Source organism: Fundulus heteroclitus, chromosome 19, assembly GCF_011125445.2.
Source record: "Fundulus heteroclitus isolate FHET01 chromosome 19, MU-UCD_Fhet_4.1, whole genome shotgun sequence".
NCBI lineage: Eukaryota > Metazoa > Chordata > Actinopteri > Cyprinodontiformes > Fundulidae > Fundulus > Fundulus heteroclitus.
Genome location: NC_046379.1, coordinates 4250585 through 4373744, shown reverse-complemented (window position 1 = coordinate 4373744; position 123160 = coordinate 4250585). Strand labels below are relative to the sequence as shown.

The 123160-nt window shown below is 39.6% G+C and overlaps 1 protein-coding gene across 1 annotated transcript; it reads right to left on the bottom strand.

Annotated features, from left to right (window-relative positions):
• Window positions 1-5989: 5989 nt before the first annotated feature.
• On the bottom strand, window positions 5990-48431 carry htr1d (5-hydroxytryptamine (serotonin) receptor 1D, G protein-coupled). The gene is made up of 2 exons (XM_012851948.3): window positions 47967-48431; window positions 5990-7761 (listed from the first exon to the last, which is right to left on the bottom strand). Exon 2 carries the CDS (start codon window positions 7131-7133, stop codon window positions 6021-6023), a length of 1113 nt encoding a protein of 370 aa, XP_012707402.2. The 5' UTR covers window positions 7134-7761; window positions 47967-48431; the 3' UTR covers window positions 5990-6020.
• Between the last annotated feature and the right edge of the window lie 74729 nt (window positions 48432-123160).

Genomic DNA, 123160 nt, shown 5'->3' with positions numbered 1-123160 from the left:
TCTTATAGAATCAACAGTGGAGAAAATAATAATCGTAGCGTTTTGATCATTAATCAGGATTCATCGTTGTTACAATAAACCAAAACTTGTAAAATAAATAATTATTAGTTAGTACATTTATTTAAATTTTGGCACTTTTGGACTGTAAAATAATTATATAACAATTTCACTTTAGAGAAAATAGTCCAAGAATAGATTTATGGATGGGATTTTTTTTTAATGTACGTTAAAGTTGCATCTTATTACCCTTCAGCTTCCCTCTCAGAACCACTTACTGTGTCGGCTTGTATAGCTGTCACTCACCCTGTTTATGTTTCCTTTTCAGGGAGCTTTCATGCGTCCCTCCGTTCAGCCTTACTCCTCACAAGCGGCGGGAAGTGACAGGCCCCGTCTTTTGAGGTTAAGTGCATCATGACCTTTTGGTTTTTCTGCTCAAGACAGCCTAACGTTACCTGGAGCAGTTTTTCCATCCAAGCTGATGTAGAACGACAGGACTGGTTTCGGCGCTCTGTTTTTTTTTTATGGCTTTATCCCAGGAATGAAATCAAGCTGTTCTTATACAAACAACAGAAACACCGGATTTGAAACAGGATGTTGCAGTTGTCAGTTTTTCCCTTTCTTCTGAGTTTTTTTTCTTCCACCGATGGGTTTCTCTGCTTCAGACTGATAATGGTTTTGCTGAATTAAAACTAAGAAGAATACACAGCAGTCCTGTTCAGTTTCTGTGTTGGAAATACATCGTGCATGTGTTGTATTTCCCCGCCTCCATGTGCAGCTACCCGTATGAAAGGTTTGTGGGGAAACACTTCTCAGTGGGGATTCAGGCTGACGTCAAGCTGCACTGAGGCTATCTGTAAGTTGCTAACATCTAAAGAGATAATCTCAGCTAATGCCATCCAGCATGTTCAGTCTTACGTTCTCCTGGCAGATACAGGAGTTTTACCGATTCCTCTCAAACATCAGAGCACAGGTCTTTAAGATGCTTCCCCAGGCTTGTTTAGCGAATTGGCTCAGGATCACAGCAAGCATCAAGGTCAATCCGCATCATTCAGCCTTTCATCTGCCTCATAGGCGGACCTTCCAAAAAACTCTTTTGCATTTTGACTATAGGTCTCAGGGTGTGCGTCATATTAATGGCATTTTTAAACTTCCCGCAGCACCTCAAGTTTTAAAACCCCGCCACGATTGTTCAGGCGAGTCTGTGCAAGCGACGGGAGGGGCTGCAGTGGGCTTTCCTCTGCAATGTTTTATGCTCTCGTGTTCTGCTCATGTACAGCTCCTTGACTTGTCTTGTTACTGAAATGTGCTGTGCAAATAAACTTGCATTGCGTGAGTGTTTGTACGTCTGAGGTGCTGCTGGATGAATTTAGTCCCAGCTTGAAAATTACCATCAGAATTTGTGCAGAGATTGATGCAAGCACAAATCTTTAAGAATGACATCAAAATATCCATGATTTTGACGATCGTTGTCCACGGGGTTCCAGTTTCTGATAGGCTTGAGGCTTGGTGGGTTCTGGGATGTTCTTGTGCATAATGACCATCCATTCACCCATCGCCTACTCCGGCTTATCCATGCACGGTAGAGCTGGTGCTTATCTCCAACGGTCAGTGGGCCGGCAGTCCATCACAGGGCAGACAAGCTGTGCTGTGGGAGTGCCTGGAAACAAACTCATGTATGCACGGTGCAGAACGACTGGGATTGGAACCCAGGACCTTTATGCTGCCATCTGCTCCAGTGCAGAATGACCAGCTTCATTTGATCTGAACGTGACAGCATGGTTCAGATGGTCAAATAAAAGGGACGTAAACCACTTATCAATTTCCTTCCATCTCACACCTATGCAAAATAAAATAATAATAAAAAAAAACATCAAATGTTTGGTTTGCAACAAGACAAAATGTGAAAAAGTTGAAGGCACGTGAATATTATCCATGTGCAGCTAAAATACCACAAGGAGGTATCTGTTCTTATAAAAAAAACCAAAAAAAACAACAACATTGAGAGATAAGAAGCCGTTCAGCTGTCTGGTATAGATGTTCAGAAAATAATGTATCTTTATTTAGTCTTTTATTATTTATATTTTTTATTTCTCCTTTAAGCAGATTCTCTTTCTTTATTTCGGTCACTCCTCTCAACACCTGTTAAACACAGACAAAATAAAAATAAAACATGGCAAAACATATTTAGAGGTATCATTTGACACAAAAGAACCTGAGCCCTTACTCTGAATAACGTCACCTAAAATAATAGCATTATTATGTCATTTTTCAGGTTTTTCAGGAAACACACAAAATGATAACACGGGTGGAGCTGCATGATCGCCTCAACTGAGGATCTAGACAGTTTTAGAAATATCCTCAGGAGATGATTTAGGCTAAAAACACAAAATAATTTATGTTAAAAAAATGACTTAGGCCATTCATTTAGGAAGGTGACGATAATACGATCCATCATAGCTTCAATTCTTTCCAGGGCTTCCAAAAGTGTAATTTAAATCAAAAATTCCCTGCAAGTTAATTGCATCTGCCAATAACATTTCCCCGCATGAACGCATGAATTAACAAGCACATAAAAATTCATTTAAATCAATATTTGCTGTTTATGTGATATCCAGTACCATTTGCCCCTGTCCTGCTGCTTCAGCGTGTTGAAGCCGAAGGATTTAAAAGTGAATTGTCGCCACAACATATACACACACACCTCAGCGAAAAACATTTATCTTTAAGGAAATTAAGCATTCGCAATCTCTCTTATTATTTTACTCTGCCACAGAAAAATATAGGAGCAAAAGCATCCTGTAACACAGAGACGGTGAGAAAACATACATTTCATGGCTTTACGTCTCTGCAGGATTCAGTCCAGTTGCTCTGGGTTTCTTTTTTTATTACTATTGTTTTTTGTTTTCTTCACACAGTCACAGAAATCCTCGCGTGGTTACACTGGTTCCTGATATCCGAGAACAACAAACAACAGTTCGGGACAAATAAAACAGGGTTTAACTGTTTTGGGATTTTAGTCTTTTGTAGTCCTGGAAGTGGCATTAATAAAAAACAAAATTCTCCTTTCTTTTAAAAGATGCATGCATCAGTCTTGGTGAAGGATTTGCTGCATGTATCCAAACATAGCTGCTAAATAAAATAGCTCATTGTCACCAGAAGGTCTTTGGAAGATGAAGATTTTAAAAGTTTACAGGTACATGTCAATAAATCAAAGTGTCAACAGAAAAGTAAATTCACAAATTAAATAAAAAAAAAACTAAATTTACATACTAAACTCATTCCCCACAGAGCGATATATTTTCAGCATATATTTATTGTAATTTTGATGATCATGGCTCAAATCTAATGAAAACCCAAAACTTAGTTCTTCAATAAATTAGAATATGATATATGATCAATATAAAAAGGGGATATTTAAAATTGAAATGTTATGGTATGGCTTTCATAATATTGTGTACATAATGGCTAATAGCAACCGATGGATGAGACAAGGACAGTTTTGATATGGAGGCACTGGGTTAGGATTTAATAGCTTTATACTTCTTCCTAAACCAGTTTGGATAAAACTTTGCTGTGAATTCTGTGAAATCCCTGTTGATTATTCATGTCATTATATCTTTCTGCTTCTTTTACTCTTGTTTTCCAATCAGGTTTATCAGAAATAAGCTAATAAACTAAACAGCTGTCCCTCACACTCTTCAGAAGGAGCATAAGCCTCAAAAGATCCAGGCCAAAGAGGCTTTCTTCTCACAGAGTCGCGTTTCCAAGATTATCGATGGAAAGTTGAGTGGAAGAAAAAAGTTTTCTGGAAAAGGAGAAAAAGCGACAGAAACTGTGTGTGAGCATCAGCAGCCTCTCCACACACAGACGTTTCTGCAGAGTTCCTCATACTGACCTGCTGCTGAAGCAAACACACAACACCAGAACCATCTCATCAACTCTAAGGAAGAAAGGACTCAGAGGCTCAATGGTCCAAAGAGCCTGAACAGGTCTACTGAAGAGTAGAGAGGAAAATAATTGAGGTCCAGCAGGACGTTTCCACTGTTAGTGATGATCTGTGGTGCCATGTTACCTGCCAGTGTTTTTTTTTTCTACCAGGAAATGTAAAACCTTATCCTTCCTTCTGCTGACAGGTTTTATGAAGAAGCAGATGTTGACTCTTCAGCAGATGCAGCACCTGCCAAAGGTACAAAAAGTGGCTTTAACCACCTTGTGCCCCTTTTTTTCTACTATCGTTAACTCAGGGTTCGCTACGGATCAACTCGCTTTCTCAGCGTTTCCATTAGTAATGTGGAGCCGTTATTATTTGTAGCTTGTTAAGAATTAACAAGTTGCTGGGTAGAATAACAGGGCGGTTTTATTGCCCCGAGGGGGTGGTCAGAAGGAGAGAGTCATCCTCCCCGTGAGCGAGCAGGAGGAGTTTTAAAGTTGATAAAAAAGAGTTTTTGTTCAGAGCTTAATTCAGACAGACTTCTCGACCGCGCGGGAAAAAACATCTTGATTGGTAAATGTATACTCTGTCTCCATAATTAATTTCTATGAATTAAATATGCATTTAAACTGTTCTACCTCTCGATTAATGTCTTCTCACTTGCGGCCAAATCCGGAACTGGGGAAAGATGTGTTTTCACTAGACATGTAACAGCAGGCCGGTAAACCTGATCTTCATCAAGCTCCAACGTCGCTACAAGTACAGGGTGGTGGGGTCACTGTCTGCGCAACCAGCCTCCAAAACCCGCCTCATTTTAAAACTATCATCAGATACTGAGCAAAGATGGGAGCCTCCAAATCAATGCTGTGGTCCAACACACACAGAGGCGCACAGTTTTCTGATTAAAAAAACGTTACGAGTCGGACTCTCAGCGCCATAGAGTATCTGTGGAGTATCTTCAAGATGAAGGTGAGCGAGAGCAAAGCTGGAAGTGACTTTAAAAGCAACGCGGGCCTCCTGAAAACCTCACTCCCCCCCCACTCTACGCCATATTGATGCAGCTGTTCATGCGAATGAAGCGCTGGGACATATTTCCTGAAACTATAATTTCACACGCTCTGAGCCAAAATCATCAGAATTAAAAGAAATGAATGCTGGAAATATGCAGCTCTCACCGCAATAAATCGATTTAATACACGACTTTGAGTTGTTGTTCACTTTTTGATGATATTCAGATTTATTGAGATATACTTGCACTCCCTTTTGCTGTTCGTCCCCTCGTTTTTCAGAGGTTGCCGGCTTAAACTAACCTGACAAAAGCCAGCTGTATGTCGCTCCGCCTAGCTCCACTCACATCCATCTGGGACATCCGCCGGTAGAGAGTGATTTCTCCAACCAATTTTATGGTCTGGCCAATCAGGACGCAGGGCTGGAGTTTCATAGATGTGACGTAGTGGAGACGCGACCATGACGTGAGACTGTTTTGATAGCAATGGCGGCTCGCATCGAGGAAGCAAACATTAGCATTGATGCTGCTATTTCTTCCGTGTTGTCCAATCTACCTAATATTGTTTCATTAAAAGAACATCAGAGAACGCCTCTGAAGGCTTTTGTTGGTGGAAACCATGTTTTCACCCTTCTCCTGACCGGATTTGGCAAGTTTTGTTTTAGCGGTTAGCGGTTAGCGGTTAGCGGTTAGCGCGAACCAAGGCCTTTAGTCCTCAACGTGGTCGGCCCAGAATCGACTCCGACCCGCAGCGCTTTGCCGCCTGTCTTCCCCCCTCTTCCTGTCAGCTCACTGTCAATAAAACGCCACTAGAGCCGCAAACACATTATTATTATTATTATTATTTTTCCTACATCGCTATCATCAGCGTCACGGGTTAGCTTCGGTGTGAGTGGTTGAAATAGCACGTCGATAAAGATGACAGACAAGTGGCTTATCCAATCATATGCAATAATTTTTGATAAGGCCCAGCCTTCAATAAAGGCAATTCCTATGGCGGTGTCCCAGATGTATGTGAGTGGAGCTAGGCGGAGCGATACATACATCTGGCTTTTGTCAGGTTAGGCTTAAACCGCGTACTCCCTAGAAGCTGCGTCTGCACTTCATGAGCTTCTGGAAGGCCTGCTTGAAGTCGTCGTTGAACACAGTGTAGATGACGGGGTTAATGAGCGAGTTCAGGTAGCCCAGCCAGGTGAAGAGGTCAAAGAGCACGGGGCTGAACCAGCACGTCGTACATATGGCGCTGACGAGCGTGCTGACGAAGAACGGCAGCCAGCACACGATGAACGCTCCGAGGATGATGCCCAGCGTCTTGGTGGCTTTCCTCTCCCGCGCCGCGCACAGGCGTTTCCTCTCCAGCACGCTGTCTGCCAGCTTCACTTTCACGCTGTTCATGAACACAGGCGATCCGCCTCCGCCCCCGCCGCCGCCTCCGCCGCTGCCAGAGTGTAGGTGTGCTTCCTGGTGGGAGGCGGAATTGAGCGAACAGAGCGAGGAGCCGGCAGAGGTCTGGATGAGCTGCGCCGTGGTGAAGCGCTTGCCGGACGACGGGGTCTTGAAGATGCGAGAGCGTGCAGCGACGTAGATCCGGCCGTAGAGGATGACGAGCAGCACCGTGGGAACGTAGAAGGCACCGAAGGTGGAGTAGAGGGTGTAAGAGATCTTCTCTGTGTTCACCACGCACTCTCTCAGCTCGCCCTGTGCTTTGGCCTGCCGCCAGAAGAGTGGAGGCATGGAGATAGAAATAGAGATCACCCAGACAACCCCGACCATCATCCCGGCCCTGCGCATGGTGCGGTGCTTCGAGTACTCCAGGGCGTCGGTGATGGCCCAGTAGCGGTCCAGGGCGATGACGCACAGGTGCAAGATGGACGCCGTGCAGAAGGTGATGTCGGACGAGAGCCAGATGTCGCAGACGATCTGCCCCAGCGACCAGGTTTTCGACACGGTGTACACTATGCTTATCGGCATGACCAGGATGGACACCAGCAGGTCCGTGATGGCGAGGGATCCTATGAGGAAGTTGGCAGGCGTGTGGAGCTTCCTGGTGAGGAAGATGGTGGCTACGACGAAGGCGTTGGAGAGCGCCGTCATCAGGGTGACGGCGGCCAGCAGCACGTAGAGCGAGACCTGAAGGCTGAAGAGTGTGGCCTCGCTCCCAGGTGGGGTTGTTGCATTGACTGTGAGGTTGTCCATGGTTTTAGTTCATAACCAAAGGTCCGTTCGGTCTACCAGCTCCAGTCGCAAACTAGATTCTCCATTTCCCCCTCGGTAAAGGTGCACAGCTTCATCTCCTCTACCGGCAGGCTGAGACGCTTTCCTGCCAGGATTCGCAATGTATCAGAGTCATAAATGGGCTTCTCATGTTTAAACAAAGCCCAGTGAAAAAGGAGCCGAATGAAGAAGGAAGATGATGATGATGACAGATGAAGAGGTTTACTTGTTTCACTTTTATCTTTTTTGTTGTTGTTGTGAGGTCCACAGAAAGTCATCTGACTTTAAGGTCCAAGCATTAGACTGTTTCGACGGTGCTTTGAAGGCAAAAATATCAGAATTACATGATTAATGTCAAAACTATTTCAGTTATGGCGCCTCTGTATAAATAGCTGTTCAGTGTCCAGTGGGATTTTGGGCCATTATGCACAACTTTTCTGGAAAGAGAGGATAAGAAAGGCTTTTTTTTTTTTTTCAGTTTGTCAGAGCAGAACTTTAGTCCATTAATTTCTCTTCTTCACTGCACTGATTATCCGGCACCGTTTCAGCTGTAGTGTCCGTAGGGATTATGATGTTTAGAGTGACTTTAATCCAGCGCTGCATTAATCTTCTATATGAAACACAGAGAGAAAGAGGGAGAGAAATAAGGAAATAATAGGCATGGTTTCTATTATCAATTCTTTCGTTTTTCAACATGAATACACACAGAAATAAACCCCTATAGAAAAGCATTTGTTGATGACACACATAAATGTTTTAGATCATAAAATAAAACCATAAAAGCAGTTTTCATATGCTAGTTTCATTTATTGTGGGAAATAAGATTTCCCAACCAACCTGGCCCTATGAGCAGAAAGTAATGTGGAATTAACCAGGATTAATCACTTTTGTTTATAAAGATGAATTAGATTTTTCATGCTATGCCAAGGCCAGATGACTGCCAGACATGTAGAAGACAGAAATCACTTAAAATGACTAAAAATCAACAGCAAACATCCACATCATGGCCCAATCTTAGGAAATTCAAGAACAGATGAGAAACAGATTCATTGCCCTCTGTCTGGAGATGCTTAAAGAAACATTTCTAAGGGTTTGGGACTTTTATCACTTTGTTCTAACGTCTTAGTTTGAGACAGTACTGTGCAAAACCCCTTTATTAACTATTAACTAACATGTTTACTGATATCCTCCTTTTGACAGAGGCGATTTTTCTCTGAACATGACAGCAAATTGGTATCATTAACATTTTATTAAGCTGGATAACAAAGCATCTTTGTATTTTGATTATGATAATGTATAAACAGTTTAACAAATTTACCGGGTTAATGACTTTCTTCCGTGTGGAATTGTACAGCGCATAGCAAAAGTAGTCATAGCATGTTAATTTTTGCTAAATTTGTAACAAGCATGGGGTCAAAGTGGCATTTTGTGTGACAGACCACCACAAAGTTTTGCATAATTGTGAACTATAATGAAAATGATTGAGGTTTTTTTTTCATACTTTTTTTTTTTTGACAAGGAAAAACCTTTAAAGTGTGAGCATTTGCATTCAACCCCCTTTACTCTGATCCCCAAATTTATATAACATCCAGTTGGCTTCAGACATACTGTTGACTACATAATAAACAGTATAGAACTTTTAACTTGTATCTCTATACTTGTTGTCAACTCCACAAATATGAGTTTTATGAACGAGTTGTGAGGAGAAAGCCATTGTCAAAGGAAAACCAGAAGTTTCCAGCAGTTTTTCACGTCAAGAAGGTGACACAGCGGACATGTGGAAGAGAGCACGCTGCTCAGATGAGACTAAATCAGATATAATATGTATAGCAGAAAGCAAATAATGCACATAACCCTGAAAACACCTTCTCCATGGGGGTGGCACATCATGCTGTGGGGATGCTTTTGGTCAGCTAAAGATAGAAACGTATTCAATAAATAACTCTGATTACGGTGCAGGGCTTCAAAATGTTGCTCATCCAATCTGATGGAGCTTCTTATTTTACATAGAAGTTATAGACAAGCCACACTTGTTTGTAACACGTAAAAACTTGCATAATGCTCCTTCCCTTTGCTACTTTGTGTTCGTCTGTCACGCAAATAGCAAACAACATTAAGTAATGTACTTTGGCGTAACAAAATGTGAAAACTTTAAAATGAAATTAAAAGTTTTTCTAGGCACCGTATCTACAAGCGTTTACTGACTGAACACCAAAAACCATCTTTGAGCTGAACATGGCAGCGAGAGCTCATTATGGAGGCTCTGGTGTTTGTCTTAGGTCCTCCAAGATATGGACAGTTTCTTTTTTTATATATTTTAAGGGGTTTGAGAGAGCAAAGATAAAATGTTTTATTCAGCATGGCACAAGACAAGAGGATCTTTGAGTTAATGGTCTCTTTGCTCTCTGAATCTCAAAGTAACCTAACTGGATTTCAAACAGAAATTAGCTCTGAAGCTTTAATGGACATAACATGATCCATACTAGACTTAAATGTGTAAATAGTAAATACATACAGCAGTTTGTATTAAACAAATCCTCTCATCTGAGGTTTAGGGAGTCTTCTGATCAGTGAATCTGGCATAGTTTACCAGTTTTCCCTTTATCACTTGTGGTTGGTAATTGACAGGCTAGACTAGGAAAAAAATCAATTATTTTCTGTTCACTAAATGTATCAAAACCAAAAACACAAACTTTTTCTTTTGTTCTTTGGCCCAATTTGTTTTAGAATTTTTAATGATGGCAGGGTATCCAAACTGGGAAGCACCTCTACACTTTTTGATCAGTTTCAGTAGTAGGTAAGTAAACTTACCCAAAATGATTCACAATAAAAACAACAATAAAACAACACAAAATGAAAATATTAAAAGATAAAACAGCATAAATGCAACATCATAGCATAAAACTAGTTAAAAACTAGTTAAACGGCAGTCAAAACAATTGGGTCTTCCAGTCTGGGTCTTACAGCTCTAACAGGCCAATTCTCCTTAAGTCCTAAATTTAGTTTGTGGAACCATCAACAGTTTTTGGCTGGAGGATCTCAAACTATAAGAATGGGAATATGGTTGTATAGGTTGGTAATATAAGCTGGAGCCACTGAGGGGAAAAGCAGATGTACATTTAGGACTTCTTAAACTGAGCTCAAAGTCAAGTGGGTCATGCGATACTAAGATTCACAATATGCTAGATTTTTTTAGTTGCTACTAATTTAAAAAATCTTATAGTTTGCAAAACGGCTTTAATCAGATTGGACTGAATATGAACATGAAATGAACCGACTGAATCCATTGGCGTTTGACTTGGACCTGTTTGTTGTGTGTATGAAGCGCTTTGGCTGTGCGGTGACTTTCTGCATTTACAGAGCAAAATGAATAAAAAGAAAGAACGAATTGAAATACACCAAATTTATGTAATTTTACAACTGTGTAGGAAAATTGACAAACAGTAGTACCTGGATGTCTATGCAGCTCTGTAAAATTAATGTAATGATTCTTTAATAACATAAAACAGGTTAAAAAAAAAAAAAAAAAAACCTTGCAAGCATGAAAAACTCTTAACTAAATGTTTAGATGTAGAAATTATGAATTGAAGGGCTTCTATGAATGCATACATGACATCTATATAAAGAAACACGGTCCTGCTCCCAGCTGGCTCCCTGGCATTTAAACGGCTGCTGGTTGTCCCCCATCAAAGACCCGTGTGTGCTGCCTGACAGCGAGGAAAAGGCCACAGGGTAATGATCACAGCGATGAGAGCAAATGCACGGCGGACATCAAAAGACTCTGAAAAACACAAATGATTGTCTTACTTACCCCTAGCTTAGGCACAAATTCAAAAGAAATATAAAGAGTATCGTTTTTCTTTTTAAACTTACAAAGGAAATAGTCCCTTCCAACTATTTCATTCGTTAAGGAGTCGTTCATGAGGATTAGACCCCTGCTAGGGTTTTAAGTAGTTAAACTCCTGAACAAAATCCTAAAACCAGAGGGGATAAACTTCCACATGTTTTTGCATTTCACTCTGTTGGCCAAAAAATCCCCCAAAAACTGAAAGGGTAAAAAAAAAAAAAAAGACTTGGTAGTGATCAGCTCTACTCTTAATAAAAGGTTAATTACGCTTGATTCAAGTGTTTCCAGTAGGCTGGTGGAGACGTGACTCCATGTGATAAAACGGCTCCATGAAGAGCCTTGAACCGATGTCCATCTTGGTAAATCTCGTTTTTAATAAGAATTAAACAATGGCAACAGGGACTTTATGCTCCTGGAAGACGGAGATGGTGAACTGCAGACTTGTCCTGGTTGAAGACCCAGTCATCACCACACAGATGAGGACCCTCAGGCAACAGGGACACTGAACGTTCCCACACAGCCAGCCATGATTGGATGCTCCTGCACAGCCTGGAGGAGGGAAAAGGCTCCCAGATCGTGACGGCGTCTCCTCCTGTGCCAGCTGGAAAACATCTCCAGTGGGATGTCCTTGTCATGCCAGTTATACTGAAGCCATTCACATTCATTTCTTTCACATAAGACAATTTTTCACCCAGCTTCCCACCTTTCAATGCAGTCATAAAGGACATTTTTGTCGCTTGTCGCTTTTCTCTCACAGAAACATCTTGTGGTCATTGTAGGGCTGAACGATAATTAAATAACGATAAATATGGATCGCTAGATGTATATTGATGATAGAAAAAAAGGGTCAATAAAATGTATAAAATAATACGTTTTTCTTCCTTTTGTATTCTAGCCTATAATGTATCTATATATACATCTATATATATCTATCTCTCTCTTTTATATATATATATATATATATATATATATATATATATATATATATATATATATATATATATATATATATATATATATATATATATATATATATATATATAATAAGCTAGAATGCAATATATTTAACGTATATATATTATGTAAGTTAATATCACAGTCATTACATCCCGTCAACCAATCACAAAATCACAAACTCAAACCCAGGCAGTCACCAAGCTCCGCCCCTTTAAAGAGTACAAAAAGCACACTTTCTTTTTTTTTTTTTTAAAACTTGCGGTTTTGGTAAAAAGTTGGTTGAGTAAAGGGTTGAGTTTCATTTCATTGTGTGTTCTGTATCTAAAAATAGGTTGCTAAGGAACAGCGTACAATGCCCAGGGTTTCACTTAAAATACGTTCGATATCGATGATTATAATTTCTGTTTTATTGATATGTTTTTTTCTATATTGTCCAGCCGGTCATTGTGCTTCAGTCGGCATTAAAAATGACTGTAATTTACCTCCAGGATCTACCTGCGTCTTCAGGCACTCCACAGGGTCCTCCAGCAGGTGAAATATTTTCAGGTGTAGCAATTTTTTTTTTGTTGTATTACCCTCGGCATCTGTAATTAAAACCTAAAATAACTGGTTTGGTGTTTGTGCAGCTCAACAATCCCGACACGGCATGAGACAGAAAGAAGTTTTGCTTTTGCCATCAGGGCGTCAGGACAATGAATGCCAGACACAAACCGACATGCAAGTCGATTCTGACTTTTTAAGGCCAACAGTCATAAACATTTGACCAGAAGATGAGCAGCTTGAGTTTAAATGTAGTCTCAGTTATTTGCCTACTCTCTATGTTTTCTCTCCTGCTGGATGGAGCGTTTTTTTTTTCCTGGTCTCACCCTCGTATTGTTGGGCCTCGAAGAATTTGGTCGAGGCCGGTTTGAGTCAATAGGATAGTAGCTGTGTCATCTTATTTTGATCAGCTTTAAAACATAGCAGCTCTGAAAAGCTGCTTAGCTAACGGCGGTTGTGAGCGGTGCGTTTAATGCAATGGGACGTTACGCAACTAGTCCACAGATGTCACAAAACACTGCATACCCATGTGATTGTGAGTGATGTAGGTTATCCATGTATGATTTTTATTGTTTAGGTATGTTTTCTACCAAGTAGACTGAGTTTGATGACTTACATTACTGAAAATTGTGAAAGACCCCTATGTATAGGCTATCATCTGCCTGTTGACTTTCCCAGATAGGGAAGATAATGGTTTGGTAATCAAATTTAATTTATTTACAACTCTTTTAAGAACAACTGCTGTTGGCTAAAGTGCTGCAAACAAAAATGACACATTACAACGATAAAGTTATAAACAATACAAAAGCAAAATAAAACCATTTATTTTAAAAACCAGCGAGTACGAAATGACAGAAGCGACCAAGTTTACATCTGAATCAGCTGTGAGAGAAGAGTACTACCAGACTGAGTAGAAGCACAAATTACTGAGAGGTGTATGCAATCAGGCATTCATACATTAAAAAAAGTGGAAAACACCCCCCCCCCCCCCGACGCTCATTAGAAATGTTCCACCAGTTTGCAAATGTTGTCATTAGCTCGTTATGATGATTATTTAATACCCATAAGTAGTTTTAGTTGAATAATTAATCTTTTTTGCTTCTGCATTTAGTGCTGTAAATTATGATTGTTTTTAAACAAACAAAAAAACAAAACAGTGTCCTAAAATTTAAGTCTAATTCTTAAGATTCAGTGTTTGTCTTGGCCTTTTAAAGAACCGGTCTTGACTCCATCACTGGTGAATACTTGCGGTTTCTCAGGATTTTCATCAGCAGTATATTTTTCCACTGAACCGTCAACGCATGGACTACAGATGTATTTATCAGCCGACAGGTGAAGCATCAACACAACTCGGACAGTATGACTAAGAGCCACACTTCACTGCCTCAGAAGAGACTGGTAAGTGTCTGTAAGGAGTGCTCAGCGTTGTGTTATTAAATTCACAGCGTGGTCAGCAGGCAATAAGACCTTTGCGGAGAGCTCCGACTCGATCAGTCTCTTGATCTCGTTTCAAGCAGCTGTCCTGTAATATGATTCCGGTGTGTAGCGTTTCCCTGCGCGCGCACACACGCATGTGCATTAGCATGCGTGATGAACACTAATTAAACTGTTTGGCCATCTATCAAAGAAGTCAAAGACAAGGCTTATCTCCAAATGGTCTGGCCTACAGCAGAACAAGCTGATGAGCTGCTTAATGAATGGACGAGAGGAAAAGATTTATCAATCAGGAGCAAGCCTTGCCTAAAATGGCCTGGATGCTGCCTGCCTAAAATATATTACGGCTACATCTGGCTTTGAAATTGAAGATCTAATACAGCGAGGCGTGGCCCAGGCCTCTACAGCGTGATTCATCATCCTCACCAGTAATGGTTATGGAAAAGCAGGATCAGAGTAGAAAACAAGCAAACAAAAAAAAAAAAAAAACGAACTAAACCTTTTAGACAATCCCTGCCTGGTAACAGCGTTTACCACGAGCCCAGATGATTCGTTTCAGGGCCATGCAGATGCTCTAGCGGCTGCTGCAGCCTGGCTGTTGGTCTGGGTGAAACAGCAATACCCTCTGCACCCATCAGGCCCCGGTGGAGATAGGATAATTGATTTATCTTAGAACAGGCAGACCCATCCGCTGTCAACTAATGGCCAGTGTTTACTAAAGTGTGCTGTAAACTGTGGCATGAATCCGCTCTGAGTTTCTCTGCGCTGGTAAGGGCGGGGAGATGGAAGTCCGAATCTGAGACCCTGAATGTTGAAATAAAACAGCAGGAAGGTTGCTACAGCTAAAAATATCTTTGCCTTAATTCTAATTCTGCAGTCTCTCTGTCTGTCTGTATTTCTGTCAAATCACTGCAGCCCACATGTAGACGGGCTCATGAAAGCTTTCTGCAATACTAACGTAATGCATCATAACCCCCATCTATCATGTCTGAGTATCTCGGGTTGGTTTAAGACGTACTGTGGTGGTCGGGCCCAAAAGAGGTGAAATATGCAACAGTGGAAAATAAAGTATTTGGACCGGTGCAGATTTCTTCTCTTTTTTACATTTTTGTGACACTTAAATCTTTCAGATTATATAAAAAACATTAATATCAGACAAATATATCCTGACTAATTTACAAAAGCAGTTTTCAAAGGGCTGACTTAACACCTTAAGTCTTTTTTTCCCATAAGACTCGCCTCCTCCTCGTTTGCATAATGAGGCAGAAATGCATACAGAAATGGAAAAACGACAGTGGCATAATTATATAGGGTAGGAGAAATAAAAGGGGTAAAAATGTAGAACGGAAGACTAAAAACAGACAAAAATATTAATGCATAAATAAATACAAGTAATTAATAAAGTTGACAATTATAAAGAATTCTTATTTTTATACGTATTTTTGAATATGTCAGAGTCAGTCCTCCATACAACCAATGTCTCCCTATGTGAGAAAAGTCTTCACCCGAAAGCCAATAACTTCCATCAAACAGAAATCATTACTGACAGTTTTTGATGACTGCCAGTGTTTTTTTATTTTATTTATTTATTCACTCATGCATTTGTTGAATTTTACAGTTACATGTTTACTTGCATAAACTTTTACATGAACAAACAGGAGCAGAAGGCGCCCCAGATTATATCCTTATATCAGGTAGTGACACAGTGTACCGTAATGCTCCTAATAGCCATTGTGCGGAGCGGCTTCGTTGCTAACCAAAGTCATACATGTTTTAACAGATTTTTGAGCACATTGTACTCAAGATTTAAGGATTTTAAGTGCGCCTTTTAGTGCGAAAAATACAGTAAATCCAAACATTTTTCACTTCGTTTTAATTATTTCAGCCATTCAGACGGGGACTTCCTGGTCTGCTACGGACCATTGTTCTGTTGCATAACCCAAGGGTTCTTGTACTTAAGGTCACAAACCTTAAGATGCCCTATCATTTTCCTTCAGGCTAGAGAGCAGAATTCATGGTTTCAACAATTACGACAAGTTGTCCAGGTCCTGAAGTAGAAATGTCACTCTAACACCTTTCTGTAGGTAGGTAGGTTCACAACTACACCAGGTTTTCTCTACTTGTGGATAATGCCTCTCAGTGTGGATCGCAGTCCCAAAACATTAGAATCAGCTTGGCAAGCCTTTCCAGACTGATGGATATCAATCACTTTGTTTCTTTATCTAATCTTGAATTTCTGTCACATTAAGGTAAACCTTCTGTAAGAGTAAAATAACAATACATAGATAATGAAAACCTAAAGAAACTAAATACAAATACAATACTTTTTGAAAAACTGTGATTGCAAGAATGTATTGTATCTGTTTTTTTTTCTTCCAAGTATAAAATAATCCACTTATAATGATCCACCAGCCCAGACTAAACCCAGGGTTTGGACGTGATGTTGAGGAAAGACGTGTTTCTGGGCTGGTGAAGCTTCAAAGCTTCCCTGAAAAGTTAACATTTTTGGATTTATGAGAAATTTTTCTGAGCCACGGTGAAAACGAGGACATGGACTTTCTCTCTATATCACATCCAATTAATTCATCACCGCATGGAGAAACGACCAGACTCGCTGACAGGAGCATATTTGGTGGAGTAGGCTAAACTCCAGGCCTGAACAAGGAAACCAGAGGTGCCAACCTGATGAGACGTTTCCTTATCATTTCCTTTCTTTCTTTTACATTTGTACATACTAATAAAGACTTTACTTGGGCTACGACATTATTTTTTAATGCATTATTTTTTGAGTGCTTGTGAGTGGACTGAGCAAAAAACTGCAGACTTTACGTTTTGATTGTGGGAGATCTCAGATCTCACACGAGATCAGAAGAGAATCTATTTCTGTGACATTTTTCTTTCTTATATGGACTATTGAATGAGCTGATTCATTGTGGGGGGTTTTGAGGAAATGAATGTGTGTCTGAACAGCTGATTTTGTTTGATCAGCTGATTTAGGATGTTATTAATTACAGCGGGCCCTTGCCACGTGTGATTCAGAAAGCTGACGTGTCCTCATTTATTCTCTTTTCCTTTCCTTGCCTTTTGATTCTTTCAAGCTTTGTGCATGGAAAATGATTTGTAAATCCTATAATTGTATTTCTAAAAATCTAAAAGGACCCTCTTGAGCATGTAATATTGCCCACTAAGGCAGGAGTTGTTACTTTATTTTTATTTTATCCTACTTCGTGTTGTCACAGTTCTATAAATGATTTCTTGATTTTATGGGACTGGCAGTAATTGGAGTTAATTCATGATTTAACAAGGGGATAACTATACTTATACATAGTGCCAGGTTGGTTTTGGTTCTTTGAAAACAGTTTTTCCTATTAAGTTAGGTTATCTGTATCAGATATTAAGGTTTTGATGATTGTTTGATGATCTGAAACATTTAGGCATGGCAGGAAAAAGCGTTTTCTCTGCTTACATCCCCACTGTTAACACTAACATTGTGCTTTGTTCCATTCACAAAACACTTCCAGGCGGGATTAAAGAGCCCTTTGGCAGTCTTCATGTGTTTAGTGAATGCACTGATGTTTAGATGGGAATGAAAGTCAGTTCAACTTTATTACGCCCCTGAGTTGCCATCATCGTAACCACACAGCAGCGTCTGGGTTGATCAATACTCAAGAATCTTTATTGTCACCATGTGCTACCGTGGTGATTTTTTTTATTTTAGACAGACACCGGCTCAGGATGTACACAGATTTTATGGGAGCAAGCTGGCTCTACTGGTCAGGGGAGTGATGTAGAGATGATGTATGGTTTGCGAGAACAGCCAGCTGCAGGCTAAATGGGACTCGGAATACATTTCCAACGAGACGAGCAAGATGGTGAGATGCATCATTTAAATTTTAAACATTGCTTGGACAGGAATATGATGCCATACTGAGCTGGTCTTACAGAGTAACGGTATGGGGGGACTTCTGAATTTTTTTTTTTTTTTGCATAATGCTGACGTCAATCCTACACCAACCCTACTGTCGTCCTGTTCTGCCAATATATTCATTTCTAAAAGCGCATGGCTGTGCTGGATATCGCATTTTCCACTTGTGATTTGTCACTGTCCAGAAGCAGATCAGAGGCAGCTTGTCTTTTCGGGTTTGTTACAGGAATGTTTTAGGAGAGGCCTGTGATGGAGCTTTTCAGGGAATAACCCTCCAGGTGTGAATCAAAGGCTGAACTTTGTGGAAAAGCATCTCAAGTCCATTGTTAAGTACGGTGGAGGACCTGTGATGTTATGAGTTTGTTTCTCTTAAAAAGGTACTGAGAACTTTGTTAGAGTCCATAGATTCATAAACTCTCTTAAATTAAATAATATAAATCTGGTGGCCTCTATTAGAAAATAAAAAATGTGTTGTCACAGGGTTTTTCAGCAAGATAATGACCCAAAGTATATGACCTTCCCTCCAACTAGGACTTGTACAGGTCTAGGGACAGGAAAGGGGCAGCTAACAGACCCCAAATATCCTGGGCACAAACCGGTTAGACCTTTACCTCCAGGGCGGCGCTATTGAGTGCTTTTTAATAAAACCACCCATCATAGAGACAGTTTCTTCCCCTAGGCTGTCTCTCTGATCAACATTTAACAGCATACCCAGATCCCATATCAATACCATGCTTATGAGCACCAATCCAACAATGTCCTCCTCTTTTGTAAAAAAAAATTATATATACATACTTACAAAAGTATTTCCTTCTTTATAGATTTATATTTAAAATGATTTTTATTAAACACAGGGTTGGCAATTTTTCCAGAAGTTTCCCCAAATCACTTTTTGAATAACTGGGGGGTCGAGTGAAAAAAATCTCCCAAATCAACTCTGATCTTATTTCGTTCTACTTAGGCCGTCCTCTCCTTCTCTCAAACTTGTACACATTTGCTTCTTGTGACTCTCAGCCATGTTGAAAGTATGCAGTGAGAGCGGCGGAGCTACAATGAACGGCTAAAACCGAAGCTAACTGCTAAGCTAAACGCTAAGCTAATGACTAAGCTAACCGCTAAGCGAACTGGAAACATAAGGCAAGGCAACTTTATTTATAAAGCATTTTTCAGTAATGAAAGTGGTTACTTTTCACTAAACACTAGATGTCTGTATGCACAGCCACCAAGTTGAAACTAACGAGGAACAAGCGCACACACTGCCGTTAGGTGAGCGCGTCAGAATGATTAACATGTGGGACAACCAATAGATAAGGTGATACCCCAGGAACCTGAGGGACAGAGGGGGGGGGGGGGGGGGGGGGGGGGGGGGGAAGTATTTAATGTCTATGGGTGAAGGCAGGACCAAACCTCTGACAATTTCCTGCTCTTCGTTGATAAGACCAGGAATTGGTTAAAGTTTTTACAGGCCTGCAGCTCCCACAGAGATCGATTTTTTTCAACCTCCTTTTTCTGAACACATAATGTATGGACTACTTTCATGATGAAAAAGTGTTTCTGAACAGGAATACCAGCTATAGCTTTGAGATTAAAGAGGTATTGAAGGCAAATTCCTTGTGTGTACAAACCCACAAACTCCACCATGATTCTAAATCACAATATAAAATATAAATATAATAGAAATTCCCCAGACTCAACTATAAATCTTGTGCAGGGAAAAATTATCAAAGATTTCTCTGTCCCTGGATTCTCCAACTTCGTTAAATGTTAGAGAGGTGTTGTCCATTTAATTAAATGTTATATTCATCCATCCACATTCTACACCTGCTTATTCATGCAGGGTTGTGGGGATGGGGGCGATGGTTGCACATGTTTACTGGGTGCCGAAAAAATCTCTGCACCTGTTTATATTTGTAGTTATGAATTAATAGTAGTAGTGGGAAAAAGTCCCACCCTTGGCTCAAGTAATCGATTACCCAGCCGGACAGTCACAGTTATCATTAGACAAATGCTTACATGTTACCCTGTTTATAAAGAGAGTGATTACACCTGTATTTCCCAGGTTTACATGTTGTTGAAATGATGTAGCGAACATGTTGCTGTCAACCTGTGACTGCAACATGAATGAAAAATACCGCCCCATCAGGACCAGCACCTGTTTGCAGGAAAAAGAGGTACAGAACAATCAGTTCCTACAGGTGAAGCCACTGGAGGAGGCTTAACGGGTTTCTGAGGATTTATGGAGAGTAATTCCTCGGCTAGAAAATAAAACTGCAGGCAGCATGAAATGGAGTGAAATTAAACTGTGGTAAACTGACAATATTAAAGTTAAAAGCTCAGCATTCGTTATACTGTGAAGGCTCAGAGGGATAATCTCAGCTTCTCTGTAAAATGATGCGAAAGGAACACGTTGCTGAAAATAAGACAATTCAGCCTCTTAGTTGTTTTTTTTAAGGTGGTACTGATCATGATGTCTTTTGTTAAAACTACATTAAATGCATATTTTTATTTCCTTATTAATATTAAACACAAACCAAAAACGTTATCTGGTCCCAACACCTGTAAAATAGCTTTGATACGACTGATGTGACAGTAATTAAAAAAAAAAAATTAAACAAAAGATTACAGAAAAACACAGCACCGAACAGATGGATCAAGGTTTTATATCTGAAATGAAATTAAAGAAGCAGTAATTATAACCAATAATTTTTTTTTCCCTCTGTCTGATGCAGTTTATTTCAAAGAAAAAACATATAAAAACGACAATGTTAAGGCTGTATCAGTGTTAGAGTTCACAGACATGATGAATATTTCTAAATACTGTGAAATGTAATTAAAGCAAATGTGGATAACCAAGAAAAGATTGATATAAATACTGTAAAAAAAAAAAAAAGATTAAGTAACATAAATGGTGTTAAAATTGCTCCTTTTCATTCAACATGCATTCATTTGGGAGTGTGTGCATTGTTGTGTGTATAAACTTTGAAGTCACTTTGAATGACATAAAAAACATAAAAAAAAATAAACTATTCCCAAGCAAAACTATTCAATTCAATTCAATTCAATTCAATTTTATTTATATAGCGCCAAATCATGAAACATGTCATCTCAAGGCACTTTACAAAGTCAAGTTCAATCATATTATACAGATTGGGTCAGATTATACAGATTGGTCAAAAATGTCCTATATAAGGAAACCAGTTGATTGCATCAAAGTCCCGACAAGCAGCATTCACTCCTGGGGAACCGTAGAGCCTTTAAACTTGTTTCACATTAAACCACAACCAAAACTGTTTTGTTGGTATGTTATTCAATAGATCAGCGCAAGACGGTGCTTAACTGCAAACTTAAATAAAATAACATGTTTTCAATGTTTTTTTTACCATTGAAGCTCCAAAACTGGGGACTAATTTAACAATACATACATAAATGAACAGCTTATAATCTAATACGTTTAATGTGCTTTTAAATACCTTACGCTACTAGTTACTGAATTTGATAAAGCTTGACAATTCACCTTTTAGATTTTCTACATTATTTATTTTTAAACTAATTAATCATTTTATAAAATACATTTTTGTGTGTGTGTTTTTTTAGCTTCTCTTTATCAGTTATTTTATTGTTTGTCCTGTGCAGCATTTAGTGCAACCTGTTTGCTGTAAAGTGCGATGTAAATAAAATTGACAAGATTTTTTTTAACAAATAAAAACATGAAAAGCGTGGTGGGTTTATATTTACCTCGACCTCCTCTAAACATGTCCATTTATGATTGCAAGTCTTGTTTGCTCCAAGCCACGAACAGGGCACAGCAAACAGGAAAGAGGCGCTTTGGTCAGAGGAGATGAAAAGAATTTTGATCTCCTCTGAGAGAATTTTATGCAGAAGAATAAAAACCTTTAAGAGGCTGTAAAACTCTTGAAGTTAACCATCCAGCAGGCAGAGATACATTATAATAGCATAAATCAAAGCATGTTCGTCCGTTAGCGGCCCAGTCAATGTTCAGGCCTTAAATCTAATTCTGAATCAGTCACAAGATTTTAAAAATTGATGTTCCTTGATGCTCAATTTGCAAACAGACTGAGCTTGAGCTACTCCTGCAAAGGAAAATATGCCCACATTTCAGTCTCTAGTTATGCAAAGTTGGTACAGAAATAGCCACAAACAACTTGCAATTGCAGTGAACAGTGGTTCTCCAAAGTACACAGAGCTGCTGGATTTATACTGAGAATAATACACTGACAGGTGAACTATGTGTACCTGTGAGGACCAGCTGACACGTGTGTAAGATTAACAGGAGGCTGAATTCAGCTTTACGCCACACTCTTCAGATTTTCCAAGTAAATAAAAATACACCCTGTGCCCAATTTATTTCTCTTTGCAATTATTATCTCTTTGCTACTTTATGCTGGTTTCTCACATCAACTCACAATAAAATCCACTGATTTGAACGTCACTGTGCAGTTTTATCAGTCTGTTTATGCTAACTTTGAGCTGTTCTCATCACTATTCCCTGCATTTGTCCCTGAAATGCTCCCGTACAGAACCATCTTACCACCTGAATCTGAAACAATATTTTATCAGTCCTGAGAGAAGGGCATGATGTGAATTACTGATACCCAAAGATGTGTTTGGTTCCTTCCTCTAAGAATGTGTGCTGAGGGTGTGTTCCACTCTGGGTTTAACACATTGAGTTAGAGGACTAAGCGAACAATATTAATATTATTGTTGTCATTATTAAAACTTCATTTATACAGATAGTCTCACTGAGACATTAGTTCTCATTTACAAGAAAGAAAGGTATTTAAATTATGCACGTTTCCTGCAAACCCTTGTCACTTAGGCATAACGTTTGATTTCAACACAGAAGGCCTTTCCAAAAGGCAGAGTATTAAACATTAAGCCACTCTTTAATATTTCAAGAAAGACAGCTCTTTCTCTTCTACAGGAACAGAGAAAAAGAAAAGTTAGAGGTGGAACTTCTGCTTGCAAAGAGCTCCACTTTTATGCACCATCTTAGACGTAATTCTCTTTCGAGCTCCATCCAAGCTTCAGTGTTTAGGTCAGATTACTGAAGTATATCCTTGAGGTTGGGCATCTATACTTTGCAGATTCTAAAAAGTGGGGTACAGTTTATGATTATTGTATAAACACAATAACTTGTTATAAACTATTCACAATTTATATCCTCTTTTCATCCATTATGCACCATGACTATTTTCTTTAGCTTTCCATTTCCATTCAACAATTTCCCTCTGGGATTATTAAAGTATGTCTGATTCTGATTTCCATTTTGAGCAAAATAGTCTGAACTATACATTTGATGGTTTTCAAAACATTTTTTGAAATAAAAAGCAGAGAAGTTTTCTGTGCATATTTAGTCAGTCCCTTTAATCTGACACCCATGAATAAAACCGAGTTCAGCCTAAGGAGAAGTAAGAGTTCACTTGAGGGTAATTTAATCTCAGTTTAATAAACGCAGCTGTCCTGTTTCTGGCCTCAGAGGTCTGTTAGAGAACATTAGAGAACAACAAGCACCAAGGATTAAGTTGTGGAGAAGTTTAAAGCAGAGTTAGACTATAGAACTATACCCCAAAAACAGTATTTGATCTGTTTTGTGGAAAATACTTTTAAAACCACATATTTTCTTTTCACTTCACACTTTTGCACTACTCCGTGTTGGTCCATCACATAACATCTCTATAAATGACTTTGAGGTTTATGGTTATGACAAATGACGTGCAAAGATTCAAGGCAAGGCAAGAGCAAATTAAGCTCAAAGCAGTAAAAATGAAACTGAGACAATATTACTGCATCAAGCTGACAGTACCGATCGTCCTCATTTCTCTCTGTGTCAGAAACCAACGCAGGTAAATGTCTCATCATAGAAGTTCTGGAGACTCACAAAGAAACAAGCAAAGGAAATTATGTTTCATGGAATGAGCTTTTTCTCTCTACACCAGTCTTCCTTTTCTCCCGTCCTTTACTTCTGGCCCACGGTTGTAATTAAACGGACTGATGAGACGCTAACGGTTAGTTTCGCTGCATAAAGCACATTTCAAATTAGAAAAACACTGTGTACACTGAGATTAAACATCTGTATCAAAAAAAAAAAAAAAGTAATGTGAGTCGGAGGAAGAAAGATACAAGGAGTCCAGTGGGAGCAGCTCAATGGATGAGGACCAACAGCGGTGCGCTCTTTTTATCTCGCATGTTTTGTTGTGTGTGTGAGTCATAAAGGCGAAGGGCCAGTGACTCACATGAGGCTGGAAAGCAACGATCCATCCAGCAGATAACAGCGGATGTTTGACAAGAGCACCGAGGAGAACGGGGAAGAGCACTGGAAGCCAGGTTTTCTTGTATTTACACGAAGCGATGAGAAAGAGACGGTAAAAAGCAAAAAGCAAAAAGCAAAAAGCAAAAAGCAAACGGCTCCCATCCTCAGAATAAAAAACATTAGCGACAAGACGGATGTTTGGATGAATGACTGGGTCAGGTTTTATAATTGCATACTTGAAATGTTGTCAGCCCACCTTTCGCAGCAATAACAGCGTCGGCTCTTCTGAGAAAAGCTTTCAACATTGTTGGGGAAGTGCGTTAATTGTTGGCTACTCTTGGGGAATTACATTTGTGAGGTCAGACACTGATGTTGGACAAAAAGTCTCTACTCTGCACAAGGCTACGACCTCAACTTGATAAAACAACTTTGGAGTAAGTTAAATTGTGCACAACCCTTTAAGAACAGCTTAATAGCATAGTCCTCTCTGCCCCAAACGTTACACTAGCCTGAAATGTAATTAGGCAGGTGTAGGCTCCTAGCTGCTGGTTCCCACTTTCTTTGTTGAAGCCATACTTGAACGGTGTCTGTGTGTCTGTACTGCTCTGGAGTTTTGACATGGCCACACTGCTGGTCAGTGATTGACCAAAGACAAACCAGAAGGTTTTCTCTGAGGAACCCAAGAAAAACTGAGGAGCGACCACATTAAGGGCCACTATGAAAACAATGGGTCAGACTGAAGCATAATTTGACTATTTACAAACCACGAAGAATGAATGAAAAAAGAAAAGAAAAAGGACACTTTCTACACGCAGGCACGCTGTATCAGACTTTCTCTCTGAAGGAAGAAGAAAGGGGTAAATTTTAACTCTGTGAGGAAAACTTTGGAGCAAGACATACAGACTTTCCTCTCCTCTCACACACAGACACAATACCGGTGCAGACAGAAAGAAGCAGTGCAGATTTTTCAGACCATAAAGCGCACTGGATTATAAGGCACAATAAATATTCTTCTCAACTGTGTAATATCACTCCCTTTTATATTGAATTAACTTACTAGGTTTATTGTTGCTAGCGCGTACTCCAGGCTGCCTTACATGAATGCACTTCTTGTTTAGACATTACAGTCAGGCAGTCATGTAGACAGCTCAGGGGTCCTATCAGGTAATGACACAGTGTACCGTAATGCTCAGAATATCCATTGAGTGTAGCGGCTTCGTTGCTAACCAAAGTCGTACTTACACATTTTGACATATTTTTGAGCGCATTGTACCACATAAAATCGGTCAGTAAGCACAACGGTGATCAGATATAAGCTGCACCTGATTTTGAAGCGCACCATCAATTTTTGGAAAACAAATTCAGTATTTTAAGTGCACCTTATAGTCCAAAAAATACAGTATTTTTATCATTAGTTTAGGCTCATATGTGTCCAGATATTTATCCCAGTGGATTATTTAATCCATAAAAATACCCAAGATAACCTTGCACAATTTTTTTTATGTTTACATTGATTTTTTTTTTTTTTGGTCTTCCACTTTTTGCAGATTTCTTTAATGCCAATGTTGCAAAAAAGACGTGGGGCGGGGGGGAGAGAAGCCACCAGCAGGAGGCGTTTTAGACTTAGACAACTTTACTTGTCATTTTGTATGCACAGAGTGCATACAGAACGAAATTTTGTTGCATACAGCTTTGTAAATTGCAGTAAAAGTTAAATTACAGTTTTAGGTGCAGCAGAGATTTAAAAGTAAACAATAGATTTAAAATACTATATAAAAACAATTGAAATGTAAACAGTGCAGGAGAAGGTCACAGTATACAAACCATTGTATGTACAGAATTGGATTGTACAGAATTGGATTGTGCAAGGGCATTTGTGCAAGAATGCATTTAAGGACTAAGAGTTCGGTAGCATTTATAATGCTAGATGAAGATGCAATAATGCAAAATGTGCAAATATGCAAAGGTTGTGCAGAGTTTATGGGTTGTAGTTCAGCCGTTCAACAGCAGTTCAACAGTCTGATGGCAGCAGGGAAAAAGCTTTTGCAGAACCTGGTGGACCTGCAGTGGATGCTCTTCCCAGAGGGCAGCAGGGAGAACAGTCCATGGTGGGGGTGTGAGGGGTCCCTTTTATGGAGGGAAGAGGAGCCCCGATGATCCCTTCTGCTGTCCTCACCACTCTCCTCACGTTCTTCCAGTCGGAGGCACTGCAGCCTCCACACCACACAGAGAGACAGCTGGTCAGAATGCTCTCTATGGTGCTTCTGTAGAGTTTTCCTCTATTAGGCTTTTGTAGGCCAGTCGAAACTAGCTCAGGCCGGGCTTGGTGGCCAAATTGAGTCGGCTTGGTGGAAATGGGGCTTTTAGAGCAAGAAGGGGAGGGAAAACAAGGAAGAGTTACACAGGAGGAAGAGAGAGCCGAGCTAGATGGGTGATGCTACGTTTGGATGTAGTGTGCTGTGCAGGTGTGCTCTTGTTATATGTTGAGGATGTGTTGTTCTCTTCGTTCAGCTGCAGATCAATGCGAAGCTAACATCTGACTGCAAAGGTTATTGTGTTGTTTTTTATATACTGTTAGTCTGGGTAAGATTGACTTTATATAGACATTTTGACAAGAAAATATTTTTGAAGATAAAATAGTGTCTCTTTACTGAAGTACACGCTTGGCAGTAATCTCCACTCTGATTTGTTGAGGAGAATCATTCCCAGTGGAGTTTTGGGATTTAGCAGAAATGCATGCACATAACCTAAAAACTTCAGGACTCATAGAATGAGCCCATAACCAAAAATACCTGCAGTTTGTTCAGCCGTCTCTGTCTTTAGATCATGACATGCTTTTTATCTGTCGTCTCTTGTCAGCTTTCATCCTGCTGGGTATTTTCGTCAGAGTGGATTTACACCACTTCAGAAAGCCGAGACTCTCTGTTGTATTATTATTGGATGTACTGCAGGAGTCCTCACAAGGAATTGGACGGCGAGAAAACCAGTTTGTCACTCTCAAAGTACAATGTCAGGTTCTCCTCTCTTTTCATCGGTTTTCAGACCATTGTTTCACTGGAGGGGGCAATCCTCCACATTGTGCTGTCTCAGGGCAATGTTAATTGTGTTTTGTGTTCAATCAGGAGGATCTAACCTTATAGACTTAGTTTTTATACTTCCTTCTGCTCAGATTCTCAACGTTTGCTTCCCCCCGCTGTGTTTTAATCTCCCGTCCAGTCTGTAATATCTGCTCTCATCCTCTTCCATATTGCAGCTTGACCCAAGTAAGTAATCTACAGTCAGGCTGTTCGCATAATTAGAGCCCTGTCCAAAGACAAGGCCCTTCAGATGAAAGTTGTCATCATAGATCCTGACTATTTGGCAATTAAAATGACAGCAGGGGTCATGTCCAGATCTATATGCACTCATATTTCTCACTTGCACAGCAGCCGCCGCCTAGGCCATTAGAGGTCTGTGTTTCATGATTGACTACTTGTTGAAAGATGCCCATGTTTCCATTACTTAAACGCAGCTGGGGGAGGTGAGTCTGGATCCAGTCTGTAAATTGCTGACTGAAAGACTGTAACAGTGAAATGTCAGGGGAATAAAAGAACAGCAGGAGAGTTTAGGGTAAAGGTATATGGCCACAGTATATGCTTAATAAAAGACTGAAAACCATTTGATCATGATAAAATAAAGTTATATACATCAAGCCTCCATCCTGATAATGTTTTGATGGTCCTTTTGTGGATAAATAAAGTCCCAGCGCCGAGAACAATTAGCAGATAGAAACAGTCGTGGTGCCATTTAGCGACAGTATCACAGAACTATCACTTTGCTTAATTAATAAATCAAAATTAAATAATGCCGGACCGAGCCTGACCCTCTGCAATGCCACGCAGTAAAGTGTCAACTCAAAGACCAACCGTTATTAATTAAATAAAATGATCTAACAGCAACTTTAAGAGCCTCATATCAGAACATGTACTCACGTCAGTCAACTGTGCGCTCACATCTGAGCAGGTTTAGCGTCTGCTTCAGAAAACACCAACATATATATTGTATTCCCAGAGAAATTCCAGTCTTTTCCCTCTTGGAATCATTTATCTTTGCTTTTTTTTACACTGGATCTTGGACAATTCTTCATTGTGTCGCTGGGAGATGCTAATAGCCGTTAGCCGCTTCCTTGTTTTATCCCCTGCTGCGTATGCGCAGTACATACTTCAGTTAAAATCATCAATAAACACAAAAGGCTTTATTTACTAAGAAACTGAGCAAAAACAAAGCATAAAACACCAAAACAACAACTAATACACCAGCAAGATGTAATAATCTTTCATCAAAAATTTGTGTGCAACCAGATTGAGCTACTGACGCATAGATTTCAAAAATTTCAAATAACGTAGCTATGCACCTTTAAGTTATGAGATTCTAAAATCCAATTTTGCTTTCTGCTTGTGACAGAATCCAGTGTCAAGAAGTGTATGAGCAGGTTTGATGTGAATGAAATTTGTTTTCTCAAGTTTAGTGTGCAAAAAGATAACAACGGCATTACAAAAATAGGTGATTTCAACAAAAATTCTTTTAAGATTTAAAAAAAAAAAAGATAAGGAAGTCATCTTGGCCTATTACACTGTAATAATGTATTTAGTTCTTACAATGGCTGTAAGAACTAAATATAGTTCTTACAGTGAAAATCAAGGTCTATAATGCAAATATATTCAGCAGCAGCCCTGTACAATTTCTGCCTTTCTGGCAACTTTGCATTACGCTTTCTTCAGTCATTAAGTACAGCAGCAGTGTAGGTTGCTACAGATTTCTACTTTTTCTGCTCTTATTATCAGCTTCAGTCTAGCTCCACCATAACTTATGAGCCATATTAGCCTCCAATAGCTTTAAAACTGATCATAAGAAAGAAGTGGTTCGAGACAGCTCGCCTGGGAAGTGCATGTCAGGTGCTCAAGTGGAAAAAAGGGCACCGTGTGTAACACATGGAAAAAGTAACACATGGTGCAAATGTTTTAATAATGTCCAAGATCTGTTGATTTCTCCAACAATCAAATTGGCAGCAACAGAACCAAGTCTCAGAGTCAGCCCTAGTACAATTTGGTGTCCTGGGCAAGATTTTCCACTGCATCTCCTGTACAATTTTCTAAATCTCACTCCCAATTTACATCTACTCACACAAGAAAAAACAAAGCTTTGTATTTCATGTTATCGTTCATTAATGAAGTAAAACAGAATGTCCAAATAAAACAGATAAGAACAATTTGATGACTTTGAAACAGAATCACAGAAGCCTACACCAATAACAAGGACACCTAGTGTGTACTGGTAAGCACCCACAAAGCAAGCTGTGCTGTGGGATCTCATGACCAAATGGGGAAATAATTCAATTCCATTCAATTCTATTCTATTTATATAGCGCCAATTCATGATAAATGTCATCTCAAGGCACTTTACAAAGTCAAATTCAATCAAATCATACAGATTGGTCAAAAGGTTTCCCATCTAAGGAAACCCAGCAGGTTGCATCAAGTCTCTCCAAGCAGCATTCACTCCTCCTGAAAGAGCGTAGAGCCACAGTGGACAGTCGTCTGCATTGTTGATGGCTTTGCAGCATAAAATAAATATCGACATAAAACAAATATGCATTTCAAGTGCAATTTACAAAATTCTTAGGATAGTAAAACCATTGTAGATTGATTAAAAGGTAGAAACATCTCACAATCAGCCTTTAAGCTAAACATTTTGAGTCAAATTTGAAACTTACGTAACAATTATTTTTATTTCCGTTTTAAACACAGAGCAGTGAGCACAATGTTTGTCTAGGTCAGGGGTCCACAACGTCAACCCTTGAAGTCTGGTGTCCTACAACTTTTCTGTGTCTCTGCTTCAGCACACCTGAGTTAAATAATTCAGCCATTTGATTCAGGTGTGTTGGACCAGGGACACATCTAAAGGTTTCAGGACACCAGATCTTGAGGACTGGAGCTGGAGACCCTTGGTATAGACTAAATCATTCTGTAAATGTAATCACAAATTGTTGTAACAAAGCAGGCTACCCTGAAAAAAGTAAAAAATGATTATGAAAATTATCAATAATTATAATTGGATATTAAAACTGGTAATGTGTTATTCTAATCAAAAGAAAGCAACAATAAAAAGTGTTTCAAATGGTTGTGATTAAGGGTTACCATCCTTTAATGATTGTATGTAGCAATTGGGTTTATTACATTCATTTCTGGGATACATAATCCAGAAATATGACGGATGAACACTGGAAACACTTATAAAAGCCAACATTAAAAGAAAAAGTGAAGTGGTTTAGCTGTACTGAGAATTTTGTGCAGAGGTTCCAAATACTGGAATGGGAAGGCTATGGCCTTTGAATGCTTTTCACAGGGGGACAGACATCAGGTATCATTAAACAACTCCTCTGAGCTGCAGTATCTTAAAGCAACTTAATTTCACATTCGCTTGGGGGGGATGTTCTACACCATTTAAAACAAGACACAAGAATCCAGTTAACCATCTGTTTATTCTCTTGTTCAAGTAGCTTTGGTAACTTTTAATCTTATCTTCTACGGATCCACAATCCCATAATAGATGGTAAACATTTACGAAAGCCGGAGATGTCTGCGACACAGTTCTTATCAAGAACATGTGCATTATTTTATATCTTTAAATACATTTTTAATAAAACTTACCACGTGAAGAATGAAAAAAAGTCACTCAACAAGCCCAAGAACTTTTGAACTTTGCTGAAAAGCTCAAGTTTAATTTTCCAATGTTCATAAATTGTATCTCATTGTTTCATCTTGACAGGAAACCACACAGCCCTGAGCAATCAGCACAAACCATTCAGCAGCCTGATAACATCGGCACCATCCACACAAGCAGCCCTGCGATCAGCTGCAGTGAGCGTCTCTGTTAAAACTCCAGAATAAATGTATCATCGTCGTGCTCCTCATAATCTCCACAGAGCTTCGGTGTTTCAAAGGATCTAAATTAATCCTGTGTCTTATTGTGTTTCTTCTATTAACAAATAATAAAATCATTTTTAAATCTTGTGGATCAGCAACAGGATATCCCAAGTCCATATGTGTGTGAAGGCAACATAGTGTAGATATGCAGATTTTTTTTAAATAGAATTTTTAAAGAAGCTTTATTCCATCCATTACCGTCGGTTTATCGGAAATAGGGGCTAACAGGTCCAAGAGCAGGGCTGTCCCAAGCTTGTTTGGGGCCTTAAGCATAATTTAATTTAGGGCCCCTTTGTTAAGTGCATCACCACCAGCAGCATTTCCATATATATTTGCAGGAACTGGGAGAGTTGAGCAACTTTAAGTGGCTGAGTTTTAAAGCAATCACAGATTACGGGTTAGGACTGGTGGACTAGTGGTTAGAACTGGGCGCTTTCTTCTCAGGAAGGCGGCAAGTTCCCCGGTTTGAAATCCAAAGACTGACTCTGAGTCCCTGAGCAACACCCTTAGCCCCAGAATACTCCCCGGGCGGTGTACAGTGGCAGCCCACTGCACAAAAGCTGCAATGAAAAATAAAAATAATTGTTTTCTTATGTATAATGTGAAGAAGAGGTTAAACTTGTAGTATCAGATTTTAGCTGTGTTGATGCAAAAATCAAATGATGAAAATTATTCTTTGCACTTTTAGAACTTTAACTTGCCTGTTCCTTTCTTTCATGTTAATTTTAAACTATTAAAAAGTGTTTAATTTATCTAAGGTGAAACTGTTAAATACAATGTTACAGTATTCTGATTTTGTAATAAACAAATAGGAACATTTTAGATATATGGTCAGAGTTAAAAACATTTACAGGAAGCCCCTGAAGGTTTGGGAGCCATAAGCAGCGACCTAGTTCCCTTATGACTTGGGTCGGCTCTGTCCAAGAGAGAAACCCAGACATGCCTCTACCCAGCAACCCCCTCAAGGTCATTCTGGGTGGCCACACGGTAATCCCCTAACCCCAGAAGGGATTTATTGTCCCACTGGGACTGCCCATAACTCTCCTCCAATCTGGATGTGCCCAGAAAACAAACAGAAGACGGGCCCCAGGAAGCATCCTGATCAGATGTCCATACAATGGTGGGAAGTTGAAGTGACAGCAGGGTCACAGTTTCTCTTTAAAGCTACACTAACCTTTGTAAAATGTTTTTTTTTTTTTACATTTTTGTTAAAACTTTCACTGTTTCCTGGTAGTAAAATATGAGGCAGATAATCTGAAAAAAAAAAAAATCAAGCTCCTCTGGCTCCTCCCAGTTGTCCTATAGCCATTGGCAGAAATACACCGCTCCCAGTCAGAAACAACCAATCAGAGCCAGGAGGAATGTCTTAGCAGAATCCTGCTCATGTAAACACGGATCACGCCTCCTCCCCCACACAGGACGTACCGTGTGGAGAAACGGGGGAGAAACAACCTAACGTTACAGTGAATTACTGCCAGTTCCTGGACATCTGCTCAGAAAGCAACGACAGGTAAAGAGAAGAAGACCGACGAGGAGAAGCAGAGTAAAAAGAAAGAACTGGCCTGAAATCAAACGACGGTAAACATCGGAGCAGCACAGCAAGCTGTAGAGGAGGAGCTGTGGAGGCAAGGCTGTAGAGCAGCTTTAATATCTAGTTCAACGTTCTTTCACACCTATTTTTAATACATGAATACAGGTAACATGCAATTTATAGGTGTTTTGAATCTCCCAACCTGATATTTTAATTCTCTCACGGTGTCCAAGCCTTAATTAGTGTGAGAATCCCCTTCCCCTTTATCCACTGTAATTTGCTTAATGCAGTAAAATATACACAAATAAACACATGATGGTGGCGAGTCTGTTCAAAATATATATGGACAGGCTAGTTTTGACCAGGGTTTCTGCAAAAACACTCATAAACTCCACAAATTTATTTCAAACATAAACAGAGCATACAGCAAAAACCTGAGGTGAGGCAAAGTGCTGGCAACAAACAACATAATAAGATTACTATGAAGAGAGAAAAAGATAATTAGAAACAAAAACAGGTGCACGAGGTCATTAAATGGTTGTAAAAGTACAACCATTGGGAGAAAAATCTATTTGTAATTCAAAGGACAGAGGGGACATGTTAAAAGTGTTAAGAGTATTTTCTAACTTCAACGCTGTGCAGACGAAGCCAAAATGCAACAGACAAAAGCAACCACCCAGATCAAGGGATGCACTAAACGTTGTGACTGATTCGCCAAGTGGAAGCTGCTAACTTTGTCTCAAACACGGTTCAGGTACACAGGAAACACTGAAAAAGGTTAAACAAAAACTTGATTCATGCATTGCAGGAGTTTCACAATTCATTAACGAAATCTATGTTCTGAATTGTAACAATCTGCTGAAATCAATATTTTTAACGATACATTATTCTAAGGATTTTTTTTATGTTTTACTTTTCGAACATTAAATCACAACAATTTTTCTCTAAGTTGCTATGTGTACAAAGAGTCCCCTCCCAGCGGTCTGCAGCCCTGTGTGTGTCTGCATGTCTGTGACCGCTTGCTTCTAACCCTATAACTCCAAACTTATAATTTTTGATACAAATATTTCCTCTACTTCTACAATAGATGTTGCACACCATACATACAAATGCAGAAAACATGAGGAAACGTAAAAGTATTTTTTGATCTAATATATCAATCACAATACAAAGAAAAAATGTGAAGTTTCCTCACAATTACCTGTATCAGGCTTTAAATATTATCATTATTATAGCAAATATGACAAGCAGAGCCTTGCAAATAAACTGGGTTTTAAAAGCTTTTAAAACTTTTTGAATGCCGAAGTGAGACGTAGTATAAAAGTAGCTAAGCTGTATATTAAATGTTATATATTTGACTTTTTGTGTTGTAATACACAAGTAGGAGAGAGCTTCATTTTGTTTATCATAGTACTATTGAAGTATGAATCAGTAAATAAATTACATACAATCTAAACTTTGAAAAGCAATTCCTTGTTTATGTTTTATTCTGTGGGATGCCAAAACTAAATTTGTGCTTTATTAAAAAGAAAGAAAATAAAACTTTCTCATTTAGAGAAAAATCATTGCTTAACTGAAAAATGTGTCAAAAGATCATTGATAGATTTCAGTTTTCCATCTAACGCCCATTACATCCAGATCTTCCTTTCTTCATTTAATCTGAGACGTATACATGTTAACATTGTGAAATAGTTCATAAATGTTTTTACTTCTTATAATGTCAATGTGTTCCTCGTGCTTTTGGAAGACATGCTGAGGTAATCTGCATTCTTCGTATCTCCCAGAAACAGTTTGCTGTGGCACCTGAGATGCATGCAAACCTAAACATCATTAACACTCTGCAGCAACATTAGCAGCGACAGAAAACCTCATTTCCCTCCACCAAATCTGTCTCGACTGCCTGAAAGCTTGATTATATCTTAAAGAAGTTTGCTTTTTAGTCAAGATTTTTTTTTTTTTTTTTTACATTTGCTTATGGCTGTATATTGGCCAGTCTGCATTTTAAGGCTCCAAGCTCAAGCTAGAGCCTGCACCTCAGTAGATAAGCCCTTTAGGTCTTTGTGTGTTAATGTAGGAGAAAATGCTCTTGAAGGAAACACAAAAACTATGCATCCTTTAAATGTGAAGCTGTATGATAGTGGCAGCGAGCTCTCGGGCATAAATCACAGGGGAGCAGGTGAGTCTGGATTAAGATCCTGATTCTTTTTCTCCAGTCTTTTGGTCACTGGCTGCTATCTCCACCGGCCAACACGAGGAGAATTAACGTCTTTATAAGTGCATCAGAGTCAGAGCCAAAGTAAATTAGATGGGACAACACACAGCAGAGATTGCATGTTTCTCTCACTTTGTTCACTTAACAGGAAAGACATGCCATGTTGAACATGGTGTATTTTGAAAGCTGCATAGCCGAGCAGCTAATTCAGAGCTGTCACATCTTTCCAACAGGCACGACCATCGAGACAGCTGATGTTTAAAGGATAAATCACTTAAACTAGCAGCATTTCCTTTTATAGGACATTATCAGATAAGTAGGATAGAGAATTGCTGGACATGAATGATCTTTTATGCACTAAATGCATGCATGTGAGGTCTCTGCAGACCCCACACATGCTGGACACAAAGTGTTCACACTTTTAGCTTCAGGTCGGCGCTACAGAGAACTTTTTACATTAACCAGGCGCCACAGAGACAGCTTCTGTCCCTCTGATGGACACAATGAGCACCTTAGTGTCAGCTACAGTGCAACAACTACTTTTTCTTCATTTCCTTTACATACGAAAAACACACAAATGTACTTAACTGCTGCTGGTATGCATGTTTACACCTGATGTCTGAATGCTGTGCACGCTTTCTCAACTTCTATGGTAAGTTAGGCGTGAGATTATGTCAATTTTTTTTAATAAGAAAAACATTAAAATTTAAGCATATCTCTTACACAGGACCTTCTGGTTCACACAACAGGATTTTAAAATAGTCCGATGATTTTCCAAGCTTGAGAGACATTACTTTCCACCGAGCGGACCAAATCACATTTAACACACATCACACACTGCAGGAATGTCTCTTAAGATTATTTTAAGAGACACGCTGATAGTTGACGCCTCTTGGAAGTAGAGAATCGGGCAAAAAATCCTGCCGTGTGACACGGCCTCAATTTGAAATGGTCCCAGCACTGAGCGCGGTTGGCAGATGCAAACAGACGTGGCGCCATCTAGTGAAAGTATCGCAGAACTGCCGGTTTGCTGAATGAATTAATCAAAATGAAATAATGTCCGACTGAGTCTGACTCTCTGCAACGCCTCGCAGTAAAGCAGCAGCTCGTCATGATGGAAGACCAACCGTTATTAATTAAATAAAACGATCTACAGCAACTTTAAGAGCCTCATATCAGAACATTTACTCACGTCAATCAACTCTGTGTCATATCTGAGCCTCGGCAGGTTTAACGTCCGCTTCAATGAACACCAACGTTCAGACTGGATTCCCAGAGACATTCTTTCCCTCTTGGAATCATATCTTATTGCGTTTTTGTTTTTCACTGGATCTTGGACCTTTTGTCATTGTTTCGCTCTGAGATGCTAATAGCTGTTAGTTGCTTCCTTGTTTTAACCCCTGCTGCATATGCACAGTACGTACTTCAGTTAAAATCATAAATAAACATGAAAGGCTTTATTTACTAACAAACTGAGCAAAAACAAAGCATAAAACACAAAAATAATAACTAATACACCAGCATAATCTTTCATAAAAGCTTTGTGTGGAACCAGAGTGAGCTACTGACGTTTAAATTAAAAACAAAACATAACGTGGCTTAAAGGTAGTTCAGGGTTTGTGTTCAGTTTCTTTGTTTATTTCTTTTCATAATCTTTTTTATTCTATAATTTACTGTTCTGCTTTGCTTGCATCAATGGTTTCTTTGTGTTCAGGTCTGGCCATTCGGTGTTAGTCTATTCTTATCAATATTTCTATCAGTCTGTCTCTATGATTAGATTTAATTGTACTTTGCAATGTGTTGATGCTATATATATATATATATATATATATATATATATATATATATATATATATATATATATATATATATATATATATATATATATATATATATATATTAGGGCTGGGCAACGATTAAAATTTTTAATCGCGATTAATCGCATAATTTGCCCGATTAATCATGATTAATCGCATTGTATGTGCAAACTCCAAGAATGAATTCAAAAGTAGTGTAAAGAGCACTTTTATTTTAATGTTCTGCTGCCATATGAACAAAAGTGTTGTAACATTTGTAGCACTTATCTTATTTTATACTGGATATTTTCAACCCATCTATTGAATTTAGTGCACTAGTTGATCTTTTCTTCATAAGAGAACAGCAAGCACTGCAGCCAAAATATGGCCTTTTTTGACCTGCTGTATATTAGCCAGTCCCTAAGCTTGATGTATCATGAAACTGTTGACCTTTTGGGTTTTGTGGTTTTTATTTTATTATTACAATTAAATAATAATAATAATAATAATAATAATAATAATAATAACAATAATGTTATGTTCAGTGTTTTTTCGCTAATCCACCTCTTATATATTTCAATCCTTATGTAATTTTGTCTGTGTTGTGTGCACCTGCCTGTTGCTTTAATCCTATAAATTTCCCCGTTGTGGGATAAAAAAAGGATTAGCTAATGTTATCTTATCTTAAATAACACTTTTTAATATATGTACTGGGTTCTTTCAAGGTCTTAATTACATGTTATGTGTGGGCTGCAGTAACATATGATAGATAATATCTACTTTGAAAGTCAACATGAACTGCTGCTGAAGATGAACACTGATCTACCTGGATGTTCCCTGGAGGACTGAAACGCCTCAGTCAGAGACGTCTGTGGGTCTGTCGGGGCAATGACAGAAGTTACGTCTCCTCTCTCCGTTTCTGTGGCTCGACGTTTTCATGTATTTTCACGTGCTTAGATAAATTTGTTGTGTTTCCACTGAAATGAACCGGCTTTTTACAAAACATACAGCTTGATTTCATTTACGGTATTAAAATAAAGCCAAACGGTGCTACTTCCCCGTTCATGTTTTTTCGCTGCTGCGGTCTCTCTCAGCTGTTTGTGTGTTAAGTTTGTGTGAGAGCTGAGTGGGCGGGCCAGGCTGAGCCTGCGTGCTGATTGGCTGGCGCCGCTGAGCCATGTACGAAAGGGGAGGGGGAGCGGGAGAGTGCTGCCGTGACAGCGCGCTGCAGTCAGCGCGCGTGCTGACTGACACTGACTGAAAGCATGTGAGCAACATGCGTTAATGCGCGATAAAATGAACATCGCCGTTAATAGTCTAATGAATTGATGCGAAATTAACGCATTAACTTGCCCAGCCCTAATATATATATATATATATATATATATATATATATATATATATATATATATATATATATATATATATAGAGAGAGAGAGAGAGAGATAGATAGATAGATAGATAGAGAGATAGAGAGATAGAGAGATAGATAGATAGATAGATAGATAGAGCAAATGTGCTAAAAAACCTAAAAACAACCAAAAAAAGGGATATTCTGTTTAATAATCTAGTTACCATCAAATAATGAAAAAAATATCTTATATTTTCAAAAGGACCTTTTCTTAAGTTGTTTATAAGATAAACTTTTCCTGTTCAAGACTACTTATTCATTCTGTTCTCTCTCTGATGTTTTATGATATTTCTTACCGTTAACATTTCTATTGTTTAACTTTCCTAACAGAATTCACTTCGTCGTGTTTCATGTTTTCCTCATTAGAGGTGATGCTGAATGAAGTCTAGATCTTATCCTTTCCTATATTCTATTTCTCCACACTTCTACCTTCCAATACGTCTTTTGAATTATATACAACCAATCTTCACTTTACATTTGTTTTAGTCATTTGTCATATATTTTCCTTTTAATAATGCTGTTAACCTGTTTGTGATTGTTTGTGCCAACAAACTGGTGACTGGTGATTCACTGGTTACTGACATTCCATCGTTAATTAAAACAGGGTAACCGTAATCTCCTTTTATATCATTCATTAATTTGATCATCTTCCATCCATCCATCCTAGATGCTCAAACAAGCGCTTCTGCAGGTCCTTCATCCCAGCTGCTGTTTATTATCTGCTCACAGCAGAGATAATAAGTGTTTACAACATGCTAATGATTAAATGGGTTCTGATTTGATTATGAATTATTTAGTCTCTCAGACGCTAATGTCCTTTTACAGACACTTTAGCTACTCTGAGATGTTTGCTTGTACAATCACACATATTCAATAGTTTTCTCATATCAATCCACTTTCCACTATTTAACTTGAATATTGCATTCTTCTTTGCAATGTGTGCATTTTCACATGAATATCCCATATTATTAATTAAAACTTACACAGTTTTTTTTTTGTTTTTTGCTTTTCTGATAAGTTTATTCTCTTCTGCTTTAGAACTTAACTTTGAAATAGTATTTTATTCATATTACTTCTTCTAGTGTGTAGTTCTAGTGAATCCTGTTTACGCCGTTTTGCTGCTGTCACGCTCAAATTTCCCCATTGGGGACGATAATTTTTTTTCTATTCTATTCTATTCTACTGTAACCATAGCTTGCATCCTTTAAAAAGAATCAGAACATTCTGATTTCTCTTTAAATTTGGAGAGCTTAATTTTGAGATTTATACCCTGGTCATTTTCTGTTGTCGATCATGGGACAATCTTATTCCCCCCACCACCTTTCTTATATTTTAATGTTGAACAGTTTTTGTAAAACAGCTGAAAAACATTAGTTTTAATGAATAAGAATCACTGCTCCTGTTTAGTTCCTTAATTCTTTTTTTCACTTATTGTCCAATATTTCTCACAGTCAGCCCTAGTAAAAAAAAATCAATTAGGCCGTCCTCCAGTATCCTCCTCTTGATTGCTCAAGCCAGCTTCCATCATTATTGGAAAATGATCCCTTCCAATCGTTACGACTTCAATAACACTCCAAGAACAGAGCCCTGCCAACGAATCAGAAACTAATGTAAGATCAATGGCTTCTCTGTATCGGTTCTGTCTCCATTATTAATGCAGACAAGATTTTAGACTCCATTAACTCCTCAGTATTCAACCCATTCCCATCAGTCCTGCAGTCCTATGGTGTATTATGGGCATTAAAGTCGCCACACTATATCCCCACTTAATCTAAATCTGATCTTACCCACTCCAAAAAAATAACATATAATTTCTTATAAGGATTCTACTTATTTTGTGTTGTTTTAAATGTACTTAAAAAAAAAAAACATTTTAAAGAGGGTAGAACCATGTTTATGTTTCCAGCTCTGAGTTTACCCCCAAAGCTGCATATTTAGCAGATTTTAAACTTACCTTGTGTGTGTTTTTATTTTTTTGCTTTAAATAACAATGCTTCAAGTAATGCTTCAGGAAAACCTGTATTCTTATTTTATTTTTTATTGTTCTCTTTGCCAGTTGTCATTTCTCTCTCTCATTAATGTGCAGCAGAGTCAGCAGAAGAGGACCGTTTAAATGCCTCTGTTGGTTCTTTGCATTTCTACCGTCTCCAGATCATTACTGACAGTTCATCGGTACTGGAGCAAACGCCATATGGATATCGATTCCTCCGCTACGGCAGACAGTCGCTGAATTCTCAGGATGGATTTTGTTTTACAGCTTAACAGCTTAACTCCTCCTCACAGATGCTGCCCCATGATCTGCTCAGCTGTGAAGCTGCAATCAGCCAAATAACGTGCTGCACACTTCTGCAAATGCTGGACCGCCGGACCAAGCTCTACAAACAGAGTGTTAAATAACTTCAGATGCTTTTGTACATTTGCTGCGTTATATCTTCTACGGCGTCCTGCAAAGGCGACACGTCAGAACAGCACAGTTTATGTTAAGGAATGACAAAGAATAAATCGTGCAGTGAAGCTGCAACTCTGCGACAGATCTGCTTCTTGTTCTCACACTTCTCACAAGATACCTCCAAGGTCTAACGCACATGAAATGCCACTTATGCATTCAAGCAAATACGCAGCACATTGCACAGACTGGGCTGTTCATGTCTGAGATGCTCCGCGTAAAGAAGAAGAAGACGGCTAACATCTTCCTGGACGGCTGTGCAGTGACCTTCACATGCAGAGTTGTTGAAGATTTTTTACAAGAGGCCGTAACAGCAGGTTTGCTGTGGTAGCCTTGGTGTGTTTATCTCCCCACATTCACTGTAATTCACTTCTGCAGTGCAGTGGGAGGCTTCTGGATAAATCAGTGGAAATGACAACTCTTGATTTTATCAGCTGCTGAAAAGATAAATATCATAAAAACTCTTTGAGGCTGATGAGAGAGTTGTGACTTTTTAACTTTTGATGCTGAGAAATGTCCATACATGAGACCAAGCTCTTCAATATGAGATTTCTTTTTCACACACACACCAACCCCACTCTTGTATTTGTGTGTCTCTGCACAAATACAAGAGTTGGGTTAAATATTCTTGATCTCTCAAGAAACCTAATTAATGTGAGGTTATTACACTGGTATCAGGAAGGAGATAGGTGCTACTGTGTCAGAGTAAATTTACCTGGAAAACAAAAGACATTTTACATGTTTATCTCTTTCTAAAACCAAGTAAACAACGTATTTATAGTGAAAAATAAGTTTGAGTCATATCCTACGAGACCAATTTATCTAGGAACGAATGAAGCTAAAAATGCTAAATGCTAAAATTAAACCTCAGCGGTTTCACAGATGTTTTACCAACATTTCCAATCAGAACCACAATTTTAGCAATTCAACCTTTTTAACATACCAGAATGCATCTGACTTCTGTTTCATGTATGATAAATACAATTTCATCCAAACTTTGCTCAGAGCCGTCTGTAGGCCAGGAAATCGGTCCCACAGATTTGTCTAAAAAGATCTTCCACAGAGTGAAAGACTGTGAGTAAAAAAAACGTCTCATGAAGGTTATTTACAGCCATGCACGCACACATTCAGACCATCGGGCAATTTAAAGAGGCCAATTATCCGTCGTGTGAATGTTTTGGAACAACTGGAGGGAAAACATTTAGAGTCCATGCAGAAATGCCCCAAACCTTAGACCAAAACAATCCCAACTGAGACTCAGTGAACAGCAATAAAAATGCCTCTCTTTTTAACCTCTGTGATAATAACAGACTACCTTCCAACAACGTAACTTCGCCTCAACTCAACAGCCAGATGGTGACACCTTTGACTCCATCCCACCGTGCAGCTCCTTCAGAAGATGATGCAACCAAAGCATTTCAATGCTGATTGGTTAACGACTGGCTGGAAATAAGTTTCCTGCATTCCCAAAAAAAGTTGAAAAAAAACAAAACAAGTGGACTTTTTATCCGAAGTTTGAAGACGTTTCGCTTCCCATCCAGAAAGCTTTCTCAATTCAAATGTCTGGAGTAGTGAGGAGTTCCAAGCTTTATATTATCGCCCAAGGGGGCCTTGTTATGGCTTAGATAACATGCAAATTAAAGCTAATCTTTGCCTAATCTTTGCAGTTTACTGCATTTTTACGCTCATTGAGGTTTTACTTTAACGGAGGGCGCCTTTTCTACAGCTCTGGTCAGAAGTTTATGTGGACTCAGTGAGCTTGAAAGCTATATTTAGGCATTTTAATCATGCATTTAAGATATTTTTATAGGGTGGAATAATTATTCAAAAACAGCTTTGATAACTTTGAAAACAAGAATTGGGTGTGAAAGTTTTGATTTTTGTAAAGTTTTTTTTCCTAATCCATATAGGGTAAAAATTGTAGATACAAGCTCAAATACATTCATATAACCTCATTAAAAATTTATTAAATGTTACTTCTTAAGTTCTTGTCATAAGCTTCTGCCATTTTTCTGGCAGGATGAAAAAGTTTATTTAAATTGGTTGGTATAATGGAATAGATCAAGCTTTAAAGCATCGTCTATCAAAATATAAAAGCAGGCTAAACTATATATATAAAAACTATATATATATATATATATATATATATATATATATATATATATATATATATATATATATATATATATATATATATATATATATATATATATAAAATGTGTGTGTGTGTGTGTGTATACACACCAGTGCTATATATGCTTATGTATACAACATATAGCTATAAAATGTGGGTATAGGTCTGAAGGTGTTGAGGGGATGGATAATGGTACAATTTGTTTGTTCCATCAGGAATAATATTAACACATTTTATAAAAGTAATATATCAATGCAACTTTTTTATTTGTTATTGATATAGAAAACTGAGTGAGCAAACTGGTTACAGTTTAACTTTTACTGAATTTATACTTGTGGTTTAAAATAGGGAAACAGATTAATAGACTATTAAGTATTGGAGGGAGGGGGTGGGATTAAATAATTGTTCCTCTTCCCACTGCTTTTCAGATATATAATTATATATATAAATTACAATAGTACTGTTTTGATTTTGTTTGAGGATTTAATTTTATTTTCTGTACTTTACATGTTTGGAATAAACTTCCATAAACCTAAAAATATTGTGACGTAATTGTTCAAAAGTGTAAAAGAAAACAGAAAAAAAAACTGAACGGCTTGAAAGATATGACCCAAAAGGGATATAAAGATATCTATGCAGCATCTGGACAAACTACATTCAACTTATTTGCATTCCTGGAGACTCCAGGTACACCACAAAATCTCTTTAAGCATGAAATGTCCTCATAAAGTTGTATATTGAAAAATAAACAGTTTAAAAAAAATCAATGAATATGAAAAATGAATATAATATGTGTATCTACCCGTCTGACCAGAAACAGCATAATTCTGCAGTTTATCAACCAAGAAGACATGTTGTTACTAAAAACTCAGTAAGGTTTTAAAGTATTAAATTTTTTTTCTCACAATAAATTGTTATCCAACTGGAAAACGTTGTAGCTGACAGAAAAATGCCTTGAAAATACAGCCTGGAGACTTGGATTTAGAAGAAAAATAAGAATAAGACAGTGGAGGCCTTCACTGATGTTCAGAAACCTTTAAAGACTGTTTTCCTCATTAACATTTTCCTCATTAACATTTACCTCAGAGGCCCGACGAACAACTCCTCAGTAGACAGTCATTGTGAGAAAACATAACGAGGATTGGGAAAACTTTACTGGTATTTATTTCTGACACAAGCTCCTTGATTTCTATGAACAGCTGACCAACCATACATCATCTTTCTCTAATCCAAGACCAGATTGTGGGGATAACAGATCCAGACATCCAGCCTCAGACTTTAAATAGTACATAACCCCTCAGGCCAGATGGAATATGTAGTGAAAGATGTAAACACTACCTGTCAAAATTCGGGACACACTTTCTCATTTATTAGAAGCCATCAGCCTTTTGACTGGTGGCTTCTCCAAGCTCCACCTGGATGATGGATGATTATCTCCACGCAGATAATCTCTAATCTGAGTCCAGGCACCTTACAGTCACCTTCATTCAGCCGCTTGTTTCTGGGATTTTATGGTTTCATGACCGCAGGTAAGAGTGGCAACATATGCACACCTGTAAATTCAGGGACTTGCCTTGTTACTCACACCAGACAGGAGAAACGACGGCGTTGCAGCAAACAGGGCACTCATTTATCTATCCACTTCCTGCAACTTTAATCATATCATAAAAAGCAGAAATACAAGAACTGCTTCTCCTGAGGGAAACACTGACCCACAATGAACAATGTGGACAATAGGCTCAGAATCAGAGGAGCAGGCCTTCATCCCTGCCGCTTCAGAATCCATTTGAGGCCCCTGTACTGATTCTGGGCGCCCCCCAAACGGCATTTCAAGAAAGATCTGGTCCACCAACACCGGTGGCTGATCCAAATGGAAGATTTTAGTTTTTATTAGAGCAAAATTCTTACAGGAAAGTTAAAGTCCTACAATTTAAAAATGCTAAGTACAACAAAGTATTCGTCTTTTAATAAACACACTTTTGACATCATCCTTAATTTCATAGTAACATCTATCCAATGACACCTAATCACTCAAATGCAGACTTTGGTGCATTAAAATCTGCTTTGAATTAAATTATGAAAATTGGCCAATTACAGCAAGTCTGTTCAAAGAACAACCGACCCAAATACTGTTCTCATAATTCTAGACCAAAAAGACTTCAGTTTATTATTGTTAAAGAGTGAAATTAAATTATTCAAAAATAATATGCAAACTGGATGAATAAAGTAAATTAGTAAAACCCTACAATAATTTACACATTCATTTCCTACAAACAAATCTGATTTATTTATTTAGAATGATCATATTTTGTAGAGCAGGTAAAACATTAATGATTGTTTGGGTTTAAAAACATTTTTGTTAATTTTTTGGAACTTGAGTTCCTTTGACTTGACAATTTTGGCCCATGTACCGAAAAGTTTGGACACCCCTGGCTTAAGGACTAGTCAAAAGCAAGCTTAAGGCCATGGCTTGAAGGTCCAGCACAGTAGCACATCATCTGCAAAATCAAACTGAGACCCGGAGGTTCTGCAACCAGGAAATCTCCTCGCCACGACCAGATCCTGTCAACGAAGACCAAAAACGGGCTCAGAGGGAAGGGGCAGCCTGGCAGAATCTAACCTTCACTGGAGCCATGATGCTCCTCCTGAATCCGAGGGTCAGCAAGCGGTCAGGTTCTCCATCCCAACACCTCGGCACGAGCTTTCCCAGCTGACTGCATGTCACATTATCTGTTAATATGACCGTCAAATAAAAAGCGATGCCTCCATGGGGTCTAAATACCAGTGAAAACGTTGTATAGTGGGATCACAAACATCTTCAGCTGCTACACTTTATATAAAAAGAAATTGTGTTTAATGTTCAGTATTTTTTTCCCCACATGGCAATCTTTTGTTGATCTCCCACTTTTTCTTTTTTGTTTTCTGTCACGTGTCGAATCTCATCGTGTTTTTGTTATTGCTGTACGAGTAGAATCACAACTATAACCATTATCTCCCTCAGATTTGAATTACAGGCCCCGCAGGAGATCCAGGATTGCAGTTTTAGCTCAATATTCTGCAGGTGAAATAATAATCCGGCTTCAGGCAAGTTAGTGAATTGCAAATCAATGTCAACTCTCCTCCCTTCTTTTCAAAATGTTTTCCTGCCCACAGGTAAAATTGACATTCTAGAGATTGTTTTCTCTCTGCACTCATGGCGGACAGTTAAAACAATCACCCACAAACTATATGTTCCTATTAATTATTAAGAACGCATTTTACAATGTGCATAAGGAGCTACTGATGAGTCTTATTTATGACATGCTGTGTCATGCCCGACAATAAGGGAGAACGCATCATATGAGCAACTGGCTTACTCAGCAATATCACAATCAAATCATTTTTTTTAATTGAGTCTCATTTATAATTTGGAAGGTGGATATTAACTGTTGTGTTATTTTTATGAACCACTGATTGAGATCCTTGTCCACAGTCCAACCCCTGAGAGTGAATGTGCGTCTGCTCTGCTTCTCAGAGTGTGCGCAGCAGCTCAGTGAGGACGGACAGCAAAGATGTTTCTGTGAGGAAGCGAGAAGAAAATCCAGATGTGTGCGACTCACATAACGAAATGGAGGGCCGTCCCTCGCTAAAGGATGCTCTCCATCAAAGTGCTCATTCATTTTGCCTGATATCGCAGCCATCAGCCAGCTACTTAAAGCAAAAAACGCCGCACTCGCTCTGCGAAGAGATACCAGTGTGGGCTTCTGAAAAGCTTGAGAGCACAGACGACAGATCCATTTTTTTTTTCTTCCCCCAAGCTTGAAATGGACTGGAGGCTGCTCACCTCCTTTTTTCACCGGCTAATGCAGGAAAGAATATTCTCAATGCACTGAAATATATGAAATCTCTCTCTCAAATGCAGGCAGTTTGAGGCTTGTGTTAAATTATACAGATTTATGCAGTTCTGCTTCACAAATATTCAATCATAAAATATAAACTTATGTATAAGATGCTATGCTCAATGAATGTGCAGTAAAGATCTCGAGCAAATATTACATATCGGACTCATGGTTTTAAATTACACCAATCTCTTCTCCTGCATGTGTGAAATAAATGAAGCCTCATATCCTGATAATGTGTTGTGTTGATCATCAGTTTATCACCAGCTTCTCCCTCTGAAAGCCAAGACATTAGAGAAGGACCAATAAATCCACCAAAGACAGGATTCCGCCAACCTTCTCTGGATCTGACCTGATCCTGATCTTGAAATGCATCAAAACAAAGAACTCCCACCAGTGTCGCTCTAAAATGCATTAGCAGGCTCCTTGATGTACGTTTTTTTATGTAATCACAACAGGTAAAGGTTACAGATATATTCTTTGATGCATTAACAGGGTAAATACACCTATAGTAGCTTCATTTTCTGCTGGATTAAAAACTTGAATTTATACCTACAGGCCTTTTTTTCCCCCTTTGAAACGGTTAACAGACATAAATGATGCAGTGCTTCTCAAGTAACCATCCACTTAAAGTACTTGTGTGCTACGGAGTTCCATTCACTCCGCTGCACTCACGCTGACGCACACATCCGTAGTCAACTTAGGCTTCAGTTCCTTGCACAACCTGGCATCGACATGTGGCAGGGGGAAGCTGGAATCGAACTCGCAAATTTCTGATTGCAAGCCCTTCCTTCCCGCTAAGCTTAAGCTGCCCCCTATGTGTAATATTACCTAATTACAAAAATAAAATGAAATAAATCAGTCTAAAGGCCTCAAAGAACACTGAATATTAGTGTCTGTTAGGAAAAGCTGTGCCAGTAAATCTCAAGCAAATGTGTTTATTATGATAAAAAGAATAGAATGTCACAGACATAAAGGATTAAGTCGTATTAAGGAAATAAACATGAGACAAAATCACTTCTCAAGGTTTCAGTCATCTACAAACGCTGAGCAGTTTTTCATCTGAGTCTTCCCACACCCTCTGAACCAATTTTGGTAAGAGACTCCTGAAAACATAAAGAGCTTCTTTTACTGTGTTTTAATCTACTTTATTGTGCAAATCATGATGGTTTAATCAAAATGTAGTCGGTCTCATCCTCACCTATCTGCCCACGGCCACTATAAGGAATCTTTTGCCAGTGATAATCACACATAGTGACCTTTCCACGCATTATTTTAGAGCTGCCTCAACAAAACCTTCTCATCTTTCTTGTATGTGTATTTCTAGCTGCTTTTCGAGGATTTCCTGTCAGTAAAACAATTTGGATTTAGCCGTTGTCAATCCGTTCTGCGCCGTCAGAACCGTGCGTAATGGTGAAGACGCGGCTCATAGAACCGATGAGAAAATAAAAAGGTAATCCGACTTACCGTGTAAGTTTCCTCTTTTAGGTAAATGTCTTTTGTTCTCGGTGGTTAAAAACGGAGCGCAGGGGGGGAAAAGTGTCAAACAGCGTCCTACATTTACGCACGCCCGCTGCAAACAAACTGAGCGCCGCGGACCAGAGTACCAGCTTCTGCAGATGTTCCAGCTGTTCTCCCAGCGCGGAGGTTTACTTCACATCTCGCAGGAGGGCTCCATCGGACGCCCGTGTGTCTGCGCACCGCCGTCCTGGTCCATTTGGGCAGGTGTGCGGAGAACTTGTGTGAACCATATTGCGAAACCGTGGGATACCTTCCACCCGCGAAGAAACCAGAGGACCCACTCCACGCCGGGGCTGAGTGTTAGGGAGGATTCGGCATCTAAGCGTTCAGGTCTGCTGTTAAGATTTAGTTTTGCCTACACGTGAGAGCTGCACACTGCATGCCCCCTCCTCCCGCCACCAGCGCAAGAAACTACACCCACGCACACACAAAACAGAGAGAAAGCGAGTGAGGCAATAGGTTGTTAAGCCCATGTGGACCCACAGAGGACTCAGTGGTCCAGGACAGACAGAATAGGCTTTTATCTGTTATGCAATCAAAGTTCCCCCCTATAAGAAGTATCAGAGAAATCATTTTTAGGTTTAAATGGAAAAATAAACCCTAAGCGAAAGAAGTTTATTTCTCTTTCTGAACCTTTTGATGTGATTATGTAAGATGCATTTTAAGAGAGATTTGTAAATATTTGCATACAGCTAAAGATAATTCAGTATCCAGTTTCTCAGAAAATCTGAATATCACGTAACACATAAGAATAAGAAAGGAGTTTTGTCACAAAATGTTACGTCATGGCCCAAAACACCATAAAGACTGATGACTTGTTAGTTGTCCAATAAACAGTCAGTGACACTGTCCACAGGGGGATAAGATAAGACACAAAATAAAATATTTTTTACATTTAATGAAGCATTGTTCAGCTGCATGATTCAATCAATATCAATCTGTATGATTTGATGAATTTGACTTTGTAAATTGCCTTGAGATGACGTGTTGTGAATTGGTGTTGTACAAATAACATTAAATTGAACTGAATATGACTGACTTGAATTTAAAGGGAACACTTAGTGCAAAAAAACAGTTTTTTAGCCCTTAAATACATTTTGTTGTGTACTTGGGAGTCTCTAGGCGAGCAGAAAAGTTGCATGAAGTCTGTCGATGAGCTTCATAGATATCTGCATTATTTTTGGGTCATATTTTTCAGTTTTCTCTGTTTTCTATTACATCTTTTGAACAATATTTGCTCCTGAACTGCCAAACAAGGTCATACATACTCTGGGTGATTTTGTAGTCCAAGCTGAAGGATGCTGAAGCTAAAAGTGGACAAGTCGTTGGTTGTTCATTACACCGTCCCCCAGAATGCAACAGAAATGGGTGAACAGGGTGGAGTGGACCACTCTGTGACCTGCTGGGTGGCAGGTGTGATGCCTCCTTTAGATTTAAAGACACAGGACCAAAACGAGTCGCTCTCAAACACATTTCAGATCAGGGATAAAAAGGGAGAGTGTGTAGGGGAAAATAAACGAGGAATTCAGTCCTACGCATTGCAGTTCCACTTTATATAGATTTAAATGTGAAAAGGAAAAGCTGAAAACCATGACATGACCCCTTTAAAGGGGAACTGCTAAATAGGCTGGCTATTATTAAGGGGAAGTTGAGTAAAAGGGAAAGTTTTGGTAGGAGAAGAAACCCGAAGCAATTGTCCCAGGTTTCAGTAACGGGCTTTGGACCTTTGCCCCATGCCCCCCCCTCTCTTCCAAACCCATGTCCCGTCAGTCTACTGTCAAATAGAAGCCATTAATGCCAAACATATTAAAGAATAGGAAAGAACCACCACATGCAGATGTAAATTTTGTATTTTGGGGGGGGAATCAAGGTCCCGGAGTCTAAAAGAAGAGTTGAGAGGCACATAATCCAAGCTGCTTGAGGTCCAGTGTGAAGTTTCCAGAGTTACTGATGATTTGGGGAGCCATGTGTCATGATTCAGGTTCTTGTTTGTTTGTTTTTGGACTTTCTGGACTGTTTATCCACTCCATGCTCCACTCCTCTCAGCCACCACTCAGCACTATTATCAAAAAAAGTGCCCTCCTGAAATTTTCTCCTTGCTTTTTCATTTTATCTTTTACAGTGTATAGCAAGTGGTGAGGTAACTTTTCTGGATTTAAAAGCTTCTTTTATCAGTGCACAAAATTTTCCGTAAATTTGCCCAATAAGAACTACCCCTGTGCCCTGCCGCACGCCTCTCCCAAAGTGAACACACAGCAGACTATGACAAGCTGCTAGTATCAATAGTCGTCCGTACGTTGATGTGTGGTTCTAAACTTTAAATAATGAGATGCGTCGTTATTCAGGCGACCACACTTTGCCAGTAAGAATGTGCGGTCGCCTAAATAACGGCAAGTCTGGTTCTGCCTACAGCTTCTGGTCAGCCAGGTTCTGCATCATCCGTCCTCCTGCCCAGTCCTGCCTATCTTATTTGCCACAATTCACCTCTTTAAAAATGCTTTAATGCTACTCTGTGCTGGTTTGAATATCCGGTTCACGATGTACTAACATTACAAGATGTCTTCTTTTTTCTCCTCATAGAAGGTGCACCTGGTCTGGCGTTCTGTTAGCTGTGACATCATCAGGGGAGGCAGATCATCCTCTATTACCATCTAACATAGAAAGTACTCCTGGGTCAATGTGAGCTTCTGTGCTTTCTGTGTCTCTGCTCTGTCTTCTCTAAGCCCCAGTGGGTGGAGGCAGATGAGCATTCACACTGAGCCTGGTTCTGGTTCTGCTGGAGGTTCTCCTCCCTGTTAAAGGGAAGTTTTCCTCTCCACTGTCGCTTCATGCATGCTCAGTATGAGGGATTGCTGCAAAGCCATCAACAATGCAGACGACTGTCCACTGTGGCTCTACGCTCTTTCAGGAGGAGTGAATGCTGCTTGGAGAGACTTGATGCAACCTGCTGGGTTTCCTTAGAGAGGAAACTTTCTCACCAACCTGGAGGATCTGACTGAATCTGAATTAGAATTATAGAATTATGCACTTCACTGTGACTTGGCTGAAAGATTATATTCCTGACTTCAATACCTCCAACAGGATTTGCTACTGTAAGGCGTCATCGCTGCAGCATGGATGCTATTCTGTCAGCAATACGTTTTGGCCTGTATTATTTATTTACCCAGAGAGTTAACCAATGTTATTTTGGGACCTGTACGTATTCCACCATGAGCTTCTGCCAACTCTGCGTGTCATTTTATCAGCCTAATTGTTTCTAAACTACAGAGACAACAGCCAATCTATTTGTGGCGATAGCTGGGGATTTTAACCATACCTCACTCTCTGCTAGACTTCTAGAGTTTCAGCTGTTTGCCGCTTTCATTACCAGAGAAAACAAGCAGAATAACTGTGAGATGGTCACAGGAAACTGAAGAACATCTGGTTTGTTTTGAGGCGACTGACTGGGATGCTCTGAGCCAGCAACATGAAGATAACTGAGTGTGTGACTGATTATATAAACTCCTGTGTGGACAACGTCATCTCCTCCTGAACTGTGAGCTGCTTCCCCAAAATCAGACTCTGGAGCAGGGTTGACCAGGGCTGTTTGGACTGGATCAAGCATACAGGCAGAAGATTTACACTTCCAGATAATTTCAGAGATTTTAGAAGATGCTTAGAAGTTCAAAGCTTGAAAATGGCAGAGAGAAAGGTATCATTTCAAAAGGGAGGCATGGTAATGCATCTGGAGACAAACATTGGTGAATCATTTACAAACCATGAGAAAAAAAACCTACTATGTTTTGGATCTACTATGATTTTTTCTTAACAAGAAAAAATCATTTTTTATTTATGAGGCACTTTCAGTACTTTTAACATTTTTATTCTGGCCCAAGTGGACACCACTGGTTTAGACGACATGCAATTAGTCAGGTGGATCCTGCACATCCTGACACCTTTTCATCAGAACCAGCATTACGGTGTAACTTTTCAGCATTTAGAGTGAAAGCAGCTCCTCTGTTGGATCAGAGCACCAGTCCAGTCTTTTCTCTCCGCTTGTATCGGAGAGTCCTGGCTGCCCATGACCTTGTTGCTGGTTCATCACTATTCCCTTCATTAAGCCACTTTTCATGGATACTGACCACTACAAATCATAATCATGCAACAAGAGCAGCAGTTTGGGACAGGCTCCGACCCAATCATCTAGTTTGTTTGGAGGCTCTTCTCAAATTCACTTAGATCCTTAATGTAAATCGTTCCTGCTTATAACACATTTGCTTTGAGGGAAAAAAAATATTTCTTGCTTATTTATCCCACCTACTAACAGGTAGAATAATGAAAGAATAGCCATTGTTATTGGCTTAATCTGTCAGTAGTCATAATGTTGTTACTAAATATGTTCTCTGACTTTCCTCAGTTTTATCACAGTCATCATGCTGGTAAGTTTCAATTGGATATCAAACATTCAGAGTCAACAGACTGGAAAAACTTTTAGAAATCAAGAGTCTAACATGACCTTTGTTTCATTCTCCTTAACAGCTGTCATTTTAGTTCAGAGCGTCCCTGATCTGCTCTTTCTCAATCTCATCTATATTCTGTTTGTAATTAAATCAAGTCAGCTCCTTCAAAGTTAATTACCTGCCTTTTCATGTTAAAAAATTAATTAGTAAAAGCTTCATCACTTGCACCAATGCAGGCTCTCCAACTTCAAGGTCTCCTCTGCTGAGAGAGGGCCCTGACCTTGACTAGCTCTATGAAATGATCTGTTCAAATGTAGTAAATGCTAAAACTACATGAAGTCCTTTACTCCCTGTTAAAATTTAAAACCCCAGGGCACCTATTATAAAAAAGAATAAATGTTATCAAATATTAAGTATTCATTAGTTTCTAATTTTAATCAATGTTCACTGGGAATCCAGTAAATAGCCATGTATAAACAATGGGGTTGGTCTTAAGACAGAATTAGCCACATATTTTGAATAACTGCAGCAAAAAGCAGACAAGTCGTCACCAAAAACATCATTCTGCACTTTACCAGATAAATCACTGATTTCCTGGAACCAGTAAGCTCCAGGGAACCTTCCATATGAAAAAATCTGAGCAGACAACTGTTTAAAAAGTTTATTGATAAAATTATTTTATCATTCTCTCCCTTCTATCTTCTCTTTCTTTCACCTTTTCTTTTGTCTTCTTGTTCCACTTTTCCTCTCCTACTTTCCCATTGTAGTGTCCACATAATTTGAAACACACCCTACATGAATTATAATAAAACTATTTACATGCATAAATCAAGTGGAGCACTATGTGGAGCTCTGTACTGCTCTTTTTGGCATTAAGACAACAATTCTTATTGCCACATTGCCAGACAGGACACTGGGAAAAAGTTTATTGTACATAAAGTCTTTGAACACATCCCTGTCCCAGGTCTTCTTTTATTTCTGGTTCGTCGCGAGGAAGAGGAGTGGAGCCGAGTCGTCTGATTTTTGCTGGAGAGGGGATTGGTAGAGTGGAAATAAAAGTTTACTAAACAAACTGGTCAGCCAGTATGGATCAACCTAAATCCATGTATAATATATATCTGCCAAGTCTGGGCTGGTACCATGTAGGGAGTGTCTGCTGACCTGTAGCCATGCTTCTCAGTCCATTTCTGGCCTGGCTCACTGGAATCACGCAAAAAACAGCAGTAAAAAAACTTAACGGGTTTATTTTGCGCACAGGCTGCATCCTGTGGACATTTTCTCTACTCCACTCATTTCTTTTCTCCTTTCCTTCCAGCATCATTCTTGCTTTTTTTTTAAAATATTGAAAGGCCCGTTTGTGTCTCGCATAATATTAGATTGACTCAGCCTGATGCTGCACCACATGCAGCTACCAGGACGGCTTCGTGCGCCGCTCATCACCGCGGCTTCGTTCCAAAAAGTTGAGTCGTGATCATTTATTGTAGTGCAATAACAGACAAACCAGAGAGTGATTAACGTAACGTGCGATGTGTGTTGTATTAATATGTAGTGACATCATAATGTTGGTTATGTGTCATAGGGCTGCACAGTGGCACAGTGGGTAGCGCTGTTGCCATGCTGCAAGAAGGTCCTTCGAGTCCTACCCTGAGTCTTTCTGCATGGAGTTTGCATGTTCTCCCTGTGCATGCATGGGTTCTCTCCGGGTACTCCAGCTTCCTCCCACAGTCCAAAAACATGACTGTTAGGTTAATTGGCCTCTCTAAATTCTCCTTAGGTGTGAGTGTGAATGGTTGTTTGTCCTGTTTGTCTCTCTGTGTTGCCCTGCGATAGACTGGCAACCTGTCCAGGGTGAACCCCGCCTCTCACCCATTGACTGCTGGATATAGGCACCAGCACCCCTCATTACCCCGTGAGGGACAAGCGTGACGGAAAATGGATGGATGGATGGATTGTCTCGCACAAGCATCCAGTTGTTCCACCTTTGATTATTCGCGATCTTGTCACCCTACCACCAAGCCCTCTTTCTCCTTTGCACCTCAACGTGTTGGAGTATCTGGGCTTGTAAAAACAAAGGATTAAAAAGCCTCTGAACCAACTGTAATGTTTGTAACGTTCCATGCACTTTTACTTTGAAGAGTCAGTAACGCGGTGAAAACAGGAAATGCTGTGTGGTTGCCGGGCTAATCTCGGTTGGAAATAAACGACCAGAGATGTTGTGGATTAGCAGTGAATTTGTCCAGTTTAACATTAATTAGATACATATTGCAGTCAGTCATTGCACCAATGTAGAAATCAGCACCTCTCTGACAGCATTCATCATCCACCGTACTGCCAAATCTGTAACAATGGCCGCACATTTGATGTCAACGACGCATTCTTTGTTGCAGACTGTGACGCGCTGGACCCTACAACTCTGTTTTGTCCTGCACACACGCAGGCTCCAAACCAGAGTTTTTAGAAGTCTCCCCTTTGGTCAGAATTTCCAGAAAAATTTGCTTTTAGAGATGTAAAAACTGAGTTTACGTGTGGATGAAAGGCCTAACCGCATGAAAACGTATGCGTCTTTCCCAGATATCTGGCTACATGTGGACTAGCTGTTAGAAGTCTCTTCCTGACAAGTCAGAGCTGATCTTCAGAAACTTACCAGGCACTTTTCGAATCTTTCGGATTTACTGCCTACCAGAAGAGAAGTTTTGGAAATAACTTCTAAATTCCAGGAAAGTAACTTGCATGGTCTGGTAAAGTAAGCAGTGAGTTCCATGGGAGTACATAAATAATAAAGTCTGGAAAGTAGATGGTAGGTCCAACAACATGAGATAGTAGTACTAGATCAGGGGCCTGCAACCTTTACAGGCTAAAGAGCTATTTTGCCTACAGTCCATCTGAATTAAACTCATTTAAAGTTGCAAATGTTGCCTGGCCTTTTGAAAAAAGACAAGTTATAATTTGTGATAAAGATCTACTGTAAGAAAATATGTTATCATCGTTAAAGAAACACCCTTTTATGTCTATTTTGAGGTTTGAAAAAAAGAGGATGGACGGGATGTTGATATTTCTGCATAGTGGTGTAAATAAAATCATAGTTTCCAACATAATGAAAAAATATTGATTTAAAATTAAATATTACAGGCACTTTTAGCAATACCCCTCCCTGGGCTGCCACCTTACCGTGGTGGAGGGGTTTGAGTGTCCCAGTGATCCTAGGAGCTATGCTGTCAGGGGCTTTAAGCCCCTAGCAGGGTCACCCAAGGCAGACAGGTCCTAGGTGAGGGACCAGACAAAGCGCAGCCCAAAACTCCCCTTATGATGAGTACGATTGTTGGACCTCGTGTTCCCTCGCCCGGACGCGGGTCACCGGGGCCCCACTCTGGAGCCAGGCCTGGAGGTGGGGCACGTTGGCGAGCGTCTGGTGGCCGGGCTTTTGCCCATGGAGCCCGGCCGGGCTCAGCCCGAAGAGGCGACATGGGTCCCCCTTCCGATGGGCTCACCACCTGTCGGAGGGGCCAAAGGGGTCGGGTGCAATGTGTAACGGGTAGCAGTGGAGGGCGGGGACCTTGGCGTTCCGATCCTCGGCTGCAGAAGCTGGCTCTTGGGACGTGGAATGTCACCTCTCTGGTGGGGAAGGAGCCTGAGCTTGTGCGCGAGGTTGAGAGGTTCCGACTAGAGATAGTCGGACTCACCTCGACGCACCGCTCTGGCTCCGGAACCAGTCTCCTTGAGAGGGGCTGGACATTCTTCCACTCTGGAGTTGCCCATGGTGAGAGGCGCCGAGCTGGGGTTGGCATACTTGTTGCCCCCCATCTCGGTGCCTGCACGTTGGGGTTTTCCCCGGTGAACGAGAGGGTGGCCTCCCTCCGCATCCGTGTGGGGGGACGGGTTCTGACTGTTGTTTGCGCTTATGCGCCAAACAGCAGTTCAGATTACCCACCCTTTTTGGAGTCCTTGGAAGGGGTACTGGAGAGTGCCCCTCCTGGGGACTCCCTCGTTTTGCTGGGGGACTTCAACGCTCACGTGGGCAATGACAGTGGGACCTGGAGGGGCGTGGTTGGGAGGAATGGCCCACCTGATCTGAACTCGAGTGGTGTTTTGTTGTTGGACTTCTGTGCTCGTCATGGATTGTCCATCACAAACACCATGTTCAAGCATAAGGGTGTCCATATGTGCTCTTGGCACCAGGACACCCTAGGCCGCAGTTCAATGATCGACTTTGTTGTCGTTTCATCTGACCTGCGGCCGCATGTCTTGGACACTCGGGTGAAGAGAGGGGCGGAGCTCTCCACCGACCACTACCTGGTGGTGAGTTGGCTCCGATGGCGGGGGAGGAAGCCGGTCCGACCGGGCAGGCCCAAACGTACTGTGAGGGTTTGCTGGGAACGTCTGGCGGAGTCCCCTGTGAGGCGGAGCTTTAACTCCCACCTCCGGGAGAACTTTAAACACGTCCCGAGGGAGGCGGGGGACATTGAGTCTGAATGGACCATGTTCCGCGCCTCTATTGCTGAGGCGGCTAGTCGGAGCTGTGGCCGCAAGGTTGTCGGTGCATGTCGTGGCGGCAACCCTCGAACCCGCTGGTGGACACCAGCGGTGAGGGAAGCCGTCAAGCTGAAGAAGGAGTCCTACCGGGCTTTTTTGGCCTGTGGGACTCCGGAAGCAGCTGATGTGTACCGGCAGTCGAAGCGGCAGGCGGCTCGGCTGGTCGCCGAGGCAAAAACTCGGGCGTGGGAAGAGTTCGGAGAGGCCATGGAGAAAGACTTCCGTACGGCTTCGAAGCGATTCTGGTCCACCATCCGGCGTCTCAGGAGGGGGAAGCAGTGCGGTACCAACACTGTTTACAGTGGGGGTGGTGTGCTGCTGACCTCGACTCGGGACGTCGTGCGTCGGTGGGCGGAATACTTCGAAGACCTCCTTAATCCCACCAACACGTCTTCCATTGAGGAAGCAGAGCCTGAGGACTCTGGGTCGGGTTCTCCCATCTCTGGTGCTGAGGTTGCCGAGGTTGTTAAAAAGCTCCTCGGTGGCAAGGCTCCGGGGGTGGATGAGATTCGCCCTGAGTACCTTAAGGCTCTGGATGTTGTGGGGCTGTGTTGGTTAACGCGGCTCTGCAACATTGCGTGGACATCGGGGGCAGTTCCCCTGGATTGGCAGACTGGGGTGGTGGTCCCCCTATTTAAAAAGGGGGACCGGAGGGTGTGTTCCAACTACAGAGGAATCACACTCTTAAGCCTCCCTGGTAAGGTCTATTCAGGGGTTCTGGAAAGGAGGGTCCGTCGGATAGTCGAATCTCGGATTCAGGAAGAGCAGTGTGGTTTTCGTCCTGGCCGTGGAACACTGGACCAGCTCTACACCCTCAGCAGGATTCTTGAGGGGGCATGGGAGTTTGCCCAACCAGTCTACATGTGCTTTGTGGATCTGGAGAAGGCATTCGACCGTGTCCCCCGGGGGATCCTGTGGGGGGTACTCCGGGAGTATGGAGTACCGGACCCTTTAATAAGGGCTGTCAGGTCTCTGTACGACCGGTGTCAGAGTCTGGTCCGCATTGCCGGCAGTAAGTCGGACTCGTTTCCGGTGAGAGTTGGACTCCGCCAAGGCTGCCCTTTGTCACCGATTCTGTTCATAACTTTTATGGACAGAATTTCTAGGCGCAGCCAAGGTGTTGAGGGGATCCGCTTTGGTGGCCTTAGGATTGCGTCTCTGCTATTCGCGGATGACGTGGTCCTATTGGCTTCATCAGGGCGTGATCTACAGCTCTCACTGGAGCGGTTCGCAGCCGAGTGCGAAGCGGCCGGGATGAAAATCAGTGCCTCCAAATCCGAGACCATGGTCTTGAACCGGAAAAGGGTAGAGTGCCTTCTCCGGGTTGGGGAGGATGTGCTGCCCCTAGTGGAGGAGTTCAAGTATCTTGGGGTCTTGTTCACGAATGAGGGGAAGATGGAGCGGGAGATCGACAGGCGGATTGGTGCAGCGTCTGCTGTGAAGCGGGCGCTGTACCGATCCGTTGTGGTGAAGAGAGAGCTGAGCCAAAAGGCGAAGCTCTCGATTTACCGGTCGATCTACGTTCCTACCCTCATCTATGGTCACGAGCTTTGGGTCGTGACCGAAAGAACGAGATCCCGGATACAAGCGGCTGAAATGAGTTTTCTCCGTAGTGTGTCTGGGCTCTCCCTTAGAGATAGGGTGAGGAGCTCAGTCATCCGGGGAGGACTCAGAGTAGAGCCGCTGCTCCTCCACGTCGAGAGGAGCCAGTTGAGGTGGCTCGGGCATCTGGTCAGGATGCCTCCTGGACGCCTCCCTGGAGAGGTGTTCCGGGCACGTCCCACCGGGAGGAGACCCAGGGGAAGACCCAGGACACGCTGGAGGGACTATGTCTCCCGGCTGGCCTGGGAACGCCTTGGGATTCCTCCTGAGGAGCTGGCCCAAGTGGCTGGGGAGAGGGACGTCTGGGCCTCCCTACTGAAGCTGCTACCCCCGCGACCCGACCCCGGATAAGCGGAAGACAACGGACGGACGGACGGACGGACTTTTAGCAATATTCTGTTGTGAAAATTAAAAGCAATTAGTCCAAGAAAACACTGCTAAAACCTGTTTTTATCATCATTATTACATTTAAATACCTTAATAAAAATATAATTTGTAGCCAAAGTTACTAAGAGCCACTGTGAAAGGTCCAAAGAGCCACAGGTTGCTGACTCCTGTACCAGCCTATCCCATTACACAGTGGGCAAAAGGCTGGGTTCCTACTGGATAGATCAGCGTGAGTCCATCCCATGACTATCAAACAGACTCTCAAGACCGTTTAGTCAGACAACTCTCATGTAAATGTAAAAAAAAAAAAAAAAAAAAAAAAAAAAAGCAGTTTTGGGTTTATACTTCAAACCATGCCAAACCAAGCTGCTCAACATGTCATAGAGTGATAAGCACATCTATTCCCTCCGGGACAGGAGGGGTCTCCGACCTCAAAGCCCAAAGGGGGTCGGTGGAGAGCTGGAGGGGCTGCAGAGAACAAATCAGAAGCTGGCAGGACGAGCACAGAAAATGTAGATTTCAGCTGGAGGTTTGCAGCTCAACTAGACTCCCCCAAATCTTCAGGGTACGCCTGATATACCCTGTGGAGTGTGAGAAAGATCACATGTGAAGAAGCAGCATGGCTGGAGTTGACTGACTGAACTAGCTCATAGTACCTTTCCTCAGAGATGCACACAATGACAGTTAAACGCAATTTAGAGACATTAAGAAGAATAAAAACATGCATATTTCGGGGCCCTGTTTTGGCCATTCTCTCACTCATGGCCATTCTCTCCATGAGTGAGAGAATGGCCAATGTGTATTTTTATACAGTGTGTAAATATCAAGCTTTAACCTTAAATAGAAATGTTAAAAGCAATCTACAGGTTGTTTTCCAAGAAGGGAGTCTTCCAACAGTCCATATTTTGAATGTGTTCTGTTATAGTATTGGTATAGCGCTGTATTGGTATCTGCGTTTCACATCAGATCACTATTATTCTTGTGTGGAACAAAAGCCAAACTTCAGCTTTGGGTGGACTGAATTTGATGAGCACCGATGCTCCTGAAATGGATTTGTTCGACCCCAAAGGTCAATTTATGCAGAATGACTCTCACTGAAACGTTTAAGTCCCAAAAGAGAATTGTTTTCTCATTTAAATTCTTCTGTCTCTTTTTTTTTTGTTAGGACTTTCTGCAGCTTCTGCAATAAATTGGAGAGCTATTTAACTCTGCCAATGGATTTGTACAGGAGGAAGAAACAAACTGAACACAACACCACACAAGTTTAAGTTTAAAGCTGATTCTGCAAACATCTCATCAAGAAAGTGATGATAATCAAACATTTTCATTAATATACTGTATCTCACATTGCTGTGCCCAGAGGATGCTTTGTTTGAATGATAAATTAAATATAATTGGTTCAGTTACAACATTGTCTTTTGAGTTCACCCCATCCATGAATTACACCAAATGAGATGAACTTGAAATAATTTTTAGCTGCCCTTGTAGAAGCTTTTGGAAATTTCTATATTTGGATCCTTTTCTCATAGTTTGCAGAGAACATATGGAAGGATCTCATCATACAAAGGTATTAGTCAGGAGAAGAATAACAAAAAGTTTGACAGCATCAGCGATAAACCATGACACAATATGAGCCGTTACAATAAAAGGACGAAATATGGGATGCAAAGAAAATTACAAAAACATGGCAATTTTTTAACAACTTATTTAAAAGGCGAGATAGGACCTGGCAAAGAGGTTGTTGTCATCACAGAGAGCGACACTAACGAGTTGCAGGAGTTTCCAACAAGGCAAGGTTGTGTTTTCCATGTGGAAACAAGCTCCCGTATTCTTTGACATGTCTGAGCTAAAAGGGTTTGCAAGAGAATTGTTTTCCAAAATCTCTCAAACCGTGTAGGGGAACGTGTTATGAGCCAATAAAGTTAGAATTGAAGTTTTAACCGCAATTCCAAAACGGATGTTCGCCACAAAACCAACACTAAGCACAAAATGTCATGGTGGGTGGTAGTTTTTTGACCCACATGCAGAATCACACAGGAGAACAGATAAAAAAATTCACAATATGTACATGAATTCACGCAGGAGGATTGCGTCCATCACTGTTTGGTTCCAGAGTCGTCTGAAGAGGAGAGTCAAACGGGTTCGCTGGTAAAATCTGGAGAAGCTGTGAATCATGGAGAGCAGGCAGGGTAGTTAGGTCCTGCAGTGGGGAGGAATTTGGTTTTATTCCACAGAAAAGGTCCACAGAGTGCGTGTCCAGAAAGGGATGTGATCCAAATGAGAGCTTGACGCTGGAGAGCGGGTTGGGAGGCGAAGGAACTAAAGGTGCCAGAGCGCGCTACCTCGGTGCACAGGTAAGTTCCTTCCTCAGATGAGAAGGAAACACCAGGGCTTCAGTAAAACCTGGAACCGGTGATGGGAAGCCAGGCTTCAGGCGTTCCATCATCTATCAGACGAAGCCACTCTGATGCTGTTGTCGTCTTGCTGAAAACCACGTGACCGGTGACAAAGCCAGCCTCACATTACATTGGACAAATAAAAGCGTGATAAAGCATGTTTTGTGGGTTGTTGTGGGTAGCTTGGTCAAGGCGTCAGTGGTGATAGAGATAGCATCTCCTGAGAACAGAATTTTTTCAGCAACTGTGACTGAAATACAAACAGTAAAAAAGAGAAAAACATTCCCTATGTGGGAATACTTTTTGATAACAAAATAAGTTTTGCATGGTTTGTGGTCTTAAAATAAATGCAGAAATAAAAAACAAGTATTAAACCTCAAATAACCAGCCTCCAAACCAGACATCAGAATTCAGAACAAAGAGCAGGTTTTAAATTAAAACTTGAGAACAAAAAAAATGATTAACCTAATCTAAAACATCCATATATTCATAATAAGAAAATGCCATGTCTGCCTCCATGCATGTACTCGCAAGACATAATTACACAAATATATTTATTAACAATTTAGTCCATGCCATAAAATAACACAACCAGTGAGCGTCAACATAAGAGCACGATTACTTTGGGTGCAAATCATTATATGACCTGGAAACAGATGTTGCATAAAGGGCATGCAGTTACAGGACATGGGTTGGACAAAAACGATGTGACAGCATCTCACACACTGCTTCCTTCTGTTGCTTTTAGGGCGTCATAGTATGAATGCAGCAGCACACGTCACTAGAGAGCGCTGTATGAAGCATCGACTGATGAACCTATGGGTGAAGCAATGAGCTGGAAGGCTTCCTGAAGTTTCATGTGATCTTCACTACTTGGAACATAAAACAAGCTGATTTGAAACAGGAGGAAATGGGCATAGACTCACCTAGAGGGGTTCACTGGAGCTCCTGAGTGGGCTAGAAGTACCATCACAGATAACCATCCGGCAAGGAATGAAGGTTCTGCAGCTCCTTATAAACGTCAGCCAGCCTGATAAGATGATTGGTGCCAGGTGAGTTGTGGCAGCACAGAGCCGGAGGAGCTCACCTGTAGAGATCCTCTCTGGAACAGGACTCTCACACTCACACGGAAATCCACAACCACGCTTGGACCCTAACATTAAAACCCCAATGAGCTGCTTTGTCTTCTATCAAGAAGGGAAATTATGAAATTATGAGGGAAATTATGAACACTTTCAGTTACCAGTCAGTTCTGGCACAAAACCTCCAAAGAGAATCATTTTTCCCCCCAGCCTCTCTGTGAGTCAAAGTATAAATCTATGTCAACAAAAGAAATACATCATGAGAGAAAAAACAAGGTGTTAGAAAAGCTTTGCAGACTTACTTACAGTGTGGCAACAACTTTCATCAAGCATTTGCAATAATCGTTTAGCATTTCTGTCCTCTTTGTAAGTCTTGGATTCTCCCTTCGGTGACCATCTCCGCCTGTGGATGATGACTTTCACTGTCATGGCTGCTGTTTGTATTCTCTGAGAATAAATTTGTCAAAACAAAATATATAGTTCACTTGATCCGAAATACTTATACGAAAAAAAAAAGAAGAAGAAATCTTCAGAGGGGCGAATACTGCCTCGCTGCATTTTTATTTTACATTGTCTCATTCAGCTGAAAACTCACATAAAAGTTCCATTTGTAGTTTAAACCAAACAACATCTCGCATCAGATCAGAAGACTCTGTGCTGTGCTGAATAACGCCGAAACTTTTCTGAGTGAAAAAGGAGTCGCTTGAGTCCCGTATTTGATCTACTGCAGGCTGCGTGTCAGGTCAACTCACAGTGGTACTGTACCGACCAAAAACTACAAGTCTAAGGACGTCTTTCTTATTAACTCGGTGTTGTTATTCAGCCTTGAAAGAAACGCTGACAGCTGGGGTTTGTTCAGCACTTATCTCTCGTCCAAATTCAGTCTAAACCAAGACTTTGACAGTCGGGGTGTCCAAGCATGACTAGAAACCTCCTAAGTGAAACTCTTTGTGGAGACATCTTTCAGTCTTTTATTCTCATTTGCATGCTGATTTAAACAGGAGGCAAAATGGTCTTTGTTATATCATCACAGCATGACTTTGCCAAACCCCCTGCACCGTGGCACCTATTAACGTGAGCTACCAAATTCAACGTTGTCTTTCATGTGATCAGAGCAGTCTGTGCTCTTTGACGTTAGTCCAGAACTTTATGGGCTGAAATATAATTTGAATCGTCATTTATGCAAAACCAGGTCCATGGTTTTGTCTGAAATATATAAAAACATACCAGAGTTTGTTATTTAGGTATATTTAGCATTTATGTTGAAGACATAACTGCAAACGGTTTAATTTGCATGTTAATTTTTGGGATTTATTTAACTTTTTTTTGAGAGAGTGCGATACAAAAGACGAGTTAAACCCATTTTTACTTGAGAGTCATTTCTGTGAGACAGGAGGATTTTTCTACAATCATGACCAAAAGGTCTCTGGGACAAAACCTCCATAAAACAAAAATGGACAAAGCAGAAGGAGAGGCGAAATAGATTTTTTAAAGCTGATTTCACTCTTGAAATGTTTGTAGTGGAAATATCATTTTGATGATGCATGCTGTATATCTTTTCTGCAAACTTGTACACACAAAAAAAAAAAAAAAAACATTTTCCAAATAACAAAACTTCATGCTGCTGTTGTAGCGGTTTTTACTTTTCAATTTTCTTTTTCTCTGAACGCCATGATTTGGTTTTGTCGCATTTCCCCTTCTTTTTTTTTCTTTTTTTTTTTCTAACAATGATCCTGTCACGGTGGCTAACTTCACAACAAACACTAAGAGCGCTGCTTTAAAGATTCAACACAAAGATATCTGTTTGTCCCATCACAGACCTGAACAATACATGAGTGTCAGTCGGCCCCCGGTATCCAGCTCGAGGCGTTCCGCTTCAGTAAACGCACTCGGATATAACAACACAATGCTCGCTGGTATTCCGTGTTATAATGATTGGCGTGTCGGCGTCCAGGGCCCCCGAACACTGCTGCGATGAACGAGAAAAGTAAACTGATTAGAAACTCTTTAAAGTTGGATTAATGATTCTCACCTGGCGCTGGTCCCTGAACCGGTGTTTTTCTGTGCCGTTGTTGTGCTCCGTGAAGCGTTCACCGTCCTGAATAAATACAGCTCCACGGAGGCATGAAAATGCTGCCAGGCAGGCTGTTTGTGATAAAATGGACACATTAGAGTGAGAAATGGTGTGAGAACATGACACATACAGTAACAGCGCGTTTCAGATTATTTAACCTGTCACAATGCATTGATTGGCTCCAGCTTTGTGAATTTCTGCTGACTATTGCTTCCTAAGCGTTAATTCATGATGCTCCTGCCACCATGTTTCACTGTAGCATTCATTCTGATGGTTGTTTTTGATCACGTAATTTAGATCCCATCTGAGCAGAGCACCTTTGTTCATATGTTTGCTGTTTCCTTTGTGGCAAAGTGCAAATATTACTTTGTATGACTTTTTGTTCAACAATGGCTTTCTTCTGAATCACTTTGAGGTCCTCTGGGCTAAATAAAACGCTAAACAAGTGCAGGCCATTTAGCTTTTTACCGTTCCTCCCAACCTTTCATGAATTTTCCAGATTAAAGACGCATATAATCAACAGTAATTTAGTTGAATTTTTCCAATTTGAGAAATGGATCTCCACAGCTCCTCCAGAGCTACCATGGCCCTCCTGTGTGTTGCAACCTGTGGCTCTTTGGACCTTCCACAGTGGCTCTTAATAACTTTGCCCACAAATTATGTTTTTATTTAGCACTTTTTTCTTGGACTAATTGCTTTTAATTTTCACAATAGAACGATGCTAAAAGTGCCAGTAATATTTAATTTTACATCAATATTTTTCCATTATGTTGGACACTATGATTTTATTTACACAATTATCCACAAATATCAACATCCCGTCCATCCTCTTTTTTTAAACCTCAAAATGGACATAAAAAGGCGATTCTTTAACAATGACAACATATTTCCTACAGTAGATCTTTATCACAAATTATAACTTGTCTTTTTTCAAAAGGCCAGGCAACATTTGAGGCTCTGAACCAGTTTAATTCAGGTGGACTGTAGGAAAAATGCCTCTTTAGACGGTAAAGGCTGCAGGTCCCTGGTCTAGGTGGATGACCACATCTTGGTGGTTTGCAGCTGTGCCGCTCTCTTTTCATTGTCAGATGATGGATTGAACGCTGAGAGATGTTAAATAACTAGGATATTGTTTCATAACCTAAAACTGCTTTCAACTATCATTAAGGTGCATAATTCCCATAAAGAGATGTATTTGGTAATACTCTTCTTGGCAAAGTGTAAGCAGCTTTGATCAGATCACTGCATAGAAAAAAAACATTGCTGCAAGGAGTTTAGGACTTTGGAAGCTTACATTATTTAATGTCATTAAACTTCCTTTTATGGATAACCTTTTAGTAGTTAACATTAAAAGTGCATAGCCACGTTATTTGACTTTTTAATTTATTTATTTATATGTCAGTAACTCACTGGTTGCATACAACGTTTTTCTGAAAGATTATCACGTCCTGCTGGTGTATTAGTTGTTATTTTGGTGTTTTATGCTTTGTTTTTGCTCAGTTCGTTAGTAAGTAAAGCCTTTCGTGTTTATTTACAATATTAACTGAAGTACGTACCGCACATGTGCAGCAGGGGTTAAAACAAGGAAGTGGCTAAAGGCCATTAGCAGCTCCTTGTGAAACAATGACAAATGGTCAAAGATCTAGTGGAAAAAAAACACAAAAAAATATATATGATTCCAGGAGGGGATAGCCTGGAATGTCGCTGGGAATCCAGTCTGAACGTTGGTGTTCACTGAAACAGTCGCTAAACCTGCCGAGGCTCAGATGTGACACAGAGTTGACTGACGTGAGTAAATGTTCTGATATGAGGCTCTTAAAGTTGCTGTAGATCATTTTATTTAATTAATAACGATCTTTGATCACGCTGAGCTGCTGCTTTACTGTGAGGCATTGCAGAGGGTCAGGCTCAGTACAGCATTATTTAATTTTGATTTATTAATTAAGCAAACCAGCATTATGACTGTTCTGTGATACTGTTGCTAGATGGCGCCACATCTGTGTTTATCTGCTAATCACGCCTGGTGCTGGGTTTATTTTTAATCACAAAAAAGACCATCAAAACATTATCAGGATGAAGTGTTGGTGCATATAACCTTATTTTATCATTATCAAATGTTTTTTTGGTCTTTTTAAGTACATAACGTGGCTATACGTATATGATCCATTGACTTTGACTGCGCTGTGTTTAAATTAGGATTGGATTGCATTGTACAGTATACACGTCTTTGATGCTAAATCTGATTTTATGATTAGATTGAAATTGATTCTCATATCTGCATATGATTCAACCATGATTGTGCCTCCAGATGACATTTGTTTTAATTTGTCGCTGTAAAAATAAACTCATTGGAAATGGATTACACAATAATCCGATTTCCTTTTCATTATACTCAGCTTAACTCCTTCAGACATCCCGGTACACAATTTAACATTTTTTGTCTTTAACCACTGCAGTTTTCGTTCAGTGATAGACGAGTATTTATAATCTGCTGTATTTCACTATCTCTTCGGCTTTTGCTAAATCAGACTGTGATTAGAGCAATCAAAGGCCAACTGTACCTTAGGTCGACATTAATGCATCTAGAGCAAATGAAGCAGGTACTGCTGGGTGTATTGCCAAAGAAAAGTTACTAATGAGTTTTCTTCCTAAGCATAGGCCATCTCTTATTCGTTTCAGAAGCTTTGCTGTTTCACTTGTGCATTTTCTCTAAACTACAGTGAGCTTCTGTTCTCCTTAGTTTGCCCCGGGATAATGCTGTTTCCACATGAGTCACCTGTCTAATGCAGTTAGGATTGAAGAGTCCACTTTGCCATTTATTCATTCTTGTGCTGCGCGCACACACCTGCAACACAAGCACACAAAGACACCACCGTTAGGCTTTGTGTCGACCACCGTAAGAGCTCCCCACCGTTGTGTTGTGTGGTGGAAATGATGGAATTAGGTTTAGCTCATTAATCCTTACACTACATGCCACTGAAATCTCCAGAATTTGGCTGCGCAGTCAGGGTCTCTCAGATCTAATCCCAACAAGCAGGCAGGCCTTTAAATGCCGACGGAGGACCGGAGGCCGGCACAGCCGAGGGGTTCCAGTTAAGGGTCACTGTTGTGGAACCTGTTGCAGAACGGAGCTGCAAACCATGTGAGGAATTGTAAGCCACAAAAACAACAGGGGATGTCCAAGGTGTTTGTGCAGCAGCTGTTAACAAGGTTATGTCTCAGAAAAAAAGCACATTTTTACTCCTGGAGGCATTGTGGGGTTGTTTAAACTTTGTTTTAATGGGAATAGTTCAATTAAAAACCCAAAACCTGTAGTAATATTTAGCAGTCACCTGTGCAGGATGTAAACTGGCTCTCACCTGTCACTGCCTGAGGTAAGCACCAGGACCAGGCAAGCACAAAGATCCCTGCACAGGATATGGAAAATGTGTGAATGAATGAATGAATGAATGAATGAATGAATGAATGAATGACAATGCTAATTGAATTCTAACGTTCAGGGCTTATCCAATGCCTGGCAAAAAAAAAAAAAAACCTTTGTGGGTAATGATGACTTTAAGACATCTCCTGTGTAGAAACCAGTCATCGATTACTCAGGATTTAAACCAAATCAACCAAACAAAACGTTTTCAGATCTAAAAGCTAGTCTTTGCTCTCTCATCTTTATTTTTTTTTTTTTATAGATTTCCAGTTGGATTCACCTCCGGCGATTTGCTTTATTTTCCTCAAACTCAGAGTTTCTTCGGCTGTGTGTTCGAGATCACTGTCTTGTTAAAAGCCTTTTTTCTTTTTCTTTTTTTTTTTTTTTACCAAGAATGGTCTGGTACATTTTTTTTTAAACTCATTTCTCCTCAGATTATTTGAAGTCCAGCAAAACCGTTTTCTGAAAATTGAATTTTACAGCCTCTGTCTTGGACTGTTTTCACCCTCCAAACGTAGTGGATGCAAAGACCCCCAAAGTGCAGAGAGGCTGAATGTATTACTTATTGTTTTTGTGGAAAAACTGTACCAGGTCTTTAGCTTTCCGCGTGGTGCTTGGCTTTGGGGCAACTGCTGATTGTATATTTGACTGCCAGGCTGTCTGGTAGTAAATGTGTTAGCACTGTTGCCTTGCAGCCAGAAGGTTCACTCCTGGCCTAGGGTCTTCTTTACATGGAGTTTAAATTTGGGCTTTCTTTGTGTAATCCGGTTTCCTCTGACAGTCAGTAAACATGACTGATAGATGATTTGCCCTTAGATATGAGTGAGTCCATGCATGGTTTGTGCTGTGTTTCTATGCCCCCCCCCCTCCCCTCCCCACCACCACCATCATCATCAGCACCATGAGCATGTTTTTCTTCAACAAGGTCCTGAGAGAGCGATTCACTTTAACACATCCTGACATAGTGTTTGTAAGATATTTGGCAATGAGAAACCTTTTTATAGGACCTCAGTCAGTTTCTTAAGCAGATGTTAATTAGCATTTTGACAGATCACTATATAAATACTGTAGGATTTCATGTTTTTTTTTTTTTTTTGTCTTTGCAATTTTCTCCAATGCCTGTTCCCTTTGGCATTCTGCCTTTTTAAACTAAATTTAAAGATTTATTTGTTTAGTTACCTTACAAATGTGAAAGAGGTGGGTTGCTATGGATATCTGGCACACATTTCCATCAACAAGAACATTAAAAATGTATTTACAAAGAAAAATTGTTCTCATGTTCAATATTTTTTTTTCTCTCCCACTGTAATTAAGGTAAAGCAGCCAGGTTTTGTAAACATCAGCACAGCCCCAAAGTCAATATGGAAATAATTTAAATGGAACCTGTCAACCTTTGTTGGAAAGAAGAAAAATGGACAAAGGAACATTTCATAACTGTTTGAGAGGTGCAAAAAAAAAAGCATTTGTGACGCATCAGCATCCTTAAAGGAGGCGTACGCTGACAGGAAGGCAGCATCTTCCTGGGAGGGGCTAGAGTTATTCCAGCAGGTCAATGCCAAACCTGCAGCACAGCCCCGTTGACATAGAGCGTGTGCTTGAGTGGCCTCCTGGTAGCACAGATCTGTCAGCTATTAAAAATGTATGGGACATTATGGAGAGGTCAATCACGCTATGAGCTGGGGTTATCGAGCAGCTGGTATTCAGCAGGAATAGAGACAAATCTGCTCTCACAAAACCATAGCAACCAATATCCTTAGGGCTTAAACATTTAAGAGTGAAATAATGCCATCACCAAGTAGTTTATGTTTTATTTAACCTTTATTTAATCAGTAAATAGTCTCATTGAGATTACAAAATCTCTTTTACAAGAGCGTCCTGGCAGCAGGGATACAGTTACAACATTCATCCACACATACAGAATAAACAATTACAAGCCAGTTTTAAAAATTCATCTCTCCTATTTTTTTTAATTTGTGAGAAATCCATAGATAAATTTAATATTTTCCGGAAATTGTTTCTTTTTGGAGTTCAGAAAAAAAGAGATAATGACAGTTTTTGATGCCATACAGAATGCCATGTGTAAATTCCAGTGGGAACGTGCTGCAGGAATGTCTGAAAGCCACTATGCCGACAGGAAGACACACTGCTGTGTCCAGAAGAAAAGCCTTTCTTAAAGTAATTGCTTCTAATCAGCTCTCAGGCTTGTATAATAATATCAGAGCTGCCTCTCACTCAGCATGCATTATTCATTTATCCTTCTCATTCCACTTAAATTGTGCAACAATGTTTAATTTGGATACTTTAGACTGTTAAAGAAATCCTTTATTTCTGCCTTTATGCATCTGTGCATCCTCATGTGCCCTGCTGCAGTGCACAGGTTTCTGTAAGCCTGTCTTTTTGGGTGGTAGGTTTTAAAGATAAAGCATATCTGATGAACTTTGCATTACTTCCTCCTGCTCAGTTTGCCCTGTTTGCATTACATTTGTCAATGTAATGAGTGCTTTGCTAAAGTATCAATATGCCTTTTTAACTAACTGAAAGGTCACATTTATCCCATTTCTTAGTCACTTTCTATCTGCTTACAGTGCCACAAATTGGCTCACGTCAATCAGTTTATCTATTGGGATTTAAAACGTTAATCAGATGGGACAGACAAGCCAAGATATCCAGAGCTCAGGTGGGAGAATCCGTCAGACTCTGCAGAAACCTGGTCCTCGTGGAAGAGTTGAAAGAAGGAGGTCTTCTTTGACGGAAAGTCAGAGCTCCTGATCTCCACAAGCCATGCAGGGAAAACCACGAATAAATGGAAGGAGATAATCTGCTTAAATGCGACAAATGTTTTACCTTTTACCCTAAGAGGAAAGAGACATGTATTAAGAACAGCTTACGCTGTACATCACCCTAAACGCACCATCCAGACGAAGACATCTGTTTGTAGCAGCATCAGGTTGTGTGGATGCTTTTCTGCCAGAGAGACGGGGAAACCTGGTCAGAGTGGATGAAAGATGGATGTAGCTGAATATAGAACAATCCTGCAAGACAACCTGCCAGAGGCTGCAGAAGACTGAACTCCTGGGTAGAGGTGAAGCCTTCAGAAGGACAACCCCTAACATACAACCAGAGCTACAATAAAATGGTCTGGTAAGGCACATCAAAGTCCAGATCTAACTTCAATCGAGACTAAAGAATGAAACATATGTTCACAGATGCACTCCTTTTTCTTTAGGAATAAAATCCTCAAAGTAATTGAATGTGTAAGAGGGGTAGAAACAGCCATCCATCTAACATCTATAACTGCTTGTCCTGCTGGTATCTATCTCCAGCGGTCGTAGGGCGAGAGTACACCCTGGGCAGGTCGATCCATCCATCCTTTGTCTTCTACTTATCTGAGATCAGAGCCACGGGTCCAGGAGGGAAACCCAGACATCCTTCTCCCTAACAACATCCTCCAGCTCATTCTGGTGGATCAGATGGAATGCTCAAACGGAGGTGTCCAGGAGGCTTCCTGATCAGATCCCACACACAAACAGACTTTTAAACCCTGGTCCTCAGGACCCCTGTCCTTCAGGTTTTAGGTGTCTCCCTGCCTCCACACACCTGACCTAAATAAATGGGTGATCAACATGGCTCTGCAGCCCTTGATGGCTGCTGAGGAGGTTATGCAATCATTTGATTCACGTGTGGTGGAGCAGAGATACATCCAAACATGCAATCCATTGCTTCATGAGGAACAGGGTTGAAGACCCCTGCCCGAAAGCAATTTAGAGTGTTGAACTCTAAATTGTGTTGAGTCATGGTTTTGGACTGTGGGAGGAAAAACATAGCCTTGCCTGTAAGATGAATCCTTGTGGTATTTGTGCCTCCTTGTCCTACTCACGTCTCAATTGTTTGGGCCCAAGACAAAAACGGTTTGGGCCAATCACGTTGCAGTATTCTAGTTTAAGGCGGTACACACAGGCGCGCCCACAGCTGGACCAAACTAAACATGGCAGCACAGGAGGACGCACGCATAGCTGCTGCTATCAGAGTCCATGATTTCTTCTTTGAGAGAAGACCAGCAAGACTAGCTTAAAGTTGTCGTGGTTTCATTTGATACCATGATTGGCGAAAACCAACCTTTGGTAGGCTGCCACTGGGTGTTGCTTCACCCAATCAGCTCAGAAAGTTCTGCTGAAGGTCTCTCCTTTCCCCGAACAGATTCAATGTGAGCAGACGCGGGTTGCTAATGCTCAGAACGGAGATTGCTGCACATTATCATCCTGGCTGGTCAGGTGAGGAAGCAGGAGTATCTGGAGAGAATCCATAAATGCAAGAGGAAAACATGCAAACTGCACGCAGAAAGACCCCCGGCCAGGTTTTAAACCCAGGGGTCTCTTGCTGCAAGGCAACAGTGTTTGGTAGAAGCATAACTTTTTAGATTTTAATTGTAAAAAGGATTAAATAATTTTCCATCCACTTTAGAATTATGCACAGCTTGGTGTTGGATCTAATCCATAATGTCCCAATAAAATATTCTTATGGTTTCGAAGTTGTAGCGTAACAAAATGTAAAAAGAAAAATAGTTCAAGGCATTTGAATAATTTTGCAAGGCTTTACGTTGGTTAAAATGTTTGGAATAAAACATAGTTTTATTATTATGTGTTTGGAGTGAACCAGGTCTTAAGGCTGGAAAGTGACTGGGGCCAGTTTGAATCGTGGTAGAAGCAGGACATTTGGATAAATGACATTTAACATTGCATTTGTGATTGTGAGCGTAAACATGTGTTTACTGCTGTGCTGTTCACACGCAGGGCTCTGAATGTCAGTAATGGTGTTTCTGGCTGCTTTCCTTGCCGGCCGCCTGTGTGTGTGAACGCCTGTGTCATCTGAGGCCGCCGTCAGCAGCTGCTCATTATGTCAGCGAGCTGCATTACACCGAGGCTGTGTGCAACAGGCATTTACAGAAGCAATCTGGCCTCAGTAAACAGCACTGATAGGGTTTTGGGCAATGCCGAAATATACAAATGAGCCAATTTTAGTAACCTTAAAGTCTGCGGGTCCATCTGTGCAGCTCTCAGATGAGGAGAAAGGTGCTTTTTTGAGAAATTCTGGGTAATGCACAACAATCTGTTGATTTCAGTTAATTTGCATGTCCTTTTCTTCAGATACATCTTTCCAGACAAAGCATGGCAGTCAGTTATCTTTCAATAGCCATGTCATTAGGATTCAGTTTTCTGTGGTTCAAACGTGTTTGGAAGAAAGAAAAAACTACACATATGAGCACATGTAGTCACCAGTGCAGTGTTTAACTCTCCAAGCATTTCAGAAACAAAAAAGGGTCAGAAGAGCGCAGACTTACTGCCAGCTTCCCCAGCCAGTTCTAGGCCAACTTGCAACATGATGCAACCCACATGTCATATCCAGGTTGCCTCAGACACAGGCCTGGGAATCTAAATCATCGTAAGGCTTTCAGGACGAATACATTAGAGACAAATTTATGATGATCAGTACGGAAATTATGGATCGGTCTTCAGACAACTTGACAGGAACCCCTTTTCATGTTCATGTTTTCTACATCATGTTGTCAACTCCGTTATCAGAGCTGCGATAAGATCGAAACTGGACACTAGGTGGGAAAGAAAGTCTGCTATGATATCCCAAGAATCTGTTTGCTGCAAGATTAAAATTTCATTGTGGTCCATACCTACATTAATGATACAAGATATTTATGATGTATGTCAGTTTCCCCAAAAAAGTGTCTGAAAAAAACAAAACAAAGATAAAGTGTAAATGCACAAAGAAGCTGATGATCCTAATTTCTTTTACACTCACCGGCCACTTTATTAGGTACACCTTGCTAGTACCAGGTTGGACCCACTTGTGCCTTCAGAAATCCTTCGTGGCATAGATTCAACAAGATACAGGAAACATTTCTCAGAGACTTTGGTCCATATTGACATGATAGCGCCACGCAGATTCTGCAGATCTATCGGCTGCACATCCATGATGTGAATCAGCCGTTCCACCACATCCCGAAGGTCTCTGTTGGACTGAGATCTGGCGACTGTGGAGGCCGTTTGAGGACAGTGATCATCAGTTATCATAATATAACATTATTCAATAAAGGCGATATGAAATTTCTGATATTTCTATATACAATGCAGTGTAGGATTACAGCATTTGACACTGACCAACATTCCAGGTTTTAATGTAGTTTTATGTGCTTTATTTTTTTAAAGCAAATATTTCTAAAATGTTATGTTGAATGAGTTTTATAAACATAAAAATTTTATAATGTTGTGACATAAGTTTTGGCCATGTCTTCCAGTGTTGGATGACACTTAGGTTTGCTGAGGCTTGTCCTAAATGCTTATAGATTAAAGGTTCTGCTGTTTTCTAACAAAAAGAAAGCCCCAAAAACTTTCTCTTCTTTAAAACAATGACAGCTCCACCAATCAGTGGCGCCTCCAGAAATATTTCATAAGGGTGGCCAGATGGAGCCACTTAAACTCTTGGGCTGGCACTGAAACTAAAAGCTGTAATTTCAGGATTTTATTCTACTGTTGTAGTAAAGCTGCATGTAGAAAACAGGCAGAATCAGAAAACTTAAGTAAACACCTACTAATACCTTATGGTTTTAATGGTTTTCTGAAATTTTAATGTTCCTAATGATCTAATATGCATAGTCCAATAATAGCACAGTTAACATTTTGAGTTGAACAACAATACATTTTTATTGCGTAATTACATGAGGAATAAGGTGTACATTTATTCATTTATTGGAAAACAAAACAGTTACTAAGGGAAGTAGATACTGGCAGATACAAATAAGTGTGATAGAAGCCAAGTAAGAGCGTCTGTCTTGCTGGCTGTGTATGATAGGATGAAATGCTAAACTGACGCTACTACAATAGACACTGGCCAGTGGGGTGGCCAGGACATGGCACAGGGGGGGCCATGGCCACCCCTGGCCATCCCCTGGAGGCGCCCCTGCCACCAATAGAGTCTGTTGGGAGTTAGAAGTACTCTGGCAAAGGAACTTACAATCAGCCTTCATTCAAGTCACACACTGAACATGTAAAGAAGTTCAAACTATGTTTTTTCTTCAGAAATGGATCTGGTTTTTCTTTCAGTGCAAGCAAACATCTTGTTGTAATGACCTTCCTGTCTCTGGTAGATTAATGTGATCTTGTTTCTATGAATGCATCTGCCATCTTGCTGTCTATCGTGGAGCATTATGGTTCATAACAGGGTATGAATCTCTTACTCATCACGCTGTACATTATATTCTCCAGTAAACTCGGCATAATTACCAATCCTCATGCATTGGTATGTTTGCATCAGTAGCTCTATCCTTGGACTCTTCCCACTCTATTTACCCTCCATCTCACTGAGACTGTTCAGTCACAGACCATGAGCCCCAAACAAAACACAGAAGCTCAATATGGTGAATACCAAGTCTAAAATAAAACAACTTTCCAAATCCCCCAAAGCCACTCAGAGGTTTGACTATATTTCACACAGAGAGAACAAAATCACAACCAGACTAGCCACACAAACAATGGCTGGTGCACAGTTCTGAGTGTCCCTCGGTGCTTTTTGTAAGATCCAGTGGTTGAACTGACTGGTCCAGTGTTTCAAGGCCTGTCCAGTGGGTGATATGCGTGACCCAGGTTTTGAACAGCCAATCCTGAAGGTGTGCTGCCACGTTCAGGTCTGCATGAGGAAGGAATGTCAAAGGCCGTAACACTGTTCTGTCCACAAGTAAAAATGAAAGTGTTCTTAGAATGAAGGGGTGTTTTATAAAGGCCCAAACTTTTCAGTAAAGTCTAACCTGAAACAGATCATCTTCAGTGGACCTCGGTGTCCATGTTCCGCCACATGAACATTGTCACAGTGGCCAGTTTGAATTTGTCAATAGTTATCATATCCACAGGGCTGTGTGCAGGTTTATAAAAGTATGCTTTGCTTCTTCTGATTCTAGCTATTCTTACTGAGCAGTAATCAGGACTTCTGTTGTTTGTTGCTTGAGCTTGTATTATGCTCCTTAACTTACCTCAATGTTGTCCTTTGAAAAACCCTTACTTCCAGTCCACAGTTTCCTCTTGGACCTTAGTCCAGTCTCAGTACCAGAAAACATTTAATATTTAACAACAAATGAATACTCCATAGTACTAAAAGCAATATTTTTTTATCATAACTGACTTTAGAAGACTTAAAACGGCATAATATAGAACTTTTAATAATTGTTTCTCCATCTACAGAGACTGATTTATTTCTCTCTTCCCATTGGTCTTTGCACAAACTCTTATATCCATTCAGCCAGAACAGATTGAGAGCTTTGGAGAACAGGAATTTTTCAAGTCATGACACACATTCTCAATATCATTCAGGTCTGGACTTTGACTAGACCATTCTGCTTTGATACAAACGATCCCAATGCCACTCTGTCTGCATGTTCTGTCTTGCTGGAACAGTCTCCAGTCTTTTGCAGCCTCTATCAAGTTGTTTTATTTTATTTTATCTAAGATACCCTTGTACATAACTTCATCCATCTACCTGTTAACTGCAACCTGCTTACTTCCCCCTGCTGAGGAAAAGCAGCCTCCTAGTATGATGGTGCCCTCATGATGTTTCCCAGTTTAAATATTGTGTTCATTGTGATAGGAAAGTGTCACTTTTCTGCAAAACAGCATTTTGCGTGTGGTTTAGCCATAGGTTTAGCCATACAATGCCTTGCAACATTTTTGCAAGGCATTGTAGATTAGCTGCGCTTCAGGCACAGTGTGAAATGCTGCAAGATTCTGTTAAACTGTTTAGGAGCTATTACCAAACTTTTCCTGTTAATGCATTAATCAGTCGTTGTTTTTTCACGCAAAATTAACATTTGAAGGAGCTCTAAGTAAGATATTTACTGCACAATTAACCTAAATCATTTTCATTTCTCTTCCAGAATGAAAGTAACATTCCTTATAAACAATCAGTCCTCTCCATCAACAATGTCTTATTCACGTTTTCTCCTTTCAAACCTAGAGGTACAGTCCGGAACTACAGGTCAGAGTGTAGCCTGTGTTTACTTCCTGGTTCCTGAGCCAATCATATGAGAGTCCTCCGAGTTCCCAAAACAGAGCGCAGCATTTGGTATTTTTGGCAAAAGAGCTGCAGCCTGCTAACATGGAAGCCAATTAGAGAAGCGGAGCGAAAATAGAACAGACTACAACATCACAGACCTGTCCTGTGGAAGCAAATGGCGAGTGTCTGTGAAAGGCATCGCGTATGTGTTGTTCCGATTTTAACCTCCAGGTGTCACTATTACTTGCTGTTCCTTTAATTAACACCAAACAGACGATAACTGGAGTGGGATTTGGTGGCTAAAAACCCTCAGCCACAAAATGTAGAAACAAGAAAATACTGTTACTGTTTGGTTAGCATGAAACACGTTTGCTTGTTTATCCGACTGCTGACCATCCAGTCCACTGTTCACAGGAAGTTTACCAAGACCCACCAATGAATGTCAGGGTTGCACTCTCTGGGAAGCTGGAAACTGTATATAAAGTGTATTGACGTGCAATAAATCCTCAAAATGATAAACCAGCCTGCACGAATTTCCATAAAGTAATGAGTTGCCTTAATCTAGAAGGAAGAGACTCAACTTTGTGTCGAGGAGAGGTGAACCAGGTTTTCATGGACTGATGCCATCTTAACATTTGTTTATGCCTTCATATGATAGTGGCTGCCAGTCTCAGCACCTCTTCTTCTCGCCTCTCTCTTCCATTTCCTGCAGCGCATTTATCTCCTTCTGTTCTCACCCACCTCCTTTGCTCTTCCCCACATCCAGACTTCAGTGAGAGCGGCTGTGGGAGGAAGAGTCCTCAGCCGCAGCCGGCGCGTTGCTCGCTCTGCGAACCTTATCACTAATTCAGAAAGATCAGAGGTTATCCAGCAGAGGCCCATTTATTACAATGACACCCTCTGTCAGCAGCAGAATGTCAGGCTGCCAGGCGGAGCTGGAGACGGGTGTGATGGCTGTCGTTGTCAAGCAGCTTCAACCTTTCACTCAAACCAGCCTGTATAACAAGCTTTTTTTTTTTTTTAGTTTGTTTGCAGTTTGCAGCTAGGTTCAAAACAAATATTATTTTACTTTCGTTACTGATGTAAGTGACTCCAGTACAGCACATTTAACAAGTCACACAATGTCATGGACAGATGAATTGTCAAATTCAAGTATAAAAACATGTGGCTGAAGCTATGTTTATCAGCTTTGGTGCTACTAGTCGTGACAGCACAGCTCTTCAGAATGGAATAAAATTATGCTTTATTTATCCCTCAGTGGGATGATTTACAAGACATTAACCATTAAAGAAATACACAAATGTTCTAGAACAACTATACAAGATAGGGCTGGACAATAAGTCAATAATGATATATATCGATCAACAGATGTATAGCGATGATACAAAAAGAGTCAATAAAAACGTTAATAGAACAGTTTTCCTTCCTTCTTCATTCTAGCCTAGTCATGTAGGTTAGTACTACAGTCGTTACACCCTCCCAACCAATCACAGTGCAGACCCAGGAAGCTCCGCCTCCTTCAAAGAGTTCAGAGAGCACGCATTATTTTTCCTATTTTAAAAACTTGCAGTTTTGGTAAAATGTTGGTTGAATAAAGGGTTGAGTTTGAATTCAGTGTTTGTGTCTGTATCTGGAAATAAGTTGCTAAGCAACAGCATAAAATGGCCAGGGCTGCACTTAAAATAAATGTTTTGAATTTGTTCCAATATCCAATATGATTTATATTTTATCAAAATGTTTTTATTCTAAATCATCCAGCCCTAATACAAGAATATATTTTTTTTTTCGGAATTGTGCAAGTGACAGGTTTTTGTATTTGTACAAAAATGTGTTAGAGTATAGAGTGATGTGTTGCACGTAACACAGGAACCAGAACCTTTACTGTAAAAGATGTAAACAGCCTGTCCAGTAAATGTGCTTGTAAATATTACACGCAGATTGAATTGTAAAACTGTTCATTTGGTTTATTGGGAGCTGTGCTGGTTATTGAGTCCAATAGCTGCCAGGAGGAACAACGTGCAAGGATACTTCTTCATGCATTTAAAATTAGAAGCCCCAAAGTAAACATAAAGTCTCATTGGACTGTAGCTCTACTCTATCTGACGAACACTCAAAATCCTGGCAGGCATTCTTGCTCATGGGCTCTTCCTACGTTTGTGGAATATAACTCTTGCTGTAATACATCTCTATGTAAACTGTGCTTTCCAGAAGCCTTTTCTATATTCTGAAAGAGTTGACATAAATACCATGGGGTTCCAAAAAATTCTGTAACATTTGAGGATCTGATCAGTACAGTCTGAGTTTAAGGACTATACAGTCTAAAAAAAAAAAAAAAAAAAAAAAAAAAAAAAAAAAAAAAAAAAAAAAAAAAAAAAAAAAAAAAAAAGAGCGTTTTCAAGATTTCTGCAGACGAGCGATCTACTGCCAACTTTGCCTCTTTGATGAGGATCATCGTATGACTTTAAATTTAAGAACTGTGGCCTAACTGGTCTAATTTTCCACACAGTTGTCTTCAGTTATGAAAACAAAGAACTAAAACAAGTTTTCATGTGAAAACCATTGTCTTACTTCTTATTTTAGCCGAGTTTAAGTGCTAATATATTACAAGTACAAGTTGGGGTTGATTAACAACAAAACACTCACTTACTTACCTGAGGGAATGAAATACTTTTTGGTCACAATAATAAAATGTCATGTTAGATGAACCAGATCAGGGGATAAATAATTACTTTTACATCTCTGCAGAGTATTAGAAAATAACATGTAACCCAGGAGATGATCCTTGTAATGTCACAATCTCCAGGTGTTTGGGTTTCTTTTTTGTATCTGTTATTCATTTTGACTATTTCTTTACCGTTATGTTCCCTAGATCCTGCTTTCTTTAGTCATTCCCTTTTTCTTGTTTGTTCTTGGGTGTTTGCGTTTTTGGGTTTATGTTTTTTTTTCTGTTCATGTTTTTCTAGTTTCCACCATTTTAGGTTATGTTTGTGAGGATTATGCTCTTAGTTCATCCTCTGTACAGTTTGTATTGCTTGTCAGGTAATTCCCAGAGTTTCCTCGTGTCCTGCTCTGTTCACCATTTAATTCTGCCAGCTGCTCCATATCTCCTCTTATTGCTGTCCCTTCAATCCCAGCAGTTCCTCATCTATCCTGATTGGCGTTTCTGTGTGCCTGTCGTTTGCCCAGGCAGCCTCAGTGACTATCCTCCCTGACTCTCTGTGTTTCCTCGTAGTTTTCAGTTTGATTTCCTGCTCCCCTTTTCTCTGATGTTTAGTTCCTGAGTTTCCTGCTTTATCTCCTTTGGTTATTGTAAGTTTTCTTTTACCTGTTAAACCTATTTTCACCACCGCACTCTATGCTTGGGTCCTCCTTTAACCCCAATCAGGACAAGAAAATTAAAATTCAAGGAAAGTCCTTACCAAACATCTTATTTTTTCTGACCATCAAAAAAAACACAAAAAAAAATCTGTTTTCATTATCAGGAATTATGATCATGTATATTTTATGTAGCAAATTTACCTTTTACAACACATTTTTACATTTTTACCTTTTACAACTCTTTGTTTCATGGTATCTCAGCAGCAGTGAAACACGTTTCCTAACTTTCCCAAAGAACAAATTTATTGCCTTAAATTCAGAAAGTATATCTGCGACCCTATAGGTAGTTTTAATTGTATCTTTGTCAGTGATTTTGCTTGTATGTTTAAAGGAACCATCTTCAGGCATGTGGATGCACCTTCAGCCTGTTGTGAAGAAAGCAAATGAGTAACAAAATGAAATGTCCACGAGAAATGATTCACCAGCAAAACATTATATATCCTCTTTTATTATATATGAGTTTTATCATTTAGCTCATCTCACCAGCAAAAGAAGTAGATCCTGTACCCCAGTAAGCTAAAAAAAAAAAAAATGGCCTCCTTCCTTTGCTCAGTCTTAGAGATAAGAGTAGTTATAAAAAAAGGAAAGGAGCCAGCAGAGGTGATCTGGGCTCCTGATCAGGATGCACACCCCACTGGGGAACAGAACCTGGAACCAGAACGTTATATATCCTCTTTTATTATATATGAGTTTTATCATTTATCTCGTTATATATTTATATATTTTAAATATTTATCTCATTATATATGAGTTGGAATCACCCAGAATGAGCAGGACCTGGCGTCTATACGCGACTCAATCCAGGATAAAAGAAACACTTTGGATGAATGAATGGAGTTAAAAATTCATACAACCATAAAAAAATAAAACATAGAGGCAGATGTATCAGTGTCATATTTTACAAAATTCAACACTCAAGATGCAATTTGTTTGCATGTTACTGTTAAATAGTGCAGTGCAGTCGCAGGCATTGCTGCCCTGCAGAAAGAAATGTTCTGCAGAGATTTGCTCATCAACAAAAACATGTTATGTTGACACTAACATCCATGTTGGGATCTAAAATGGTGCGTGTACATTTGTGTTGGTATGTTTTTCATGGCTCTCCTGCAACCCTGCAAGGATTAAGCAGGTGGGACAGAAAAAACAGCTGCATGGACGGATGGAAACATTTTTGAATGTTAAAATACTTACAGAAAATGGTACATGTAATTTCTATTTTTCTATATTCATCCAAACATGGAAAATATTTAAAACTCGAATCAAACTCCCACAGTTTTCCATTTTTTCTACTTTGTGGGAGAGCCCTGTAATAAATGATCCTCTTTGAAAGGTTTAAAAAACCAACTTCATTATTGATCAATGCTTTGTAGCATCTGAAGAGCAACAAAAGAGCCTTTGAGTCAGAAAGCTGAGTCTGCAGCTGAGTGTGAGACAGCAGCAAACTCCCTGTGTCCATTACAACCAGTGCTGCTGCTGCTGCTGCTGCTGCTGAGTGTATGGATTAAAGGTAATACACTGAACACAGCCAAACTGGAATGAAATCAAGCGTGAAATTCCCCAGTCTCCAGGGCAGCGATCTTCACCTGCTTTTCAAATGATGTGACAGCTTTTATCATTAAAGACAGCCATCCAGGGCCAGAGGTCGGATTTAAAGAAATGAGGAGAAGAATTTATCCGTCGCAACGTCAATCATTTCAAGTCCAAAAAAAACTCACTTACCTGAGGGAATGAAAGCAAATGATAAACTCGAGTTAACAACCGACAGTTTGAAATATGGACATTTTAGCTTTAACAGCTCTCAACATTGACCTGGTAATTTAATTTGCACCCTGAATCATTTTTAAATGGCAGCTCCGATGGTTCTTCTGTTAATGTTATCGGTGGTTTCTCTCCGGCCGTTTGGCCTTTTGTGAAACATTGCATCATAATACCAGGCAGAAAATCTAACCAACATAAGCTTTTAGAGTTGTTTCAGATCTTTGGGTTGAGTCAAAATATAAATTTCATCTTATTTTACAGCCAGAAATGGTAAAATGTTCAAGGTATAAAACATAAATAAGTTATAGTCTGCCTGTCCTTGCTTATTTATATATATATATATATATATATATATATATATATATATATATATATATATATATATATATATATATATATATATATATATATATATACACTGTATAGAGAGAGAGAGAGAGAGAGAGAGAGAGAGAGAGAGAGAGAGAGAGAGAGAGAGAGACCATAAACAGTCATGTGAAGGAATAACCCATGAAATATTTTGTTCTTTATTAAGAAATGTTCTCATGTTGCTTTTTAATCCCATTCTTTTATGTCTGACGGTGGCAGCATCGTAGTGCTTGGGTGTTTTGCTGCAGGAGGTACTGGTGTACGTGACAAGAATAGATTACATCATGAAAAATAAGATAATGTAAGATATTTATTGTACCGCAATGGGGAAATTTAGGTGTGACAGTGGCAAAGACAGAAGGATACACACAATTATTAGTAATGGAAAAAAAAAAGAAGAGAAGATAAAAAGAACGAACCAGTTTAATCTAAAGTTAGCTCTAAAGAGACATCAGGAGTAGAAGATAAAAGTAAATACCTGATTAAATATTGCACAGTGGAAAATATTTGACTGTGGGGGAAAAAAAACTCCAGTATATTTACACCACACACGATAGTAGCAAAATTGTCCACAAAGAGGTTGTGTCCATAATTGGAAAAAAAGTGAAAAGTGAAAACAGGGACACACACACACAACTAGATTAATAGAAAAAGATAAGAGTATAGGAAACTAGAGAAAAAAGTTTAGAAGGAATACAGAGCCACTGACACTCAGGGGTAAAAATATACTAAAGCAGCATCTCAAGACTTTGTCCCAGAAGTCATAGCTTTGACAATCATGGGTGCCTCCAGATCACATGTTAGAACACAGTCCGTGTATTGGAGCGGCCGTCACACGGTTCTGATCTCAGTCACACATAAAACATGTGGATGAGACAGACGGCACATAATCATGGCTCAGCTACACACGTTATGCTGGGAGGAATGGGCCAACTTTACAGGAATCTAAAGTTAAACCTGAGCAAACTGAGTTTTTATTTTAATTATTTATTTATTCACTTTTTTTGTATCCAATTTTATGTTTTTATCATGTTTTACAGGTTTTTATCTATGCTAGCGGGCAGAAGAATTTCCCCTATTCGGGGATCAATAAAGTAATTATCTATCTATCTATCTATCTATCTATCTATCTATCTATCTATCTATCTATCTATCTATCTATCTATCTATCTATCTATCTATCTATCTATCTATCTATCTATCTATCTATCTATCTATCTATCCATCCAATGAGACCGGAAATGTTTGGCCCAGGTCACACAGTTTAAAATGCAATTTTAACAAATAGTAAAGAAATGTGTACACTTCTAAATTTTTTAGGAAATCTTGTAAATTATCATCTGGCATTGAACAAATATTAATAATCGTCTTATTCTAAGTGACCTGAAGCACGACAGACATTTCTGATTTAATGTTAAAGAGCGAGAAGTTGTTTGAACGTCTGGTTTTAAGCTGTATTTAATGGGTTCTGTAATAAAAATGATCAGTTTGGGTTTGGCTCCAGTCTGACATGTAAAGACGCTCGTACACTGCAGAGCAGACAGTTTGCAACCCAAGCCCTCGCTTGAAGCCTCCAAGAAATGTCAATACCAAACCTTATTGGACAGTCACCCTCAGATCTAAAATTGACCCTGAACTCATTTAAGTCGTTGTCTGCTCATTGCTTCTCAGGGAACTGAGCTGTGTGATACAATGAATACAGATGCTCTCTGCTTTTATTGTCCTCGACCGAAGCCTCTTTGTCTGAAGGTTTATACCACCGGGCCTCCACCGGGTTGGAAGTGTTGTTCTGCTGTAGTCTTTCTGAAAAGGGCAGCCCCTCATTTTCCATTAGGAATAAGCCTTTTTTTTTTTTGTCACGTGGTTCTTTGAACAGCAGTAAGAGGTGAAATAAGAAAATTGTTTTCAGTAATTGAATGTTTACAGCTTGTTGAGCAGCTATTACAATCATTCACTAATAAAGATAAAAGAGAGGTCTGAACCTAATGCATACAGTAGACCTGCACAAGCAATCCTATAACCTCTAATAATATTTAACTATAATTCACAGGCTCTCTTTATTTCCTTATAATTACGTTGCTGCTAAAACTGCACTGTTTGCTGCTTTAGCTAATTCAAGACCAGCCGTAATTTGATTTTTATTTTTTTTTAACGCTTGTTTGTTGCTTGGATTGGGCTGTGCAAAGGCAGTGCCAATAATTTAAAAGGAAACAAGTGCAAATAAATGTCAGGATGGCAACAAATCCCTGATGATAGTGGTGCTTAATGTCGCAAAGCTGATTACCTTTAAAACGACGAGACAAAATATTTATTTATCACAGCCTGATGTTTCACAGTTTAATCCAGACCCAGATGTAATGTTTTGAATCTGTTTCACAGATATTGTTTTGCTGCTGAGTTACATTTTATAGTCATTGAGCAGGTATTGTACACAGAAATTTCAAAAAGCTACATCAAAATAAACCTATGACTGACTTTAATAGATGTGCCGCTATTTCCAATGCTCGCCTATACGTCCTCAGCCACAGCTTTGGGTAAATCTCTCTTTTTCTGAATGGATATCAGGGTTCTTCACAATGGATTTGTGAGTTCATAAGATTGACTGAGATGTTGACGTACACTTTGGAGATTGCTTTGGGGTATTTCTTTCTCAGGTACCTCAGAGTGAGGAGGTTATTCCCTCATGCCAATCGATCAGTCAGAGAAAGGAGAGTGAGGATGAAGGCTTGGGTTTTTCCTGAGTACAGTATTACCATCGCTTGCAGCTGGGTGATCATTACTAAAACATGTTTCCTACTGACAGACTGACTGAAACACTGCGACTTTCACAGATTTTAAAGATTTCTTTGTATTTCTTGAAACTGCAACCCTGTGGCTTTTCAACAGCTACTTCTCCGGCTGGTAACATTTTTATCGCAATGTTCTACAGCCATCACAGAGATTCTTTGTAACATTATTTGCATAAATTCAGGTGCATCTCAGGAAACAAGAATGTTGTCAAACATTAATTAATTTCTGGTATTGAATAAAAATAATTAGCCCAAACATGATGTAGATTTGTTGCAGGCAGGGATATAGTTCAAATGTTAATTTCTGTTAATTTCGATAATGGCTTACAAGTAATGAAAACCAAAATTATGTTTCAAAAATGTGACTGTGGCATAAAAATAGTTTAAGTAAATGGTCTTTAAGAGTTTATGCAAGAAATGCTAATGAATCTATAAAATATATCACTGAATAAATTAACTTTTTGATTATGTTCTAATATCAGGTGTAGTTATATCAGTTGTTTCAGCACAGCAAAACTGTTTGTTTCACTAATAAAAACAGACTTAATATCTAAAAGCCAGCGCCATATTTCAGTACCAAGTTTTCCTGTTTCACACGGTAACGTTTTAAAATAGTCAAGAGACAAGTAACTGTGGTGCCACCAGAGCCATGGACTAGGATTCAGATTGAGTTGTGAACATGTACCATGTGGGGGAAGTCAGGATGGGTTGTGAGCTAAGGAATTTCACACCTCCACACAGAGACAGCCTCTCCCAGCTTTGTTTATTCTTCTCAGTTGTTGCAGGAGGCTAATTCCTGACAACGTGGGTGGCCAAAAGTCGACACAGGACTCAGTATCCCAAGCAGAGAGCTCAGAGACTGCATGCAGACCTCGGACCGGCCTGCTCCAACCACGTTTCGGCTAGCCGCAGAGCCGCTAGCCCGCCGCAGAACTAACCAACGATTTCCTGGATCACTGCTCTTCCTTGGATGGCCAAAGTGAACCGAAGTCACACGAGGCACCGACATGTTTGGCAGAGAAACAAACAGGGAAAGTTAAATGGTTGCTTGGAAGGTTTTGCGTGATGCGGCTATATTGTGTTTTTTAAAACACATGGAACTGACCAACATAGCTCCCGTCAGCATTGTGATACCGTGTCATTGCTGATGTGATTCGAGTGTGTTTTTATGGTTATAACAAACGTTATCTCCACAAGGGTTTTATACACTGATGGGATATTGATGTTTGTGTTATCCGTCCCACTCATTACGACGAAAATAAAGCCAAAAGTTTTTAAAGTTAGCGTCAGACGTCCATTAGTCTAAATGCTATTAGCTTCCGGTAACTTCCAGCTTCCCAGACGCACGACTACGATTTTGTTTCAAGCATAAGGTTTGTTTTGTTTCGCTCCACCATCATTCGATAATGTTACGAGCATTATCACATCAATATGGAATATTAATGTTTAAAGGTGTTTTGTTTAACTTTAGGATTAGCTGATTTTAGGAACCGCTACAGCAACCCCTAGCCTCCCGGAGGCATAATCACATTAATAAATTCAAGTGTCCCTAATGTTTACAGATTCTTACTGAGAAAGTCATGTTATTTTATCAAATAATGTTTTGTTTGGCTCGGTATTTGCATTGTGAATGGGTTGAAACACATACCAAATGTTGTCTAAATTAGTTAAGCTAATTTAAGGTGATTCCATGTTCTTTAAGATGAACTTTGGTTCTTTGACTCAGATCTGCAGTGAACCAGAATTCACTGAATTATTCTCATGATGCTGATGATGGTGATCAACCACCTTGTTTTGTCTTTTGTTTATTTTTGGTGTGTACATAGTTCCTTAACTTAGCTTCTTTTTACCTTAACTTTGCTTAGTAGTTCAGATAAGTCTCACTAGCCTAGTAGAGAGGATTTGTTGATTGAAGTATAGTGTTAATTCAGATAAACAGCATTCTGTAGTGATGTTCTCTGGATGTTCATTTTATTTCTGTTAATAAATTCTTGAACTTTAGGAGAAGTTGTCACTCATTTATTCTATATGTGCAGAGTTTGTTGTTAAAATATCGTCAGTGCTCAAATCATCCCTTTCAACTATTTTCCTGTTATCAGCTCTAGAGCTGATATTCACCGGACAATACCTAGCAGACAGAGAGTTATTTATTAAACATTAAATAACTTTAAAACAGTGTGTAATTGCACAACTTAACAATAAAAAATACGAACAATAAAAAGGAAAAGGTCTTGGTGAAAGGAGTGGAGACGTTAGCTGCACTATGATATGGAGTTTTAGGGTCCAAATTGTCTGAAGTTTTTTAATCTAGAAAGCTGCCAGGTCCAAAGACCAGAACCCACAGAGATTGCACTCTGATGCTGACCCTGTTTGTGTGTTTAAATATCAGTCAACTGCAGTAAAAACAAGCATAAATCAATGACATCATTATAATTACAGCGTGCTACAGTATATTCACCCTACAACATGTGCAAATGGTCCATACGGTGGTCCTGTGGGGTCATTAATGTCATCAGAGCAGTTCTGCATGAAGGCCTGTGGACACAATTCAGTGACTGGCAATTAGTTGTGTGCATACAGACCTGCTTGCTGACTTCATCCTTTGGCACCAAACACAAAATACTCAATGGTGATAAATTAGAACCTGCAAGTAGAAATTATTAAGAAAGAAATGCGTGAGTATGTTCTGCTACATCACTAAATGAAAGCGTACATCAACTATTTTCACTCACTTTCGTGCTTCCTACCATCCCAATAGACTTGAAGATAAGTCGTGGTGTTGTGATAATAAACATAATCTACAGACACAGAAGCATTGCGACTTATTGGTTATTGATGCTCCATGCCAGCTTCACACCAGCAGCACAGCTTGTTTGCTGCATGCTTTAGTGCTGCATTGCAGCTGCAGCCGTGAATGTGGAGCCTACAATACTTGCTGCAAGGCAGCTGCAGCATCTTACAGGTACATCTAAAAAATATAATTAATTATCAAATATCATTAAAAAGTTCAACAATTTTTCTCACTCATTTCCAAAAGCAAAACTCACGCTTAAAAATATATTATACATACACTCTGTCAAGTGTTTATTTATTGTAATTATATGAATATAGTTTACAGATAAAAAACAAAAAAACAAATTTGTTGTCTCAGAACATTAGAAGATTGTGAAAAGCCTAAATAGTAGAAACTCATGGTGTCACACCACAAATGGCTACCTAACTCAAAACACCTGTAAAGGTTTCCTAAGCCTCTAAATGTACTGTCAAAACGGAACAAAAAAATAAGTAAAACTTTCTTAAAATGTATGTTTTTGTCCTTGGTTTGAACAGGTAAATAAGATGATCTGCCAATGGAATGAGTACGCTGACCCCTAAAATAAGATAATTAGATATACTGCACTTGAAATAAGATGATGGAGATGATTTATTCCTATTTAGGTGCAAAATACTAATTCCATAGGCAGATAATCTTACTTGCCAACTCAAATCAAGGACAAATACGCTCATTTCAAGAAAATCTTACTTGTTTTTAGTTCTGTTTTTGCTGTGTGGTCTCTCAGTCTGGCACAGTAGGCCACACAATCATTGGGAAGACTGCTGACTGGACAGATGTCCAGAAGACATTATTGATAAGCTCTACAGAAGGGTAAGCAACAAAAAGGCATTGCCAAAGAAGCTGGTTTTTCACAGAGGTACCCAAGAATATTCTTAAAAAGTTGATTGGAAGGAAAACATGTGGAAGGAAAAAGGGAACCAGCAACAGGGATAACCACAGCGTGCAGAGAATAGCAAAATCCAGTCAAGGAATGAAGCTTAGTGGTTCTATTTTCAGATCAAAGTTTGCATTTCATGAGGAAATCAAAGTTTAGAGCAGGGGTCTTCCACCCTGGTCCACTGACCCCCTGTCCTGCATGTTTTAGATGTCTCTGCCCCCCCCACACCTGTATCAAATGATTGCATGACCTCCTTAGCAGCCACCAGGGGCTGCAGAGGTTTGTTAATCACCCATTTATTTAGTTAAGGTGTGTAGAGGCAAGGAAACACCTAAAACATGTAGGACACTGGATCCTGAGGACATGGTTGAAGACCACTGGTTTAGGGGCACAGAATCCATGTTGGTTGAAGTCCAGTTTATAGCATTGTGTGCATAGAAATGAATTAATGTTTCAGAAGTCTGAAATCTCTGTTTAAAACGTTCACCTTCTGAAATGAGTCACAAAAGTTAATACATTTCTTCAGAATATTCAAATTGTTGTAATTGTACTAAACACTTTCTGATTTAAGATAATAAGTTGTAACTTGAAATAACACATATTTTATTTGTTTGATCTGCTGTCAAATAACATAAAAGGTGATCCAAGATTTTGCTGACTAAAGCTAAAACATTGACAAATTTAAAAACTTTCTCAAAGGTGGATTTCTCTTTAGCTAATCAGAAGAAATATGGTTACTCACTGAAAAATGCTTTGGATCCATTTCACTCAATAGTGGACATTTGTTGCAGACAAACCTCTTGCTTTCGCATCAGTCTATATTGTGTTAATTCAAGATGATTTGCTCACTTCAACACAACTCAATCACTTTCCTCCAAAACTATTTAATCAATTAAAACTGAGGGGCGGGGTTTAAAGTATTAGGAAACTTCACTGGTTTCAATCCTGCAACCTGTGGATTACTAAAGGTGTCTCCTAAATTATCTGATCAGCATATTAGAACGGATATTGTTTCAAAGTGAATCTGAATCCATTTATTTATATGCCTTAAATTATTCTGTTACACTGATATCTTTAGGTTTTCATATTGTGATGTATTGTTTAGTGGTTAGCGGACAGTGTGTCTGTGTGCTGCAAGCAGTGCATTCTGTGCAACCAGGGTAACATTATCTCAGGTAAATTATTTCCTGCCATCGTAATAATTTATTATGTACTATCTACACAATATTATCACGTTCTCTTCAAGATATGACACAATAGTGTTAAAGGAACTAAAGATGCTTAAGTAGAACCAATAGATGCCAGATTTCTGTTTTGTCTGTCTGCAGGAAAATTCCTGCCTTACTTTGTGACAGAAATTAAAAAGTCCAATTAGGTTGTCTGGGACCATTTTATTATTTTTGATTTATTATCGCTGTAATTCATCAAACATTTAACTAGCAAGAGGAATAAATTCATAGCTTACAGAGTTTTAATGGTTTGGTAATTTTTCAGATGATATGATCAGGGAAACAAAAGCTTTCCCTCTGCCCATGGTTGGTAGTGTGCCAAAGCATTTTTTTTTAAATCAAAGACGTTCCCTCAACTTAAATCATAATGACAAGAGAAACTAATGAAAACTTTCCATACTCTTTATGTTTTATGCCTGCCAGCATTAAAAAAAAACAACTGATATGCATGGCTTTAAATGTATCCTAAAGTAACCATCTTCACATGTGATCCGATTGCTCGTAATTAGTGTTTCAAGTCAGGGAGTTTCTGGGCTCCTGAGGGACACCTGCATGTTTTATCCTGTGCTGATAGTGCTGGATTCAGAGTGATGGGGGACTCAAAACAATTATCAAAGCATCTGCAGGAGAAGGCAGGTGAACTTTAAAAACAGGAAAAGGACACAAAAATGCCAACCAGCAGTGTTGGAATCAAGTCGCTGTGAGATAGACCAGCAAAACATTTAGCCACACCTGCAAGGAAACAAAGGTTAAGAATGCAAAAGAAAAATCCACGTTATCCAAGTTATTTCAACTAACATACTGAATCCTCAGGAAAAAAAAGTGATTTTGCTGTCTCAATAGGCACTGGTAGAGGCAGTTGAAGAAAAATAGACAGCATTGTGGAGTTGCCATAAAATGTTTTTAGTACACCAAAGCAACAAAGCACCAAACCACTCAAAGAGCCACACAACTACAGGACAAAAAACTTCACTTTATGGTGAAAACACTACATTTGGAGAGAAGTGAGTAAGGCCTGTGATTTTCTTTTTTTAAAGTATACGATTCCTACTGTGAATCACACTGCAGGAATGCAGCAAGTTATCAGAAATTACTGGAGGAAAATTTGCACTCGTTAGGCCAGAAGCTGCTCATGGGACACGCATGGAAGTTAAATACAGAAGTCATCAAACAGAAGGTGAAGGTGACCTGACAAGCCTACAGAAGGAGTAGGAAAGGGTCTGGAGGGACCATCTCAGTCTCTGACCTCAGTATCATTGAGCCACTTTTGCGAGATCTCAAACATTCACTTCATGAAAGAACGGCCAGTGATTTACAGCATCTGGACGGGTTTGGTGGTTTCTGTCCTTTCTCTGTTTTCATCATTTTCATATTTAGTATGTCCAGTAAGGTTTTGTCATATTACTTATTCCTTTAGTTTTAGTTTCATAATTATTTTTCCTTGTTCTGTTCTGTCTGTTTTCTAATTTATTCCCTTAGGATAGTTTTTGTTCCCTTGTGTTTTAGTTCAGCTCTCTCACCATTAAATAGTCTCTCTCCCTCAGTCTCCCCACCTCTGCACCAGTTGTTAAATATATTGCCCTGCTGAGCCCGCATCCCATGTCATTCTCCACACTTCCCTCAGTAACTAAGTTCACAGTTAGTCATTGTTATTCACTGGATCCCCCCGTTGCCCTGCCCATTATGCTTCCTGTTTCTTTGTTGTTGTACACAATATGACACTGGGGGCTTTTTGCTAAGAAGAATATGCGACTTTATGATCTGAGGAACATTAAGTGCCTTATCCACAACTACCACAAAACATTTTCATGTATTATTGATGGTAGAGGAGGCAGTACATGTTGTTTTTGTTTTAATCATTATTCAAAAAGAGCAAATACAACTGTTTGAGAATATAGTGCTTCACTCAAACACTAATCGAAGAGAAACAAAAGTTAGTTCATTAATATTAATGAAATTACTGCTGGAGTATGTAAACTTATAAGTAATGACTTTACACATTATTTTAAGAACATTGGTACAAAAAGGTTTTGTTTGTGGGTAAGAACTTGGTTCAGGGAAAATAAAAATACATTGGATAGTATTTAATTTTTTATCCAGTTTTTGCCCTAATCTTTCTTTAACTGTACTTTTAGTCATCAATATTTCTAACTCTTAAAGCAAGTGGTGCAAGTAGATATTGGAGTTAAACTTATATTGACTTTATTGTGATAATATCCTGACACTAGATACAGATTTTTCTTATTAAGCACCTCCATGAATGAACTGCATATGTAGGTCCTGATTTGGGTTTGACGAACGATGGTGGTGAGGATCCGGAGTGAATTTTCTTGACGTACACCATATTTGCACCTGCTTTGCCGTTGCAACACTGCAAGATGCTTGTAGTGTAAGTTTGGTTTTATTTGTTTTATGAAGTGGAGCAATATGAATGTGCGTGAACTGTATACATTATTAAAATATACAGGGTTAGAGGGTACAATCCCTACATGAATTAAACAAGATGTTTGACTCACACTCTTCCCCCACTCTTGGCTTGTGCTGCCTAAAGGCTCTATGCACAGGTGTATTTTGCAGAAGTTATCTTGGTTCAACACACAGCTCAATAAATGAATAAATAAATAAAACTGAAGAACAGCGAATGAATCCAGGTTAATTCGCTGTTCTTCAGTTTATCCAAATTATTTTCCATTGCACATGGTAATTTTTATTTAGTCGTGACTGATTTCATTGTTTTTTCTCACAAATTGTTTAATAGTATGTATTAGTAAATAGCACATGTTCTTGAAAATTTATGAATATGTAGATTACATTACTCCAAAATCCTACAAAAATTCCTACTAGTCCTAATTTTAAAACAAAATATCCACATATTTCTGTCATCTCTCTTCATTCCTTTATACAGAGGGATACTGGGTAATCTAAAAGAAATTATTGCTGTAATTTGATTATTTTAGTAAGCCATGTAGCTTGTTATAATGTTTGTGTGTTTGCTCAGACACGTGAAAAATTAGGGGGAACATTGGGACTTCCTTTGTCCTTTTGCAGTCTGAGAGCACTTCGCTCTCAGACTGCAGGTCTGCTGGTGGTTCCTAGAGTCTCTAAAAGTAGAATGGGAGGCAGATCCTTTAGCTGTCAGGCTCCTCTCCTGTGGAACCAACTCCCAGTTTTAGTCCGTGAGGCAGACACCCCGTCTACTTTTAAGACTAATCTTAAAACTTTCCTTTTTGACAAAGCATAACTAGAGTGGCTCATGTTACCCTGAGCTACCTTTATAGTTTTACTGCTATAGGCTTAGGCTACTGAAGGAGATCAGGATCTAATTTTCTCACTCTATAGAGTTCTACTGTTCTTCAATTATGCATTATGTGTCGTCATTTCTGCTTTAACTTTCTGTTCTCTCTCTTTTTTCTTCATAGTAGGTACACCTGGTCTAACGTTCTGTTAATTGTGAAATCATCCAGAGAAGACGGCTCACCCGCTACTACCATCTAATGTAGAACAGATTACTAGATCAATGTGTGCTTCTGTGCTTTTTGTCTCTCTTGTTGTGTCTCTGTTCTGTCTTCTGTAAGCCCCAGTCGGTCGAGGCAGATGACCGTTCACACTGAGCCTGGTTCTGCCGGAGGTTTTCCTTCCCGTTAATGGGGAGTTTTTCTTTCCACTGTCGCTTCATGCTTGCTCAGTATGAGGGATTGCTGCAAAGCCATCAACAATGCAGACGACTGTCCACTGTGGCTCTACGCTCTTTCAGGAGGAGTGAATGCTGCTTGTCGGGACTTTGATGCAATCAACTGGTTCCCTTATATAGGACATTTCTGACCAATCTGTATAATCTGACCCAATCTGTATAATATGATTGAACTTGACTTTGTAAAGTGCCTTGAGATGACATGTTTCATGATTTGGCGCTATATAAATAAAATTGAATTGAATTGAATTCCTTTCCCCAAACAGATTAAAATGGAGCAGACTCAGATTTATAATGTGTAGGACATAGAGTGCTACACATTATAAATCTGACTGGCCAGGTTAACTTTGTGGGTTCATCAGGAGACACAGAATAAGTGTCTGCATAAGCATGTGTGTCTGTGTCTCCTGATGACCCCCAGCCAATTGATGCACTTTTCATATTAGATACATAGATTTGACTGGCAGAGAATTTTGTCCAGCTCAACCAGGACAAAATAACTGAAGTTTTAATCATCAAACTTTAGGCTCAGAGAGAAAAATCTATTTTTTTTTTTAAATTCTTCCAAAAACAATAAAATAAACACAGCCAGAGTCTGATCTACTTTTCTCTTTAGACAACACTCAGACTCTAATGCATGCTTTTTATTTTTAGCCATTTAGATTATTGCAATGCCCTGCCTTCTGGTCTTCCTGGGACAAATATAGCCAGCCTTCTGCTGCGAAATTCAGCTTTTCGTGTGCTGACAGAGACCAGGACGCAGGCTCCTGTTACACCTGTTTGAAAAATCGCTGCGTGGGTTCCCCGTCTGCTTCAGGATCGATTTTAAGATTATTTTATTGGTTTTAAAAAGTCTTAATGGTCTTGGGCCTTCCAGTTTTACAGAGCTGCTTTCAACTTATGAATCCCCGCAGAAACGTAGGTCCTCTGGCACTGCTCTATTTACGGTCCCGAGAGTCAGAAAAACACTTACAGAAAGGCTTCTCTCCAGCATTATGGCCCCCATCGGTGGAATAGTCTGCCAGAGCATGTTGATGTTTTTAAGAGCAAGCCTCATCTTTTTAGCTGTTTCCTGACCACACTCTCCTGTGCTCAGTCCATACATTTTACATTTGTTATTTTATGCAGGTTATGACAGCGGGTTTATTGTTTTTCATTCTGTACAGTAATGTGAGCTGTTTTTATTATGAAGAGTGCTTGATAAATTAATTAGGTTGGTTGATTGATTGATTGATTGATTGATTGATTGGTTGGTTGGTTGATTGATTGATTGATTGATTGGTTGATTGATTGATTGATTGATTGATTGATTGATTGATTGATTGATTGATTGATTGATTGATTGATAATACATAGTTTTACAGCAGAGTTGCATCTCACATATACACTTAAAATAATAAACAAAATGAACAAGAATATGAAGGACACCTCTGTAGCTCTAAAGAGGTTTAACATGCCAAAAATGAGAAAATATCTCCCCTATAGCTACTGTTTCTGCGAAGCAGCGATGTGAAAGGAGTCCCTAATGCAACGCCGGCTAAAAAGTCATAATCTCTGTGTCATCCATCCCTTTTCTCCTTTTCCTTTATGTTCCCATCAGTTTAGCATCTGCTTGATTGCTTGGTCGAATGCTGAATGCACAGCATGCGTTGGACCAGATGATGATTCTGTCCAGTGTTCCATGAGGCTAAGCAGGAGCATCGGGCCAAACGCTGATGTCCCTCATGTTACCAACGTCTGTAAAAAGCCAACAGCAGTCAGTCACATCTGATAACATCCCACACAAGTGATGGACTCCACATATTTAATCCAGCTCAGATAGCACTGTGTTGAGTGTATCGAGAGGGGAGAACGGCTTCGGGAGTTTCAAAAGAAGACAACGACCTGCACCAACTGGCCACTTTTTTAGGTATAACTTGCTAATATAAAGTTGGACCTTTTTTTTCCTTCAGCGATGTCTTATTTCTTTATGACAACAAGTTGTCTGAAACATTATTTAAAGAGTTTGGTCTGTATTTGAGATGTGAGCAGCACATACCGTTCCAACAAACCACAAACTGTCTGAGATCTGGTGAAAATGGCCACTGGAGTCCAGGGAACTAGTTTAAATATTCAAAAAGGTGGTTTAAGGTGATTTGAGCTTTGTGGCATGAGGCTTATCCTGCAGGACGTAGCAATCAGAGGAAGGGTTCACTGTGGACATTTAGGGATGATCATGGTCAACAACAGCACTCAGGTACAACGTGATGCCAAAATAACTACTTAAAAGCAATCATCCACTGCACCGCTACCAACCGTCTGAACTATTGGTGCAAAGCAAGATGGCTGAATGCATTTTTGCTATTTACATCAGATTCTGAAAGCCCAAATCAAGGCTCTTTGGACTAAACAATGTTTTCCCATCCGTAAAGCCTGCTGCTCAAAAACTATTTGGATCCAGACAACCCTTCCAATAATCTGTTTTCATTTTGTTTGTTTTGTTTTTTTTTCCAGGTAAGAATTGTAAGCCTATCAGGCAAACAATGAAACTAAACCTTTTTTAAAACCAAAATACATTCAAATCCATATATTTCCTGCTAGTTTATTGTGCAATATTAGCAAAAAAGTAGACCAGTTCTTCATAATTGTCCACCTTTGTGTGCTACACATTAAATCTTCGCCCTGCAGCCTTTCATGCACAGTGGATAATATGTGCTAAGCTGAAGTGCAATATAATATTGGCCATGAAGATGAATCACATGAGATCTCATTACTTAATTTTCAATCCTTAATCAGTCTTAGTTACAGTGCATTAGTCAGAACAATTAGATCTGCTTGGAACAGTCAAGGAACACTATTAGCCCTGTGAAAATGTCACCTAACATCTACGGTTTATTGATAGCCTTTCTGTGGATGGAGAGTAATTAGGGCTTCTGTGATCACAGCATTGAAGTAATATCATAATGGCATGGCTGTCATTGGATAATTTTCCCGACAAGCTGTCTTGTTCGCTGTTCACTTTGCGCTGGACGACCGAGAAAGAAGGATGACGCAGCTCTCAGGATTGAAGACATTTCTCACATAATAAAGCTTCCTTCCACTTTATGTAATTCAAAGTAATAGAGGTGATGACATCGGCTGTGGAAGAAGAAAAAAAAAGGGACAAAACCATACCTTTGATTTTTTTTCCCGTAAGCTGTATAATAAATGTAAAACTGGGGAAATAAAACATTTCCACCAACATGCCCACATTTCCTAGAGACGGCAGAGCTCTTCAGATTTCCATATGGAACATGATGCGTCCCCGTGCCTGTTTCATCTTGTGTCAGGGCAGTTCATTAATATTAATGACTAAATCTTTGATGCATTTTAGAACACATAGTATAGAAGAGAAGAGAAGAGAAGAGAAGAGAAGAGAAGAGAAGAGAAGAGAAGAGAAGAGAAGAGAAGAGAAGAGAAGAGAAGAGAAGAGAAGAGAAGGTCTAATCTGCCTAGAAGCTGTTATTACTGCCAGTGTTCATGTGGACCGTCCTTCTGTGTAAATCCTCTCCCAGGTGATCCAGTTGAGGTTTTATTGGACCACAGTGTGTGACTGGGTTAGCCAACTCCAATTCCAGCTTTTCTTATTGCTTCTGTTGGTCATTCTTCCACACTTCCTACAATATTAAGACAGCTCACAACCGCCGAGATGGAAGGGGTCTGCGATGGCCCTGTCACTAACCCCAAAATGACACGAATCCACATCTCAAGCTGCACAGGCTGCAGGGACTCATAATGTGTGAGTTTCCTCTCAAATGTCCATTTCAGACATTCTGCCGGAGGGAGTTTCTGCTCCTGCAGGATGTGCTTTATAGCCTATGTCAGTGTGCCTGGTCTTGGGATGGTCACTGACAATGTCTTTGGAAGAAAGAAAAAAAATCAGGTCAGATATTCTGGTTTATAAATAGCTGCCATGTGTGTGTAAAGACCAATATTTGGTATATACATCTCTACAGAGAGGCCTTAATTGCATTTATGTTTCCAGGTGACATGACCCTGATAGGGAACCATATTAAAGCACTTGGCACTTATTGCTGGGTGTTTTGGGTCAATAACGGTCAAGGCATTGAAAAATACTTTTTCACCGATTGGGTTTTGTTTTTTATAAAAAAGAATCAGATAATAAAATCAGGTCCTCCATGCCGAGGATTATGGATTTTAGTGTTCTTTGTGTTGGTCTTTATCTTCTCCCAGTCTATAATTACTTCTTATCAAAGCCTTGTATGTTATTGCTTTGCTTTTACTCTGCTGTATTTCTCTTTCTTTTAACTACAAGTTCAGGGTGAATCTTCATTTTCTTTTTCTTTTCTTTTTTTTTTAAAGTTTAACTTCTCTTCCCTCCTTGTCACTCCAACATTTGGGTGACAAGAATGCTGTCAAGCTGAGTAAGGAGGCCTTTAAGGCTTGTCTGTCTGAGGACTCCTGAAACACCAGGAGGCTTCTGTGGTTGTAGAAACGTTCATGGTAGTTTCGTTGTCTGAGCCACATGTGTTTGTGAGACCTTATTAGAACTTTATCATTGGACTTTTTGTGGGATATGCTGTCATAGTATGTCCCACAAACTATGACAGATCCTTGTATTCCCAGAGAAAGAGCCGTGTCCTATTCTCAGCAAGTAATCCAGGTTGTTGTCAGTGCCGGTTCAGTTCTGGCAGGGCTGTCCCTCTTAAGGCCCATTCATACCTCACATAAAAGACGGATACGGATACGTGTGGAGTGTTTCATACGTTCTAACCATCGATTTCATCCGTATTTTGACACGAAAATTGGGAGCTTACGCTTACGGACAAAACAGATCAATACGGAGCAATACTACCGGAAACGGTGGGGGCGCTGTTGAGTTTGTAGTACAAAATGTCAACAAAATCACGAAGAAGGTTGTAATTCTGGGCTTTAAACAATGGCGGGATTCGAGGAACGACTTGCGGAGCTTGTCCGCAACTACCCACACATATGATGTGTCTTGTCCGGGGCACAGGGACAAACAAAAAGTTTACTTATGGAGCAAATACAACAAAATCACGTCTTGGACCGTCGGCATGTTTGATCAATGACCAATTATTGGCGCCCAGCACTGCCACTTAGAGGAAATATTGGTTATTGCGCACCTCAACGGACGGCGGTATGAAGGAGTCAACGGATAGAACGTACGGACAGAAATACGGACGTGTAGGCCAAACGTAGAGTATGAAGGGGCCTTTACCCCGTCCTGCTTGTGGTGCTCATGGAGCTGTAGGCACGGTTGCAAAGGAGAATGATTCTGGTGTGGGGACACCTTTGCTTTTTGCAGATGTTGCACTGTCGGCATGCATTTTGAGCGACTTCCCTGAAATCTGAGAACAGAAAATTGTCTCACCTAGAAAAAAATACGATCTTCTTAGAGTGGAGGCCAGTTTCTGCTGCAAGCAGAGGACGTTCAAGTATCTTGGCGTCTTTATCAGGAGGGAAGATATAACGCAGTATGAGATGAACAGCTTTGTCTCCGGTAAGTAGGAGGATGCTCATGTCTTTCATAGTGAAAAAGAGCTGGGCCAAAAAACAATGATTCACCGGTCCGTTTACGTTTTGACCGTCATCAATCACAAAGAGATGTGAACCATGGCTGACAGAACAAGATGTCAGGTCCAACCAAATAAAAGATCTTCCTCTGTAGGGTGATCGGACTCAGCCTTTGGGATGAGGCGAGGAAGAAAAAGGGTAGAGCCGCTGCTACTTCACAACACTTCCCGGACAAAGGTTGACCAAAGCACAAGAAACGGTCCAAGAATCTTGTTTACCCCCCTGCACACTGACGCTTCACAGTGATGGCTATCTGTGCAGATCACAGGGTGAGCTTTCTGTGTGAGTACAGGTGATAAACGCTCCAGATAAATTCAAGGATGGGCAATCATCTCTGCATTCCAACCAACGATGTCCTTTGATCATTTCAGGGACCTTAAAAAAGACATACCCAGAATAGCATTTGTCTTCCTTTCTTTACACTCTGTTAGGGTCATCATGATTTACATGAAGATGAGCAGGATGTTTCAAATTAAGACCACCCTACCCCTTTGTTTTCCTGGATTTTTGCCCTTTCTTTCATTAGTTTGGAAAAAAACTAGGTATTCTCTCAAAAGCTCTGAAATCACCTCTTTTGGATCATGCTGGGTCCTTGACACTCGATGTGACCCCATTAATGGTGATCCCCCTCATTCCCTAGTTATAATGGTGTACACCCTTTATTTTACCTACTATGACAAATATAGTTTGTTTGTTTTCTGTTACCTTTGTTTGTTCTTCTCTAGTTACCTTTGTTTGTTATTCTTTAGTTATTTACTTCTTATCCATTTACTTATGGAAATATTTGCTGGGTTTTTTTGTGTCCTTTGTTTTATCTGTGGCGTTTGTTTTGTCTTTTATTGGTTCAGGTTTATTATTCAACTTACTGTTTCATGTTATAACGTGGATGTCCATATAATGTGTTCATTGTGGTGTTAAAATCAGAACAATCTTGGTTTAATCTTAGATGATACTGTGAATAACAAATTAGCTATTTTTAATAAGAGGGAATTTACAGTAATGAACCTAGTAAAGAAAAACGTTAAATTTCTGCCCCAGAACTGGGGGCTGCTGGGCTTAAGAGGTTAATAGATGATGTTTTTAATACCAACATACAAAAAAAAAAAAAAAAAAAAATCAGCTGCTTTAATACTTTAGCACATGCCTAAATAGCCAGAACAAAGCCCAGATTCCCTTAGAATTGGAAGCTGGAACTGATATTAATTTTAGAATTGACCATAATTACCTATGTTTACTGAATGTTAACCAAACCTTAATATAAAGAGAACATGTTTCAGTCGAGATGGTATTCTCCTTCATTGTCTTTAATAATAAGGTATCCAAAAATGTGGCAACTAGTGGGCTTTGGGATGATTGTGTGAGGCTCTTGGACAACAAATTAAGAATGGCACTAATTTGGTTCACCCACCTAAGTGGTTGGTGCAGATGCACATTTAAAAATAAAATATAAGGTGAAGCTTTCATTGAGGCCAGTCCTTTCAAATTATTTCATATGTATTGAATTTAACTTGACTTGAACTTAAGAGCAGACTTTGGCAAAGCCATCCATTATCCCTGATGTCATAATGCAAGAATCTTTTAAGAAAAACCTGCATCTTGTATTTGTTACTGGGAATAAACACAAAACATACAGATAAAAAAATGTGTATATTCTGGGGGAAGGGGGGGTTGGCCTTCTTGAAAAAACATTTTAAGAAAACAGGGCGAACATGCAAGTCCAATTTTATTCCATATTGTGTAAAGTGTTTAAAGATTAAAAAAAACTTTTTTTTTTCCCCACAAAAATTGTTATTGTATTTTTTAATTAAAGATTTTTTATTTTTGTGGAAAAACTTCATACAGCTCTGCTCTGCAGTCACCAGTGTGGCATTTTGCCTGGACGAAAGACCACGAAAGAGTAATTAATTGACATTTATTCATACGACTGGAACAGGCTGTTCCACTCATCAAAGATGATAAACAAATATGCTGAAAGTTCATGGCACTAGATAAAAATGTTTTTGTAATTAAAATGTTTTTGAGACTGGAGTAACAAGAAAATATTATCAAATAATTGTTACTGAGAAAATGGAAAAATTTTATATATTTGGTCTATATTGAACACAGAGATTTACTGGGTCCAAAAGTGTATCAGTCAAACTTTCAGCAACTTCTTGGGTTTTCTAAAATCTGGCACCTGTTATATCTGTATGAGTCCATGAGGGTTTATTTTCTTCCTTGTTGACTTTCTGCTTCCTGAGGCATGGATGTAGCATTTAATCTGTGAAGGCCGTGTTCCTGATGCGCTCCTGAATGGATCTGCGTCCTGGATGTGAAACTGATTGTGCCTGCAAAGGTAGAAATAGAAGAACTTGCCTTGCAGAGAGCTGAACTCCGTGGAGTTTACACTTCCTCACAGCCCCCAAAGCTGACGTAACCAGCTCCATTAATATTATCAGAAGCACAGTGTTGCACGCAGCTCTGTGCACAGGCTGTATTCACAGCCACTGTGGAATACAGCGGTTGTGGAAGCTTGTGTAAAAATGAAAAACACTAAAAACCATCCATCCATCCATTGTCTTCTGCTTATCCGGGGTCGGGTCGCGGGGGTAGCAGCTTCAGTAGGGAGGCCCAGACGTCCCTCTCCCCAGCCACTTGGACCAGCTCCTCAGGAGGAATCCCAAGGCGTTTCCAGGCCAGCCGGGAGACATAGTCCCTCCAGCGTGTCCTGGGTCTTCCCCTGGGTCTCCTCCCGGTGGGACGTGCCCGGAACACCTCTCCAGGGAGGCGTCCAGGAGGCATCCTGACCAGATGCCCGAGCCACCTCAACTGGCTCCTCTCGACGTGGAGGAGCAGCGGCTCTACTCTGAGTCCTCCCCGGATGACTGAGCTCCTCACCCTATCTCTAAGGGAGAGCCCAGACACACTACGGAGAAAACTCATTTCAGCCGCTTGTATCCGGGATCTCGTTCTTTCGGTCACGACCCAAAGCTCGTGACCATAGATGAGGGTAGGAACGTAGATCGACCGGTAAATCGAGAGCTTTGCCATTTGGCTCAGCTCTCTCTCTTCACCACAACGGATCGGTACAGCTGAAAACACTGGACAAAAAAGTCCGCTCACTGGCCCCTCTAGCAATATCACTCATTGAGGCTGTAAAGGTTTCATAATTAGGCTTCAGGGTAAAAATCTGACAGAACCTAAAATAAAACTTCCCATTAAGTGAACCTACGGAGCCCGGGAGAGCTCACTTTAAGTGATATTTTTTTCAGGTCGTGATAATTTGTGAGCATGTTTCCTTTAATTGAGCCCTTGAGTTAATAAAACTTATTTTAATTATTCGTGGGTGCGTTTTGGTAGATCGAGATCTTGAATATTCTATAACGTGCTCATGTTTACATGTGTCAAGACAATATTGAGTGCACGTTTTACATATTGTGGCCACGTTTAAGTAGATCGTGCACACAATGTTCTATAACCATGTTCACTAAATTGTGCACTCATTTTAGTAAATCGTGCGCTCATTTGAGTAAATAGTGCACTCGTTTAATAAATTGTGCCCTCGTTTTACTGTGCTTAAACTGAGAGCTCAATTTAGTAAAATGAGCTCACAATATAGTTAAACGAGAGTACAATGTAGTAAATTGTGCACACGATTTAGTAAAATGAGCGTACGATTTAGTAAAACGAGTGCACAATATAGTTAAACAAGAGCACAATTTAGTAAAACGAGCGCACATTCTCTCAACATGCAAAACATTTTGTGATGACCCCTCTAGGGCTCCGTATGAACCAGAAAAGCAAAAAATAAGTTTGAGGCCCCAATCATCCAAAAAAATAAATAAAAAATGACCAGTGAAAAAAAATCTACAGTACTTACAGCTGACAAACAAGACTTGGTTATTATTACTTAATTATTTCTGAATAAATAAATATGTTTACACACATGAATAAACAAAAATAAATAAATAAACTGCACTTAATCTGCAAGAAATATTGCGCTTTGAGTGCAGTTTAAAGGGACTGTGTGTCTAATTAGGCTTTTATTTAGCAAAAATCTGAGAAAATGAGAGTCTATATCGGTGCAGCTATTATTACCAGGTAAAGTGGAGATGCGGAGGTTGCAGGCATTCCGCTGGAAAGCATGTAAGTTAATTCAGTGAATTTTATTTTTGCCGTTATGTTAGAAACAGGGCAGCGTAGTCCATCAACTACTCTGTTCTCCAGGCAGGAACGACTAGATTGTTCGTCTTGTCTCCTTCTCAGGGAGTATATGTGCAGTATATATAATATATATAGAAATATATGCCTTTTATATTGTGTATGTATTATTTATTATTATACATGAATGTTGATATGTTCCTTAAAAATGCTTATTGGTTTATTTGAACATAGACGTCTGTTGTGGTATTGCTTTATTTAAGCTGTAGTCAAAAGCAAAGTTATTTAGTTTTTTGACTAGGGGCAGACAAAATAAGATTTTATCTTCTTTCTGCTCTCTTTTGCTCATGGGAATGTCTAACAGAAAGTGACTGTTTTTGTCATTTTTTTGCCATGGAGCCATAAATTTAATAAATTTGAGTATGTGTGTACGTTGGGGGGAGGAGAGATATGAGCCATACCATTTCATGCATACCACATACCATACAGCCATTAGCTATTAGCTATTAGCGGTAGCTTGGGACCAGATACTTGGAGGACATGTTGACATTGTCAAATTTATGGTACTCCGCAGCTTCCACAGTAGTTATTACACACTCAGCAGCGACGTCGTTTGTAGTTCATTTGGTGCATCACTAGACGGTGCTTTGACTTTTTGCACTTTAAGTACAACTTGCAGATTCGTACAGACAGTTGGAACATAAAGCACCATAGTGTGGTAAATAGTTTTCAAAGAGAGCAAATCATTCAACTGAAATGTACTAATTCATATTTTTTCATATTTCATGCATACCATATAGAGAAGCTGGTAGCCTACATGTCCCAGAGTAGTTTTACTCCACAAAAGAGGATTTCTCAAGACAGCATCCCAATTGCATGATTGACTTTATTAAATCCAGCACCCTCTTACTCTAAATCCTGGTTATTGCTCATGTTAGGTTGTGTCCTGTTTCTGGTCTGTATTCTTTTCTGGTTTTTGTGTCTTGCTTCCCTGGTTCCATGTTTACTTAATCTGTCATTTCCGTGCGTTTCCTCAGATTTAGCTCAGTGGCCTCTGCACGTTCCCCTCCATTCTTCTTATTGGACCATCTGTGTTCACACAAGTAGTCACACTCTCCGGTATTTCAAGCTTATCTGTTTTTGACGTTCTCTACTGGCTTCAACTGTTATTCTTGCCCCGGTTCCTCTTGAAGCTCTCAAAGTTTTTCCTTTTTTTTTAAATAAGCATCCACTCAGCAATGCAAACCCATCTGTCCTGCTAAACCAAACCACAGACATGACAGATAAATTCTAAAACATGCAAAAAGCAGCTCAGCAATTAAATGAAGGGTTTGATTGATGTAGTCACAATAAACATGTCAGTTATTTTCTCAAAATTTCTAAATTGAAAACTCCTTTTACATTGTTAAAATTTCTTGATTTAACAATGTTAAATCAATGTTGTCTCATTTTATATAAAGTAGACAAATGTATTCGATGAATGAAAATAGTTTTAAATCTAAATAAAGCAGGAGTAGCAATGACTTTAATTGTAAGACCGCACTGATACTTAAATCTTTTCCCTAAATAATCTCATATTTCCCCATTTTGAAAGGCTTTCAGGTACGTCCAATTCCACATCTGCGTTTTCACATCCTGGAAATCATAGAGACTCAAGATCTGACTGCAGACTTTAAAACAGCTGCTATACAGAAACACAAACTTGGGATTTCATAAAAAAAAAAAAAAACTAGCTGAAACGACAACATTACTGTGCTATTTGCCAAGAAACGGAAGTAGCTGAAATTAAAATATTGAAAATATGGGGACAAGCACAGATTTAGTTGAATTAACTGTAAAGGTCAGTCACTAAATTGAAACCGCAGCTACAGCCTAATGAGAAAAGTCTCTAAATGCTTTTCACGCTCTCGCCTTTCTGTGTATGGGTAAAAGGTGATGAGCATGTGAGGCTTTGGTCATGTGTAGGAGCAGGTTTTGATAAATTGACTCAGTCATTTGGAAAATGGAAATGTTTAAACTCCTCGCAGTAATCATCTCCACATTATGAATGGTGTATTTTTACATCTAGCTGCTGACATCTGATGAAAGGATGCGCCACAAATAGATTCTATAGTCAGCAGCTATTAGCAGCTGTGAATGTAAAGCCAGGCGTGCTGCCAGCGTGCTTCTGACTCTTTTTAGGAATGTGCTTTTAGCTTTTTACTAAATAATGAGGATATTTGTATTATTCTGGACTATTTTTACATCCTAAGCAATTAATCCCACAACATACAACCTTTATATTTCTCATCCTAATTGCCCAGTGCTTTGTAATCCCTCTGTAATGTCAATGCCTTAAAGAGGAAACATTAATAAATAAAATCTTCAGAGTTGATAATGTATGCAATGACTTTAAGTTGTAATCTTTAATGATCGTTTTAGTCTCCCAATGTGGTTACAAAGTTATTTAATTGAGGTTTGCAGGCCATAATCTGTGCGTCCTTCTTAATGTCCCCATGAACTAATTTCAGACTGAGCTCTGACATTTGACTTTCTATGTAACAGACGCTTCTATTTAAAGTTTGCTGCTGATTTGTTGGTTTAAACCTTTATCGGTTAATGTTACTCCAGGTCTGCCTTTAATTGGTGGATCAGGTCCTCACAATGACTCCTTTAGGTCATTGTAGGTCAGTTGGGATTCAGTAAGAACCTCCAAACCCAACCAGCAGGTTCAACAAATACTTTTGTTTGCATTATACGAGCAAAGTTCCTGCAACACTTTTATTTTTATTCTTTTCTTTTCTCGTCACAGATGTGCTCATTGTTAAACTCAGATACTTCTTTCTTCACATACAACTCGGTTCTGAACCGAGAATTAGAATTTAATCTTTATTACAACTTCTGCGATTTTTTTGTCTCTCTTTCTGTGTCTCTGCTCTGTCTTCTCTAACATAGAAAGTACTCCTGGGTCAATGTGAGCTTCTGTGCTTTCTGTGTCTCTGCTCTGTCTTCTCTAAGCCCCAGTGGGTGGAGGCAGATGAGCGTTCACACTGAGCCTGGTTCTGGTTCTGCTGGAGGTTCTCCTCCCTGTTAAAGGGGAGTTTTCCTCTCCACTGTCGCTTCATGCATGCTCAGTATGAGGGATTGCTGCAAAGCCATCAACAATGCAGACGACTGTCCACTGTGGCTCTACGCTCTTTCAGGAGGAGTGAATGCTGCTTGGAGAGACTTGATGCAACCTGCTGGGTTTCCTTAGAGAGGAAACTTTCTCACCAACCTGGAGGATCTGATGGAGTCTGACTTTGGAAAGAGCCTTGAGATGATATGTTTCATGAATTGGCGCTTTATTAATAAAATTGAATTGAATTGAACTTTTCGTTTTCAGATTCGATTAGCGTTTAAACTCAGAATTATGCTTTCCTCAGACTTCTGAGAGCGGCAAAACCTTTATTAAATGTTAGGTTTGAATCAGTTTAGATAGTGAAATTTTGCCACTCTTTTGCCTCATCATAAACTTTCCCTTTCAGCCTTTTTAACAGTTATAGAACAGAGTTGGTGTCAGTGACTTTAGTTGTTTGTCAGTTTTTAATGTTGCTTAAGTCATTCATAAATAGACTATTATAAAGTAATATTAAACTCAGCTCTTGGTTCTAATAATAAAGCCATAATCAATGCAAATTATAGAATATGCATCCCAATAAAGATTGTTTGTCAGATAAAAAGTAACTTTTGAAAATAACAACTTTTAAGCAGGTATTAAACATACTTTTCATCAAACACAGATTTTTGTGTTAATGGGTTTTGATTTATTATTTGAATCCAAAAAACTAAATGTCTTGAAAGGCTTGAAAACATCACTCTGCATGTAATTAATCTATCCTGTGTTTCCCTTTGTGATTTAAGTTTTGAAAATTAAATCGCTTAATGAATGCGATTTTCCAACTACCCTCCTTGCTTCTTTTATTTTTTTTGTAAACATGATTCATCAAGAAAGATTTATGAGAATGATCATAAAAATGTAGCTTCATAGCAACATAAATTTGACCAAATAGTAAGATTCAGTGGACACTGTACCGATCCGTTGTGGTGAAGATACATTATACATTACCATTGATATTTTTGGGTTGTTGCTTCTCTTATTTGCACAAGCAAAGTAATATAAAAGTTAATTTCAAGGAAAATAAGGATGATGTTGCAGGGAACTAATAGAAACAAATGCAACTTTATCTTCATATATTTAAAGACAAATGTGAGTCAGAAGATTTTGTGCAAGTAGAGCAAATAGAAATGTCATTCACTGCTGGTGGGCCCAATCCGACTGTCCTCAGAGAGCAACGGAGAGATCTTCTGTTTTCCTTTCATGCAGTTAGTTATTTAGTTTTCTGCATGTACCAAAGGGCAAAAGCTACCATGAAAAATGAAAAAGGTTAATTGTGCCTCCGTGTTATTTCACATCTGCTGTTTTGCATGAAACAAGACTGCAAGCTTCGTATTCTTCAGGGCTTTAACTGCAAAAAGCAACTTTTCTTTCTCACTTAACCTATAAACCTGAATAACTACCTTGCAATACGCATTATATTCTGCATGGTGCTGAGAAAAAGAATTGGTAATCAGATTTAGCTGGAATTCAAAACTCTTTAATACCACAAATAACTGGAAGTTGTGCTTCAAGTCGGAAAGTTGTGGGTGTACAAAGTGACTGTATCATTTATTCTTACGTAGGGAATAAACAAACAAAAAGGGGTGTGAGCACATGAGCTAAAACAGGGGAACTTTAATCCAGTTTAAAAGCAAACAAAAACACGCCTGTTATTACTACAGAGCCCATTAAAATTAACCCTTAGAAGCACCCAATCTTAAAGCCATTAAGATGTGAAGCCAACCGAAACGGAGAACATTTTTCTTTCCCACATCACTGAATTAAATTCAACTTCAGTAATAAAAATATGTGGGTTATTTGTTCAAATCATTAAATACATGCATCTCCATTAGGAGACACTGCAACAGCTTTGGTGGCAAAGTGTTTGACTCATAGGGATGAACTAGACATTTATATAAGCTGTAAGAAAAAATGCCTCACTGTCTGCTAATAAATCTAAGTTTTCCTTTGTTAGTTCAGTTAGGATTACCGAAAGGATTTCTAGTTGCCATATTTCAGACGAATAAAAGAGAAACCTGAGACAAAGTCAAGGCTTCGTAGCTTTTGATTTGAGTTCGGTGGATGTATGTTTAGTCAATATCTCCAACACGTTGCTTCTTTCTGTGACATCATGGAAAAATTGAAACGAAATCAGCAAAAGACATCAGGATGGAAACGTGGACCTCAACTCATTCATCCTTCGGTACGATTTCCAGATGCCTGAAAGTGCCGCATTCTCTCGTTTAAACAAATGTGTGCAAGTATGAGCATCATTAGCTACGTTTACATGGACAAAAGTAATCGGAATAAAAGGCTTCATGTAAACACACCAATCGTAATATTATGATCTGATTAAGCTCAATCGGAATGAAATTGCAATCCGAATGAGATGATTTCTGCCTAATCCGATCAACATTCATATAAACGCTTGACAGGATCAAGTTATTACCAATGTGGCAAACAGACCAGAGTGCGCATGTGAGCCAGACGTAAACGTGACGTATTTCTGCCTTGTTGAGTGGCGGAAATACGTCGGGAAGCAAAACTGTCGGGGCTCCAGATACAACCTTTTTGTTTGGAAAAATAAAAGAGCTCAAATTTGTTGCTTACTCAGTAACTTTTAAACCGTAATTAAAACATCGTGCGAATCCAGCCTGGGTGCTCAGAAGACAAATGAACTCATATAATACTGCTTTGTTTGCTATTTTTGTTCTTCAGCAAAGACGGAAGTTCTTCTTCTGTGGTTTTGTTTTAGGGGAATTTGATAACTGCGCATGTCAGAGTGGTTCTATTCTAAATAAAGCCAGGTGCATATAAACAAACATTATTATCTGATTAATTGATTGTGTGTGCCCGTATAATCCGAATACGATTGTGAAATTTTGTGCATGCAAGCATAGCTTATGTGTGCTGAAAACACTAACAGATCCTCCACACCATGAAACATAATGGTGGCAGCATCCTCCAGAGGGATGCTTTTCTTCAGCAGGAACACAGAAGCAGAAAAGATTTGGTGCCTGGAAACTGACAGACCATAAATACAGGGAAGTCCTGGAAGACAACCTGTTAGCATCTGCAAAAGATGTAGACTGGGAGAAGGACAATCCTTAACTTAGAGATTGAGCGTAACTTAGGATAAATCAAAGCGTACTGATATGTTAGAATGGCCTAGTCAAAGTTCAGACCTAAATCCAGCTGAAAATCTGTAGCAACGCCACATTCACAGACTCTGCATCCAATCTGAGCAATGATGAATGGGAAAAGCATTCAGTGCTGCCAACCTGGTGGGGATACAACTCACAATGTCAATGTATGCCACACTTTCCAGATTTTTATTTGTGAAAATAACATTTCTTCTTCTTTACAATCATTCTTCACTTTCCTGAAAGGTATGTTGAAGTTAATACAAAGAATTGTATTGAAATTCAATACCACCTTCGCTACTTGTAGACTCAGCCTTATTAAATGTAGTAATCTTGTTAAATGTAGTAATCACATTTCTTCTGCTACCACTGCCTTCAGCTTCTAACGTTTCCGTCCCAGCTGAATAATCACCCAGAAGAATTGTACGTCTTCAGAAAACAAGAAACCTCCAACTTGAAGGTAGAACTTCAGACAAACTGAAAGCTGCATCAAACTTTGTAAACTATTTAATTGAAATTTCCACTCGAAGGCGAGACCTTTTTTCCCCCCCCCTCTGTTACTGGTTGTTATTGCATGTTAGTGAAACTTTAATGACTTTCTTTTGTGTGTGTGCACAATCTATCACTGGAGCTCTTCCAGAACTCCGAGGCAGCGAAAAATAAAATGCACCTCAGTCAGTCGGCCGATTTTATCGGTGGTGCACTTTATGATGCAAAAACGAGCCGGGAGAAATCGTGGCTTTTATCAACAGACATTTTTTTTTTCTATTACCTCGGTGTATCTGATGATGAGAGTAATTTCATGCATGCCTACACAGCCATGATACACTCTGAAATATAGAATACAGGTCGAGTATACATCATTATCATTATGGAGCATGAGCCATTAGTTTGGTGTCGCTGCACCACCTCCCCCACTTTCTAAAGACTCTAGTCTCAGTGATTAAACAAGTGTAGCAAAATAAGAGGTGAATTAGCCAACGGGGACACACCCACTGGGGATTCCCAGGATATCATAACTAAAATTACCTTCAAACTGTTTTGTTTTTCTAAGAAAAAATGTTAATTTGTCTATCAAAGGTCTGTAAGCTGTGATCGCTGTGCACACATTTACTTTAAGGAGCAGTTTTACTGCAATATACCTTTTTACTTGCCCTTTAGTAATATTATTAAAAAGTGTCACTACTGTTACTACTCTTACATTTCTGGCTATTCTACCTACTGCAATTAACTTCACTGAATAAAGAACATATTTGTTTTAACCCAAAATGCACCAGAGAGACAAAAACCCAGAGTTTAAGTTAAACTGAGTCCAACAGTTTAGTTCCTGATGTTTGTGTTTTTGATGCATGAAGAGCAGAACCCTTTGAAAAGAGCCAAATTGCTTTAAAGAGCTCAGTGCATTGGTTAATCATCAGTGGGGAGCAAGAACAAACAATCAGTACGTCTTTTTCTTGGGAATGTGTTGGACTGGTGACCGGTTGTCGAATCATCGGTGTCCGCTAAGGCTCCAGCCCTCCTACAACCCCCCCCCCGCCATCGGGTGCTGAAAATGAACAAATGGAGGTGTTATCCAACTGATGGAGTCAAATCTCTGACTAAGATTTGCTTTTTAAACAAACAGCAGAAACATAATGAGCTATTCAGCAACACCTTCGCACAGCTGAGACAAAACTAATCCCCAACACCCATTACATTTTAAATGCAGTGCGAAATTGAGAAGATACGCATTGACCCCCTACTCAGCTTTACTTGTCTCTCGAGTCCGTCTTGGAAAGTAACAAACTAGGTGTTGAAAAATTGAGATGCTTTTCTTTCCCAGATTGCTCCGTTTGATTGCTTTCAGAGGATGTTTACCTTGTGAGACAAATGCATTTACATGGATCACGTCACCTAGAGCACCTCGCTGACATGTTTTGCCATTTTAGAAACACTTCAGTGTGTTTCATTGGGATTTTATGAGACAGACCAAGACAAACAAGGGCATAACTGTGAATTTGTGTGTTTAGCCTCCTTTCCCCTGACACTGCTAAACAAAATCTAGTGCAACCGATTGCCTACAGATGTCACCTAATCAGCAAATGTTAGACCTGAGCGTCATTTATTCTCTGTAAGATTTGAAACCAGAGTAAATCTTTGCAATCAGGCGGAGAAAGCAATGCAATGAGCTTTAAGTTAATAAAAAAAAAAAACTGGTGAGAGATTTGTTACAGGAAATTATATACAGAAAATAGAAGTCCTGAGATGTCTTTTAAAAAAAGATTAACGTTACTCCTTCAGCAGAGGTTTCAGAAAAAGAAGAGAGCGGCGGTATTCATGGCTTCAGCGGCAGATTCTGCACCAACGTTACGTCTTCCTCCATGACTGGATGTCACTTCTTCAATGTTCTTCTGCTCCTGTGCTACAACTTCTGTTGTTGTTGTTGTTCTTGGTGTGGATGTTGTTCCCTTTGTCCTGTTGGGCTTCCAACCCAGACTCCCGAGGCGCCATATCCCTCATGTTCCCTCCCAAATCCCTTTCTTTGCCACCACTCATCGGTTTTCGCCAGTCTTCTAACTCCCCGTTGGGTCTTCAGGTCACTAAGTGTTCCTCGTCTGTGGGAATTCAATGGAGGGAAATTAAAAAAGCTAAAGACTCTGATATGGAAAATATCAGAAATTAATGCAACAAAGCCATATAATTTCAGTCTGTGACAAACACAGATATTTAGTTTAACAGCTCAGAGTGAGAAAACAATTAAGAATTGTTGGATATACATGATATAGGTGTTATTTTCATAAACTTAATAGTCACAGACTTTTAAATGACCTCTGACACACTAGAAGTTACGCTCCAAAGGGAACATCGTTTGTCAGGATCAGGTCTGACCAAACAGTAGTCGCGTTTCCATCAAGACTTTTTTTTAAATGTCTGCCTCGGTGCTCTGGGGGGGGGGGGTGTCTTTGGATCCTCACAAGCACTACTGAGCGTTTTTCTCATGAATAAACCTCACATTCACAAGCGCACTCTCACAAACACCCACAGGTGCTCACAGACTCACTTCAATGCAGAAAACCCTTATTAGTATCTTCAGCTGTCACTTTATACATGTCGTATTAAATAATACTGTCTATTCTTCAGTGATGGTATCAAGGCGTTGGTTGTTTGTACCTGTAATACTTTATTGCTGGTTCTGCTGTTCTTTTTATATCTCTCTTTGCAGGTGTAGAAGCAGACTCAGAGGATGTTATATCGCTCTCTCCCTTTCCTCTCAGCTTACACCTTTTCTCCCTTTTAGCATTTTGTCTCATCTGTTTCTCTCCTTTAATTTCCTCTTCTACCTTCCTGTTTCAGTATCCATTTAACATGAAGTAGTCCCAGCATAAAATCTAATAAAGCTTCTTGCATATATAAATCTATGGCGAAAGCAGTAAGGCTTTATGTTCTCTGATCTGAATCTGTTTATGGCAGCCTGGACTGTCTTTTTTGGACTGGAAGGTGCTCTCCATACAATCTGGCTGAGGTTGAGCTATTTTGCAAAGAAGAATAAGCAGTAATTTCACTTTATAGGTACAAAACTGGTAGAAATATAGCCCAAAACACTTGCTGCTGTGAAAGCATGCATGTGACTCAGGGGGCAGAATACAATAGGTGCATACAACACTTTCCAAAGTTGTATTTCTTTGAAAAAAATAATAGAAATAACCTTCCTCCCACTTCACAATTATGCTCTCCTGTGTATTGGTCTTTCTATATTAAGCATCATCCTGTTAAATCCCTATAGAATACACTGAATTTTAGGGTTATATTATGACAAAATGTGAAAAAAGTTTACATGGCACTGAGTGCACAATCATTAAACCTGCTGAAGAATCTAGATACTAAAGAGGTTATGTTTCATTTGCATCTGTGTCTGCTGTGGAGCTGTTGAACCCACAGTTTTTACCCTCTGGAGTTGCTTTAACAGCTGCAGAGTGCATACGTCTAAAACAAAGCTAATAAGCTCACATTATGCATCCATGTAGGTGGAGGCAGATTGGTGAAATGGGTGCAATAAGGCAAACATGACCTTTCCGTTAACGCAAGTGCAGTTAAAATGGATAAATACAGGGAAGGTTCAAGCTAAAAGCATTCATCAAGACTGCTATAAAAGTAGGGAGCAGCCAGAGATCACAGGTCGCATGGACTCCCTGTTCTGGTAGCTCTGAAAAATAAGTGGAAGAAGCGGAGATCAGTGTAAGCCAGAGGGCAGTGGCAATCTGCTGCCGGCAGCATGAGAGTGTTCAGAGGGGAGCTGATCAGGAGGAGTACATCCTGTGGGAAACCTCGCTCAGATCCCTGGAAATCCTCACATAAGGATGGGAGGAGGGCTGCGATCTGCTGACTGAAGTTAAAGGGGGGGGGGGGAAAACGAGGGCAGGAGAGCAGAGCTGATGAAAACGCTCTTTAATGTCAACTTTAAAGGATCTGAGGGCTAAAAACAAAGCGGAGCTACTACATCATTGCATTGTCTCATCCTGCGGTGTCTTTCACCCTATTTCTTTTAAGTCTTTCGTTTAAATCAGTAGGGAGGCTTCAAGGGTATTATTATGAAAAGGGAACTACAATAATACTTTTTTTTTAACCCCTTCCCGGTAGAGACTTCATGTTTTTGCCATAAAAAAAATACAGTGACATAAGAACAATGGATTTTAAAAAAAAAGGTGGACAAATGGTTGTAGAGGGGATCTAAAAATAAGTAAAATGTTCTTAAAGTTAGTGTATTTATCCTTGATTTGAGCAGGTAAATAAGTTTATCTGCCAATGGAATGAGTATGTTGACCCCTAAAATAAGATAATTAGACACCCTGCACTTGAAATAAGATGACGGAGATGAGTTGTTCCTATTTTAAGTGCAAAAATCTTATTCCATTGCCAAAATTATTTATTATCTTTATCTTATTATTTATTATTTCTAGTTCTGTTTTTGCAGTGAAAGATATGTGTCTCCAGAGTTTTTCATGATTATGTTTGTTGTGTTGAGCTAGAAAGCTTAGCATTAAGCTCAATAACTAATATTTGTTTCATTTTAGGTGTTTTTTTTTCTTGCTGAGAAGGAAATCAGCCAATCTGTCGTTAAAATAATTACCCAACCATCCATTTTTCATACCTCTGCTTTTACATGCAGGTATAAAAAAAAATGCTGGACAGATCGTCAGTCGATCAGAGGACTTAGAAATATGGAGTTTTTACAAACTTCTGCTGCTTCAGTTCTGACGGTGATTATGAAGAGCAATTAGATTAAATGTACTTGTTAGATGAAATGCTCAAACTTAATGAAAATTAACTAAACCATAATAACCTCATTTGCACTTCCTTTCAGTCCTTCCACAAAGTGACCTACAGGCATCGTTTATGATCTGATCGTCGGCTCAGGGGAAAGAGTTAACAAGCATGGGGCAGCAAACATTACTCCTTCTTTCTGCCGACTAGAAGAGCTGAACTGTTGCTTTTAAAAGAGAAGTGAAGCTTCAAATTATTCTCAACCATGGTTACCTTAAAAAACACACTACCTGTCAATTCCTATTATTTTAATTTCATAGAACAGACTCTATTACCTCGTTAAATGCCCCCACCCCTCACCGCCAATATGTACTACATACAAAATTATATTTCTAATATTAATTAGAGGCTGTCCTCATTATTGCACTGTGGGCTTCAATAGACTGTAATTAGCAGAATAGATGGAGTAAAGGTAAATTCCTAAAACAAAAGCAGCACATTAAACTGTATGTGGGAGAAAAGCTGGAGGATGTCTTCAAGAAATGCTTTTAATTGGGCATGCTGTAGCTTTTAGTCCTGTGTGTTATTTTATTTTTCTTACATATGCCAGAACGCATTAGGAACGTCCGTTTCATTGGGTGCATTCAACTGTTTTACAAGATTAAAATAAACTCCTCAGGCCGTTTATTCTTTTTATTTTGGGTTTTCTCCCTTTACTGATAACAAAATATTTAAAAATAGGTATGGAAACATTGCTCGTGTCGAGAAGATTCAAAATCTAAATGTTGTTTGTGGACTGCACTTTCTGAGATGAGGCGTCTGGACGTTTCTGTGCTGCAGTAGCAAATGAAGCCGGGTTGTGCAAACAGGCTTTTCTAAAAACACTGAACAGTCGAGCGACTCGGGAATATCGTCAAAGTCAGAGGATGAAATATTCCCGCTGTCAGCATCTTGCAGCTAAAACAACTCAGTAATGAACGTGGCAGGAAATCATAGGACTGCAGCTGATTCTGCTCTTTCTAAGCGCTGCATTATTAGTCTGTAAAGATAATAAAATGAGAAACGTCTCTCTAATTAAAGAGAATTTGGAAAGAGTTTCAGGAATATCCCCCTGAAAGTTTATTTTTCTTGTCCAGGAGCTGATTTAACAGCTTCTGACTCGTCTCCACCTCTGATTAAAGATTTATTGTTCAAAAGTTAGAAGTTTCTCTCTTTTTAGGTAACCGCAGCTGTGGCTCAGCTTCAATTAACGTCAGCTGCAACATGCTTCACACTGACAGCGCTCTGCTGAGGACAGAGTTTAAATATGTCCATAAAAACCCTCTGAAGTACATATTCCTCCTACACCCCGCTGTCCAGATGGCCAGCATGCTCCAATCACGGCTGCTTTGAGCAAATATGACGAATTGCTTCCTTCTAGTCACGCTGATGCACATAGGCACAGCTGGGGGACGGAAATATTTAGGACGAGTTAGCTGAACAATGCTGTGACTCTTTTGTCACTGCAACTGTGAAAGGACACTGTATACTAATGAGAAGTAAGTTAAAGCTCTGCATCTGTAATACGACTCGATATGATTAGTGGTGATTAAAATAATATTCAAAGTAATTGGAGACTTTGTCATTAATTAATTGGGACGCTACAATATAATTTGTCCCCAGAGATAAATTGGTCTTTGATTGTGCGTATTTCTCACTTCAAAAACACAAATATAAAATAAAAAAAGCGCTTATATGTGGGTGGAGACTGGGTGAAGTAATGATCCTGTTACTGCTGATGCGCTGAAGCCAGCAGCGTGATTAAGGCTCATAGATCTCCTTGTTAATGTTTAATCAAACTGTTGTTTCCTCCTAAATACCTGAGAGAAAGAAACCAAAAACATGTTCAAACAGTTCAAAATATGTTCCATTAGAGGTTTGGACAAATTTTTAAAGCTTCCAGTAATCAGATCAATTGTTGTTAAATAAAGAGGAAATAAAACATTATACAAAAACTCTGTCTCGTACATAAAATTTAAATACCTCTGACTTTGGTTACCAAGTAAGAACTTTTCTCATGAGTAACTTGGAGCGATTAGTTTTCAAGCGTGGCGTCCCCTGAGGGGGAAAGGGAGTTAGAATCCATGTATTCGCTCCCTGAGGGGATGTGGGCTGCTCTGTATTCACAGAGAGCTTTTATTTCACTGGATTCAAGAGAATGAAGAAATTTGACCCATGGCTATTTTTCTCACTGAGAAATGTTACAATGTTTCTTCTTTCAAATGCCGATCCAGAATAGAGAAGATAAAAACCTGAAAATATTCCATAAAAATGGGGGACAGGGATAAAGGGTCGATATTGAATTTAGATATTGTTTGTTTTGAAAATCCCAGAATGCAATAGGAACGGCAAAAGCACTTTAAAATAAATACAAAATTCAGGGCTTTTCACTGACATTTCATTAATTTATAACACCAGATCTTGATTTATTTTTCTCTTTTTTCTTTCCTTCTAAATTCATAATCACAATTCTGAAAAATTCAGATTTTTGGTTCTATTTTATTCTTATAAATAAAAGCATTGCCAGAAAGTGCCTTGAATGTAAAAAAAAAAAAAACTAAACAACCTGAAGCCACAGTCCTCCTAAAACCCAGAGATATGCCTTATTAACACGCTGTGGTCGTAAAGACCAATAAGACGCTCAGGCATTTTAGCACAAGCCTGCCTCAGGGAGTAAAAACAGACGACAACAAACCAGCAGCCCCTCTAAAGCAGGGGTGTCCAAACTGTGGCCTGGGGGGCCATTTACGGCCCCACGACTGATTCTGTGTGGCCCCCGACTGCAATTCAAGCGTGATTTGGCCCTCCAGATGAGGGGGTTGATGCAGATGGAGACTTTTTATCTTTAATTAGGGGTAAAATTATTACAGACAAGGGAAAATCTTCTTACAATTACAAATGTTACGTACAAAACAATGTGTTTGTGTTTTATTAACCTCGTCTTTACATTTTCTTTCAATTCATAGCAAACAAGACCACGTCTATCCGGTGACTTTTTACTCAAATGCAGACTTTGATGCAATAAAATCTCCTTTTGATTCATTAATTTAAAAAAAAATTGATAAATGCAGAAAGCTTTTAAAAGTCAAACTGACTCAAATCCTGTTGCTGAGAAATAGATCATCGGCTTTATTGTTAAAAAAGCACATTCCTTTTCCACAGAAAATCAGATTAATTTACTTAATTAATATATTGCATGCTCATATTTCGTGGAGCAGGTAAAAAAAAATCACAATATAATTTTTTCATCTTCTTTTATTTATTTATTTATTTGTTGCTATATTTCTTGGTCCTCAAGTACTTCTGACTTGACAGTTTTGGTCCACTCAACAAAAGAGACGGTCCATTAGTGTAATGATCAGAGGCAGAGGACCCAGAGTTCAGCCAGACCAGCAGAGGTTTCTTTAAACAAAAATTAAATTAAATTAGACCAGACATCAGTGCTGAGGCTCAACACAAGAACAGATCAGACAAACCTAAAAAGCTGACAAGACAAGTGGACAGAAACAAACTACACCCGATTTGATAAGAAACAAAAACAACCCCGAAGTACAAACCTAAAACAGAAAATAAAGCTAAGACTAAAACTAATAACAAAACAGGATAAACTAACAGTAAACAAGAATCTGGACAAGACAAAACTCAAAGCAACCAGAGAACTTAAGGCAGGAGAGCAAAATAACTTAAACATAAACCAGAACATGACCCAGAATATTACAATTAGTCAGAATCTGACCTTGAAACAAAGGACAGCAGAAAGCTTCTCTCAAGTCTTCTGCAGCTTTAGCCAAGACACGATCAGAAATGTGCAGATATTGAAAACAACAGCCATCAACCACAGAAAAGGCACAATAAAAAGTAAAACCTTTACAAAAAAACACAAAAAGAGCAAACTCTAGTAACCTACAGATGACATGCAGCTACTTTAACAGCCAGTAGACCGTCGTAGTAAAGCGACAGCTCGCCGTGGACAAAGACCAACCCAATCTACAGGGTAAGAATCAACATTACAGGTAAGAATCAACATTTACTTATGATTGTATTTGTTCATTATAGCGTTATTATAACATTGTATGTCTGTGGACTCCATTGCCTCGCCTTGTTTACTCATTGCGAGCACGAGCAATATTGTGCTTCCGGTTATGTGGGGTTGCTGTTGTTGTTGTAAATGCACACAAAAGTGTTTTGTTTACTTACAAGTAGAGCAAAAAGTGTAAAACACAGAAATAAAGTGGAATAAGCCAACAGGACGGAATAATTTGATTGGAAAACCTTTTTATGCAACCAGAGTGAGCTACAATGCATTGAAATTTGTAAAGTCATTCTATGTTACCCCATTAACAGCCAAGAGAAAATTACAAATACAAAAGAAAATCAAAACACAAACACCTGGAGATCGGGACATTACAGGGACATTTTTGACCAATCTGTATAATCTGACCCAATTTGTATAATATGATTGAACTTGATTTTGTAAAGTGCCTTGAGATGACATGTTTCATGATTTGGCGCTATATAAATAAAATTGAATTGAATTGAATTGAATTGACCATATCTATTAACAACACACTGGAGAATGCTCCGGCTCTTGTTGATTCTCCTTTTAATCTTTTCTGCCTCTCTACTGGAAGCTATAATAAATGCAGCCCCTCTGGTTCTGTTTCCAAGTTTTCCTGTTTTTGTGTCCAGATTTGGACTTGGATATGCTGCCAGAACTCCCCAGCCTCTGGCTTCAAATCACGATACTGTTATATTTGATTTTGATCACAGATTCTAATCTAATGAAACTACAGTATATGTTTTATACTCACTGTGAACCCACGGGGTGAACATCCAAACTCTGCGTAGAAAGACCCTGAGACAGCAGTGCTGCTGACTGCAGCCCAGCACAGTGTTAGTAATGCATATATGAAGGCCAGGATCAGGGTCAGTGAACACAACATGAGCGGTCAAGGGTTAGATGAGATGAGATAGACAGAGAGGTGATGATCATGGCAATTTTTCCCAGCATCAGTCAAAGCACCACTCATCCCACCTTTCCCATCTGCTGCTGTGCCACTCCGGCTCTCCTCCTCCTCCTCCTCCTCCTTTGAATTCGTCAAAGCGATGAAGCCTCTCCCCCTTGTCTCTGTATCACTTTGTCTGACAGCAGATCTCTACATTAACGAGGTGAACTCTCAGCTCGGCCATTCTCAACTCAATATTCGCACATGACTGCTCCCCTGTTCACTCCACCAACGCCACAGTCCAGTTTGCTGACGACGCCACACACACGTTGGTCTGTACTTCCATACTTCACTTCCATTCTTTTTCTATTGCTTTCTACGGCCTAACCCTGAACCTAAGTTCACAGGCACATACCTAAATCTAAACTCTATTCACACCTTTTAGTCAAAGAGCCTTTGCAGTCACAGCTGCTCTGGAGTGGAACTCTGTCCCTCAGAACATCAGAGAACTTACAACATACACTCTTTTCAAAAAGAAATAACACATCAGACATGTGTGTATATGTACTATATGTATATATATATATATATATATATATATATATATACATATATATATATAGTATATTTTTATTAAAATAAAAAAAAAATGTATTTTAATGTTTTATTTTATTTTTTAAATCTGTAGTCTAGCGAACATGAACTCTGTATTTGTCAACAAGACTTGAAGAGTTACATCTGCTTTATTTCTTTTTATATTTGTATTGTTCACTGTAAAGTTCTTACCGTTGTGTTTTTAGTTAGACAATTTTAAGATCTGTCCAGGGACAACAGATGAAAAATAGCCTTTTGGCTAATTCTGGTGCATTTGCAGCATTGCTAATTAATGTACACTGTCCCTGTCTAATAAATAAATCAAATTAAAATTGAATTAAAAACCTTAGCCCTAAACCTGAGCGTTAGCCCAATTTGCATTGTGTAGACTTTGGAAAAATGTCCTCACAATGCCAATTGTCCACAAAACGTTGGCCTACTGTCAAGTTTTGGTCCTCACTACGATAGACATACAAGTACACTGATGTAGGCCTGATTTCTGATAATAATGAGTCGGTCTACAGAGAAAAATAACCTGGACCTGATGGAAATCCTCTGTCGATGCACGGCGAGGAGGTTGAGAGGCAAGAAAAACAAGTTCCTAGGGGTCCACTTCTCTGCTGACGGACATTTACACCCACAACTTCCCGAAGAAAGCCAGAGCTACTGCAACAACCTCCACTCCCATCTAGAAAAATATCCAGGGGTTTCATTTATAAAGCTTGTGTTTGCACTAAACAGGGCCTGAAACGTGCGCACCTCACTTTCCACTCAAAAGTTGGGATCTATGGGGAAAAAAACATGACGGGAAAATGTGCGGCCCTCATGCAGGCCCCCATTAACCAGCCGTTCGGACCTGGGGCTGAGAGGTTTTCTAGGTCTACAATAACATCTCTAACTTTGTAGATCTCACCGCCAATGGGTGGGAAAGACGCTTTCAGTTCGGCTCTATTACATCAGGACAGCGACAGGACCGGGTAAATACGTCTTGTTGGAATAAACTGTTTCACTCCGTCATGATACACTGACATTTTTTATTGGCTTATGATAGACCCCTTGTCTTCATAGACAGCCAAACTACGTAATGATTCCTCTCAGACGTTCAGTTTCACTCCATATCAGACTTTAATCATAGATCAACTTCGTTATGCATTCAAAGATGCAGCGTTATTCCCTCTTGCACTTTTGACACATAACTACACATAAGCACATATTAAAATAAATAAAAGAATGCCTATAAATGGACAGAAATCTGAAATAAAAGTCATTTCATTGGGGTTTGCTACCATCCATTTCCTCTCCCTGACCATCACCATGGTGACGTGTTCCACAGATTAAGAGATTATTGTGACAAGGAGTCATGCAATTACTTTATTTGCTGTAAATATATACGTGTGCAATGCTGGAAGACCTTGCAAATGGGAGAATTATGGGAGAATACGGCCAGTATGCCACCTTAGACTCCATGCGTTGCATTCTGCTGTAGCCTACAGGGAACAGTGGCTATAAATCCCTGAATGGCTTAGCACCTAAATACATCACAGACTTGTTATCAGGGCATCAACCCTCCAGACCACTCAGGTCTTCTGGCTCCAGCCTGCTCTGCAGAACCAGAACCAGAACCAGACATGGAGAAGCAGCATTTAGTTCCTATGCTCCACTGATCTGGAACAAACTTCCAGAAAACTGTAAAAGTGCTGAAATCTTGAGTTCCTTTAAATTAAGATTAAAAACACATTTGTTTAGGATTATATTTGACTGTTCTAGTTAAACTGTTTTACTGAAACATCATTAGTTAAAGCTAGTAGTGCAACTGTTTTTAATATTTGCTTTTAGTTTCCATTTTCCCACGTTTTTTTTTTTTTTGTTTTGTTTCTACATTTTATTCCTACTTGCATTTATACTGTTTTAATCATGTAAAGCGCTTTGCATTGAAATGTGCTATACAAATAAATTTGCCTTGCTCACAACACAGTGCTCAGCCAAATGTCCTGTCTGCTTCTAAACTGCTTTTTAGGTTTTTTTTTTCTTCAACACGGAGTACGGCGGTCATCCAACGTTTACTGCAATCAAAGTTATTTTTTATTTTTCCTCTGATTTTCACATTTAATAAACTCCTATTTGTGATTTTTTTTCACAGTTGTTTGAGGTTTTCTACGTGGTCGCCACTTCACCATGAAAAGAAAACGATCAGCTGGCCCATTTGTAGAGTCTAGGCGTGTAGACGGCTGAACATGAGGCAGAACCAGGAATGCACATGTTAATTACAGCTGTTGATTGCGTGCTGGTGTGCGTGCGCATGGTTTTATAAATCTGATTATTTGTTTTTACCTAGGTACACGTTTAGCATGGGTTATACGCAAAGTTTTCTAAATGAGACCCTAGGTCTTTAAAATCCAAACCAAAAGCAGATATGAGGAGTTTGGATTTATT

Excerpts from the sequence above, each read along its gene's own strand:
- htr1d (XM_012851948.3), bottom strand. The coding sequence starts at position 7,133 with ATGGACAACCTCACAGTCAATGCAACAACCCCACCTGGGAGCGAGGCC.